At 41.4% G+C, this 144,179-nt stretch overlaps 1 long non-coding RNA gene across 5 annotated transcripts; it reads right to left on the reverse strand.

The window, feature by feature from the left end:
- Nucleotides 1-709: 709 nt before the first annotated feature.
- On the reverse strand, nucleotides 710-106,967 carry LOC112679194 (uncharacterized). 5 transcript variants are annotated; one of them, XR_003148155.3, is made up of 7 exons: nucleotides 106,727-106,967; nucleotides 102,678-102,797; nucleotides 64,013-64,171; nucleotides 57,216-57,278; nucleotides 32,999-33,157; nucleotides 1,902-2,078; nucleotides 710-1,312 (listed from the first exon to the last, which is right to left on the reverse strand). It is a non-coding gene; the product is annotated as an uncharacterized LOC112679194 (long non-coding RNA). The 5 variants fall into 5 exon arrangements; XR_007411224.1 differs by lacking the exons at nucleotides 710-1,312; nucleotides 1,902-2,078 and adding exons at nucleotides 40,994-42,673; nucleotides 44,014-44,211 and having other exon boundaries at nucleotides 31,225-33,157; XR_007411223.1 differs by lacking the exons at nucleotides 710-1,312; nucleotides 1,902-2,078 and adding an exon at nucleotides 31,225-32,271.
- Between the last annotated feature and the right edge of the window lie 37,212 nt (nucleotides 106,968-144,179).

The following is a 144,179-nucleotide window of genomic DNA, read 5'->3' on the forward strand; positions in this document are numbered from 1 at the left end:
AGGAGGGCGGGGGGTGGGAGTGAATGGGTGACGGGCACTGGGTGTTATTCTGTATGTTAGTAAATTGAACACCAATAAAAAATAAATTAAAAAAAAAAAAAGAAATTCTCTTTCCCTTGCAACCTGTTATCATCTGTCCCCTCTCCTTACTCAAATCTCTGCCAAATATCACCTCCTCTGAGAAGACTTCCCTTGTTGTCCTTCTCATATCAGCCTGTTTTATCTACTTCATAGCTCTTACTGCTGTTTGAGATGAGTTGGGAGTGTGTAAGTGATTATTTGTTCTACTGTTTTCCTCCACCCTGGTGAAATGTGAACTCCAAGAAGGCAGGGCCATTGGTACCTAGAACAAGTGGCAATATGGTAGCTGTTCAGTAACTGTTTGAAGGGATAAATAAAGACTTAGATGTATGGAAGTGGTCAGAAAACAAAAACCAGGTCTAAAGGAAACAGTTGTCACTGAAAATTAATAAGGAAGAGGAAGGAGAGAACAGAACAAAGCAAAAGTATCAAGCATCTTCTGGAAAACAGAGCCTGGAACACTTTCCAAAGGTATCAGGACCAGCAAAGGAAGTCCCGAGGGTGTCAAACTGGCTCGAACCTGACCTCATCTGCTATAAATGGAATAAAAGAACCTACCTTGCAGGGTACTTGAAGGGATTAAATGAGTTAATATGCATCATTTGCTTAGAACAGTCTTGGCACAGAATCAGAGTACTACACAAATATTTATTGGACAAAAACAAAACATTTTTATGTTTTCCTTTTCTTTGCATGAAACATGCTGTCCTCTGTAGACTAGATCCTTGTTTGCCCTACAAACCTCTTCTCTCTCAACATCATGGGTGCCATGGGAGTCCGCTGGCCCAGAAAGGTGGCATCGGCCATTGTGCTGAATCAACAGAGCAGACAGGCTTAATGAAGGCAGGAGAGGTGACCTCCAGCTGTGGAGAACGGGGTAGGGCCAGCCTCACCTGACCACCAGGAATAGTGACTTGGAAGTTGTGGCTTGTCCAGGCTGTGTGTATCATCTTCAGAGAGGGAGGCTGTATAAGGTTGGTGAGCCCCAAACTCACACACTCTCCGCATTTGGCTCCTAGTTCACCCAATGCTGCTGATTCCAATGCACATTTCCCACTGGACTGAAGTCTCGTCCCAGAGCCCTTAGAAGCTGGACCTAACTCTTCAGTACTTGACTTTAACCTCTGTTCCCAGGTGTAGGAAAAGGCTACCTGCCTTGTCCTGGACACGTAATCCAGCTTTGCAGTCTTGCAACCTACTTGAATCTTGTCTTACTTTCCAGCTCAGCAATCTAGACAAGTGGGAAGAAGCTGAGGATTTACAGACTGAAATTGAAAACAAAGAGTATTGTTACCATATCTATCCCAGGCTCTCATGGACTCTGGAACCAGCCTTGGTTTAAATTCTAGCTCTACCACATTCTAGCTAAGAGAATGTGGACACCTCCCTATATCTCGGTTTTCCTACCTGGGTAAGCTGGGGATAGTAATAGTTCCTAACCCAGAGGGTTGTTGTTAAGTCAGTACACATAAAGTCCTTAAAATATAACCTGGCATGTAGTAAGTTATATAAGTATTGACAGTTGCTTAATGTACATTATCTCATTTAATCATCATGAATCAAAGGTGGTAAATATTACCCCCGTTTTACAAAGGAAGATACCCAGGCTCAGAAAGATTAAATAACATTCCCAAGGGCCACGTCATCAAGCTGCTCCAACCCACACCACTGCTGTGCCTCCCTTCCCTGCTCCTGGAGATTGGACCCTTGAATCCCAAGGCCATTCTACACAAAAATCTAGTTCACTGTAGGCACTGAACTTGCTGAATTGAATTTTAGACTCCTTCCCATGTTGCCTCCTGCACCCTCTTTCCATCTACCTGGCATTCCCAATAGATCCTTGTAATACCAGGTCACAGCAGCATTAAACCCAACAGGAAGCCAAGCAGAACTGTTTTGGTGCCCATATCAAGGTAGGTCATCTATTCCAGGCCTTGGCATCAGCAGGAAGCATAGAGGACAAAATCCAAAGTCCCTGTTTTCTTGGTGCTTAGCCTCTATGGAGAGATACAGATAAACAAGTGAATATGTAATTTAGCAGATACTAGTAAGTATTATAGAGAAAGATAAAGCCATGTAAAAGAGAGAGAGCAGCATAAAACTCTTCAATTTCCCTTAAGTCCTTGCTCGCTGTCTTAAAGCAACCATCTTTTGTGACCTGCCACCTGACATGCATGGTCTTTCCAAGTGACCAAGAATTTCAGAGCAGACAAGAGAGTAACACTTAAAAGATCAACTCCATGGAACAGATGGCTTAGTTATTTCATGCCAATTAAATCAACCATTCAGCTGTCTGATCCATTGCTCACTGATCAAGCTGCAAAGAGCCTCTTGCACTGGTGCAGTTATCTGATTTAATGTAAAAGACGCTAATGAGGACAGACACAAGGGTCATGCAGACAATTGAGCAAATATTGAGATAAAGAAATTACACAGTGGCATCGTAGGGAAGGCAAAGGAATAAATGGAAATTGTGGGATGCGTGATAGAGCTCGAAAAGCCTTATGTAATTAGGATGACGTTGGGGGGAATGCGTGACAATGCTAATTATCCAATCCACTGGGACAAATGTTATTGTAATATTGTACTCACTTTGTGCCAGACCCTATGCTAAACACTGGAAAATAAACCAAGGAAATTCAAAGGTTCACAAAATGCTATCCCTGCCTCACAGGAACTCATAGTAGAGCTAGAGGCAGACTCAGAAACAAAAAGCTGAAATATAAAGTTTAGTGATAAATGGATAGCAGTGTGGTCCTGGGTGAGTTGAGATCCATGTTTATTTTCTTCAAGTCTTGAAGAAAAGGTAAGAAATTGAATGGTAATGAGCTAGCTGGATGTGGCACTTCCTAAAACCACTTGGGCAGTGACATCACATGTGATATAATTTAATACCAGACATGCAGACACGCTAGCGTAACAGATGCTGGACCATTGTGTGATTGTACACTGGGGGCCATCCAGAAGGCCACATACTTACACACATAAGACAGAGTCGGCTCAGAAATGGACGGTAGTCCTGGGAAGGGCTAAACCCTAGGTTAGACATGAGGATTTGAGACAGAGAGGAGAGGTGAAATTTTCTCTCTTCTTTCTGAGATTATTAACAAATTTAGGCCAATCATTGAGCTATGGAAAAGCCAGAAGCTCTTCTAATGGTGAGCACAAGCTTCTTTCTCCTCAGGAAGGAGGAAAGGGGTGAGTCAGAGTTCCTGAGGAGAAATCTAGCGCGTGTGAGAGAGGCCAGTCATTCACTGGGTTACATGTATGACAATCCCTTCCTATACCTCAAAGCTCCAGGAAAGCCTCCTTAAAAGCAACAACCTATCACAATGTGTCCTGGTATGAAGATAGGCAAACAGATTGGTGGAGTAGAATAGAGAGCCCAGAAAAGGCTCACGTGTGTGTGCAGGGTTCAGTATATTATAAAAGCAGCATCTTCAAATGGTAAAGAAGAATGAGTTATTCGACAAATAGTATTTAGCCCTTTGGAAAGAAAAAATTAGATACCTACTTTTTCCCAAACCCAAAAGGTATATTCTAGATGAATTGATAAACTAAATACCCTGGGCAAAGCTATTCTTTCTAAATGGACAGGGGAAAGACTTTCCCAGACAAACAAAAGCTGAGGGAGTTCGTTACCACTAGACCTGCCTTACAAATAAAATGCTAGAAAGAGAGAGAGCTCTTTAAGCTGAAATGAAAGGACCACTAATTAATTACATTAAAATATATGGGGGATCCCTGGGTGGCTCAGCGGTTTAGCGCCTGCCTTTGGCCCAGGGCGCGACCTGGAATCCCGGGATCGAGTCCTGCGTCGGGCTCCCAGCATGGAGCCTGCTTCTCCCTCCACCTGTGTCTCTGCCTCTCTCTCTCTCTCTCTCTCTGTGTCTATCATAAATAAACAAATAAATAAATCTTTAAAAATAAAAATAAAAAAATAAAACATATGAAAACACGTGCCAGAGGTGTTAGCTCATGCCACGGTGGTAACCATCTTGTGATATCCAAGTGCATGAAATCAACATGATGCACACCTGCCCTAGCTATGTCAATCATATCTCAATAAAGCTGGGAAAAAATAACAAAGGATTGATACTCAAATGGATCAAGATTTTTCAAAAATCAGTAAGACACAAACGCTAACACTTCATAGAAAATTGGGCAGACGACATAGACAATGTACAAAAAGAATCCCAAGTGGAAAGACATTTAATCTTACTGGTAATCAAGAAAATGGAAAATAAAACAACAATGATGTTTCATGGTTTTTTCCCCCCTCCAGTGGAAGAGTAAAGGTGAGGCAATCGTAAGTGCATGCTGAAGAGCCTTTCCACACACTGCTGGTAGAAGATCGATTTGGCAAAACTTTTTTTTTTTTTTTTTTTAATTTACGATAGTCACAGAGAGAGAGAGAGAGAGAGAGGCAGAGACACAGGCAGAGGGAGAAGCAGGCTCCATGCACCAGGGAGCCCGACTTGGGATTCGATCCCGGGTCTCCAGGATCGCACCCTGGGCCAAAGGCAGGCGCCAAACCGCTGTGCCACCCAGGGATCCCTGGCAAAACTTTTCTAGAAAGAATTTCAAGAGTGTATTTTTTCCCTTAAGAAATGCATCTGACCCTCTATCCATAAACCTGGATAGATATCTAGAGAAATACATGAACATGAAGTGTCACGTATCAGTAGAGTTGAATGAGACCCACACCAGTGCGGAACCATTAAATACACCATGGAACATCAATGCAGTAGAATGCCATCCAGCTATTAAGCAAACCAAGTAGATTTAGATGTGTCTATCTGGGAGTATCTTCCACACATATTGTTAACAGAAAAAGTAAGTCACAGTAATGTCCTGTGTACGGTAAGATGCTATTTTTTTTTTTTTTTTTGCTATTTTTGTTAAAAGAAAAAAATGTCACACAAATCCAAAGGTCAACTATAGGTTTGAAAGAATACACAAACACTCATGTATAGATACATAGCTACAGATTTAGAGGTAGACTGTGTAGACACAGATACGGGCATAGCTGGAGCTATGGATACAGATACAGATATACAGATACACGTAATATATGGTTAATTTTGTGTGTCAACTTGACTGGGCTAAGGGATGCTTGCCGAGCTGGTCAAACATGTGTGGGTGTGTCTATGAGGGTGTTTCTGGAAGACATTACACTTGAATCAGTAGATTGAGTAAGACAGATCTCTCCTCACCAGAGTGGGTGGGTTTCACCCCATCCATTGAGCCTCTGAGTAGAACAAACAGGCAGACAAAGGATGAGTTTGCTCTGTGCTGGAGCTGGGACATGCACATTCTCCTGCCCTCAGACTTCGGCTCCCCTGGTTCTCGGGCTGTGTGCAGAAATTACACCCCCGCACACACTGGTTTCCCTGAGTCCCCCGCTTGCAGGTAACAGCCCATGTTACTTCTCAGCCTTTTTAATTGTGCAAACCACTCCGTTGTAATAAATCTGTCTCTGTGTGTCTTTAGACATCCTATTTCTGTTTCTCTGGAGGACCCTCACTGATACAGGCTCAGTGGCATGAATAGGCAGGTGGGATCGGGGATAGTCTCACTCTGAACGTGAAAGCAAAGTCGCAAAGGGCCCCAGAATCCAAAGGCCCCCGCGGGGCCACACACTGTGATGACCAGAAACTGAGAGCCTAAAATCCATCCCATAGATGCCTTTCACACAGCATGACATCAAAACCCCACCCTCCCAGGGGGCACTCTGCAGGAGGAATTGGAATGAGTTAGGTTGTCCGATGCCATGGGTGGTGGACCAGAGACTTGGGGAGAGAGATTGATTTTGAACACACACAAAAAAGATATTTCTTGCATCCTCAAGTTTTTAGGCTGAGATCTTTACCCACTGGCCTCAAAATAATTTTCCCCTTACTTATCCTTGACCAACGTAGCTCACATGGGAAGTAAATTGGCCATAATCCCACACATCCCCATTGTTGTTCTTTTCTCGTCTCTCTGGCTGGCTCGTGTGGTGCCTATGGCAGAGTTCTAAAAATGTGTTTTCCTTTCCAGTGCAGGCTAGTTCACTTCAGTGTGTTTTGTGTCACCGAAAACCAAGGCTGACCCTGATCGATTTTCTCCCAAAGACATGTCCTGAATGTTATGCAAGCTGTAGCTGATGTCCCTAGAGTGCCAGCCTTTGCCCCAGTTATTCTCAGGGTTGCCCCCTGTCTGTTCAAGGCCATACCTGAGTTCCAGGTGAGTAGTGGGAGCAGCACTCTGACTTAGCCTGCCCATCAGGTGCAATGGGCTCTAACTTCTCAGGTTACAGGTTGCAAATGAAATCAATTTGTGTGACCACAACTTATTCACCCAGTTGACTTTATGCTCTACTTTGTCCCCGTACTTTTTTTAAAAAAACATTTTATTTATTTATTCATGAGAGACACACACAGAGAGGCAGAGACACAGGCAGAGGGAGAAGCAGGCTCCCTGCAGGAGCCTGATGTGGGACTCGATCTCAGGACCCCAGGATCACGACCTGAGCCAAAGGCAGAAACTCAACCACTGAGCCACCCAGGTGCCCCAGTCCCTGTACTTTCATCGTAGGGCTCTCTCCTCCTTGCCCCTGGTGCCAACACTTTCCCAGATAGCATCCTCAGACCTTTTACATAGTTACAACATTGGATTACACTGCTGCCCACAAGAGAATCAGCCACGTAGCCCAGTATACTCCTGTGCCCCAATATCTAAGGTCCCAGTAGGCCTTGCCCTGAAGCCTGTCCCATCTTAAATATTCACCTGCTTCGAAAGCAGTTTTAAGCACAAGTCTAGTGAGCAGTCCTATGGTTTGAGGTCTTCTTCCTTTAACTCTTTTTTGACTGGTCTTTGTTTTAATATGAATTTGGGAGGAAAAATGCATGGCCTGCATTAGAAATGACAAATACCCACCATTTGCTTCAACATGGGTGGAACTGGAGAGTATTGTGCTGAGTGAAATAAGTCAATCGGAGAAGGACAAACATTATATGGTCTCATCCATTTGGGGAATATAAATAATAGTGAAAGGGAATAGAAGGGAAAGGAGAAGAAATGTGTGGGAAATATCAGAAAGGGAGACAGAACATGAAGACTCCTAACTCTGGGAAACGAACTAGGGGTGGTGGAAGGGGAGGAGGGCGGGGCGTGGGGGTGACTGGGTGACGGGCACTGAGTGGGGACTTGACGGGATGAGCACTGGGTGTTATTCTGTATGTTGGCAAATTGAACACCAATAAAAAATAAATTTATTATTAAAAAAATAAATAAATAAAAATGCATGGCCTGGATTGAAAAAGAAAAACAAATCTCTTCATTCTGTGTTCAAAATTTAATTTCTCCCAAGCCATGGTAATGGTGGCAGTCAAGGGAAGGGGTTCCTGTGGAGTTACTTCCTGAAATTCCTCCTGAAGTTGAGGTTTCTCTGGACCCAAAGGGAAGGCTCAGAGCACTAGCTCTGTGAGGTCTTTTAGACTAACAGGACAGGAACTCTTGGGATTTTATTTGCACATCAGCCTCAGAGGGCCCCTCCAAGCTCCATTCTCCCCCAAGGAAGTAAACCCAATGTATTCAGCAGCAGACTTGACAGGATATACTGGCCTGAATTACTGTGAACAAATTAGCCAGGGCTGTTGTACACTCCATCATCTATCCACGCCATCCTCGGGAACTCGGTTTTGTGTTTGGGAGATAGTGAGGGCATGACTTTGCATAACAAAGGCAGAGCAGGGTGCAGCATGCTGTTCTTAGCCACTAACTTCAGTGAATCATTCATTAGCAGGGTTGGTGCATAGGAGAGTGAGAAACACGGAACCTGATTAGAAGGAGAATTTATCACCCTGCCTAGAAGAGTAAACAAAACAGAGGAGCTGTCCATCACAGCGGGGCCTGGCACCACCTTGGCAGCCAACATCTGCTCCACCGGCTGAGTGTTCACCTCGGAAAGGGAAGAACAAGCTGATGGCTTCTGGAAAAACCTTGGGTCTTGCTGGGTCTGGGGCCAGAGGGCGATTTCTCAAACGGAGTGGGAGTGTCTAGTACCCCATAGGTTCCAGGGCAACAAGGTTGTCTTTGAGACAATGGGTGTGTTGGGTTGAATTCATGACCTACCAAATGTTCCTCTGCCATCCCAGTGATGTCCTGCCTCATGGGAGGGTTATATCTCCTCTTCCCGTTGACATCAGGCTTTGTCACATGACTCACTTAGGCCAGTGAAATGTAAGCTCTGAAAGACTGTGGTTTACCATGTTTCTTTTCCCTGTGCCATGAGAGCTGGAGTGACCCCCACCAGAGGCTGCTCTATTAATCTGACTCCTAAATAAAGACATAGTATTGCAGAAGTGCAGCTGAGCAATGATGGACATATCACGAGAGTAGGAAATAAACATTTGTTGTTATAAGTCACTGAGATTTGGTATCATTTATTATTGTAGTTTCCTCCAGCCCAGCCTGACTGAAAACATATCTATCAATTCCCCTCCCACACACACACACATCCATTTTGTGTTTCATTCTGTTATAAATGGTACCAAAGTGGGACTGCTGGTGGCACAGTGTTTTGTAAGTTTTGGTGAAACAGATTCTTCCAGTTTTTTATACCTAGACCCTAGTAATTAGTCCACATGGCTAGATAGGGACAAAACCTGGCGATCACCATCATGCTGGATCCCAAGCAATCCTTAATGCTCATCACTATGCCTAGGTACTGGATCACGTCGATCATAGTTGGCATTTTCCCAGTGATTGAACCACTTTCTGGGGAACTTCTCAGTCTCTCGTAAATAATTTTCTGAAACCTAGCTTAACTGGGTCACTGACCACTACAGCTACATGTGAATCTTCAATAGAAGTGATATACCCAAGGTCTAACAGCTTGCATGGAGTTATTAGTAAACTGAAATAGTACTCCACTCAGGAAGACCATCCCTAACTAAATTTTATATCACATATTTATCAACACTTTGTTCCTGCAGCCGTATGTTTTAACTTTTTCCATTTAATGCCTTAATCTATCTGGGATTTATTTGGTGCACCAATATTCATTAGGAATTGAAGCTTTGTTTACAAATAGTTAACCATTTGCCTCCAAGTAATTTGTTGAATAATCTATCATCTTGTTACTCATTTAAAATGCTAACATCCTTTTGTGATAAATTCTAATTTGTACTTAAATCTATTTCTAAGCTTTCTGTTCTGTTAAAAAAGAATCTGTGGGTCTCTATACGCACAATGTTGTTTCAATAGCGTATGTCTCCATCATATATTTTAATACCTAAATTATATCACATTGCATTTCTTTTTCAAGATATTGTTGGCTATAGTCCTAAGTCTTCCTACAAATGAGCTTTTGAATTATTTTGTCAATCCCCCAGGCTCTAAAAACTATTTTGGTATTTGTATCGGGATAGCCTTAAACCTTAGATTAATTTCAGGAAATCAAGTAGAAATCTTTTTGAAATTCCATCTTTCTATCCAAGAATGTGGTATGTCTCTTCATTATTTGAGTCCATTTATTTTGGTCTTTCTTTATGTCCTCCAGTCAAGCTGATATTTTTCTTTATAAGATTTTTACTCATTTGTTAAATTTATTTCTAGACATTTTATTTTTAGGTCATCATAGGAATGGCACTGCTTAATTTTCTCATTATTTTTGGAGATATATAGGAAGGTTTTTTTTAAAAAATTATTTATTTATTAATTCATGAGAGATACACACAGAGAGAGAGAGAGAGAGAGAGAGAGAGAGGCAGAGACAAAGGCAGAGGGAGAAGCAGGCTCTTTGCAGGAGCCCGATGCCAGACCCGATCCTGGATCCCCAACCATGACCTGAACCAAAGGTAGCTGCCCAACCTTTGAGCCACCCAGGTGTCCCAGAAAGGTCTTTTTTTAAAAAAATATTTGTCTTGTGTTTGGCCACATTATTGAACTTTCATATTGATCCTAATATTTTTAAGTTGACTTTCATGGGGTTTTAAGGTAGACTTACTTCTTATTTAAAAATAACAACTTTGCCTCCACCTTTCCAAATGTATACTGATAATTTCCATTTTCTTGTTCTATTATGTTGGCAAGAAGTCTAGAACAATGCACATTTTGTTTTTCTGTGTCTGAAATCCTTTGTTTTAAACACATTGTAAAATTTTAAAAATACATTGTAAATATAAATTCCATTGGGGAAAAAAAGTGATCATGGAGCTAGAGAGTTTTAGATTTACAACATTTTTTTGGTCCTCCAGGGATGTAAAGAATAGTGCTTTGAGTGTATTTTTGTTATTATAAGCAAAAATGCCAAATCAAAAGTGACAAAACCAGACCTAAACACTTCCTTATATGTTCTTCATTCTACATACTCAGCTATTTCTTGGGATCCTCTATCATCCTTGACCTTGAGTTTGAAGTTTTGATTGATGTCCAACAACCAAGCATAAACAAAATAATGCCACTTATAAAGCACAGTCAACCTCTAAAGCAAAGCAAGTGTGTGTGTCTGGTCTATAGAATAGCTTTTATCCCTGTGAGTTTGTAGAAAATTGAGATTTTGTTATAACTCCAGTGGACCATGTGGTAAAAACTACATTCCCTAATTAATTAGTCATGTATGTCTAATTCCTATTTTGAAAACTCATTCTGTTGTGAAAATACCTGTAATAGTGATAATTGCTGCCATTCTTGTAGTCCCCTACTGCAGTGGGATACCCTCTACTATCTGACTCAGTACTATTAAGTACAGTCTCAGGAACATCTGTTTTAAAATGTGAATGACTAACAGCTTTAGGCACTGGCTCTCCTTTCTTCTCTCTAAAGAAGAACTAAAAACAAAAACAAAAACCCTGAAGGTGAATATTTACAAGAAAGAGAGAGACAACTCGAGCTAACAAAAAAATCTGTAATGCCCCAAATCTGGGGACAATTTAATGCAGGTATAGAGTCAATGGACCTGAATTAACAAAACATAAGACCTGCTTGAATTTCTGTTCCTGTTAATTTATGAAAGCAAGAACACCAAAAAAAGGTAAAGTGACTTTTTTTTCTATCATCCCAGCATCTCCTCTGGCTCAGAGACAGGTGGCTGTAATGATCAGACAACTGATCATCCACTCTTTAAGGACTACCCAACATATTTCTACATTTGAAAAGAGTGGGCAAATCTGAGAGGAGAATTGAAGTGGGTTGAATTTATGGAGGTGTTCCCTTCATAAGAAAAGCTCCAGGGTGAAGAAAGTAATAATCTAGTAACGCTTAATAGCAATCATTGCTTTTTGGATAAAATTTCAGTTCAGAGATGTATGGACCCTCGTAGAGGAGATAGTAGGAAGTGGTTCATGCGGAAGGAGCTGAACAGAAACTAAGGATTTGGCAGGAGCAGCTCTGTACTCTGACTTTAGGCGGGGCTTGGGAAGATCTCATAAGCTCCTATCCGCCATTATCTCCCTCCTGGACCTTTGCAATGGCTCCCTAATGGTCTCTTTGTTGCTGCCCTTGCCTGCCTCCCATATCTTTCACACAGCAGCCACTGAGATTCCTCTAAAAAGTTATCAGATTATGTCACTTCTCTGCTCAAAATTCTACAGTTGGCCCCCATCTTGCTTAGCTATAAAATTCAATCTCCTGGGGCATTTGAGTGGCTCAGTTGGTTAAGCATCCAACTCATGATTTTGGCTTAGGTCATAATCTCATGGGTCAAGATTGAGTCCTACATTGGCCTCTGCAATCAGTAGAGAGTCTGCTTGGGATTCTCTCCCTCTGCCCCTCCCCCTCTTTAAAATAAACCGATAAATCTTTAAAAATAAAATAAAATATGGCTACCTGGTTGGTGCAGTCAGTTGAGCATCTGACTCTTGGTTTTGGCTTGGGTCATGATCTGAGGGTCATGGGAACAAGCCCCAGGTCAGGCTATGTGCTCAGAAGAGTCTGCTTGAGTATATCTCTTCCTCTCCCTCCTGCCCTTTCCCTCTCTCTCAAATAAATAAATAAATCTTTTTAAAAAAGAAATAAATCCAATCTCCTTACATTGTTTCACAGCCCTCATGGTCTAACCTCTACCTAAGTGTGTGTCTGAGTTCCTATCCTAAGCCCTCGCCCCTCACTCACTGCTTCAGCCACACTGGTCTCTTGCTCTCCTACAAATGCTCCAACAAGCACATTTCTAGTTTAAGTCATTTGTACTTACAGTTCCTTCTTCCCCAAGATATCTGCTTGGATTGTTTCTTTCCTCAATTCATGTGGGTTCCTGTGCAAAGAAGAGCTCTTTGTTCCCTCCTCCACTCTCTGTTCTTTTAGTCCACTTTGTATTTCTTACGTAGCACTTATCACACATGATAAATCATATTTGTTATTGCCCTCGGTCTCTTTTGTTTGCAGATATATCTGCAGAGTCTAGAACATTATTTGGCATCGAGTAGGTACTCAATAAATATTTGTTGGATGGATGGATGGATGGGATTTAGATCCTATTTACAAGAGTAAATAGGGGGAAAAAGTTTCTATGTGTATTTTTAAAAATTAATTAATTAACTAATTAATTAATTTGAGAGAAAGAGAGCATGAGCAGGGGGGAGGGGCAGAAGGAGAAGGAGAAGCAGACTCCCTGCCGAGCAGAGAGCTCAATGTGGGGCTTAATCCCAGGACCCCAGAATCATGACCTGAGCTGAAGGTAGACACAGCTGACTGAGCGCCCCACACAACCCTATGTGGTATTTTTATGAACTTCTGAGCCTGGACAGATGTCTTCTTTTTTAAGAATGAGGAAAGGAAAGGGAACATGAGGGATGCATAAAAAAATACCCTCCAACCCAATTACCTGTCTTTGGAGGTAATCATTTTTATATAAACTTTACACTCCTAGAATTCTTTCTTTATCCTTAAGTGAAGTATGAAGATAGTTCATAGTTCATTTTGTTCTGTAAAATCTGCCCATAATTAGCTGAACCCTGTACACTGGTTGGTTTGGTTCTTCCTTCAGTTCAGGAGTGCTGCATTCAATTTTGTCTTATTATTATATTACATTTATTCCCTTCTTTATCTCCCAACAACTAATGCTTTATATCATGAATCTCTATTCTCTCTCTTCTAGACATAAGCTGTAAAATTCTCTCTGATTGTTTTCACTGCCTTTTCTTGGATTCTGCATTCTAGAGCTTCCCAAGTTTATGAGTCACATACCACTGATTTAGTTTTCTAATGCAATTTAAAATTCTGCATTATTGGTTTCCTTATAGCTTCCCTTTATCTCATGCTACAACTTTTCATCATAGACTCCTGTGATATCCTATTTTTCTATTTTGACTTCACAGAGAGTAGAAAATACATGCTATCTAAAACACACTTCTATTTTCTCCTAAAATACATTCTTTTGAATCTATATTCCCCTTCCCCCCTTTTAAAGAGAAAGGGAAAGGGGACATAGGGACAGAGGGAGAGGGAGAGAGAGAGAATCTTAAGTAGGCTCCATGCCCACCATGGAGCCCAATGCAGAGCTTGATCCCATGACCCTGAGATCATGCCTGAGCCAAAATTACATAACTGACTGAGCCACCCAGTACCCCTATATTTTCTTTCCTTTTTTATGTTGAAATATCTTTCCATGGGACTCAAGTTGTTTCTTTATATTATTTTTTAGCCTTGAATGAAGATATTTTTTGCCTAATATTTGTGAAAGATAGTGTGGGGGATCTCCATAAGTTCTTTACTGTCCATCTGGATGTTTGTAGAGCATAATTTTTTTTCATTATTGGTTATGGAGCTAAGGGATTCTATGAATTGGATTAGATCGGATAGGAATCCAGGTGCTATAGGAGCTCTCTGCCTTCTTTCTTCTTTGTATTTGGTATAGCTACTGAGCTAGGCACCAATTATCTTTATTTTATATTCTGTGAGACTCGACCTCTGCTTCAAGTAGATACTGTGGCTCTACTGACCTTCCCAGTGATACTGTCCACTCAATCAGGAGAAATCATACCATGTCATGGAGGAGGCTTGTTTTCCAGCTTCCTGTTGGATGTTACCACTTTTGACCGTGGAAGCAGCTGCTTCTCGACTGATGAATGAAATTCATGTGTAGTACTTCCCCTGCATATCATGACTTATCCTTCCCCCTCAACATCACCTCTCCACATTTCAAGAGCAGCATGGTGTTCTTTTAAATTTCCACATCTCTTGTGGCCTTCTCTGCCTTCCTATATTAGTCAGGTTCCCTAGAGAAACAGAACCAATAGGATAGAGAGAGAGATATAAGAGGAGATTTATTATGGGAATTGGCTCACACAATTATGAAGGCTGAGAAGCTCCAGGATACACCATCTGCAAGCTGGAGAACCGAGAAAGCTGGTAGTGTAATTCAGTCAGAGTCCTACAGCCTGAGAAGGGGGGTCAGCTGGTGTAAGTCCAAGGGTCTGAAAGCCTGAGAACCAAGAACTCAGGTGACCATGGGCAGGAGAAGACGGATGTCCCAGGTCAAGAAGAGAAAGAAAGAATTCACCCTTCCTCTGCTTTTTTGGCATATTTGGACCCTCAACAGATTGAATGATGCCCACCCACTTTGGTAAGGGCTGATCTTCTCTATTCAGTCTACTGATTCAAATGTTAATTTCCTCTAGAGACACCATCACAGACACACCCAGAAATAATGTTTTACCAGCATCTAGGCATCACTAAACTCAGTCAAGTTGACACATAAAATTAACCACCACACTTACTTTATTTTATTTTTTTTTCACCACACTTACTTTAATGTGATCCTATTTCTCTAACTCTAGGAGAAATACCCTAAAGTTTGTAGCATAGGCATGCCATCATCCCTACTTGCCCTTATAGAGATGTCTTTGTATACTTGTTGGGTCATTTTAGGCAAGATCTTGGAAATCCAGAGAAGAGAGGAGAAGAGTTAGACCACTCTGTTTGGATCTCCACAATCCCATGCCTGTGACTTAGCAGAAAATGAACAAATCTTTGTTGGATGCACAGATAGGTGGATATAGAAGATCCAAGACATTGGGTGATTTTCCTGAGTCCTCACAGATCCTATGGGATCTGTGATTCTGATCCCTTTCATAAGGTTCTTGTTCAGATTCTATTCATGCTTCAAAGCCTGGATTAAATACCTCTTTTTTCTGTAAAGCTTTTTCTGTTCCCTAAGTCTAAAGTAGTTTCTCCCACAGTGGGCTCCCAAAGTACTTTTCTCTGTCTCTCTCTCACAACTTTGATCTCTGTGTTATAGTTATTTATGGACCTGTCTTATTTTACCTATAACTTCAACAAGATAAAAAACTTTTTCGATGAAGTAGACATTAATGCCCTCTGGCATCTGTATAGGGTTTAAGATGAAAAAAGGAGAGGTAAGTTTCAATCAAGTCAGCTCATGGTAAAAGCAGGCAATTGGCCCTCAGGCCAGAGTTTGTCAACCCTTATCCTACATCCTGGACTTCTCCACTAGGAAAATGGAAAATAGGGAGGATTTTCAGCTCTGCTTTGGCAGACCAGCTGACCACTGTGAGAGGAGGAAAGGTCTGTCTCTTCTACAATCAACCAGTACTACATCTGTATTTCAGGAACAGCTTTCTTCAACCAATAGCAGAGACAAGTCTGTTGAAAGTCTAGGGGCAACATTGAGAAGAAAGTTTGCACACCCACTCTGATGTTATCAAATGTTGGAGGCGAAGTGACCTAATTTCTCAATAAGTCAGTATGGAAACATCTTGTAAAACAATCTTTAAAAATTTCAATAGCAAGCACCACTCTATGGAATATTTAAAGAGGTCCCATCTGTGATTTTTTCCCCTAGCAAACGTAGGTTCCAGCTCAGGCAGCTGTTTGCAGAGTCTTATGGCAGCTAACTCTGCAAACTGACCTACTTCTTCCAAAGTCAGCTTTGCAAATTGCGTGGTTCGAACAAGCCCTGTGTGTGACAGGTTTCTTTTTCAGATACCGCAACCTGGCTGCTCTTTCATTATTGCCAACTTTGAGATTCTCCTTGATAGTTTCCCAGGTTTTATAGAAGCTCTCAAGGAAAAAAGAGGCAATCAATAGAAAAATAGTCACATCCTGAAAACGAGTGAGGTTTTTCTGGGTTCCCATCATATCCTCCCAGGTTATGTCCTCTTTTAGGGCAAGATGCACATCTCAGTCATTCATCTCGGTGTCATCCACAGATCCTAGGATGATGTCATGCATAGAATAGCTGCCCAATAAATACCTAAATATTTGTGTGGTGAATACATATACATATAAGTGGGGGGTGAAAACGAATAAGGAGGAGGACAAACAAGGAATGCATGTGCTGGAGAGGATATTTTCCTTTGCTTGTTTCTCTGGTCGATCATTTCATTCACTCATTGATAAATATTTATTGATCACCTTCTCTGTTGTAGGTACTCCTATAGTTATGGGACATTCCCAACTGCCATCAGATGCAGATAGTCTGTTGGGTCCACACTGGCAATAATTTCATGAAAGCCTTATGTGGGACTTGATTATTAAGCTAGAGGTGAATATTTAAATTCTGAATATGATTCTTACTCATATCCCTGCCTTTATCACTAATAAAAATCACAGATGTTTTCATATCATTTTATTGTTGTTGCAGGTGTATAAACATATTATTTATGCTCTTCTTCACTTTGAAATTAAGGTAGTTAGCAGACCCACTGTTGGATATTTTTTATTTAATGTGTTAATTAAAAGCACATATATTACCATATTACAGATTTGGGTTTCTTTTTGTATCTTGATAACTGTATTTCAATATAGTTCCTCTTATATTTTTTATTTTATGCCTTTAAAAACATTATTTTGAGAAGGAGTTTACAGGTTCCATGGGGCCCACAGCACAAAAAACGATTAAGAATTTCTGCTTTAGGGGATCCCTGGGTGGCGCAGGGGTTTGGCGCCTGTCTTTGGCCCAGGGCGTGATCTTGGAGACCAGGGATCGAATCCCACATCGGGCTCCCGGTGCATGGAGCCTGCTTCTCCCTCTGTCTGTGTCTCTGCCTCTCTCTCTCTCTCTCTCTCTCTGTGACTATCATAAATAAATAAACTTAAAAAAAAATAAAGAATTTCTGCTTTAGGATCATATAACATTTTTGCTGTAAGAATCTCAAAGCACAGAACATGAAAGGACCCGTTAATCTTCATTAGCTCTGTATGGAATAGAGAATGGTTAATAATTATTCCTATTAGCTTCTTTTCCAGTTTTATTGAAGTATAACTGACAAATTAAAAAAATATATATATATATATATATTTGGGGTGCCTGGGTGTCTCAGTCAGCTAAGTGCCTGCCTTCAGCTCAGGTCATGATCTCGGGGTCCTGGAATGGAGCCCTGCTTCGCATAGGGCTACTGGCTCAGTCGGGGAGTCTGCTTCTCCCTCTCCCTTTGCCCCTCCTCATCATTTATGCTTTCTCTCTTCTCTATCAAATAAATAAATAAAATCTTTACATATTTATATGTAAGATGTACAACTTGATGTGTTCATATAAGTATAAATTGCGAAATAATTGCCCAATCAAGCTAAATAACACCTTTCATGGTTGCCTTTTTTTTTCTTTTTGTTTTCTGTGTGTGTATGTGGTGAGAACACTTAAGATCTACCCTCTTAGCAAATTTCAAGTATACAACACGGTATTGTTAGTCATGTCACTGTACATTAAATAGAAAGATGTTGGTCAAAGGGTACGTAGTTTCAGTTATGCCAGATGGATACGTTCTGGAGTTCTTTTCCTATACATTTTGAGTGTCTTTTGAGATCTTTGAAATCTTGAATGATGATCATTAGGAACCAGAATGGATACACCACCAACAATATGTAGTATAGTCCCAGTTCCTCCACCCACTCCCTCCACCAAAGACAAATTGTTTCTTGATACAACCCTGGACAGGCTGGTGGAGCTTTCCCAGCTTTTTTTCCTGATAATGGCCAACGGTTACTTACCAAGCACTTACTAGGTTCCAGTGAGGTGTAAACAACTTACATATTTAATGCATTTAATCTCCATAAAAGAATGATAAAGAAGTTGCTAACAATATCTCCGTTTTAAAGATGGAGAAACTGAGAGGCACAGAGAAGATAGGTAGGTCCTGGTCCCATGGTTGGAAACCCCATGAAGACTTCTTTTATGCTGATTTGCCTGGGTCAGATACATAATTCCAGGCCTTGATTTGGAGCAGGGACACATGATCCTCACTCCCATCACGGTCCAGCATTCCACCCCCATTTCCTATAGGAAGGTATCACTCCAGTCCCTTCCAAGGTGCATGGCATGGCTTCCACTTCATACTGTGGGCTTCCTCTGTACTTTTGGTCCATGGAAGTCTTTTGGAAAGGCATTAGAGAGGGAAAGATTCTTGTTATTGTTGTTGTTTTTTGCTTATTGGTTGTACATCTATGCATTTTTATATTTTCAAAGCACTGTGTTGCTCATTTCTATGTGTTTGACTTAGAGGGTAGAGATCTCTGATGCACTCTACCATCTTACTTAGAATCTTCAATCCACTTTGATTCTGTTGCTGGAAAGACATTTCTGTTGCCAGAAACATCAGTTGCCAGAATGATTTTTCTAAGAAATGGATTGAATGGCTCCCCAATTCCTACAGAATGAAGTACAAATTCTTTGACATGGCAAACAAACTTGGTTGCATCCAAACATTCCATGTCAATGACAGACCATTCCCTTCCCTCACTCTATGTTCCAATCACAGCAGATTATTTGCTTTCTTCTCACAATTGCCTTATCATTTAATACCATGAGTTAATACTCAAGGCCCAGTTAAAAAATCATTTTCTCTCTGTAGCTTTCCTTGAGGTAGATTAATTACCCTTCATCTATATTTCCAAGCACTTTAAGCAATGGTCTATTATAGCATTTAATCACACTGTACCCGAGATTAAGTGTCTTTCTTCCCTACCTGACTTTGAGTCCCTCTAAAATGTGGTGATCTATTCTTTACCTGTAGAGTTTCCTGACCTAGTATATGGTGTGTGCTCAAATATGTGTAATTTGTTGGATTACAAGTGAAACTAATCCCTCACTCCTTCTGAAAGCTTATTTCTGGTATATTTTCCATGTCATTCCCTTGGAGAAGCCGATCAAAATCCCTAGAGAACCAGAGTCTAGAATTTGAATATAGAGTGGTTTAATCCATTCAATCACATATTCTCAGTTTAGGAAGACACACGAAGAGTTATGTAGTCCAGTCATTCATCCATCATACTGATACTCTCTGCAACTTCCCCACCTAGTAATCACTTAGAATTTAACTTCTATCTGGCCTCTTCCCCCCATGCACACAATGTGGCAACAGCTGGCCTTTTTCCTGGTGCTGTACCTCTGCTCACTCTCTGCAAAGTCTGAAAACAATGGGAAAAGATTCAGAGTTCAGTGTTTCTCAGATGCTTTCCAGCCTCCAGCCAGTGTCCTCCCAAACCAGCTCATGATGATGGAGTTCTGCAAGATCCCTTTTATTTATTTTCTACTGTAATTTTAGAAAGGAGAGTTGACTGGTTTTTCTTGTGCCCATTCACTTTGATTCCCTTTATACTCTACCTAGGAGAAATTCCTTGACTATCTTGCCCATGGATGGCATTCTCCCCTAGATCTGCTGCTAGTGCAGATTTTTCTCCTCTTTTTATATTCCTTTGACAGTGTCGGTAAGGACCTGGAAAAGGAGGCTGAGTATAAGACTAAAATGCTTGGTTGGGTAGGGTAGTGAGGACAGACACCCTCTTCTACCCACAACCTCATTCTTTCTCAGAAGAGAGAAATGCTACTGATATATGATTAAAGTCAAGGACACTGACTGGGTCATGTTTTCTAATGAGCAGAGGTCATACACATTGAAGGTCATACATGAGTTTATGGTTCTCTCTCCTTCCTTATGCTTCTGTGAGGCTGAAGCAGCAAGAAGCTTACTCTGGACATGGCTGAACTTCTCCAACACAGTTCACTTTCTTCTCCTAGCCTAAGCATGTTTCTGCATTTTCTTTATTTTATTTTATTTGAGAGAGAGCGAGAGAGAGAGCATGAGCAGGGGGAGACACAGAGGGAGAAGCAGACTCTCGCTGAGCAGGGAGCCCGATGTAGGACTCAATCCCAAGACCCTGAGATCATGATCTGAGCCAAAGGTGGATGCTTAGCCAACTGAGCCACCCAGGTGTCCTATGTTTGTGCATTTTTCATTTTATTGGTCAGATTATAAACTTCAAGATATGAGTTTGAAGCTTTATAGGAGAGAGAGAGAAACCCTGTAGGCAACAATATTGGCCATATATCATAACCCAGCTTGCTGGAAAGATGTACTGAAAAAAAAATAATTTACTTATTTGACAGAGAGGGAGGGAGTACAAACAGGGGGAGCAGCAGGCAGAGGGAGAGGGAGAAGCAGGCTGAGCAAGGAGCCTGATGCAGGGCGTCCAACCTGATGGTAAGATTTTAATGGCATTTCATTCCATTGGCCCCTGGCCCCTGGCCCCTGGCCCCTGATCCCTGTCCCTGTCCCAGAAGAACCCACCAGACAGCCCATCCTGCCTGTATCAGGCCAAGGCAGATACTGCAGCTCTGAAGGGAAGCTTCCACTTTGAGCAGACTCAACATGAAAGGCCCTGATGAAATGTAGCTGCTTCTTCTCAATGCAGTGGGGATTCTTCAGTACCTACTGGCCTTCTAAAGTCCCATAGATGAAGGGGTCAAGGAGAAAAATCATGAAGCCTTTCAGAAAAAAAGCAGAAAATAGGAACTAGCTTTAGGGATGGAGAGACCTTCATGGCAGGACTTGACACACTCAGAATAATGCTGTTCTTTCCTACAAAGAAGAAATGGTATTGGCTTCAAATTCCTCTTTCTCTAGCATGTCTGCTTTGGAAACCAAGGGAAGTGAGGGTGTTGTGCCCAGCACAAAAACAGACATCTGCCACTCATGGTCACACATCATCAATTCAGCCAAATAACTTCATTCTCCAAATGCATAACACCTCTTGCATTTGGACAGCTGTCACCAAACAGACATGGACTCAGGGGTCTTTCGCAGACAAATCCTTCTTCAGCAGAGCTGGGTGGGGAAAGAGGTGAGCCTGTGTGGAGGGCTGAGGTTTTCAGCCAGGGGGAGTTCACTGACTGCACGTGTTCCCCTCTGTCTTTCCTTGTTTATGTTGGTTCCCTGGGCATATAAGAGACAGGAAATGATTGTGCTGGAAAGGAGGCAGCTGTGATATTGTGGAAAAAAGATCTAAGTGCCAGAGATAAAATGGTGAGTGTAAACAGACCTGAAACCAACAGCGTAGTCTAAGTTTATTCTTGTGGAGTCCCACAGACGTTTGAAAAGGAATCTCCAAATTGAAATGGATGCGCACACTTGGTTCTCACGGTCCAAGTTCCCTTATAAAAACCCTCAAAGCAAAATTTCTGAAAAGAGATCAGATTAAGCCTCTAATCTATAAAATTACTGGTAAAAGCCAGAGACAGAGTCTAACAAAATGATGCTTATGCATCCACAGTTCCCCTTGCCACAAACCTCATGCTGTTGAGCACCAGCTCTGCCCTCAGAAGTGGTGGGATTCAGCACGAACCACAGCATCCCTGACTTTCAATTTCCTCGTGTGTTCATTGGGGGTAATAAAACCTATGTGATAAACCTTAGATGAACCAGTATTTCCGAATGTAAATCCAAAGGATTATAAACACATAGTGGTGTTTATTCAAGCGCATCCCAAGAGAAACTGAGGAATTATAAATTCTACCCTTTATGGCTTGTTCCATTGAGAGAGTTTAATACCATAGCGTATGTGGGGATTTTCCCTTCCTGGGGGCAGGATACAGATAAGAACGTGAAAAATAAAAATAAAGCATCAAGGAATAAGAAGAAGCCACTTCCCCAGAAACTGCGCATGCTTGTCAGCTGTCTGACCATTTGCCCAAGGCCAAGGCCACGCTAGGGACGATGGTAGTGGGTGGCGGGTGGGAGGATGGAGTACACAGCTGCCTGTTGTGTGGGGACTGGCCTCTCCAGCAAGAGGAAGCCTCCCTCCTGGCCATGGAAAAAAGAAAACTGTATCATCAGAAACTACTGGTCTCCTCTGTGCCCCAGTCTTCTGTTTCCTCTCTCTCTGGCCTGTGTATGGAACTTGCTATTCCGACTCCGCTGACTTAAACCTATTTCTGCCCTTTGTGGAGCACAGAGTCAGGCGTGCAAAAGTCAGCTTTCTTGATGAGTTCTCTTCTAGTCCGGGGACTAAGAAATACCAATGCCAGTTTGCAGATGAAGAAACTGAGACTCAAAGGAAAAGTTACTCATTGATGCCACAGAATCAAGGGGGAAAAACCAGGTGTCTTTGTGGCAGCCTGGTAGAGGCTTTGGGGGATTCGTGGGACCTTCTCTCATCCCCACTTAAATAGTGATTGTGGTTGGCTATGGTGATCTGGCCCCACGCTGAACCTGAGCTGGACTCTTCAATAATTCTCCATTTGTCCTCATGAAGAGTAGCGGCAGGGAGTCAGAAAACACAATTATGAATGTCCCCTTACAGATGAAAATTAGCGAAGCTTAAGGAATGAGGCTTCTTTGCCTCTTCCAGTTTCTGGTGGCTCTAGGTATTCCTCAGATTGTGAATGCATAACACAAGCCTTTACTTTTGCTTCCTCATGGTCTTTGCCTCTGTGTCTGCATCATCCCTTCTTCTGCCTTTATTTATTTATTTATTCAAGATTCTATTTATGTTTGTTTATTTATTTTAGGGAGCGAGCATGTGCATGGGAGGGGCAGAGGGACAGGGAGAGAATCTCAAGTAGACTCCATTCCGAGCGTGGAGCCCGACATGGGGCTCAATCACACGAACCTAAGGTCATGACCTGAGCTGAAATCTAGAGTTAGACACTTAAAGGACTGAGCCACCCAGACAACCCCCGTCTCTAACAGAGATATTTGTCATGGGATTTAGGTCCCAAATGGGTAATCTGGAATGACCTCATCTCAAGATCTTTAAGTTAATTATATTTGCCACTTGTGGAGTAGGAAAAGACTCTTTTCCTAAATAAAGCAACATTCACAGGGCTTGGATATCAGGACTTGGACATATCTTTTGAGGGAGGAGTCATTATTCAACCTACTACATGTGCCAAACACAGTTTAATGTAGCATGAGGTTTATTTTTTTTAAGATTTTATTTATTTATTCATGAGAGAGAGAGAGAGAGAGGTAGAGACACAGGCAGAGGGAGAAGCAGGCTCCATGTGAAGAGCCCAATGTGGGACTTGATCCCAGGATCCCAGGATCCCAGGATCACACCCGAGTGGAAGACAGATGATCCACCACTGAGCTGCCCGGGTGTCCCAATTTTTTTTTGTAAGTCGGCTCCAGATTTCAACACAGGGCTTGAAATCAAGACCCTAAGATCAAGACCTGAGCAGAGATCAAGAGTTGGACGCTTAATGAATTGAGGCCCCCAGGCACCCCTGTGAGGTTAAATTAAAAGACCTATAAATCATTGCTACTTAACATAAAATTCTCACAATCTAATGTGGAAATAAAACTTTCATATAAATAATCGTATATTTTTTTCTTAAATATAAAAACTTTGGAAAACTTGTGAATTAATTCTAAGTACACATGGGCTCTCAATCTATGGAACCAGCACAATGGAGCTATTATCTCCATTCTATAAATGAGAGGCATGATAACCAAAGAGGTGATGTGCTCATCTTGGGTCTTTCCTTCAGTCTAGTGTGGTGGTTAAAGGTACTCTGAGTCTCAACCTCGCACAACAGGGAGGTAGATTTGCCTCCCTCCAAAGTATTTGCAAGGATGAAATTACATTAATGAAAGTAAATCCATTAGCACAAGATCTAGTACACAGTCGGTTCTCAAAAAAGGAAGTTTAAAAAAATTTTTAAAGAACCTAGTCATGATAAATGGTGGGGATAGTATTCAAACTCAACTATGCTTGGTCCCAAACCCATGTTCTTTTTATTATACTATAAAATATGGAACAGAAAAGCTAGAGCTTTTTTCTCTGCACAGAATGCTTCCTCCAAATCCTTAATCCTTTTGTGGCTTGTGGCAGCTGCTTCTGCTCCCTCTTCCTCTTTCTCCTTTCAATAAAATCTTTATTGAGCTGTAATTCACATGCCACCCAATTTACCTATTTAAAATATACAGTTCAGGAACGCCTGGGTGGGTCAGTGGTTGAGTGTCTGCCCTTGGCTCAGGGCGTGATCCCGGGTGCAGGGATCGAGTTCCACATCAGGCTCCCCGCAAGGAGCGTGCTTCTCTCTCTGCCTGTGTCTCTGCCTCTCTCTCTCTCATGAATGGATGGGTAAATCTTTAAAAAACTAAAGATAATAAAAATAATAAAATATACAGTTCAACAGTTGTTAATATATTCAGAGAGTCATGTAACCCCCACCACACTCTTAGAACATATTTATCCCTTCCTCCCAAAAAAACTCTGGACCCATTAGCAGTCACACACCACCCCCTCCTTGCTCCATCTCCTTCTATCCCCCAGGCAACTGCTGATCTACTTTCTGCCTCAGCAGATTCCCCTCTTTGGGACATTTTGCATAAATGGCGTCATGCAATATGTGTCTTTTTGTGAGTATCTTCTTATGTGTTTGCAAGTTTCATCCATATTGTAGCATGGATCAGCCTTCCATTACTTTTTATTGCCAACTAACATTCCACTGTGTGGGTATACACATTGAGTTTATCTGTTCATCAGTTTATGAACACCTGGGTTGTTTCCATTTTTTAACTTACTGTGAGTAATACGGCTATGAACATCCACATACAAATTTTTGTGTGGTCCTATGTTTTCACTTCCCTTGAGCTTACACACACAAGCGGAACTTCTGGATCATACAGTAACTCTATATTTAACTTTTTGGGAAATGCCAGACTGTTTCATTCATGATATTGTCTTATATTCTTTTTAAAATAGATTTTCTTTAAAGATTTTTATTTATTTATTCATAAAAGACACAGAGAGAGAGACATAGGCAGAGGGAGAAGCAGGCTCCCTGCAGGGAGCCGGATGTGGGACTTGATCCCAGGACCTTGGGATCATGACCTGAGCAGAAGGCAGAGGCTCAAGAACCACGCAGGTGCCTCTCATTTTACATTCTTGCCAAGAGTGTATGAGGGCTCCAGTTTCACCACATTCTTATCTACTTATCATCTGTCTTTTATTATAGCCATCTTAGTGGGTGCAAAGTGGTTTTTTTTTTTTTTTAAGATTTTTATTTCATTTACAGAGCGAGAGAGAGAGAGGCAGAGACACAGGCAGAGGGAGAAGCAGGCTCCACGCAGGGACCCCAACGCGGGACTCGATCCCGAGTCTCCAGGATCACGCCCTGGGCCGCAGGCGGCGCTAAACCGCTGAGCCACCGGGGCTGCCTCTGTAAAGTGGTTCTAATTGTGGTTTTGAACTGGGTCCAAATCATGGCTAGTGATGTTGCACAACTTTTCCTGTGCTTATTGATCATGTGTATATTTTCTTTGGAGAAATATTTATTCATGTCCTTGCCCCTTTTTCTTAAAAAAAGGTAGAGGGAGGTGTTATTTGTCTTTTTTATTGCATGACTTCCACAGCAGTGAAAAGTTTTCAGGATTTTTTTTTTAATTAAATGATTTTATTTATTTCTTTATTTGAGAGAGAAAACAAGTGGACAAGTAGGGGGAGTGGCAGGGAGAGAGTAAGAAGCAGACTCCCCACTGAGCAGGGAGCCCACGTGGGCCTTGATCCCAGAACCCTGAGATCATAACTTGAGCTGAAGGTAGAGGCTTGACTGAGTCACCCATTCAATCCAAGTCTTCAGTTTGATTAATTCCAATTTACCTATTTTTTCTCTTATTGCTTGTTCTGACTTCTTGGGACTCAGGTCACCATCTATTATTTTCCTCACAGCTTTAATGCTTACAGAAATTTTATTTATTTATTGGAATGCCTTCTTATTTTCTGTTTCCACTAAACTGTAAGCACTCTGAGGGCAAAAGCTTGTCTGTTATGTTTACTATTCCTTCCTCGGTGTTTGAAAAAAAAAAAAGTCTTCTACACAGAGTAGACACTTGATAAATACTTTACATGACTGAATATAAGATTCTTTATACTGTTCTAAGAAAAACAAAAACAAAAGCTAGGACTGCAAGGGACCACATGTTAGCCATGAGAAACCTGTAGGATGGATGAGGTGGCTTATTTATTCCCTCCCCGAAAGTCAGGTTTAGAAGCCATCCCTGCAGCTTGCATCCATTCTCAACCTGGAGCCACTGTGCTGGGCATTCTGGGAAAGTGAAGGCTCTTGCTCAAAGGTTGCCCGGGGCAGGGTATGGGTTGCTGGTATGGAAATGAGGCTGCTCTGTGTTAGGTGACATCTGCTCACTGAAAGCAGCCAAAGGCACCAGCAGTCTCAGATAGCTTTATTCCAAGGACTGACAGCCATTGCGTGTCCCCAAAGAGCTCTAACTTGGATACGGTCAGTGGCAAACCCAATAGTTGCTCAACTCCACAAGCTAATTGATCGTTGTTTGGCCATTAGCATCGCTTACCTCCTACATCACGTTCCAGGCTCAATCCTTTCCCGGCTCATGGCCATCATTCATGGGGTTTGCTTTCAGACGGTTTCTTTTCCTGGTTAACTTTGTCAAAAGAATGTACTTGGCCCATTTCATTCAAAAAGGAGGGCTTGTAAATGGCTCGTTTTATCTTCTCCAAATCCCAGGTCTGAAGCCTCCTCTTACTGTAACAATTTAGAGACTCCTGGAAGGTTTTTATGTCAGAGAATAAAGTTATGGATGTAATTTTACTGGGAAGAGTGATGTTGCCAAAATGTCAGCCCCTGACTCATCCAGGTATGGTCATTGGGGCCCTTCATTTCTCAACTCAGTTGATTCCAGTCCCTTAACCCAAACTCAGGAGGGCCCTCTCCTGGAGGTCCACTAGGAACCTCAGCTTTATCAGCTGGCTGGGAGAAAGATCTGGAAAAGACTGCAACTGGTGGACCTGGAAGAAATCACCAGGTTTATCTAAGGCCCAGTCTCAAAGATTAGGTCTGTCATCTTTTCCTGCCTCGTATTACGGTTCCATACCAGAGCTGGAGCCCTCAACCCAGTGGCCTCCAACAAGCTCTAAATCCTAATCATCTTTAGGCCAGAACTTCTTCCTTACCATCAGTCCTTGCCCACTGGAATTACCTGGGGAGTTCTTCAAAAGTGCTAATGCCCAAGACTGATGCCAGACCCATTAGGTCATAATCTCCGGGTGTGGAGACTGGCCTCTGAAATTTCAAAAGCTCCGTTGATGATTCCAATATGCAGCCAGAGCAGAGGACTCATGTTCAGCCCCAGATGATGGCAGTGGATATTAGAAGGCCCTGCTCTCTAGAAACTCCATCACCAGCACCTGCCTGACTTGGAGCATTAGCCAATAGGCTGGCCCAAGTCTGAGTGTGTCACTTTCTTGTGGATTTCATGGTAGCACTTTAGCCTTCCACTACACCTGATACTAGTTTCCTTCTCTTCCTTGTTGACCCGGGGTTTTTAAAAAGATTTATTTATTTTTATTTTAGAGGGTGCAGGGAGAGGCAGAGGGAGAGAGAGAGACAGGCAGAGAAGCAGATTCCTTGCTGAGCGTGGAGCCAAACATAGGGTTCCATCCCAGGATCCCGAGAGTATGACTAGAGTTGAAACCAAGAGTCAAAGGCTCAACCGACTGAGCTACCCAAGCGTCCCTGTTTGTAAGGAGCTAAGTGTGTCTGAGGGCTCCAGACAGTTAGGCGAGGGCTGAGTCTATGGCATTAAGTAGGATTGCTGGGAGGACTACTACATGACCAATCAAGTTGAGGACGTGGTCTCTTGAATGAAATAAACATTGAGTTTTGCCCTATATGCCAGAAGTGCTGCCTTTCAGACTCTGTGGGCATTGAGAAAACTCTCAACTGGAACTCTGAATCTGATGCCTGGTATCCAATTGCCAGCAACTTACAGCAAAACAATTTTCAGTACTGGCTTATTGCATGGGGTCATTCAGAAAGTTGGTGTCAGTTCCATTCCATTTCAGTCTCTTTCAGATAGAAAGAAATATATTGGTTATACTAAAGATACAGAGACTACAGAGAGTCTAAGGGTCATTAGGTCATTAGGCAGTGCGGGAGACCTTCCTGGTATGACTCTTTCAACCCTGGCTCCTGGAGGGATCTGGAAAGGGTGGGTAAACAAGCTACTTAGGCCATGGTAGCAAGAGGTCCAGTCGCCAGAATATTTAAAAGTCTAACAGGCTGTGGTTATAGAATAGGGAGATCTGTTCATCATGGCTGAAGAGTAGCAAGAGTAACCAGGGCTCTCTGGATTCCGGGTTTGAGCATGAGGCTAAAGGTGGATCTAGAGCACGAAGGAGGGTCACTGGGAAGGGGATGGCCAATCAAGCCAGAAGCCCCGTCTCTTGAATAGAATATACATTGAGTAGAGCTCCATATTATGACAGTGCTGCTTTCAGCACTTTGTGGGCATCCAGGGATGTCCTGGCACTCTGAGTCCAGTGAGGGGTGTGTGATTGCCAGTGACAGACCCTGGGGAGGAGCAGTGATGGGGGAGTCAGCTGGAGGCTCAGCTATTGTAGTGGCTCTATTTTCTGAGACTGAACTCATCCCCATCCCCACTGGTCCGGGGGTGGAGACTATTAATAAACTCTGTGCCCCTGAGGAAGTCTTCTCTGGAACTGGGGCAGGTTCAACCAGTATGTGGGAGGTCTCTAAGATACCGAATTTGGAATTTCAGGAAGGGCGGGAGTGAAGCTGGCCAGAGATGGGGAGTCAGAGACAGCCAGCTCCTTCTCAGTGTGTGGGGGGTTAACCTTCTTGTCCCTCTCCTCCTGTTCTTTCCCTGTTCCCCACAGTATTCAAATTCCAGCCCACAGCTAGACTCCACAGGGGTGAGAGCACTCTTTAAAGGCAAAAGTAAAGACCTCATTAAATCGAGGAATCCAGAGAATAGAATGAATAGAAATGAAACACTTTCAACTACCCTCAGGAGGTCCCAGCAGAATAGTACTTCTCCGTGGAAAGCATTAGCACCGAGGTAATTCCTTAATGGACTACATCTCTACGGTGGCTCCAGAGGCCCAGCGACATGGATGGGGGTTGGGGGAGTCCACATCCCAGGCTTCTCTGCCCCTGTGATTCAGCTTCAGACACGCGTGGTCCCAGAGCTACAGGTAATGGAACACAGGCTGGGCTGGGGGAGGCCGGAGAATTTGGCTTCAAATCTACCTTCCAACCTCTCACTTGCTCTCCCAGAGAGTTGTGTGGGGTCGTTACAACAAGCCTGGCTTTTCAGTCTGAGGTGCTGGAATTTAAGCAGAGAGAGTGAGGGATGATAAAAATTTACATAATTTTGGTTGTTTGGGTGATCTGGCAACCCTGGATGAAGGGAAACCTCTCCTTGGGCCCAAAGGGCTCTCTCCATGTAAAGAAAATGAGCTCTTCATGTGACCCGGAGTCCAGGCAGTGGCGCTGAAGTTCTGAGCCACCTGGAACCCAGGCCCCTGAGAAAGGCAGCTGGGTGGGGTGGGAAGCAATGGGACTCAGACTCGGGAAACCTGGGTCTGAATCCTCACTTCAGTGCGCAGTTGCTGGATGATATGAATCCTTCAGCCTCCTTAGGGCTCAGTAGGTTTTGTTATTTGTGAGTTGAGGATAATTTGTAGCTAACTCATGGGTAGCTTGTGAAGATGAAGTGTAATCAGGTACATGAATGAGGTGGGCGGTTTACTCTCGTGAAGAGGGGATATCATCCTTTGCCTGTGGATGCTAGGCTGTGCGGGAGACCTTCCTGGTAATGATGATAAGAACAGATGTTAAAGGAAAGATGGGTGCCTGAGTGGCCCAGTGGTTGAGCATCTGCCTTCAGCACAGGTCACGATCCTGGGGTCCAGAGATGGAATTCTGCGTCAAGCTCCTTGTAGGAAGCTTGCTTCTCCCTCTGCCTATGTCTCTGCCTCTCTCTGTGTGCCTTTCATGAATAAATAAATAAAATATTTTTTAAAAAAGGAAAGACAACAGGCTCAAAATTGAGTCGCTGATGCTAAGCCCCGCGTTACCAAAAAGAGACTTAACTTACTTGCTGTTTTGGCTGTCGCAGAAATAGAACTTAAACCAGCCAATCAGCACTCATCTGGTCATCTGCTTGACAAAACCCTGCCACACCCTCTAAGGACAGTGACCTCGCAGTAATCAATCTGCTTTTTGCCTAGTACAACTTCCGGCCCCCTTTTGCCTACAAAATCTCTTGCCTTGTAGGGCTTTTTGGAATTCTTTTCTGTCTGCCAGATTGCACGCTGCCGGACTCATGAATTGCTGAATAAAGCCAATAAGATCTTTCAAATTCACTCAGTTGAATTTTGTCCTCTAATGTAGATAACATTTATGAAGCATTTACTGTGTGCTAGGCACTAGGTTCTGACCTTGCATGCATGAGCATATTTAATTCTCTTAGTGATGCTGTAGGTGAAGTATTCTTCTTATGCTCATTTTACATGTGAGAAAATGAAGGCTCAGAAGAGATAAGCAATCTGCTCAAGACCACACACCTAGTAAGGGGCAGAGTTACCACTTGAACCCACTGTATGCCAAGGACTTCTATGCTACGTTGTCACCCAGCTGAACAAAGAAACAAGTTGCCCCAAGCTTTCCCACGGCCATTTGGGGAATAGAATAATGCCACAATTATAGGAGGAGTGGATGGTTTTGAAGACGGAATTATCCGTAAATTCTCGGTGTCCATGAATGGTTCACCTAATGTTTGGCATACATACATGCTAAATGACATTTTTATTAAATGTGTCTGTGATGGGTAGACGTTTGGGGTGGCCCCAGTGACCCCATCTCTTTGTGCTCCTGTGACCCCATCTCTTTGTGCCAGGCCTATGTAACCTCTCCCCCTGAGTGCAGGCTGGATCTGGTGACTTACTTTTCATGAGCAGAATATAGCAAATGTGATGGGATGCCACTCTATCAGTTTTCTATCATTGCATGTATTAGCCTGTTCAGGCTGCATAACAATATACCACAGATGAGTGGCTTAAATAACATAAAGTTATTTTCTCACAGTCTGGAGCCTAGAAGTCCAAGATCAAAGTTCCAGACGATTTGGTTTCTGGTGAGAGGTCTCCTCCTGGCTGGCAGATGACCCCCTCCTCACTCTGATCTCATACGGCCTTTCCTTGGCAGGTACACACAGAGAGAGCAAGGGAGCCCTCTGTGTCTCTTCTTTTAAGGACACTAATTCTATCAGATCAGGGCCCCACTCTTATGACCTCACTTAACTTGAATTCCCTGCTTTTTTGACCCTATCTCCAAATAGATCACTTTAGGGGATAGGGCTTCAACATGTGGCTTTGGGGGTGGAGGGAGACACAATTCAGTTTATAATACTGCTTAACAAAGTACTAGAAAAACAGCAGCTCATAACAACATAAATGTATTATCTTACTCTTTCTGGGAGCCAAGAGTCTGAGTGTTTGTAGGTTAGCAGGGCTCTGCTCAAAGTGTCACAACTCTGAAATCAAGTTATTGGTCACACTGAGTCCTTGTCTACAGATTTGGGAAAATCTACGTCCAAGTCCATTCTTGCTGATGGCAGCATGCAGTTCCTGGTGGTTGTAGAGTTGAGGTTCCTGTTCCCTTGTCGGCTGTCATCCACATGATGCTTTCAGCTGCCAGCGGCCACTCATATTCCTTTCCATGTGGCCCCTTCCATTTTCACATCAGTAATAGTGTGTCTAATCCTTCTCATGCTTTGTTTGAGTCTCTAACTCACTTCATCTCTAATCTTGAGACCCAGGCTCCTTAAGTATATATGTGGAAGTTAGCTTTCTCAAGGACTCACGTGGTTAGGTCAGTTCCACATGGATAACCTCCTCATCTTTAACTCTACTAACTTGAGATCTTAATGACATTTGCAAAATCCTTTTGACCACATAATGTAACACAACCTTGGGAGTGATATCCCATCGTATTCACAGTCCTGGAATTATATAGGATGCATACATCAGGGGAACATCTTAGAGCTCTATACACCACAGGCACTTCCAAGATTAGGTTACAAAACACCGCAACTTCTGTCTTGCTCACACTTTCTCTGCCCAGCTCTTTTCTCTTGTTCCAACGAAGCCAGTTGCCATGTTGTGGGCTGCCCTATGGAGAGACTCATGTGGCAGAAACCGAGGGCAATCTTAGTTCGATAGCCGAGGAAGAACACATCCTGCCAGCAACCATGTGAGTGAGCTTGGAAGAGGATCCCCCTGCACTTGAACTTTGAGGTGCAAACCCTTGTCACACCTTCTGATTGTGGCTTTGTAAGAGACCCTCAGCCCAAGGACCGGACTAAGCCACATTCAGACTCTTGACCCACAGAAACTGTAAGATAATAAAAGCTATTGTTTTTTTTTTTTTTTTTTAAAGCTATTGTTTTAAGCCATGAAGTTTAGGGGTAATTTGTTACACCTCTGTGTATGATTAATACAACATCTCTTAACAAAAACAATGTGATAACACTATCTGCCCACATGTGGGCTGTTTCTAAGAGGTTCAGTGAAGAAATAAGAGTGATATACTATTTTATAGAACATGATCCATATGAGTTATGTATGGGGGTGCTTAGCTTACTATAATGGCTGGCAAGTGGTCCCCTCTTATCTACAGGGAGTACAATCTAAGACCGTCCCCCATGGATGCCTGAAACTGGATGGTACCAAACCCAATATGTACTACATTTTTTCTATGCATACATACGATAAAGTTTAATTCATAAATTAGGTACAGTAAGAGATTAACAATAGCTAAGAACAAAATAGAGCAATTATAACAATATACCGTAATAGAAGTTATGTGAATGTGGTCTCTCTCAAAATATCTCATTTGTCTTGTACTCACCCTTTGTCATCTCTTGTGGGGATGTGAGATAATAAAATGACCACGTGATGAGATGAAGTGAGGTGAGTGAGGTAGGTGTAGTGTTAGGCTACTATTGACCTTCTGACCATGAGTAAAGGGAGGATCATTGACTTCCTGGCAGCAGTTGACCGCGGATAACTGAAACCATGGAAAGCAAAACTACACATTAAGGGGGGCAGGAAATTACCATACACAGGAGGGATTTGTGATGTAATGTGGGAGGGGTGCTCCTAGCAGAATTTCCCTGCTCGCTTGGTGTGCAGCCCTTTCTGTTTGCATAGGGCAGTGTGAATCTCTTCCTTGTCCCATGAGCTACCATAGGGCCACACAGAAAGCATTCAGCATTCTCTGGTCTTCAAATGGTGCAATTTACCAATAGTTAACAATTGGTGTCTTGGTGCCATCAGGCACCTTGCAGTTGCCCCCAGCAGTAGCATCCTTGTGTTGGCAAGACGTACACCATGAAGCACCTTTTGTGGGTAGTAAATAAAATGACCAGATTTGATGGAGTCACTGAAAGATAAGAGCACAGACCTCCAGCCCATTTCTGACATTTACAAGCCCTAGGGTGAGAGTAAAACTGGAGGCCCATACACCATGAGTAAATAGTTATAAAATAAAAATCTAAATCAAATATGTTCTAGCCACCTTCCCTAATAAATATAACTTCTTAACAACTTAGAAGGCTGGGTCCTTATTCAAAAGCTCTCACACTGATTGAGTGTACAGGGGAGCATCCACTCAGCTGGGGGCCCGCTCTCAGTGCCGTCCGGCACCACAATGACTCATGGTAGAGCATGTGGACATCCCCGCCTGCATGGATGCCTGAACCCATCCCCACACACCCCCCAGTCAACCCTCAGGCCCAGAGGGGTGCGCACCAGCAGAGCCCACCTTCTGAAAGACAGACCTAGGAAGATCCTGGAACAGGCCTTGAGAGTGGGCACGGGGACATCTGAACAGCAAACTGCAAGATTCTAGAGAGCTGAATATGGTGCAGGAGGATACTGGATCCTGGTACATGTATTCCCTTGGCATCGTAGTTCTTGGAGCAATGTGTAGAGGACGGGGTATGGCCAGAGGAGAACCAGAATGGGCTCCCTCTCACCTAGCTCAAGAGCCACACTGTACCCATTTCCCGCATCTAGGAGGTTGGTCTTCATGATGGAGGGGAATGAAAGGGTCATGGAGCCAATGCTGCTGGGATTGCGGTTGGACTATGAGAGAAAGAACCGTCGATGGGGTGTTTTCCAGGATGGGTGTGTCAGTAACAGAAGTGGGTAGCTCAGCCTAGGTCAGCAGTGCCCAGCAGGGAGTCACAATAGAAATAGGGACAAAGGGACTCCTGGGTGGCTCAGTGGTTGAGCGTCTGCCTTCGGCTTAGGTCGTGCACAGTCCCAGTGTCCCGGGATCAAGTCCTGCATGGGTCTCCCCTCGAGGAGCCTGTTCCTCCCTCTGCCTATGTCTCTGCCTCTCTGTGTGTCTGTCCCATGAGTAAATAAATAAAATCTTGAAGGAAAGAAAAAGAAAGAAAGAAAGAAAGAAAGAAAGAAAGAAAGAAAGAAAGAAAGAACAAGGAAGAGAAAGAAAGAAAGAAGAAAGAAAGAAAGAAAGAAAGAAAGAAAGAAAGAAAGAAAGAAAGAGCAAGGAAGAAAAAGAAAGAAAGAAAAAGAAAGAAAGAAAGAAAGAAAGAAGAAAGAAAGAAGAAAGAAAGAAAGAAAGAAAGAAAGAAAAAGAAAGAAAGAAAGAAAGAAAGAAAGAAAGAAAGAAAGAAAGAAAGAAAGAAAGAAAGAAAGAAAGAAAGAAAGAAAGAAAGAAAGAAAGAAAGAAAGAAGAGCTCCGAGTACAGATCACCCCAATGTCCAGGTAGGGACAAAAGTCTGACTCCAGATCTCCAGATAGGGGAGAAAGCTGGAAGGGGAGCCAAGTTCTCCTCCCAATCCAGGGACTGAGGCAGCCCAGTGAGATGGATGAGCTTGCTGTTGCCGGGATGGCATCGCCAGGTGGAAACCAGACTATGGCAAAATGACGTGATACAGTGTTCAGTATCCTGTATTTTTCATTTCCAGGAACGGCATGTTGAATGACCCAGCTCACCTCCTCTAGAAACCTTCAAGGTGCCAAGTGAAAGAACATTTTCCCCGGGAGTCACTTTCCAAATCCTTCTCCAGAAGAACCAGCTCCCTTCCCTGTCCTGCTTTCTAGATATATCCCTCAGATCTGGGAGGGCAGGAGGGGCCGCACAGCTGGGTTCAAATCCCACTTCCTTCCTCGCTTTGTGGACTTCTTTCTGTATCTGTGTCCTCATCCTTAACCAGAGGAGACACTGGTGCTTACTTCATAGGGTTGTCAGAAGAATTTAGGAGATAATATGCATAAACTATTTGGTGCCTGGGTTATAGTAAGAGCTCAGCAAACACTGGCCATTATCACACTAGAGTTAGCAGGTCACACAAATTAGGTCTTCCACCTAAATTATGATCTTCTTCTTCTTTTTTTTTTTAAATTATGATCTTCTTAAGGTTAGTGGAACCATCTCTTATCTCCGGAATCTGTCACATTACCTCATTAAAAAAAAAAAAAAGTCATTTAGGACCCATTCTATGCCAAACACTGTGCGAGGCCAATAACAGGCTGTGGCTAAGTATGGATTTACTGAATCAAATAAAGAAGTCAAGAGATTGTGACATGTAATTAAGAATTCCCCGACTCTCCGTTAAGCCCCTGAAGTATCTGTAACTAATTTTGAACGCTTCTTGCTTAAATGCTCATGATTTTCCTCCCCTTTTGTAACCCTTTAGGGGAAAAGAAAAAAATTGTCCTTTGCTCTTAAACTAGCTGACATATTGGATGGATCTACAAGCCAAAATTCTGCCTGTACCCTTGGAAGCCTTCAGTTCCTCTGATCCCATGTGGGGAAACTGTTTGACAGTGATCTGCCATTTGGTTATTTTATTAGCAAAATATCTCAGATACAGCTTCCCAGTGGGTGTGAAACTATTCCCTTCTCAAGAGGCAATGGTGAATAGAAGCATATTTATAAAAGAGCCACAATACATATTCACCACGTAGCTTCCAATAGTGTTGCCTGTGTGGTGTTATCTCTACTGACTATTGATAAACCACAAACCAGAATTGATTCCCCATTTCATTTATAAGCGTTAATGCAAATGGTTGAAAAGTAAAAGACAGAAGGAGAAAACAGTGCATTACGTTACCTATTTCCTCCATTTGTTATTTTTTTTAAAGATTTTATTTATTTATGAGAGACAGAGAGACAGAAGCAGGGACACAGGCAGAGGGAGAAGCAGGCTCCACGCAGGGACCCCGATGTGGGACTTGATCCCAGGACCCCAGGATCACGCCCTGGGCCTAAGGCAGGCACTAAACCATTGAGCCACCCAGGGATCCCCCTCCATTTGTTTTTTAAGTAGGCTCCACACCCAGTGTGGAGCCCAATGTGGGACCTGACCTCATAATCCTGAGTTTAAGACTTGAGCTGAGATCAGGAGTTGGATGCTCAACCAACTGAGTCACCCAGGCACCCCTCTGTCTCCTCCATCTGATGTGGTTGGAATGCCTCCTACCCCAGACTAGGTTGATTTCATCACTAGATCCCAAGTTCCTGGAATGGGGACGGTGCCATAAAGTAGGATCCTGATAAGCATTTTGTCACATGAATGAGTGAATGAGCATATAAATAAATGAACAAAACCTGCTTTGGACATTTTTACTATACGTAGCTTCATTGCTAACACCTGATTCATAGTGATATGGAGCTCTCACGGACATCATTCTAATGGATTTTGAAAGCATTGTTTTTCAGGATCTGAATCCTAAATTTTCAAAATGCTAACTAGAGAGTAGCAACTTCTGTAGCTAGATGAGAGCACAACATATCTGTGCAGATATTGTGGAATATTAATTTCCTGTGGTCTGTTTGCAAGAGGTTCCTGCCTAAAAGCTTTGAGCAATACGGATACTGAACAGTACTCCCTTAACTTCTGCGACCTGTAGAGAGGCCCTCAGATGGCCTGGGCGGGGGTGGCATGGGGGTATTCTATGCAATAGTTCCCTGGTCGTGTCTCCTATCAGGGATTCTGTATGCCTTTAATTTAGCTCTTCCTATCCTCCTCTACCTCTATAGCATAGTAAAGGACCTGAGATTAAATGAGAAAAATTAGAAGTAACAAAAAACTGAAATCATCAGGTCTGCAAAGACGTATATTAAAATGTATTCTATAGATTTAAGTATAAGGTTGTCACCTGGGGAGGCATCTGCCTCACATCAGGAAGAAATAAAATCCTCAGAGAAAAAAATAAAATCAGTGAGTACTCACAATGGCAAGGTGTTTGTCAGGCTAAAGCAGAAGGATGAAACTCAGAGGTAAATGGAAAAAAAGTCAGTGGAGGGTCAGGCTCTGGTTGTCCAGAGGATCACAGAGTGAGGGTGATGATATAACTCATAGTCCAGAAGCCATCATTTCTGAGCTTCTACTCCCAGCTCGGAGAGACAAGAGCAGAAGTCTGTGTGGAGTACAGAAGAAAATGATAAACAAAATCATCTTCAAGGGTAAGAGAGGAGACATCCAGATGGCCAACAGGTATGTGAAAAGGAGCTCAACATCACTCATCATCAGGGAAATGTAAATCAAAACCACAATGAGATATCACTTCACATCTGTCAGAATGGCCATCATCAAAAAGATAAGACGTAGCAAATACTGGCGAGGATGTGGAGAAAAAGGAGCCCTGGTGCACTGTTGGAGGGAATGTAAACTAGTGCAGCCATGATAGAAAGCAATATGGAGGTTCCTCCAAAAAGTCAAAAACAGAAATACCATATAACCCAGCAATCCCACTTCGGGGGATATATCCAAAGGAAGTGGAAACAGGATCTCAAAAAGATACCTGCAGTCTCATGTTCACAGTAGCTCTATTCACAGTAGCCAAGATATGGAATCAACCCAAATGTCTGTTAACTGATGAATGAGTAAAGACAATGTGGTGTTTGTAGACCATAGAATATTGTTCAGCCGTGAGAAAGAAGGAAATCCTGCCATTTGCAACAAGTTGGATGGACTTCGGGGGCATTACGCTAAATGAAATAAACCAGACAGAAAGACAAGTACTGTATGATATCACTTATATGTGGAATCTAAAACAATCAAACAAACAAAGCTAAAGTCAGAAACAGAAATTAGAAAAATGGTGGCCAGGAGCCAGGAGGTAGGGGGAATCAGAAGTCGGTAAAAGGGTACAAACTACCAGCTATAAGATGAATAAGGCCTGAGGATCTAATGTAAAGCACAGTGACTCTGGCTGATAACCCTGTGATTGTATAATTGGAATTTGCTCAGAGACTAGAACTTAAATGTTCTCACCATCCCCCCAAAAGATAAATATGTAGAGTGATGGATGAGTAGATGGGAGAAATCCTCCCATAACGCATATGTATATTAGATCACCAGGATGGACACTTTAAATACTTGACAATTTTATATATCTATTATACCTCCATAAAGCTGAAATGCAAAAGAATTTAGAAAGTCAGAGATCATTTTAGGAGAATGGGAAATTTCCTGGGATTGGCATTATCCATCTTTATGGTGATCCTACGGGTCTCCAGTGTTTGTCTTTGAGCTGGTTTCCTACTGTGAAGCAAGAGGAAAAAGTGAAGGTGGACCATTCCAGGAGTCTCTCCTTGAACTAGAAGCACCCAGGAACCAACCTGAACAGATATTTAAACAGGTTTTGAAAATATAGCCATTTAAACAGTGTGGTACATTGGTTCAAGTAAACACAACAGCTTGGACTACACTCCATGACACATGAAAATTTAATATATGATAAAGAAGGGAAAAAATAAGACTATCAGACAGATTTTATTGGGATAGATAGTTAGCCATGGGAAAAGTCTCTTCAAGGTTATGCACAGAAACCAACTCCAGGCAGATCAAAGAGTTATTCTTTAATCAAAGGATAAACAAACTATATTTAAAAAATGAATATTAATCAAGCTTCTGGAGGGAAGAGTGTCTACATTAGGAAAGATTTTAAAAATCACAAAAGAAAAAAATGGGCAGATGTGATTACAAAAAAATTTAAATCTTCGATACATAAAAAAGCATAATCAAACTTGAAAAGAAGATGACAAACAGAGCAACACATTTATAGCAAATATAATTAAAGGAACGATGTATTCATATATTTGAATTAAAGTAAATCTTTAAGAAAACCAAAGATGCCAAAAGGATATAAACAGACATGTCCCCAAGAGGAAATGCTACTGTTTAACAAACATGGAAGAATTTTTCAATATCGCTACTAATCAAAGCCATGCAAATAAAAACAATAACATTTCATGCCTTTCAAATTAGCTGGTCTTTTAAAATGATAATAGGCATATTAACACAAGTGCAGCAAAATGAGTCCTTTCTAACATTGCAGATCAGAGTGTAAATTGGCACAGGCTTTTTAAGAGAGTAATTTGTAAATGCGTACTGAATGCCTTAAAATGGTCCCTCTGCTTTGATCCAGTAATTACACATTGGAGTGTGCAGTTTAATGAAGTAGCCTCAAACACCGATGGTGGGCCGGGGCGTAGGAGGGGGGGAGTTTATACAACAGGATGATCATCACCACTGCATAAGTAATAGTGAGATAAAAAATTTTTAATGTAAATGTTTGGTTAAATAATCCATGCCATAATCCTAGCATGGAACATTACGGAGCCATAAAATGCAGTGTTCACAAAGACTGTATAATGTGGAAAATGCTTATGATACAATAGTCACCGGGAAAAAAAAAAAGCAGGATAAAAATTGCATACAGAGAATGGATACAATTATGTAAAAAAAGAAAACCCTCTGCACACACGCACACACACACACACACAAAAGCCCCAAAGAAAAGACATTAAAATGTAAATAGTGGCTGTGCATGGATGATAAAATTATGGATGATTTTTTATTTTCTTTTCTGCTTTTCAGGAATTTCTTACTTTTTGCAATAATATGAGAAAAACGCATCTATAATCATTTGATATTTCTATTCCCTTTGACATCTGGGGTCACTATGAAAGGTCAAACATTCGTTTTAGATGAAAGGCCCTTTGTGTGTGTGTGGGGGGAGGTTAAAAATCTAGTTCCCAAAAAAGGTAATGTCCAATAAGACATCTAAAATAAAACCAGGGTCTTAGTTCAAGCTGCTGTAACAAAGTCCCGTAGACTGGGTGGCTTATACACCAGTGAGATTGATTTCTTGCAATTATGGAAGCTGGAGGTCTGGGATTTTTAGGCCACATGGATTAGTCCAGCAACGTTCCAGAAGGGCTAATGATTGTACATCGCTGCATTTTGGAAAGCGTCCCACTAAACTAGACATTAGTGTATTTGGATGTTGATAGGTTTACTGTAAAGCTCCTTGCTCCAAAACAGAAGTTTCTTTGGGAAGATGGGCTCTGTCTTAGGCTTCACTGAAGGCCCATTGCATCATACATCTTGGGGGATCCTGATGAATAGTTAATCAGACGGACTCACCTAATCTCTCCTACCGCCTGCAAGTGACAGCGTGAAATGTAGTGAGTGATATGGCTAAGTGACCGAGGGAAGGTCCCTCCAAGGAGGTGGCCCTTGGGTGGAGTCCCAAATAAACGAGGAGGCGGCCAGGGAATGGTGTGGGAGGAAGAGTTCCGAACACGAGGAACAGCAAATGCACCTGCTTCCTGAGAGACGCACACCAGAGCAGGGTTTTCAAGGAAAGAAGAGAAAGCCAGTGTGACCGAGCAGAATGAATGAACATGGTCAGGTGGGTGGAGACGGGGTCAGAGAGAAGCAGAGTCGGTGACACAGGGCCCTGCTTGCAGTGGGTGGTTGTCATGAGGCTCTGAGCAGGGTAGAGGTTGGGGAGCTTTTCCTTTTTGCTTTACAAAGATTAGAGCCAGTTAATTTGAACGTGTTATCAAAACTCTACCTGGTGCTAGCTTGCTGCTGAGATATGCCCTCCAATTAAAGTTCACTGTGTGTGCTGTCGGTGCCACCAATGGCGAAGTGACAGGGTAAAAATGTGCAGTGAGAACTTTCAGCTGCCTTAAGTTCCATGTGGAGGATGGGACGCGCTGAAAAACCTCTGCCTTGAAACCCATAGCCTCTGTTACTGGCAGATCTGTGTTCCCTCCAGATCCATGTGTTGAAGCCCAAATCCCCAATGTGATGATATATATTTGGAACTGGAACCTTTAAAGAGGTAGTTAGGATCAAATGGGGTCATACGGGTGAGGCCCTAGTCGGATATGACTGGTGTTCTTCTAAGAAGAGGAAGAGATGCCAGGGTTGCGTGTGCAAAGAGAGAGGGCCATACGAGGGCGCAGCGAGAAGATGGCCATCTGGAAGCCAAGGTGTTTGGTACGTTCTCAAAATTCTTGTTTTCCTGATGCCTTGGCTTCCCCACATCCAGGCTGTACCTACTCACCTGGATGACCAGGTGTGCCGGTGTGATCAGGCTTGTGCCTGCCACGAGTTCCCTTCTGGCCTTCCTTTGACTGTGACCCAGTGACATTCAAATGCACCGATGAACCCTTTTCATGCCTCTTGCTGGTGTACTCTACCCTGACCCCCAGTAAAGGCATGGCCAGCAGGTCCTTTGTCTCAGCTCCTTACCCCATGAGGGAGCTTGCTTCCTGGATGCTCTTCCCATGTGTGGGTCCCCTGTGTGGTGTGGTGTGCCTCCCTCCTCCAGGATCTATGAGTGTAATCCATCTTTTCATCTCCTCTGCCTCTCTGCTGGCCTATCTGCGGTTGTGCTCTAAGTGGCCTTAGGGACCCCGCAAGAGGGACTTACTCCTCCACTTCTCCAGGACAGAAGCCTCAGGAGAAACCAACCCCACCAGGACCTTGATCTTGGACATCCAGACTCTGCAACTGTGAGAAATAGTGTTCTGTTGGTTAAGCTACCTCATCTGTGCCATTTGGTTATAGCAGCTCTAGCAAATACCGTCTGCAATCACACACTTGACCCCACAAAACCCAACTGCCACCATATCTTGCTCCTCCTGGCTTGTCTGAGACCCAAGGGGTTCCCAGAGCATGGGCCTTGCAGTGCTAACACCTGGGAAGTTCTAGACAAAGTGGGATGAGCTGATCACCTTGCACCACTGCAACCACTCACATCCAGGCCTTGAGAGAGGACAGGAAAGAGAAAAGTAGTGGATGACTTTAGAGACTCATTTTCTATTGCCTGTCACCAGGCCCCATGGGAGTCAGCACAGCAAATCACCTGCACTGGGAAGATGCAGCAATTTAAAAGCTTTAGTTAAGGGATCCTAATACAGTCTTTACCCTGTGCCAGGTGCTGTGCTAAGTGCTTCACAAGCAGAGGGGTCCTTATACAGCCTTTACTCCCTGCCAGGTGCTGTGCCAAGAGCTTCACATACCTTGACTTATGTAATCCTCTCACAACCCTATGAGGTAGGTATTATTACTATCCATAGGTTACAGAGGCGGGAACAGATGGTCTCAGAGGACTGTCCCCAAGTCACACAGCTAGGAAGTAGCCATAGAGTCAGGATTTGCTCCAGCGTGTGCTCTTAACCACTGTGGCTGACACAACATTGGCTTCGGGTTCAAAGAGTCTCAGGCATCCCTCTTTGCCACTCTGGGGTCACAAATGAGCCAGGGTAAGACGTCAGCAAATCTAAGCACCTAATGCAACCTACAACCTACTTGAGAAGCTTCCCTGGCTTATTTTTCACGGACACCTGGAGCAACGTGACATTGGATGGCTTGACATTGGATGGCTAGGAGACTCCCAACAATACCCCAGGGTTACTAAAGGCTTAGAGAAGCTAACTATGCAAAGCACTTAGTAGGGTACTTGGTCCACAGTAGCATTTCAAGAAACGTTCGCTCAAGTGGACCGTAGTGGTAACGGCCACTTCCCTCAGCCCTGCTCCAATCCCTTCTATTGTCGGTTTCTGCATTAGCTCTCAGGGTTTCCGACTTTCCAAGCAGAGACTCGAGAGCTAAGTGATCTTCCAACTCAACTTCAATGGACTAGATTCAAAAGACAAGGTCAGAGCGCCCTCGGGCCCAGGACCAGCTTGGAGCGGCTTAAGCGGCTGCCCCGTGGCCAGAAGGAAGAGCTCTGAGCCTGCCCCTGCCCGGGGGGGCCCCCCAGCACTCCCCTCGCCCGGCTCCCATTTCACAGATAACACCTTAGCGGCCACCAGCTTATTTACGGCCACGTTGGGCAGCTGGTCCTCTCCAGCATAAGTGAATTTCAAAATACTTTAAATTCAGGATAAAGCAGTGAAATGGGAAAATCTTTACACTCCAATAAGACATCATTACTGGCAAGCATATTGCACTTTCAGTATCAGGCTGAAAACCACCAGTGCATGAAAGGGAATGAGGGCATCGGCGCGGGCATCGGCCAGCTGGGCAGATAGGGCCCAGCCGGGGAGGAAGGCGCTCGGAGGGGCTCCTGACGGCAGATCCTCGCCCCCACTGCTTTGCGGACCATCGGAGCTTTCCAAAGGTCCCAGGGTTTTGAGCCCACGTTCCCGACATGGGGTGTGATGGCGAGAAAGGCTGTGTTTGCCTCTGCACAGTGACTCCAGGATGAGGTTTGCGGACCCCGTAGAGGAGGGTAAAGGGGCAGGTTAGGCAGGCATCATTAGCATTTAGATTGCACAACTAAGAAAACTGATGAGTGGAAAGTACTGGTTGCTGTGACACAGGAGGGGGCGGATGGAGAGCGGACACCGGAAGTCCCTGAAATTGATTAATTGCTTCTACATGGAGGTCTCAAGTCCAGGCGATGGAAGGCAGAGAGCCAGAGAGTGGGAAGGAGGGATGTAGGAGAGGCCAACAGGGAAGGGGAAAGGGGCGAGAGCAGAAGGAAAGACAGGAAGGAAGAGCGAGGGCTGGGGTGGTGGAGAAAACAGGAAGCAAACAAGTTGAGGAGGAAGGCGAAAGGAGAGGAGGTTTACTTACCGAGGGTGCAAAGCACTTAGACATTTTCTGCTTAATTCTTCCAGGGAAGGACCTACTATTGTTGGTGCTTATGAAGGGACGGGACTCAGAGAAGTTCAAGGTCTCTATGGTCGTTTGACTGACTCACATCCCACAGCTCCTTCCAAGATGCTCCTGGCTCTTCCCCAGTTTTCCCTGAGCCGCGTGGTTCCAGGGGCCCTGTTGGTTCAAGGCAGGTAAACCTAATGGGAATGCCGAGCACTATGACTTTTCTGCTCCACATCAGATGCTGTGCTAGACCCTTTAAAACGGTGTCTTGTTCCATCCTTATAACAGTATACCCATTTTACAGATGAAGACACAGAGGCCCAGAGACACCTGACTTAAGCCACACAGCCCCTCTGCCGAGGAGCCAGGATTCTTACTCAGACTCTTAATTTAGAAGCATTAGCATAGGTTCTGGCTGTGACTCAGCTATTAACTTAAGGAGTGACTGAGGGCTGTTAACCTCTGTGAGCCTGTGGTAGGCTGAATGATGGTCTCTGTGAAGACCCCCATGCCTTAATCCCTGTTACCTTCCAAGGCAAAACGGAGCTTGCAGATGTGATTCAGTTTAGGGTCTTGGGATGGAGAGATTTTCCTGGACTATCTGGGTGAACCTAGTAGAATCACAAAGGTCTTTACAAGGAAAGAGGGAGACAGGAGGGTCAGGGCAGCATCAAAGGGAGATGTGAAGATGCTGTGCTCTGGCTTTGAAGATGGAAGGGAGCTGGAGCCAGGAATGCAGGTGGCCTTCACATGCTGGAAATGGTGAGGACGTGGATTCTCTTCTAGAACCTCCAGGAGGAATGCAGCCCTGCTGATACTTTGATTTTAGCCCAGTGAGGTTCATTTTGGATTCTGACCTCTGGAACTGCAAATCAATGGGTGTTGTTTTAAGCCACTTAATTTATGGTAATTTGTTACTAATAGTGAGCCTCAGTTTCCTTATATGTCAACTGGAAGTGATCATCTTGGATCTGTCTATTCTATGTGGCTTTGATGAGGATGAACTGTCATATGTTATGTTTTTATGTTGGCCCTGAATCCCAGCCCTCCTGGGACACCCCACATGGATTATGGTGCCCAAACTCGTTTTGCCCTGCCTGAGGAGATTTTCATCCAGACTCTCCACATCTCAGCGTATATTTTTTTCAGAGCTCCCCTCTGCTTGCTCCAAAAATAGGCAGCTAGTCTTCTGGGCTCAATGAAAAATGAAATCAAGCTCAGAAGGGAATAGAACCCAAAGATGGTGAAAGACTGAATCTTATCAACATTATTTGAGGTCCTGGATCCAGCTACCCCTGAAGCTGGTGTACTGTTGAGCTTTTCAGTTAGGCAAGTCAAGAAAGTCTCATTTTTGCTCAGGCTCCTTTAGGTTGAGCTATTGTCACATATAGCCTAAAGCATTTAGGGCATCCTACTATGAATCAGGCTCTGTGCCACAGATCTTTGTTGCAACAATCCTATACAGTAGTATTACTCCCTTTAATAGCTGTGAAAACTGAGGCACAAATTAGTTAAGCAATCTGCCCAAAGTGCAACAGCTTGTAAGTGTGTCACAGTGGGATGCAAAGCCGGATTTGAGTCCAAGGTCTTTGCTCTTCCTCCAATACCAAGTTTTCACTTTCCCTTAACTTGAACACAACTTGGGCAGCCGTAAAGTCAAATCGAAATCACTATTTCTCTCAGGTCTTTACTCTTGCACTAAATATAATAGATCACAGTTGTTGTTAAGTCCTATGATGGATCCTCTTAAAATCTCTGCTGAGAATCTTATTAAGTTTTCTGTTCAGAATGAAATGCTTGGTAGTAAAAAGATACAAGCTCTTTGTGAAACGGTTTGTATCAGAAAACATGTTGTAAAGGCTGTTGGCTGCCGGCTGGTTGCCAAAGGAGCCATTTTACTCAAATTCAAATAACGTCTAGAACACCGGGCTGGAGTTTGTTTGTTTGTTTGTTTGTTTGTTTGTTTGTTGCTACATGAGGGAGATGGAAAGTTGCAACCAGAATAAGGGGAACTTTCGATATATAACCAAGGGCTTCTTTCTCCTGACTTCCCACCTCCTCTTCTCAAGTACTTTCTGTTTGTCGATCAACTGGGTTTTTTGCTGTTCTGTTGACCTGAGCTTTGGGAAGTGAGAAGGGGTCTTTTTGTTCTGTTAATCTGACCCAGATACTGTAAACCCGAATGCCAGCAAGAATAAATAGGCAGTGAGGCTTGTCTTCCTTTCTCAAAGACCCTCAATCATTTTTTTAAACCTCTAAACACGAGGGATTACTGTTTGCGTCCACTTTAACACATGGGCTCTTCTCTTCACCTTTCATTTTCCCAATTTTAAGGAGACCTGGGTATAACCATAAATGGCACCAAGCTTTGAGTCTGGGAGACAATGCTGTGAATGGTGGGGTGGGACAGACCAGACAGCATGTGTGCCTGGGTGGCCAGTGATGCAGGCCGGCTCTTGGTAGATTTTCTGGAAATCAGGCAAAGGTGAGCCAGAACCTTGGAAGCCACTCATTTCTTAACGTTGCCTAGAATTATTATAAAAAATTGTATTAGCCAAACAAAAACAAACCCGGCGACTGAATATAGCCCGTTGGTCTTTTTTGGGGGGCATTTGGCATAGAGAAGGGAACAGGAAGGAGGAGTGCTTGATGCGGTTTCATTAGCAAAGGCACAGAGCTACTCCCAAGAGGAAAGGGATCTGAGTTTTGAAGAAAAGAGAGAAGAAGAGTAAATGAGCTATGGGGAGTTTAGGGAAGAGATTGTAAATACCACCCCTACTCATGATGTGTGAATTCTTGGCAGACAGGTGGAGAGAGGGGATTATATGAGCTTCCCTTTATAGCCAGCAATGGAATTCTCTTTGCTGCTCCTAAAGAAGAATTTGGTGTCTATTTTTTTTAAAGATTTTATTTATTTATTTGAGAGAGAAAGAGTGTGAGCACAATTTAGGGGAGATGAACAGAGGGAGAGGAAAAAGCAGACTCCCTGCTGAGCAGGGAATCCTATGTGAGGTTTAATCCCAGAACCTCGAGATCTTGACCTGAGCTGAAAGCAGATGCTTAACCAGCTGAGCCACCCAGGAGCCCCAGGAATTCAGTGTCTACTTACATTGCTTTTTATTAAAAAAAAAAAAAATGACAATAAGGCTGCAGTTGGTTTAAGCTACACCACACAGGGGATGGCTGGCCTTGGACCTATTCACCTCTCTGTGCCTCAGTTTTTTCATCTACAAAATGGGGATTCTGAGAGCACTACCTCACAGAAGTGTGATGGAGACAATGCTGGAAAAGCACTTGGCAGTGCCTGTCCCATACTCAGTTCTCCATAGATGATAGCTATTATTATTTCTTGCCTCATTTATCACGGTAAGTTGCCTAAAATCTCAGAAGTTCACTTAGATTTCAAAGGAACTTAAAAAACATCTAGGATTATTGAATGGCCAAGTGTACATGAAGGCTTTAGCACAGCACCAAGCACCGTGTAGACACTCAACAAACAGCTCCAACATGCCTCAATCTCTTCTTCCTCCTATGTCCCTTCTTCTCTCCTCTTCTTTTTCCTTCTTCCAGGGAAGCTCTCTCCTGGAGGCTACTTGCAAATAGATTCAGAAAGGCAGGCCCGGAGCAGACAGTGCAGCTGAGAGACCATGATGGGGGGTTTCATTTCAAGGTGATGTTGGGAGAGGGGCATGAAGGGTGATTGTGTAACTAGAATATTTGCAATGATTGTGAGTGGAGGGGAGAATGGATTAGAAGCTGGGCAGACAGTTAAAGAAGCTGTACAGGGATCCCTGGGTGGCGCAGTGGTTTGGCGCCTGCCTTTGGCCCAGGGCGCAATCCTGTAGACCCGGGATCGAATCCCACATCGGGCTCCCGGTGCATGGAGCCTGCTTCTCCCTCTGCCTGTGTCTCTGCCTCTCTCTCTCTCTCTGTGACTATCATAAATAAATAAATTAATTAATTAAAAAAATAATAAAAAAAAGCTGTACAGGTGAGGGTAGGTGAGGGCTGAACAAGGTGGTTGAGGCAGGAGGGGATCCAAACGGAAAGATCGGGAGGTGGGATCAACAAGATCAGGCAACAATACGAGGATGGGGTTCAATCCTGATGATGATGATGATGATGGAGCGAGTGTATGTCCCCAACAGCAGTTAGCCAGGCAGAGGGACGGGTTGCATGACTGAGATTCTGAATCCCAACTGGGGCAGATTTGAGGCTCATTCAAGCCTAAACGTCAAAACGCTACAGGAGCAAGGATGGAGAATCTGTGAGGGTCGACTCTGTTTGCGCAGTGCCTAGGGCAAGACCTCGCATAGCATAGGTGGTCCATAAATGTCTTCTGAGTGATGAATGAATGAATGCTGGTCCAAAATTCAGGAAAGAAGTTGAGCCCAGGAATGAGTGCTTTGGAGTCTTTTAATATAGATCCATTAGCTGAAAACGTGCAGTTTAGTGGGGGAGCCCAGGCAGAAAAAGAATAGGCGGAGCTCAAAAGAGGACCAAGGAGGCATCCCCATAGGGAAAGACATTGAAAGGCACTGGTAGGTCTTTAGAAGGCCTGGTGAGAGAGCAAAGAGGAGTCAGAGAGGTGAACATACAATAGATCATATCAAAAAGTGGGTCTTCTATTCTGAGGCTTAGAACCATTACATCAGCCTTCAGAGAAGCTACAGCTTGGAATCCTAGAAGGATGAAGGACTGCTGGCACCTGAACAAGAAAAGAATTGCAGAAAAAGCAGCCTAGCGAAAACCTCCCCAGCTTGTTACATCCTGCTTGAGGCAGAAGAGATTCCAGCAGCTTCCAGGAGACTGTCAAGAGGAGGAATTGCCTGCCCCAAGCCAGCGCAACAACCACATCCCAACAGAGCCAAGACACCGAGCCAGGGTGCCATTGAGTGGGGACGTGCAGCAGCAAGAGAAGCCAATCTGCCAATGGGTATTGATTCCCTACTGGCACAGCTCATCCCTCCAAGCAGTTCCAAAGATTTGTCCATTCCCCTTGGGTCTGAGCTGCTTGCAACAAAATATTTTCCCACTCAGCAACTATGACTCTTGCTAGTCTCATGTGGTCTTTGACGAATGATTTTGCTCATAATTAAGTCATCTCCTTGCTGTCTTCCCAGCATAGCCCTTGAGTTATTGCCATTGAGATACAAGGGACATTGTCCTGGTGCATGGGGGGGTGGGGGGGGAGGGGAATGTCCTGACGTGGCAGGGCTTGAAACTGACTTTCTAAGGACAATCGTGTCATTTCTTTGTCATCGTTATGGGTACTTGCATTGTTCTTCAGATAGGTGGAAATATCTTCACTGGTTCTGTTGGACGAGGGGGAGACAGATCTAAAAATACTCAATTCCAGAGACTTTCTTGACCTTCATGCCTTACCAGGGCCCAGTGTAAAGACTTAATAAGTGTTCGGTTAAGTAAATTCAGGCAGAGGACAGTGGCTTAGAAACAGCTCTTACAATGGACAAAATACAAAGATTTCATACTCCAAGGGCAAAAAACACTCTTCCAGGTATGCTTTGTCTTCTGGGTCTAAGTCACTATTCCTTTCCAGCCAAACACTCAAAGACATTGTTGGCGTTCTTCCTAACTTCTTCATTTAGCCTCTCACCAAGCTGCTTGATTTTACTTCACAAATCCCTTTCAGATCTACCCTCAGCCCCCACCCCCCAACTCATATCCCCATTGTGACTCATATCCCCATTGCATTCTTTTAGGGTAAATCCCCTTGAGCTAGAAAGCATTACAATAATCATCTCTCTCCTCCTTCCGGCCAGGAGGAATTTGTTCTAGTAACTGTATTCTATACTTTTGCTAGTTGTATGCCAAATAAAATTTGATCATTATTCTCTAACATTAAAAAAAAACCTCCTAGGAATCAGGCTGGTTTTTTTTTTTTTTTTTTTTTTTTTTTTGAGAATAAGGTTTAAATTCCTTGCAAAATTTTCCAGTGGCACCTCCTGCTTCCTATCCTGTTTCAGCCTGTGTCCCAGCCACTCAGAGTTACTCATTGCTCTTCAAACGCACCAGATTCTAAGATGCTCTTGTACATTGGCGTCCTTTTCTCCAGAATTCCTTTCCCCTTTTCACTTGCAGATCAATTTGTCTTCTGTAATCCCCCTGAGTCCATCATGGGTCTCAAACTTCATCGCACTCACCCTGCCCTGCTCTACCTATATTCTCAGTGTAGAGGCAAGAGACACGTTACTCTTGGTCCTTTGGGAGCTGCAAGGGAGGACATAATCCTCCTAGATAGATTTTTATCTGCACTATTTATTTCCTGAAATGCTCCCAGAGTGGAAAGGACAAATGGTATCATGTCCATTTGATATGTGGGAGAATGGAAGGGGACAATGTTGGGTGGAGGGTGTCATAGCAAGGCGAGATGCGGAAGGCAACATGTAATTGCTATCTGGCTCTGTATCCTCTTTGCCCGCTTGCTAAGCAACGCCACAAGACACCACATAGTACCCGAGAGCTGTTCTCACCCAGAATTCCAAGAAAAGAAGCTCGGGTCTCAGCAGGAGCCCAGGGCAACCTGCTCAGTTCTGCCAGCCAGGGAGGCATGGTGATTCCTTCTAGAAAACTATTGTGGGATGTAGGCATTTTCCTAGAAGGAATGAAGCAGACTCCAGGAGAAATGAAGTTCAGAATTAAGTGCACACAACCACAGAACTCAATTTGTGTTTTGAAAAAAAAAGTAACATGTATGAACATGGTAAAATAAGCAAACAAATACAGAAGGATTCACAATGAAAAGTCTATCTTTCCCTCAACCCTTGTCTCCAAGGCTCTCTGTAAAAATTGTTCTCTACCACCTAAAAATATTCCACCTTATATAAAAATAAGTCAGTGTCTGCATGCTTTTTAAATGAATGGAAACACAGTAGAAACACTAATCAACACCTTGCTATTTTTGCTTAAAATATACTTTAGAGATCATTCCATATAAGCCACAGACACCTCAGGCCTTCCAAAAGCTGCACGATATTCAGTTGTGTAAATGTGCCACAATTAGGTCAGCTTCCTTACTGGTGAGAGGCCCATTGATTATTCCCAGTCTCTAGTTATTAAAAGTGTTGCCATAAACAGGTCACGCATATGTCATGGTGCACATATGTCAACATCTGTGACATAAATTCAAAAAAGAAGAGAACATATGTCAAAAGATATGAAAGTTCAAATTTCTTTTTTTTTTAAGCTTTGTTTTTTTATTTGAGAGAAAGAGAGAAGAGGGAAGGGCAGAGGGAGAAGGAGAGAGAGAATTTCAAGCAGACTCCCCACTGACCATGGAGCCTGATGCAGGGCTCAATCCCATGACCCTGAGATCATGACCTGAGCTGAAATCAAGAGTTAGACATTTAACCAACTGAGTCACCGAGGTGCCCTGAAAGTACAAATTAAAAAAAAAAAAAAATGAAGGCCCTTCTGTGGTTGGTCCATCCCTGGACTTGTAGGCCACCCCACAGGGCTCTATCAGGTTGCAGTGGGGAGCAGCTGACTCCAAACACAGGGCCTGGTACGACGTGACCCAAGGCAGAAGAACTTGGGATGCTTTGGTGTTTTCAAACCTGTTGCCCATGTATAAACCTTCAGCATGGCATTCAAGACCTTCTATGCTCTGGTGCATCATATAATGATGTGATTTGGGCCTTATCTATAGGCCAAACTCCTGCTTAAAAATATGAAATGCCAAGATGAACTCAAAGGATGACTAACTTCCCCCAGGGCATATAGAGACATGACCCCATGCTACATCCTCTTCCCAGCCTGGTCCAAGCCACTAACCATAAGAGTCATTAGCCATATCCAAAAGGCAGAGAAATAACTTTTAGCAATTTAAGACCTATGCCACACCCAACTAGAAAAAAAGCTGTAGATGTGAAGTTACAATCTCATTTACCAACCTAGCCTCCCCAGTCCTCACATGCACACACTGGGTTATGACCAAAGCTGATTGGGGGACTGATTGCAGAGCTCAGACTCTGTCTCAACGGGCCACCACTGCTCTAATTCAGCTCCACTTCCACTTCCTTGCAGGAAAGCAGACCTCATATTGCAAGACTTTATGTGGTTTCAAGACAAACTGGAAATCCAGATTGGTATGGAAAGCCCTCTCAATTTCATAGAATTTGAAAATAATACTTCAAAAAATAAATCCTATGCAGGCTGAAAAAAATGCATATAGTCAGATGAGGTCCACAGGCCCTCAGATCTCTCTGTTTTGGGTATAGACAGGCTGCCAACATACAGTTCCCCTTCTTCTCCAGACAAATTCACCCCAGTGCTCAGCATCCACACTTCCAATCCAAGGAAAAGAATATACAAAGGTCTCCAGCTTTTGGCCAAAACAGAGGCTGGAAAGCAAACCCACTTTTGTTGAAAGGAATGTTCCAAAAGCTTCTCTGAGCCTGTGCTCCAGTGGCTGGAACAAGGCTAACACATTAAGCATTCTAAGGACAACTCACAAGACAACTCATAATTAAGAGCTAAATTGTATATGACCAGCTGGCAAAATGAGTGGATTGGGCCATAATAGCAATTATCAGTCAGATCAGCTTAAGAAAGCTACATTTTTTCATTATCAACACTAAAGCTGCTTCGTTATCAGAGCCTTCTTGACCATTTCCCACTTCCCAGGTGGTGTTCTTCCCTTGATCCTTTGAAATGAGTCATGTGTTCCTTCCTAAAGTACCTCGGAGGAAGAGCAGAAAATCTGGGGGCTCCTCACACCCATCCTTGCCATTCCCCTTTTGAGTGGGATGTGCAAATTTGCTTCTCCTTGGAACAGCCTCTTGTACATATGGCATGTTCTTGGAGGAGATGTGCCTGCATCTCAGGGAACTCACTTGGGGCAGGGCTGGCACCAGAATATGGCCTTCCTCATCAGAACCAGAATAGCGGGGATGCAGGACTTCAGGTTACCAATCACCAGCAGCACAAATCTGGCTACCATTGTGTACATAGGAAAACAAAGATGGATTTAGATGCTTTCTGACTGATTCCTTGTCACTATGTTGAAATGTGAAAGACCGAGAGAGATTTGAAGTTTTCTGTGTTTGTTATATAAACCTTGGTGGAAAATCAAAAACATTTGTCTACATTCCCTTCTCTACTGGGGGCCCAGCACCATTCAGTTCTCTCTTGATAATATCACCCTGATTTCCTTTTGGAAAATTACCTCTTCCCTGCTGGCTTTGGGTTTAGGGACTATATTTTCCAGATGCTTTATCTTACCCTAGTCTGAGACTGAAAACATTCTTTCATTGGTTCATTTCACAAATATTCACGAACATCTACTTTGTTTCAAACACTAGCCTTGGTGCTGAAAACATTGATAATTAATAGTCAGTGTCTTCTCACTTCTGACCTCGTGGAGTTTACAGGCTAGGGTATAATCCAACTTCCCTTGACCTAAGCTAGGCTAATTGTAAAGCTTCCTCTCTGGAATTCGGATTGTATACAGAATGACACAAAAGCTAAAAATGATCAGACTCATCTATTCCAGCTTGGCACCCTTGTGAGATGCGGGGTGGAGGGTGTCTCTGATTCTCAAACTCCCAAAATTGCTCGTATTCTATCCACAGGAAATCCTGAGTGCTTACCTAGATCTGTGTCATACTTTCCAGCCTTCCTGTCGATGCCATAAGAACTCAGGATACATCTATTAAACCCCTCTTTTGTTTTTGTTTACTGGTGTCAGTTTTTATTGCTTGTAAGCACAGAACCTCCCCTGATGTTGGAGCTGCTTCTTAGCCTGTCTATCTGGTCACTAAGTTGGCTTGGGTATCTTATCTTACCAAAACCTGGGGGATTTTTTTAAATCAGAAAAACAACAAAACAAGTTGTTGGAGATAACTGAAATCATGCTATAGAAAACATTCGTGTGATTTGACCCTCTCCTTTCTCTCTGTCTCTATCTTCTCTCTAGACTTCCCTCCCATCTCAGAATCAGTAACATCTATAGTACAATTTTAATGATAACGATCACGCCTTCTCACTAGAATACAGATGCAGTTCTAAGGCAGTAGAGAGACTAGGGACTTGTATGCATGGGTTCTTGCCTACCTTGATTTCTTCCGTGCTTTAACTAAACCACTTCTCCATCTCTCAGTGACTGGCATGTTCACTATTTGGAACATGCTTGCACGTGCTATTTCATAATTGTTTGGTATCACACAGCTTGTCTTTCAGACTCTGTCCATTGGAGCTTCGAGTGAGTCTTGAAGGGAATAGGAGTTTGGGATGTGCCACAAATGCAGCCCATCTCTTTCTGAGCTGAATCCCTCCATGGCAGCAGAAAACATAAATTGTTTTGGTTATTTTCAGAGTCCAGGCTGATAATGCACACAAGTACAGATAGAAAAACAGAAGGCAATCTAAGGTGGTGCAGAGGGTATGCTCTGCCTCTGGAACCAGGCACCACTCAACTGTTGCCATGTAGAAATGTGGCCCAGTATATCCAGATCGTCCCACTTTTGGAGAGAAGTTTTGAAATGTGGATTTGTTGGGGATCCCTGGGTGGCTCAGTGGTTTAGCATTTGCCTTTGGCCCAGGGCATGATCCTGGGGTCCTGGGATCGAGTCCCACATTGGGCTCCCTGCATGGAGCCTGCTTCTCCCTCTGCCTGTGTCTCTGCTTCTCTCTCTCTCATGAATAAACAAAATCTTAAAAAAAAAATGTGGATTTGTGGGTGAAATCTACTGGTGTTCAGGTGTTGTCAATTAACCAAAAAGGAATTAATGCCTGAAGACCAAACAAAACACGTCTGTGGGCAGATTTTAGCCTGTGCACTGCCAGCTTTCAGCTCTGGATCTTCCTTTACCTATTCTGCAATGCACCTTATGCTTTATCAGCTTGCTGTGCTTCTGGATACTTTTAGCTTTATAATTTGATACTTCCTTATTCCCTTGCCTTGTTTGGAATGGATAACTTTCTCCTAGATCAACTGCTCTAGGTGTCGCTCCAGGAATTACCCTCGGCTGTAACCATCCGGGTGCCCTTGGCTTCATTTCAGGCCTCGGGAGAGTTGGGCAGGCCTTCCAGCCTCCAGCCTCTGCTTGAATGTTCTCTCTGTGACAGGGAACTTGGTACTGCCCATCAGCTGATTCCATAATGTGAAGGCATATGAAGGAATAGAAAGGATACAGATTTGGGAGTGAAACAAACACAAGTTCATTCCAGCTTGGTTTCTCCGCATGTACAATCCACAGTTTCATCTGTTAAACAAATACTTGTTTGGAGAATTAAATGTGATAACACTAGACATCACATGGTACCTTTCACATAGGAAGTAAGAGGGCCATAGTCATGGTTTCCCTTCTTTTTATGATTTGTTGTTCATTTGTCCTGGAAACGCATGTGTCAAATTTCATGTTCACATTATGGTTCAAAATTAAGACCCCATGTAGTCGTTTTTCCAGACTCATTAGAAGTAAGTGGGGTGGGATGTTGAATCAGAAGAGGTCTTTCCCAGCACAGCATGTGAGGTTTATTGTCCACCCTGTGCCTCTGGATGCATGCCTGACTCTCTTAGGAGAAGGCTGTGCATCAAGAAATGAGTAAAAGGAAAACAAAGAGCTGTTTTGGCTTTGGAGAACCCTGGGACACAGGGCAGGACAGCTTGGAAGCTCATGAACAAAATGATACTGGACTGTGGTGGTGAAAGACAGACAACACAGCTTGCACCTCACCACCAGCACCTCTCGCAGACAGACCCCTCTCGGGATGACAGGGAGACCGGCTCTGCAATGCTTTACACATGAGAACTGCAATAATCGCTATTATTCGGTGTGATGGTGTGTGGCTTATAGCGTCTGTGACTTGACAATCAAGTAATGAGCTATTGATGAGGGAAATGAACCCGATGACAGCTGAGGCTGGAGACTATTAACATAGAAGCCTTTCCTGCTGAATGTTATCACCCGGGACTCTGGTAATAGCTAATAATTATAGCCACATTTATTGAGATGTTACTCTGTGCTGAGTGCTTTATACGGATTATTATATGCAAGTCTCACAACTCTATGAAAAGTTTATTACTATTCTGTTACAGATAAGGAATCTGGACGGACAACAACAAATACCACCAAGTGCTGGGAAATGGGAGCTCCAGGCACATTCATCACTAGAAAGGTTGGTAAGAGACACAGTAGCAAAGTGGCAAAACACTCATGGTCCCCTGAGCTCTGATTGTCCTCAGAGGAGGGATGCTCAGACTGGGCAGAAATGGGCAGTGACTGGTGATTCCCTAGAGATGGATGCTGCTCCTGCACTCGTCCACGGTACTAGGGAAAAAGCAGGGTCGGTGCCTTCTAGACATTTTTTAAAAGTATTTATTTATTTATTTATTTATTTATTTATTTATTTATTTATTTATTTATTTGAGAGAGAGCACAAGCAGCGGGAGCGGCAGGCAGAGGGAGAAGGAGAAGCGGACTCCTCATGGAACAGGGTCCCAGGACCCTGAGATCATGACTTGGGCCAAAGGAAAATGCTTAACCGATTGAGCCACACAAGGGCCTTGCCTTCCAGAGATTAATGCCCATGTAAATCACCTGGAGATCTTGTTAAAGATGCAGATTCTGATTCAGTAGGTCTGGGGTGAGGCCCATGATTCTGCATTCCTTTTTTTTTATGCAGTATTTTTTATTATTGTCATCACCATGATGAAGTGTTTAGACTGAGGAGCAGAAATTTTTTTTAAAGGTTTTATTTATTTATTCATGAGAGACAGAGAGAGAGAGAGAGAGAGAGAGGTAGAGACACAGGCAGAGGGAGAAGCAGGCTACATGCAGGGAGCCCGACGTGGGACTTGATCCTGGGTCTCCAGGATGAGGCCCTGGACTGAAGGCAGCGCTAAACCGCTGAGCCACCCGGGCTGCCCCAGGGTGCAAAAATGTTAAGCAATTTTTCCAAAGTACACAGTTGATATACAGTGGACCTGGGACATAAATCTCAGCAGGTCTTTTTTTTTTTTTGTATGTATGTATATATTTTTATTGGAGTTCGACATGCCAACATATAGCATAACACCCAGTGCTCATCCCATCAAGTGCCCCCCAGCATGTCTTAAAATCCTCCGGGGGATACTAGTGGGCAACTTCATGAAGGGGGAGGATCTAGGCAACTAGGTAACAATGGAGCTTTTGGTTAGTTAGAGAACCTACCTTGTTGAGAAGAGAGTAGCTCAGCTGTGGTTACAGCTTGTACTTCCCACTGAGCTGACAAATCTGCTGAGCAAACCAAGAAAAAAAAATCGCAAATTGAACATAAGCAAAATCCGGAAACTAATAAAATAAAAATTTTAACATTAATTTCCTAACATGGTAATATGTGTAATATTGTAGTAAATCAGCACCCAGTGAGTGAATGGCATATAAATTACTATAGCCAAGTTTCTTTTCATTTTAGCAATATCCCTCTACCTTAGCATGAGCTAACTGCAAAACTTATTTTTGGACAGCTCACTCTGATGTTATTTTGCCTCCCCTTGATTCAATAGCATCCTTTATCTGTTAGGTTCACCTCACTTATTTTTGCATTAGCCTGTGACAATTGAAGTCATGTGTGGTTGCTTTCATGAAGACAAATCAAAATCTTGATTTAATAATAACATCAGAAGCTAAAGTCTTTCATGAAAATAACTTTCAACTGAAAAAAGAAAAAAGAATCTTGTTTTTCTTCCTGCCAAAATAATCCAAATGAATACAAGAACCAAAAGACGTGAAATTATGTCATTTTGTTTGTTAATTTTTGAAACTAATTTTTTTAAACGTCTTTTTTTTTTTCTTCCCTCAAAACGGTGTATTTTGACTTCTTACTTCCTAATGTGAGAATATAGGTACTGATTTCAGTTCTGTTTTTGTTTCTTCTTTTTCTTTAAAGATTTTGTTTATTTGTTTGAGATAGAGAAAGAGTGAGAGCACAAGTCGGGGGCAGAGGGAGAGGGAGAGGGAGAAGCAGGTTCCCCGCTGAGCAAGGAGCCCAATGTGGGGCTCTATCCCAGGACCCTGGGATCATGACCTGAGCTGAAGGCAGTCGCTTAACCGACTGACCCACCCAGGCGCCCTCTGTTCCTGTTTCTAACTCTCAAGTTCTTCTGAATTGCTACGTTTACAGGTCAAATCCATAATGCCTACATGTTGTTCCCTGATGGTAATTAATCCTCTAAGCTTTATCCATAGGTTGATTCTGAGAATTGAAAATCAATAGTGATTTCATTATTATGACTGTTTAAATGTGGTTCACTACACACCCATAGCTATGATTAAATGGTCTTTCTTGTATGACTTTTTGCCTGGGGTTCAATTTTGGGGGGGAACCAATTACTTTAGCTGGGTTTTTAATTTTGTTCTATCACTTCTACAGCTTTCAAATTCTGCCAAGTTGTCCAGTTTCCCTGGAAAGTCCCTTCTGGGCTTTACACGTCTGGTGATGTCTTTATTCTATCATCCTATTTATTGATACTTGAGTTATATATTGAATTCTACAATGATATGATTTTCCCTCAGAAAGTCAAGCATTCCTAATAGCTAGAGTTGCTGATGGATCACTTGATGCTGTCTTTGTTTTTACTTTGGATTTTTTTTCTCAATTTTGTTTTTAGGGCTTCCTTTTTATCCTTAATATTCTGACATTTGGTGGTCGTGTGCTGTAGATATGGGCGTGTGGTTTGTTGTTGTTGTTGTTGTTGTTGTTTTAATTCATTGTGCTGGGCACTAGGTGTATGTTTTCAGTATGAATGTGAAGCCCTTCTGTTCTGCAAACATTGCCTCATTACTTCTTTGATACTTTCCCCTGTCATTTGTCTTTTGGTTAGATGTTAAACGCTCCTGCATTGACCCTCGGGTTTTCTTTCTCATATTTTCCACTTCTTTATTTTCCTGTTCTACTTCTCAGAGATTTCCCAGATCTGATTTTCCAAGTTTTCTGTCAAATTATTTTCTATGTGGACAAACAGATCTTTACTATAAGGAGGTATTTCTTGGTATGTGTTTATTCCATTTTCGCTGGAAAATGCTTGTTGCATGTTGCAACATTTCCCCAAATCTCTCCCAGAATGTACAGTAGAATTTTAGTTCCCTCCTGTCCTTTGCATGATGCCTGTTTCCTCCAGAATCATGTTTTGTGTCTGTTCCCTTCGATGATTTTCTTTCAGGTTGGAGGGCCTCACACTTGAAGACCTCTGAATGTTCCATTAAACCTGGTGAGGGCCCCGCAGCATGGACGGACCTTGCTCATTTTGTCAATTTATTCAAAGTGACACCAGTTTGGGGAAACAAGTGAAGCATTCCCTGGTGAACCCCCTAAATGATAAAATGTAAAGGACATTCTTCTGGTGACTTCCAGTTTCTCTGAAAGGGAATACTCTTTTTTTTTTTTGGAAGTCTTGGCATAGAAGCCTGGCTTCCACGAATTATGTCCTGCAGGGTGAAGGGGTTTGTTTCAAAAACAGACTTTTGATTAATCACCTTGTTTTGTGCTTCACATCGTAACCCAACCCTCTTTTGCACATTTCATAGTGCTAAGGCTGTTACATACATGAAAGGCATACTGGCTTCCTCTTCATTGGAATCTTTTTCCTGTACATACTCTGGGCTGTGGCTTCCTGGATTCTGCTTCACCACTTTCTTTTTTTTTTTTTTTTTTTTAAGGTTTTCTTTCTTTCTTTCCTTTTCTTTTTAAGAGAGAGAGAGAGCAGGGGCAGAGGGAGAAGTAGACTCTCCACTGAGCAGGGAGCCTCACAATGTAGGGCTCCATCCCAGGACTCTGAGATCATGACCTGAGCCAAAGGCAGACGCTCAACCAACAGAGCCACCCAGGTGCCCTTGCTTCACCACTTTCTAATCATCTGTATCTTACCCATCTTCCAGGGATTTGGTGAACTCTTCCTACTGATGGCTTTTTCATCTTTTTTCATTGAGCATTTAGACATTATTTTCATTCCTATACTATCTTTTATTGACATATTGGTAGAGAGAGGGAACAAACTCATATGGCCAAGAAGTCAACTTCAAACAGAAGTCATTAATATCACTTTAACATAAGAAATGCTAATCCACTGACAGACTGATCTGCTTGCCTAGATCTTTAAAGATAAATTCTGCCTGTAATTGGCACTTGTGATTACTTAGTGCCAGTGAAATTACAAATGAAGTGCAAAGACAGTACTTGATCATAAGTATATGTTTCAAATAAGATTTTTTCACCTGTAAGTAATAGGAAACCTTGACTCAATATGTTTAAACAATAAGGAAACTTACTATCTCATTAGGTCTAGGTTAGGCAGGACCCAGAGTCAGTAAAATTGGGACTCTGTTTCCATTACTCTGAGATTTTTTTTTTCTGTATATGGACTCACATTAGCTTCCATCATGATGACAAGGTGGCCTCCTCCATGTACACAGGATGGTTTCTTGCATGTACCCATGCTGGCTTCCTGCACGTGCACAGGATGGCTTCTTGCATGTACCCAGGATGACTTCCTGCATGTACCCAAGATGACTTCGTGCATTTACATAGGATGGCTTCCTCCATGTGCACAAGAAGGCTTCCTCCATGTGCACAGGATGGCTTCCTGCATGGTCTTTGGAGACAACTAGGGAAACTGGTTTCCCATTTTTTTATCTTGTGAATGAGAGAGGGGGAAAAATCCTTTCCCCTCACCATAAAGTAAAAGGTCATCCCAGCAGTCTTGTCCCTTTAAGTCACTAGGAAATGCTAATTTACTTAAATCTGGGTTTCTGAAACAGTTGCAAGGGAAATAGGATTGTCATGATTTGCATAAAGAAACCAGAATCTGTCTTTAGAACATGGGCTGAGTGAGGGGTGGGAATATCTGAAGAAAAGAAAAGGTGAGGCTTTGAAAAAGATGAATGGGGGAAAGGACACAGGATAGATAATCAACTGTATCTACCACTGATGGTCATGTCAGTGATCTAAGACATCCTTATGTTTTAATTCTTATTTTTTTAAGGATTTTATTTATTTATTTATGAGAAACAGAGAGGCAGAGAGAGAAGCAAGCTCCCCATGGAGCAAGGAGTCCAATGTAGGACTCGACCCCAGGACCCTGGGATCATGACCTGATCCAAAGGCAGATGCTCAACCATTGAGCCACCCACAAACCCCCGTTTTAATTTTTGTTAATGCCAACATGTCAATGTACCATTTAAATATCCCCAAAGAAAATTCTCAGGCACCTGACAACACTTATGAAATACCTCACCTCACCATACTACCCCATTTCTCCAGGTGTGGGCTTCCCATCCATGACATCTCTACACTCCCTACAAGGAGGCATGCTCAGTTTTCTGTGTCCTCAGAGGTGAAAGTTGCCTGGAGGGTTTTAATTGCCAGTCCTGAGAAAAGAGTGCCCAGCAAAGGTTTCAAGTCCGCTTTATGGGAGGTAATGCTAACTTGCGGTCCCCATGCCAGTGATGTTTGAAAAGGGATTGCAATGATTACCATTCTCCAACACTGCCATTCCTTCCTCAATTTATAGCCCATGCTTAGCAGCTGATCATGCTGGTGCCTGCCTCCACCTCCCACACTGATACTGTGAGTGCAAGTAATTCATCTTCAAATGTATTACTCAAGTGTCAACAGAGCTAGGTCCGTCCAAGCAATATCAGAGTCCAATTAAAGCAGGAACTTGCAAAGTAAGTGAATGATATTTTACCTAGATGAATTTCTCAGATGATGATGGTCTATGTTTTGTTAGTAAAGTCTGAAAAATTATGTAGCTTGGGAAAACTGAACAAGTTAAGTTCAGGCAACTTTGTTTTTATTAATGTGTTCATTCCACAGATATTCCAGAATGTCTACTACGTGGAAGCAGCTGACGGGCCTCACAGGAAGACCCTGTGTTCCCCACCAGCAGAGTGGTGTCTTAAATAAAGTTCCCCAGGAACAGCCTACTGAGATGGAAGTTTGTGAGCAGGAGGCGTATTAGAGGTGCTCTTGGTATTAATACCCGTAAGGCAGTGAGTGGAGAAAGATTGACAAGAAGAAGAAGATGAATAGCAATGCAGTTGTGGCAAAGACCTGAGCTCATCCCACAGGGAGGTCTGGATGAAGGATAATCTTCTGTCTTTGTCCTGAGGTAAAGCAAGGAGCTCAGGCCTCCGCATCTCTACTTGACCAGCCACGGTGATTTAGCTGGTCCTGAGGAAAGGTCATAACCTTGGGCAAGGCAGGTCCCCTCACTCAAGAAACTTCCTGTAGAGTGACTCAGCTGTGAACAGTCTGCAGACAGTACTCCTGGAAACTAGGGAATGAGTTCTTCAGTTCTGAGGGAAATCCAAGCACCTCATCACTGTGTCCACTACAGGCAGCAGAGTTAAAAATGTCTAGCTTGACTTTGGTCAAGGGAGAATTAGAAAGTACCTGTCTTGTGATGCATGGGTGGTTCAGTTGGTTAAGCATCTGCCTTTGGCTCATGTCATGATCTCAGGGTCCTGTGACTGAGTCCCGGGTTGGGCTCCCTGCTCAGTGAGGAGTCTACTTCTCCCTCTCTCTGTGCCCCTCCCCCTTCTCTTGCTCTCTGTCTCTCAAATAAATAAATAAAATCTTTAAAAAAAAAAAAAGAAGTACCTGTCTTGAAGCCCTACTGCTATTCCAAACATATGATGACAAAAGATAAAATATAGCAAGTAATAAGCAAAAACTGACATTTATATAAGGTATTATAAAACCCCATATTAAGAAGATGTACCTAGTGGTGCCCAGAGGGCTCATTACATTAAGTGTCTAACTCTTGGTTTTGGTTCAGGTGGTGATCTCAGGATCATGAGATCAACCCCCATGTTTGTTCCATGCTGGGCATGGAATTTTCTTGGGATTCTCTCTCTCCTTCTCACTCTCCTCCCCCTAACCCCACTCATGCATGCTCTCTCTCTCTAAAAAAAAAAAAAAAAAAAAAGAAGATACATACTTATACTTGACACATTGCCCTAATATTAACTTTCTTCATGCACACAAGATGGTTCCTAATGGCGATAAGATGGCTCCCTTTAAGAATTAGAGCCACAGAGTCCTTATTTATATCCTATGAGAAGGAGAGGGGAAAATTTACCTTTCTTTTAACCACAAAATCAAGTCTTTACCTCCCACCATGTGCCACATCAATCCAAAGTCAGCCAAGGACAACATATCTGCAGGTCAGGAGCCCAAGGTGGTGAAGGGGCTGCTGGAGCAGAGAAAAGGCAGCCAGGAGTTTGGCTCCGACAAGAAAATGGAGACTAAACATTCCCCATGACGGGAAGGGGATGAGAGCCAAGATGACTGCGTGAGCCTAGGAGCTAGACTGTCTTTTCCCACCTCTGAAAGAAAGCTGAGAAAGCTGAGATTTTACTACAATGGGATAATGAGGCAGGCAGGAGGGACTAGACACAGCTTCTACCCAAAACTTGGATGAGCAGCCCAATGGCTCAGTAGCTGCATCTGTGTCAGTGCAATATTATCAACAACAGCCTTAATCCAACATGAGAAAACAGGGTTCTGGGCTGGGGGGGTCCTGAAGAGCCAGCTGCAAGCCAGAGGAGTGGGCACAGTAAAAAAAAAAAAAAAAAAAAAAAAAAAAAAACAGGAAGGAAGAAAAGATGTTCACTGAAGATGAGCCTACGGTGCAAAATCACAACACATGCAATGAGATCTAATATTAAAAAGAAATCCTATAGAATCAACAATGAACAATCATTAATGGGTGATCATTAATGAAAATGGCAATAATGAAAATAATAGAAAAATCTGAAGTTAGCATTAAAATAGTTAAGTTCTGGAGACTGATGCTAGCAGCATGATGGCAGAAGACATCCTCCATTTTTCTCCTCCACCAATAACAAAATTCATCATCCATCATGGACAAAAGTACCTTCAGAAAGCTGTGGGATCCAACACTTTATGCCAAGGGCCCTGGAAGGAGTCTCACCCACCCATGTATCAGGTAAATAGGCAGACAGACCTTGGTCCTGGCCGTGGATCCAGTGGTTCGTGAACTGGCTCCAGCTCCTCTCAGCCACAATCGGGGAACCCCAGGAAAGTGCTTCCTAAGATAATCACCCACAGATGAGAGAAGCTTTATGAAAGTCCAGGTTTCGAGACAAGAAGCTCCAGCACACTGCTGGAACAAAAAAAGTATGTATGAGTTTGGGCAATAGGGAGTTATTGATCAAAGAGTTCAAATCCCAGCTATAAGATGAATAAGTTCTGGGGATCCAATGTATAACATACTGATTAGAATACTATATTACATACTTGAAAGTTGCTAAAGGAGTAAATCTTAAATATTCTCACACAAAAAAGAAACAGTAATTTGGTGATGTACTGGAGCTACCTCATGCTACAGTGGCAATCATATTACAACATACAAATGTACTCTATCAACATGTACAACTTAGTCTCACACAATGCTATATGTCAATTATATCTCAAAAAGGTAGGAACAAAGTGAAAATCGAATTAAAAATAAAACAAGAAGTTATGAGGGGATACAAGTATTTACTTCTTAAAAAGTAATCTCTAGGGGCACCAGGGTGGCTCAGTCGGGTTAAGTGTCTGCCTTCAGCTCAGGTCATGATCCTAACGTCCTGGAATTGAGCTCCACATCAGGCTCTCCACTCAGTGGGAAGCCTGTGTCTCCCTCTCCCTCTGCTGCTTCATCTCCTTGTGCTCTCTATCTTTCTCTCAAATAAATAAATAAATAAAATATTTTTAAAAAGTAATCTCTACACCTAATGTGGGGCTCAAACTCAGAACCCCAGACCAAGAGTTGCATACGCTACCGAATAAGCCAGCCAAGTGCCCCACAAGCATTATAAAATGTATATTTTAAAAGTGTCTCCTAAAAATGTTGGAAATGAAAAATGTGGTCATTAAAATCTTTAAATCTGTAGATGATATAAACTCCACACTGGATATAATTAGCAAGAATTCGTGAATTGGAGGATACTACTTAGAATTCCACAAAAATGCATCATAGAGAGAGAAAAATATTTTTTTCATTAAGCTATAGTTTAAAAACATGGAGAATAAATTGATGGGCTCCAAAATATGGCTAATAGGAATGTTAAAAGTATAGGATAAAGCAAGTGGCAGAGCAGAGATATTTAGAAAGATAATAGTTGAGAATTTTCCAGACATGCTGAGAGAAGCTCCAAATCCAGGTAGCATAAATGAAAATAAATGCACATCTAGGCACATCCTAGTGAAAAGTAGACACATGAAGAAAAAAAATCTTTAGGTTACCAGAAAGAAGATACAGATTACCCACAAAGGAATGACAATTACATTCTTAGCTGACTGCTCAGCCACAACAATTGATTCCAGAAGGCAATGGAGTGATATATCTTCCCAGTGCTGAGGGAAAAGAATCATAACCTGTAATTTCATATCTGGCTAAATGTAAAGGCAAATTAAAGGTACTTGCAAATATACGAAGATTAAAAGAATGTACTGCCTGCAGATCCTTCTGGACATAATTCAGGAAGAAAGATAATTTCTGTGCTGGGTAGGCAGCCAAGAAACAAACATTTATTGAGTATCTACTACACATACTGCAGGTACATGATCCCTGTCCGTCCAGAGTTTATGTCTAGCTCCGAGGACTAAGCTGAAGAGAATCTCAGACAAAAGGAACTGAGGGTACAAAGGTATTGGGCATGAAACCACAGAGGAGTAACCAAGAGTAATGAAGTTCAATGGCTCATGGGCTTTCAAGAGACCAAACTAAATATAAATAGTTTGAGTCCAGGGTATGCTTAATGAAGAACTACTAGGGGCTTTTAAGAATTATTATGGGGATTTGGGGGCGCCTGGATGGCTCAGTCTGTTGTGTCCAAGTCTTGATTTTGGCTCAGGGCATGGTCTCAGGGGCTGTGAGAGTGAGCCCTGGGTTGGGCTCTGCACTCGGTGCAGAATCTGCTTGAGATTCTCTCCCTGCCCCTCTCCCAACTCATGCTCTCACTCTCCCACTCTCTCCCTTTTAACTAAAAGAGACAGAGAGAGAGAGAGAGAGAGATAAAATCTTTAAAAAAACAGAGTGATTAAGTGGAGTTGAATCCTGGTCTTTTCAGTTTGGGATCAATACCATAAAAAAAATGGGAATATAGAGTATGAGAATCTCCAAACTTTCCTTCCAGGGAGAATAGAAGTAAAACACTCTATGGAGACACTGAATAGATGCCAGCCCTTTTCTGTATACCATTTCATGTATCTGAATTTCTCCCATCCTAGCTATTGACCAACTTTATGTTTTTATGCTGTGGGTCAGAGAGGGAGAGGGTGTGAGCGGATAAATTCTGAATGAAAGAGCAACAAACTGAAATAAAAAGATAAACCCCTGACCTTTATTTAGTTTTGCTTTCTGAAGAAAGATGTGCACATGAATTTGTTTCCCTAGCTACCATGCATAAAAATAGAAGATGCAGTATTTGGTAATTTTATGGCTATTAGAATGATAAAGTGTCATGGAAAGTTATTGCATTTGAAGACAGTATTCTCATGCACAGACTCTGGGGAGCAGGGAAAGATGGGGGGAGACACCATCACATACAGAAATAGTTTGTGTGTTTATAGGTCATTTTAGCCAAGTTCTGTGTACACAGCAGGCAAAATGCTAGTCAGCAGTGGCTTATGTATGCTCTCAGGAATTAGCTGACAACATAGCTCCTCTGAAGGTAAGCAGAATGTAATGAATCTGACAGTGGAGTTTCTTCATCCAGAAGCACACAAAACTGGCCAGTTTGCTTTTGTGCTGGAGGAAACACATGGCGCCACACGCAGGAAGCAAGCACACTGATACAGCCATGAATACACCTTCTCTGGGACACACAGTCCTTTCAAAAGAGGACAAGAAGGCCAAAGGAGTGTTCGACACTGTAAATGGCTGGGAAATTGGAGTGATTCACTTTTGTCTAGGGAAACTATTGAGTTCTACATCCTGAAAATTCAGTCATTGGAGTTGAATGGGAAAAAATTAAGAGAAGGACATTTTTTGATGAAGCTAAAAGTTTTCTTGACAGATAATCCAATGCAACCCTTGGAACCCATATACATCCTGATTATATTCACAAAAAAAAAAAGTGAATGGAGAGGACAGCCACTGTGATGGTCTTCTCTGGGATTCCATGAACTTTGGCAATAGAAACGTTTTCCTTGCACTCCCAAGGGACTTGAGTAGAGCACCTGACTACCCTTAGGCTATACCATAGTGAAACCAGAGATGATAGCTCATTGTCATTTTCAAAAATGTCAACCATGCCTCCTCTCTTTGTAATGTATCTCACCATTGGGAAAGTCTTCCTAACATTTCAAGTTGTTAAATTTACTAATATTTCCCATCATGCCCTAGTGTTTATGCTCCAAAGGCCTCCACTGCCTATGAATTCATATAAAACATTTAGAATAACAAATATGCCTCTACTTCTCTTTCTTCCTACATACATCTTTCTCCAGGATACTCTCTTTTACTGCCCCAGCATTCTGTGTTTCAGTCACACCGAAGCATTCTTGCTTTTCAGAATATGCCACCCCTCCTTGACATCTGCTCTGGATACTCCTTGTGAACTGGCTTACTCAATCCTTCCTAGCCCACTCCCACAAACAGAAATTAAGTACTCATCACTTCCAGCCTCTTGGAATCAAGGGGTGATCAAAGAAATTGTAGTGGTACTCAGCCTCCACCCTTCATCTAAATGTCGAAGGTGTTCACTGAGATGGTGGGAGCTGAGAAGACAAGATGTTAGCTACTGATTCCTCTTGGACCATGGCTTCACTATGGCTGAACTACTGACTTCAGGCAGTTTTTTCAAGAGGAAGGCCACAAAGTCTGGTCTAGAGCTGTAGCAATAAGCTGAAAAAGCATAATGTGCTTGTGTCACCCCCAGTCCCTTACCACTTTTATTCCTATGTCAAGGGATCTGCCTTCCATCATCTTGTTAACCTCCACCTGTTATCCCTCATTGGTCCAAATGCTCTAAGATCAATATATCAGAATATATATTCATCTCTTTAACTCTTAAGTCAAACACATTAAGAGTGGGAGCCTATTTCTCATTGAGTCAACTATTTTATCTCGATTAATGAGGAAAATTTTAGTAATAAGAAAGTAAAAGAAAGAAGCCTGTCGTATTGAGTACAAGGTTTTTACTTGCCTCTTTACTCAAGAGGATACTCCCAAACCTAAAAGTTTTCCTTTTTTTTTGTTTCAATTCTGCTTTGTATTCCTCCAAGTCAAAGCAATAAGCATAACAATTCTTGAAAACACTCCACTACATGTCATTATCCTTTACACATACTTCTTCTGGCTAATTAATTACAATTAAAAATAAATGTGTATGTGTTAAAGAGTTAACAATGAACTCCCACACGTTAATGATTGGATTTATAATACTTTAATTATACAGCAAGATTTAAATAAAATAATTAGGCCAAATATATGTTTTTCTGCAATCTGGCCTCTACTCAACATTAAACTGCAACTCCATATCTGCATTGAAAGTTTTCCCACATTTCTTCCAAGAACTTTAGGTCTGCTTCAAGGTCAGGCTTCTCTCTCTCTTCCACTTCCTCTTCTGAGTCCTTTTTTCAACTTTCCAGATGGTGGGGTAACAAAGGGCGAGAACTGTCAACCCCAAGGGAGAGAAATATTTTATCACATATAATTTAGAATGGCAAGTGTACTGTGATAGAGAAGGTAGACTGATTTTGAAGTGGTTTTATTATTATTTTGGTTTTCCACAAATGCCTGCACCAGGGCCAACTTCTCCCCATCCTCCCCACCACGCTGGAAGGCCACTGCCTCCAAATGAAAGCAATGCCTTCCTTTTTATCTCTTTCTTTGTATACCACTTACTTGTAATTTACCATATTTTGTCTTATGTGGAGGGTATTTGCATCCATATTTTATCACAAGTTGCTTGAAATCAGGTACTATATCTCCCCAACCCCCATCCCTATCCCAGCAGGGTGATGAAAACAAAAAAGGCCATCGGTCCACACTGGTTTAATTAATAAGTCACAAGTGAAAATAGTTAAGAGAACTGAGACCCAGAGAGGTCAAGTAACTTGTCCAAAGTCACAGAGAGTTATCAGTAGTGCCAGGATTGGAATTCTTGACTATCTGATTTAAGTAAAGCCATTAATCGTGCAGAAACTGCCCATTCATGCTACTAAATTAAACTCAGAGAAGGCTGGCCAGTTATTTCACTGCAGCAATTACTGGTCATAGAAGAGTATCTGAGGTCACAGGTATATATACTTTCTCCAGACAAAAGTGAAATATCAAGAAGTTGGGCCAATTTCCTATTTTTGATTATTCTTTGAGTGTGCTATGCCTTTCTATCTTTTGAGGAAGAATATAAGGAGGAAAAGCATTCACAGGTTTTTTTCAGCCTAATTGAAATATTCTCTACATCAAATATGTTCAATGTAGTAGAAACTGCAGATGTTATTGCTTTAATTTTATAACCCAATTATTCTTTTATTTCTAGTTGTCTTCAGGATAAATTAACTCTTATCAGCTATTCAAATAGGTAATTATCATAAAGCTAAATACCACACAACCTCATAATCCATGTCAATTTATAGACTAAACTGGAGTAAAATCATGCTCCGGAGTTACAGGAAAGGAACTCCAGATTTTTATTATTTCTCAACATTTTTTGTGGAATACCCAAATGAAATTTAACAAGGAAATGATTTCTTTTTTTGTGAAGAAAGGGGTTTAGAATAGGCTTTTTTATTATAGTGGAATGAATGCTAAACTTAAGGCAAAAAAGATAATGAGTTTGGGTACAAGACATAATTTACCAGCTATGTGACTCTGGCCAAATTATGTTATCCCTTTGAGTTTCAATTTCCTTCTCTCTAGCAGAAAGATTTGGGATATTTTATTCTAAGATCCTTTCTATCTATAAAATCCCATGACCTTATGCTTCTGATGGTGCTATAATAGTCTGGCCAGGACGTCTCAGAACTCAACACTTTATGGTTATAATAGATAAGGTCAAGTCAAGTGGCCTGCAAGAACAAAACTGTACTCATCTCTATCACCTCAGGACAGGGCCAGAATTCAGGTGAAGTTAGTGAGACACTCACATTAGTGCAAAGTTTAAGGGTGTCTCCTCAAATCTCAATCATCAAGAGAAATATTATTTTAATGCAATATTTTAAAAAGTCAAAATTAATGCAAAAATGCACAATGAGTAAATATCAATATTTTAAACAAGTATAGGATCAATGCTCAGGGAGCAGAGGTGTATATTAGTCAGAACAGGTTTATTGATGCTGAAGGTTCTTTAAAAGGCATAATTCCAGGGGTGCCTGAGTGATTCATTCAGTTAAATATCTGCCTCAGGCCCAGGTCATGATCCCAAGGTCCTGGTATTGAGCCCTTTAACAGGCTCCCTGCTCAGTGTGTGTGGGGGTGTCTTTCTCTCTTGCTCTCTCTCTCTCTTAAACAAACAAACAGGGACACTGGGTGGCTCAGTGGTTGAGTATCTGCCTTTGGCTCAGGTCATGATCCCAGAATCCCAGGATTGAACCACACACTGGGCTCCCTGCTCAGTGGGAGTCTGCTTCTCCCTTTGCCTTGCACCCTGCTTGTGCTCTCTCTCCCTCTCAAAAGAATAAATAAAATCTTTAAAAATAATAAAATCTTTAAAGAAATAAGAGAAGGGTGGAATAATATTAACTGTCTATTACTGTATAACAAATTACTCCAAATGTAGGAGCTTAGAACAACATATAGGGCACCTGGGTAGCTCAGTCACTGAGCATCTGCCTTTGGCTCAGGTCATGATCCCAGGGTCCCAGGATCAAGTCCCGCATCGGGCTCCCTGTAGGGAGACTGTTTCTCCCTCTGCTTATGTCTCTGCCTCTCTGTCTGTGTCTCTCATGAATAAATGAATAAAATCTTTAAAAAAAAAAAAAACAAATATGTCCCTCAGTTTCTGTCAATCAGGAATCCAAAAGTTGCTGAGTGGTTATGGCTCAGTATCCTTCATGAGATGGCAATTGAGATGCAAGCTGGAGCTCTGGTCATATAAGCACTTGACTGAGGGAGAATCTACTTCTAAACCCACTCATGTGCTTGTATGCAGGCCTCAGATATCCACTACCAAGATCACTCAATGGTTGGCAGCAAGCCTTGGTTTCTAGCTATGTGGGCCTGAGTGTTCTCCTGACATGGCTTCTCTCTCTCCTAAGGGCCATCTCATGACATGGTAAGTGGCCTTAGCACAAGAGAGAGAGAGATGTGAAGAATCCAAAGTGAAGTCATCCTTCCACTTAGGGTCCCAATCAATCCATTCTAGCCATCTCCAGACATCTGAGCCTCTCCCACTGAAATCCCAAGCATTGTAGAGCAGAGACAAATAATAAATAGCCCCTATTATGTCCTAGTTCAATTCCAAACTGAAATAACTATCAGCATAATAAATTGGTTGTTCTTATATGCCTCTAAGTCTTGAAGTGGTTTGTAACACAACAATAAATGACTAGATTATAAATTGTTACTCAGAGTGGGGTGCTGCCATTAAAAAAAAAAAGATACATAACATTGTCTTTCAGACTGAGTTGTAGACAAGAGCAGAGAAAGCCTCAAGGAGTCTTCATGAAAGCTTGGAGTTCAGTAAGGAACTTACTATCTGAGACTGGAGTAAAGAAGATATGTTATCCTTAACAGTGAAAAGTTTGGCAGCATATTGCCTGAGGTAATATGGAAAATAGGAAATATACAGAAAATGTATGGATTTGGCTAAGGAAATTCCCTGGAAGAATATTGATACTGCCAGTTGATTTTATTAAGCTACATGTACAGAGAAAGATGAACTAAAAAAAAAAAAAAAAAGGAACTCTTCAGTTTTCAATTTCAATAAGAATTGAGAGGAAATATAAGGGAACCAGAACCTGTAGTTTCAAAAAGAAAACCACTTTTCATTCCCAGACTCTCAAGACAGTAGAGAGGTCTTGATAGAAGAGATAGCCTCAGGGCAAAGATCATCTCAAGGATGGAACTGAGATTTTTTTGTTTATACTTCAGAAAGATTTGTGGGCATGCCTCATGGACTCTCTCAACTAGACAAAAAAGCTTCTGAACATCTTAAGAGAGCTGTCTCATTGCACTCAGACTCTAAAATGAAGCCAGAGACAGCTTGTCATGAAAACATCTGTGAGTGTTGTTTTTGCGTAATGGAGTGAAGCTGAATAAGATTTATAGGAAAGTCACATAATATTTAAGAGAACTAAATTGGTATAAGTACTGGTGACTCATAAAAGGGACAGAAAGAGCATAAAATTAAGGGTTTCCAACTTTCTATGGGAAGAGAGCTGAGAAGGCTACTCAGTTGCAAAAGTGATCTATTTCTTATGGAATGGAAAGGTCTGAGAGCATGTAACCAAGAGCCATGGGAAATCATTCCCAGGGAGTAAAACTGGACCCTAATCAAAGAACCAGCAATGCGTTTCTGGCTGGATTTCAGAATTGCTACAGACTAGTTACTGCTGTGTGCTTCCCATATCTTTTCCTTTAGTGTCTGTTGTGATTGTCCTATTTATGTCTTTCTCTTGCATGTTATGTGTATTTGGGAGATTAGATAGCTTAGCTCTTTAATTCATAGGTCTTCAGATAAAGAGGATTTGTACTCATCTAAAGACATTCATCTATACCAGGACTTGATCTAGATGATAATGCCCTACAACTTGAACCAGTGCCATGATGGGGTAAGACATGGGTGGTGTTGGAAAAGAATGAGCATTTTTCATGTTAGAGAAATGCATCTGTGGCCAGAAAGCAGACTGTGACGGGGATGAAAGATGGCCACAAGTTCTTTGACCCTCACCTCCATCCATCCCCCTCTCCATTGAATCTGAGCTGAACTGTGAATTCTTTGACCACTAGAGTGACACGGTACCAGTTCAGAGACTAGCCTTAAGAGTACTTGTAGCTTTTACCTGGTCTCCTGCCATTATGGCTGAGTTATGATATGTTGTGCAAATGATGTCAAAATCTGTGATTTGTTCCTTACTCTTATTTCAAGATCACTATGAGCTGACTGAAATTGTGGCCCATATCTTCTTTGTTATAGGTCAGAGGATGAATAAATTGCCTCTGTCTGGACTGTAATAGTTTCATGGTGGAAGGGAACAATGAAATGGAGTAACCATGTTTTGGCTATTGGAGCTTCTCCTTGGAGCTCCTCATATCTGTTCACAGCGTATTGATGAAAACCAGTCACATGGCTCAAACCTACCTGCAAAGAAGCTTGGAAATGGGAAGACATTCACAAGTGCTTGGTCAGCAGTAAATGTTTTCATCAGAGAGGGAATATCATCTAACTCATAAAAACTCCCCTTTCTCTGAGGGCTGTTTAAAGGGTCAGTGGTGCTTTGCATCTTGAGTGATAACATCCAATACAAGGTTATGCCAAACCTCCTGTCTTTTTGAATCATGGGATCGTAATAAGATTTTAATTTTATTTTGAGAAATTAAAAAATATGACCAGAGCTGCACTCTGACTATCATAAAGTAGCTTAGACTGCTTAAGCTAGTATTTTCCATGGAAATCTTAGAGAGAAAAATTAAATGACTAAGCTCAAAGAAAAATCTTTCCTGGAAGTCCCCCAGAAGTGCTTGTTAAAAAACCATCCTGGCAACATCTGGGACTGAATTTTAGAGTTCTCAGATTGGAAGCAGGGAGACTAGTTAGGAGGCTGTTGCAGGAATATAGGCCAAAAATAACGAGTTCTTGGCCAAGGTGAAGAAGTTGGAGGTGGAACGAGGGGATATATTGTGAAGATATTACAGAGATAGAAAGAAAGAACTTGAGGAACAAATGTTTGTGGGTGGGAAATCCACAAAGTCGGAAACGAGGGTGTATCAAATATTTTTAAAATAAAAAATTAAAGTCCCAGAATAAAATATGGGTGAAAGTTATTGCTTTTCTTTTTATAAATAGGGAATCCAGAAAATATCAAATATGGAGACATCTGACTATGGGAGTTTGAAAAGTGCCTGCACTCTTCCAATATATATGTATACAAAGTCAAAAATAAAAGGGAAACAAAGTACAAACTGTGGGGGTGGGGGGTTGGGGGATGTTGCAACACAAATAATAGGGAGTGAATGCCCTAATATGTAAAGATTGCTTTTAAGTCAATGATAAAACATGAACTCCAAAATCCAAAATGGTCAAAAGTCATGAAGACACAACTCCCCAAATAAGAAATAAACATAGGATGTTCATTTTCACTGATGACCAAAAAATTAAAAATTTAAAACATGCCACCAACTTTTACCACCAGATTGCAAATGTTGAAAATATTTACAAAATCTAATGTTACTAACCATTTTGGGGAAATGACAGTTCCCAATCATTGTTGATGAAAGCATTAATAAAGATAATTTTTCTCCAGAGAAGTATGATAATACATAAACAGTTTTACATGGTATCTTTTGACTCAGCAATTTGACTTCAAGAATTTATGGAAAAAAATATAATTGTGCAAGTATTTTTTTAAAGTATATTCAAGGTTGTTCATTATGAGAATAAACCTACTTGGAAACCTTAATATACATTAGTAAGGAGACCTTGTTAAATAAATCATATTGTGTTCAACAAAAATGAAACTCAGCCCTTTTTGATTTGTATTTATTGACCTAGAAAGCTGGCTAAATTATATTGTTTAATAAAAAACAAAACTACAATATTGTATGGTTTGATCATAAGTAGACAACTTTATGATTACAATCAAACCAACTTATTCAAAAAGGGGAGATTTCCATGAAAACATGAGGGAATCCCATAGCCTCTAAGAAAGAATTCCAACCAGGGCCAGCAACACATGTTGTCCTAACTCTCTCAGACTCTCTCCTCTCCTTCTCCTTCAATAGGCATCTTCTTTTTTTTTTTTTTTTAATTTTTATTTATTTATGATAGTCACACACACACAGAGAGAGAGAGAGGCAGAGACACAGGCAGAGGGAGAAGCAGGCTCCATGCACGGGGAGCCCGACGTGGGACTCGATCCCGGGTCTCCAGGATCGTGCCCTGGCAATAGGCATCTTCTTAAGCTCAGTCCTCTGGGACTATTTTCCAGTCCATAGAGCAGAAATATGGCCACCACTATCATATCCTAGATTTGCATTTTTTTTAGTTCAACAAAGCAGCCAAATTAGACCAGAATATTTTGGTTTCAACTCCCAAGTCCTTGAGAATCCACTCTGGTTGAGTCAGTCCAGGGGACCATCCAATCCTGACTTAATCAACTGTTAATTAGGTAACAGTGTCATATTGTATAAAATTGTTCACCCTGTGGTAGCCAAGGGTGGAGTGAGGTGACTTTGTTTTTCTAAAATGAGAAAACCCAGAGTGGATGAACTAATGACATTAGACTATTGGCATCCAGTATAATCTACCCATTTGCTCTCTAGAAAACACAGATGGTCACTTCTTCCCATACATTTCAAAACTGCAACATTTAAGCAACAAAGCCAAGCAGGAAGCATAGTAGCTACCTTGCAGGTGATAGCAAGATCTAGTTCTCTGGGTGATGTATATTTTTTCTCCAGGACCATATCCAACAGATTCTTACTATCTGATATTATATATATTTTTAAATGGATACAAAATAGTGGAGGAAAACAGCCTAAGTGCAATAAAAATTGTTACTTGAAAATGACAGTAAAGGAGAAACTGCATCTCAGCCACTGGTCCAAGAGCACATATCTATTACAGGGTTTCTCAACCATGACATCACTGATCTTTTGGGCTAGATAATTTTTTGATATGGCGGGCTTTTTTATATCTAGCCTGTACCTATTAGATGCCATAGTACTTCCCCTCAGTTGTGACAATCAACAATTCCCCCAACCTCCCTCCTGGGACAAAAATCTCTACCAATTGGGAATTACTGGTGTATTAGGACAGAAAAGGATAGTTTGTAACAATGAAGAAATAAAGCCATTAGTCTTCTGGTGGAAAAATAAATTTCTTGTTCTGAACTTTTGTTGCTCTAAAGTCTGCCTAATGAAGATGTCTTCCTTGGGGTGCCTGGGTGGCTCAGTTGGTTAAGTATCTGCCTTTGGCTCAGGTCATAATCTTAGTGTCCTGGGATCAAGCCCCCTGTCGGGCTCCCTGCTCAATTTGGGGAGGGGGGAATCTGTGTGTCCCTCTCCCTCTGCCCCTACCCTATACATGCTCTGCCTCTCTCAAAAAAAAAAAAAAAAAGAAAAGAAAACATCTTCCTTGTCAACTGATTTTCAGAACCAGCCCTGGGGAGGAGAAATTCAGGACAATTACTCTAAAGAGGAAACTGTAACAACTAGGCAGTGTGCATAGTGTAGGCATTTGGGACCAGGGATTGCTCTGAAGGATACACAAGCCCAGGTTATTATTTTCCAGCCTGAAATTCTTCTAAAGAAACAATTCCTTATAAGAATCAATAAGCTAGGGGTGCCTGGGTGGCTCAGTCAGTTAAGTGTCTGCCTTCAGCTCATGTCAGGATTGGGGTCCTGGGATCAAGCCTCACATAGGAGTCCCTGCTCAGTAGTGAGTCTGCTTTTTCATCTCCTTATGCCCCTGCCCCCCACCATGTGCATGCTCTCTCTCTCAAATAAATAAATAAAATCTTAAAAACAACAACAAAAAAATCAATAAGCTACCTATCTATCAGTCTCTTGTTAAGAGCTTCTTTTCCTGAAAGCCTACGACAGGAACGTTATCAGGCACGCCTTCTGAACCCCCATGCAGGACTTGGCTTTACTCTGCTGGCCATTTCTTCTTAGCCTCAAGGCAAGACAGGATTAGCCTATAATGTTGCCCTCAACTCAAGTTTTCAGTGTGCTTTACTAAGAGATACACGATCTCCTTCATCCAGCATGAACTGTATTGTAATAAATGGTTTGTGGAGGTAAAATAAAAACTATCCATCTCTTCTGGGCTTCTCCCTAATATCCTCCAATTTAGTACCAATAGTCAAGTTTTATAATCGTCACTTGGTATTTATAATACATTGAAGAATTTATTACCTGACATTTAGCAAGACATGCTTGATTTTAATTGGCTGCAGAAAACTGGCTGTATAGACAGAGGAGATTTCCCTGAAAGATGTTCACCACTGAGCTCAACTCACTGTGGGCAGATATCGAATATTTCAAACTGAATACAAAATAACAGTTCTTCTGGTAATCATGGTTGGTAGAGTTTCCTCCAAAAACAGAGAACAACTCCCCAAAAAATCAAACAGAGAAAATTATTTAGGCACATTTTTAAATCTACTTCAGAAAGAGCTCAGGAGGAGAAAGGTTGACTATCAAATCATGAACCTTAGTTTTCCATAGGGGATGGATTGCAGGGTAATCTTTGTCAGTCAACTTTGCATTGTTCTGCATTGTTGCTATTCTTCAACAATTATGCATCTTTTTTTTTATTTTTAAAAATTTATTTGAGAGAGAGTGTACATGAATGGGGGGCGGGGAGACAGAGAGAGAAGCAGACTCCCAGCTGAGCAGGGAGCCCAACATGGGGCTCAGATCCCAGGACCCTGAGATCACTACCGGAGCCAAAGGCAGATACCTAACCAACTGAGCCACCCAGGCATCCCATGTATCTATTTTAAAAGCAGAAAAATAGCTTCATTGTGCTAAAAATGATTTAAAAAGAGGGGCACCTGGGTGGCTCAGTTGGTTAAGCATCTGCCTTTGGCTCAGGTCATGATCTCAGGGTCCTGGGATTGAGCCTCACAATGGGCTCCCTGCTCAGTGGGGAGACTGCTTCTCCCTCTCACTCTCCCTCCTTCTCTCTCTCTCTCTCTCTCTCTCTCTCAAATAAGTAAATAAAATCTTTAAAAAAATAAGTAAAAAATAAAAATGATAAAAAGAAATGTCCAGAGCATAAGGATTTGGCTAAGAGAACCAAAAGGTAGTAGCCACAGTTAGGAAAAGAAAGAAAAAAGAAAAGAAAGAAAGAAAGAAAGAAAGAAAGAAAGAAAGAAAGAAAGAAAGAAAGAAAGAAAGAAAGAAAGAAAGAAAGAAAGAAATGTATACAATGGAATATTACTCAGCTATTAGAAATGACAAATACCCACCATTTGCTTCAACATGGATAGAACTGGAGGGTATTATGCTGAGTGAAGTAAGTCAGTCGGAGAAGGACAAACATTATATGTTCTCATTCATTTGGGGAATATAAATAATAGTGAAAGGGAATATAAGGGAAGGGAGAAGAAATGTGTGGGAAATATCAGAAAGGGAGACAGAACGTAAAGACTGCTAACTCTGGGAAACGAACTAGGGGTGGTAGAAGGGGAGGAGGGCGGGGGGTGGGAGTGAATGGGTGACGGGCACTGGGGGTTATTCTGTACATTAGTAAATTGAACACCAATAAAAAATAAATTAAAAAAAAATAAAGAAAGAAAGAAAGAAAAGAAAGAAAGAAAGAAAGAAAGAAAGAAAGAAAGAAGAAAGAAAGAAAAGAAAGAAAAGAAAAGAAAGAGAAAGAAAGAAAGAAAGAAAGAAAAAGAAAGAAGAAAGAAAGAAAGAAAGAAAGAAAGAAGAAAGAAGAAAGAAAGAAGAAAAGAAAGAAAGAAAGAAAGAAAGAAGAAAGAAAGAAAGAAAGAAAGAAAAAGAAAGAAAGAAAGAAAGAAAGGAAGGAAGGAAGAAAGAAAGAAAAGAAAGAAAGAAAGAAAGAAGAAAGAAAGAAAAGAAAGAAGAAAAGAAAGAAAGAAAGAAAAAAGAAAGAAAGAAAAAGAAAGAAAGAAAGAAGAAATAAAGAAAGAAAGAAAGAAGAAAGAAAGAAAGAAAGAAAGAAAGAAAGAAAGAAAGAAAGAAAGAAAGAAAGAAAACAATAGGGAAGAGTCAATTAAGAAAGCTGAGAGATTTTTCAATGAGAAAGGAGTAGTTGGGTTCAAATGTTGCAGGGAGGTCAATGAAAGAACAGAGAAATAATATCCCATTGCACTTAGCAATTAGGGGTTCTCTGATGACCTTGGAAAGCTTCCAGTCAGTGAGTAGGAAGAGGTCTAATCCAACCACCTAATTTCCAAAGTTAGAAAATATCATGATAATTCTCAATTCTCTCACCAAATCTTGTTTTTTTTTTTTTTTTTGGTATATTTTTTAATGGAGTTCGATTTGCCAACATATAGTATAACACCCAGCGCTCATCCTATTAAGTGCCCCCCTCAGTGCCCAACACCCAGTCACCCCATCCCCCTGCCCACCTCCCTTTCCACCACCCCTTGTTCGTTTCCCAGAGTTAGGAGTCTCTCATGTTCTGTCTCCCTCTCTGATATTTCCCACTCATTTTCTCTCCTTTCCCCTTTATTCCCTTTCACTATTTTTTATATTCCCCGAATGAATGAGACCATGTAATGTTTGTCCTTCTCCAATTGACTTACTTCACTCAGCATAATACCCTCCAGTTCATTCACGTCAAAGCAAATAGTAGGTATTTGTCATTTCTAATGGCTGAGTAATATTCCACTGTATACATAGACCACATCTTCTCTATCCCTTCATCTTTCAATAGACACTGAGGCTCCTTCCACAGTTTGGCTATTGTGGGCATTGCTGCTAGAAACATTGCAGATGCGTTTCACTGCATCTGTATCTTTGGGGTAAATCCCCAGCAGTGCAATTGCTGGGTCATAGGGCAGGTCTATTTTTAACTCTTTGAGGAACCTCCACACAGTTTTCCAGAGTGGCTGCACCAGTTCACATTCCCACCAACAGTGTAAGAGGGTTCCCTTTTCTCCACATCCTCTCCAACATTTGTGGTTTCCTGCCTTGTTAATTTTCCCCATTCTCACTGGTGTGAGGTGGTATCTCATTGTGGTTTTGATTTGTATTTCCCTGATGGCAAGTGATGCAGAGCATTTTCTCATGTGCTTGTTGGCCATGTCTATGTCTTCCTCTGTGAGATTTCTCTTCATGTCTTTTGCCCATTTCATGATTGGATTGTTTGTTTCTTTGGTGTTGAGTTTAATAAGTTCTTTATAGATCTTGGAAACTAGCCCTTTATCTGATACGTCATTTGCAAATATCTTCTCCCATTCTGTAGGTTGTCTTTTAGTTTTCTTGACTGTATCCTTTGCTGTGCAAAAGCTTCTTATCTTGATGAAGTCCCAATAGTTCATTCTTGCTTTTGTTTCTTTTGCCTTCATAGATGTATCTTGCAAGAAGTCACTGGCCAAGTTCAAAAAGGGTGTTGCCTGTGTTCTCCTCTAGGATTTTGATGGAATGTTGTCTCACATTTAGATCTTTCATCCATTTTGAGTTTATCTTTGTGTATGGTGAAAGGGAGTGGTCTAGTTTCATTCTTCTGCATGTGGATGTCCAATTTTCCCAGCACCATTTATTGAAGAGACTGTCTTTTTTCCAGTGGATAGTCTTTCCTCCTTTATCAAATATTAGTTGACCATAGAGTTGAGGACCCATTTCTGGGTTCTCTATTCTGTTCCATTGATCTATGTGTCTGTTTTTGTGCCAGTACCACACTGTCTTGATGACCACAGCTTTGTAGTACAACCTGAAACCCAGCATTGTGATGCCCCCAGCTCTGGTTTTCTTTTTCAATATTCCCCTGGCTATTTAGAGTCTTTTCTGATTCCACACAAATCTTAAGATGATTTGTTCCAACTCTCTGAAGAAAGTCCATGGTATTTTGATAGGGATGGCATTAAATGTGTAAATTGCCCTGGGTAACATTGACATTTTCACAATATTAATTCTTCCAATCCATGAGCATGGAATGTATTCCCATCTCTTTGTGTCTTCCTCAATTTCTTTCAGAAGTGTTCTATAGTTTTTAGGGTATAGATCCTTTACCTCTTTGGTGAGGTTTATTCCACGGTATCTTATGCTTTTGGGTGCAATTGTAAATGGGATTGACTCCTTAATTTCTCTTTCTTCAGTCTCATTGTGTATAGAAATGCCACTGATTTCTAGGCATTGATTTTGTATCCTGCCACATTGCTGAATTGCTGTATGAGTTTGAGCAATCTTGGGGTGGAGTCTTTTGGGTTTTCTATGTACAGTATCATGTCATCTGTGCAAATCTTGATTTCAACTCCTAAACTGTTCTCAAATTAGTCTTCTTATTTTCTACCTCCTGCCATTTCCAGATATTAGGTCTGAGTCTCATCATTTCTCACGTGGGCAAGAAAATGTTCCCATGTTTGGTCATTCTGCCTCCAGTGTCAACCATGTCATTCCCTTTTTCAAATGTCTACCCAGAGTCATTCTTACCAAAACCTAAGATCTCATAAAATCCTTTTATCGTTATTGATCAACCACAACATGATGAAGTAATACTTTAAAGATAAAGGATAGTTACTAATTGGCCCAATTCTGGGTACTTTACAAACATTATTTATCACTACCCTTTCCAACCTACCTTCTGCTCTAACTACATGTGACCACTTTAGTGAATTTCCAGCTGGGTCCTAGCATACAAGATTGCATTTCTTGGAATACTTTTTCTGTGCCTGGAAAACTACTTATCATTAAATGGGGAGTAAGAATGCCATTTATTTTGTGAAGCTTTGAGCTTCTCAGGGGAAGACACCATGTCTTTTTTATTCCCGCATCATTCATGCCTTACATGGTACCTGGAAACCAGTAGGAGATAAAAAATGGAATGTTTGTCCTCCACTCGGAGCCCTTGAAGCAGAGTCAACACAACCACTGAATACACTCCAGTCAGCTCATAAAAAAGTCATGAGCAGGAGATAATATTTCTTTTAACTCCTAACCCCTTCCTTTTAAAATCATTTGATCATTAAGTTAGTCACTATATAAATAAGTAGGTGTTTTCCAGACAATACACCAGGGGCTGGGAAACCCAATGGCAGACAATATACTTGCTCTAGAGATGCTTAGAATCTGGTGTGATGCTCATCTGTACTCACTTTCATCTCCTTGTCTCTGAACTCCTTGCTAAATACAGCAACCTACTAACTCATGCTTCACCCTATATTTTGGACAGTGGCACTACTGAATCGCTTTTCCTCCTCTGGCTTTGGGGCATTCTAGAATCTCTAGGGAGAACTTTCCATTTTAGCCCTGGGACCCTGGAAACACAAATGCTACTCTGATCCTTGCCTGGTGTAGAGGAGGGGGTGAATCACTTTCCCCTACCCTTCTTCCATTCTCCAGCTGGTGCCCTGTAATTTAGACTGGCAAAAGGCAGATCAACAAGAAAAGGTTACTAACATGGGCACAATGTGTGCATGCACATGGGAGCCCCCAGCAATGAGTAACCCGAAGGGGTGGTTAGATCTTGGGCTTTCCATACCTTCTTAGGCTGAAGAAAGAAAAAAGAGTCTGGGGTTTCTGGGAGGGAGGCAAGATCTGGGAAGACCCAGGAAACGGTAAGCAAGGGTTTTTGTTTGCAGTAAAGTGAATAAGCAGAATAAATAAGTGATCTCTCCATTGGTAAGAGCTGTTAAGAATCCCCTCTACAAATGGAAATTTTCTTTATAAATGTAAATTTCCTTTACCAAAGGAAAACTTGTGCCCTGTATTTAGAGCTCTCCCTGAATCTGCTGGTTCTCAATGGCCTTTAGTTCAAAATATTCCATATGCCAAAAAGGCGTATTTTGAGGTGGCATCTCGGTACCCTTCACACTCGTGATCTGATCCTTCTGAAAAGCTGAGAAAAAAAAGGACGTCTTAAAGATTTTTCAGTCCTTACCTGTCCAATGACTTCCTTTGTTACTCTCAACTGTCTTAGTATCTGCATAGTTTTCCCTGGTTGTGTTAGGGACCATGAGAATCCAAGACTGAGGGTCTCCTGTGAAGACAATAAATTTCCAAGCTGTCCTTTTTAGCTTTGCAAGCAAAAGAGAGACAGAAGCCTGAGAAGGGGGAATGAGCAGCCAGAGTAAGCTGTCAGTTTCACGAAGGTCATTGAGTCTGCTCTGGCTGCCAAGTTCTCGGGATTGTTCCCAAACTCCCACAGTGCTACTGCACTTTGGCTACAGCCTCTCTGCCACAGACTAGGATCTCTGGCTCATTCTGTGGCATGGAGCCAGGTTCCTCTGGGGTTTCAGATGCTCCCTGGGTCTTCACTGGGCACCTCAAGAAGTCACATTTTTGCTTTCAGCATCCTCGTCCACCTTTTCTGATCAGAACTAAAAGCTAAAGATATGTCATGACACTTCGAGTCTATTATTCCACCTCTGTAACATCACCTGATGCATCTTTAAAATCCTCAAAATGCTCTTGCTGGCAAGACCATGGAGAGCATCCAATGCAGCCTCCCACCGTGTCTAATGCACCACTAGAGACACTGCCACAAAAAAATAACAATAAAATTAATTATGTTACCACCAGGACCCTTCTCCCTGGGATCATTGAAGTTTCCTATACATTTTGTACAAGAAAAGTATCAAATCATCTTAATAAGCATATTTATTGTGGAATAATAATAATAACATTTATTGAGCACTTATGTGCCAGTCACTATTACAAGAATTTCCTCATTTAACTCTATAAACCATTATTTTTTCCCACTTTAGAAAAGAAAGGAAACTGAGCCATGAAATGTAAGACATAAAAATCATAACGCTTCTGGACTATCTCCTCCCCTGAATTAATCAGCTTCAACCACACCCAAGATTTGATAATGATTCATGCAGTGTTCAAAATGTCCTTTTTATACTTCACACCTTAAATGTTCTCATCAGAGATTCCATGTATGGGTTTTTTATTCATCCATCCTTCTCAGTACCCAGAGGGCCTTTCAACCTGAAGAGAATATCTTAATTCAACTTTGGAATGTTTTCTTATGCTACCTATTAAATTTTTTCCATCTCTCTCTTCTACCTGTGGCCCTCCTGAAGCACATGCTAAGTCTATTTGGTACAGCCCAGCTCAATCTAAATCTTAATTGGGGCCTGGAGAAAATGCTTTAATCCTCAACCCTGAGCGCTTCAGATTCTCCTTTGGGAACTTTTGGAGGTGTGGATGTTTGGAATCACAAAGATTCGATTCAAGAGGTTCTAGAGGAGAGCCCAGGCACCTATATTTTAAAAAACCTAGAGGTAATTGCATACCTTAGAAACTGAGAACCTCTGTCTTCACAGTGATAAACAATATGATTTTTCTGTTTCATTTGCATGTTTCCACCTATGACAATCATGGACAACTATGAAGAATTCGGGGATTCTGGACCCTAATCAAATATCACCAAAAAAAAAAAAAAATAGAAGAAAGAGGGATGCCTAGAGGGCTCAGTCAATTAAGAGTCTGATTCTTGGTTTTGGCTCAGGTCATGATCTCAAGGTTGTGAGATGGAACCTTGAGCTGGGCTCTGTGCTCAGCAGGGAGTGTGCTAGAGATTCTCTTTCTCTCCCTCTGCCCTCCCCGTGCTTGCTTGCTTTCTTTCTCTCAAATATATAAATAAAATCTATAAAAAATATTTTAAAAAACGAAAAGAGAGGTATGGTATCACGCATATAAGAGCTGAAGAGAGTTCAGTGTGTACTTTCAAGGTCTTCCATTTTATGGACTGTAGGATTGGAGTTTTTCTTAAATTGTATCTACTTGGCCACAGTCTACTCCCCCATATGTTGTGAGCTGCTTCCTCCAGTTCTGTTTCTCTGTAAATCTGATCATATCCGCTTCCTATATGTCAGGAATGCTCTGATTTTCTTGTCTATGCATGGGTCCCTTTCTTCTTTCTCATGGCCCTCCATCTCTTCAAGAAGTATTGGGGGAATCAGGGGGCATGCCGATGCATCTGCTCTGCCCATCCTTAGAGGCAGTTCCTCCCTCCACATACTCCAGATTTGACTTTGTGAGGCACTGTTTTATTTACCATCGAAAAGGACTTTATCGATCCAATTCAAGGATAAGGAGAAATACATCTTTCCTAGCTATGGAAAGGATTGAGACCAGGGGAAATGACCTGTGCCGTAAGTCAGATTCACCAGCTAGGCTTAGGAAGTTCTTTTTCCTCCCTCTCACTCCCCATCTTTTTTCCTCCACATCCATATGACTGCCCTTACTCCCTGACATATGGCATATACTCACACTGCTTGTCCTAAAAGAAGGTTCCAGCTGGATTGGGGCTGGAAAGACCCCTGAATCATGCTGCTTATATTCCAGTAGAGAGCCAATTTCAAGATTCACCCTGGCTTACAAGCTGGATACTAAAAACTCTCTTAGCATGACATTTTGATGCTGAGTGAAAGATGCCTGTTTTCAGCAGAACAAGGCAAATGTTGAGAGGAAAGCCAGAAAGGACAGTAAAGCCATAGCTTCCAGGTCCCAGAACCAAAATATATGAGAGAGAGAAAAAAAAAAAACTTTAGTCTATGAAGAGATACTTAAATTCTGGCAGGGGTCAGGTTTATTCTATAAATCAAGAAAAGCAACACAGATAACTAAAGGATCATAAAGAGCCCATATGAGTTTTTTAGTTTTAACTCCCACATCTGGCTCCCCTTGTACATGGGGAAGTTGGTTAGTGCTGACCTAGCCAACTGGGAACCTACAGAGCCATTGAAAAAGTGAGGCCTTTTCTTTTTTATTTTATTTTTTTTTAATTATTTTTTTTTAGTGAGGCCTTTTTATTTTATTTTATTATTTATGTATTTATGTATGTATGTATGTATGTATTTATTTATTTATTTATTCATGAGAGATAGAGAGAGAGAGAGAGAGAGAGAGAAAGAAAGAGGCAGAGACACAGGCAGAGGGAAGCAGGCTCCATGCAGGGAGCCTAATGCTGACCGGATCCCGGGTCTCCAGGATCATGCGCTGGGCTAAAGGTGGCACTAAACCGCTGAGCCACCGGGGCTGCTCACATGAGGCCTTTTCAATGAAAAAAGTACCAACTTCAGACCTAGATCACAGGGTCTCAACCTTGGCTGCTCAATAGAGTCATCCCATTGCCCAAGCTGCCCCCAGATCAGTTACATGACAATTTCTGTGGATGAAATACAGTCATTACTTCTTTGAAAGGGAAAAAGAAAGAAGAAAGAAAGAAAGGAAGAAAGAAAGAAAGAAAGAAAGAAAGAAAGAAAGAAAGAAGAAAGAAAGAGAAAGAAAGAAGAAGAAGAAGAAGAAGAAGAAGAAGAAGAAGAAAGAAAGAAAGAAAGAAAGAAAGAAAGAAAAAAAGAAAGAAAGAAAGAAAGAAAGAAAGAAAGAAAGAAAGAAAGAAAGAAAGAAAGAAAGATCCTTAGATGATTTCAGTGTGCAGCCATAGTTGAGTGGACAATCATAAGGTGAATTTTAGGAAGAGATTAACAGTTAAAGGTCTGAGAAGGGGGAAAGCAACAGAGGGTTAGATGTGCAGATAAAGGTCTATTTTGTTTAAGGGGACAAGATGAAATGAACACTAGCATTCTCTGAGCATCTACTAAGAACCCCATGTTATTGTCCTGGCCTCAACCTCACTGAAGAGACACCGAGGAGTCTGTTTGTAATTAATTCATTCAAGGAAACATTTACTGATAGCTGTAGGGTGCTTAGCGCTGTGATGGACAGTGGAACCACAGTGATTAATAAGATCTAATCTTGTCTTTCAGGAGCCAACAATGTGGCAATATAAAAACAATGAATTATGCCCATCAGATGAGTCTTCTAATAGAGAAAATTTAAAATAGCCATTGGAGCGGGACGCCTGGGTGGCTCAGTGGTTAAGCATCTGCCTTCAGCTCAGGTTGTGATTCTGGGGTCCTGGGATCAAGTCCCACATCGGACTCCCTGCAGGGAGCCTGCTTCTCCCTCTGCCTGGGTCTCTGCCTCTCTCTGTGCCTCTCATGAATAAATAGGTAAAAATCTTTTTAAAAAATAGCAGTGGGAGGGAATGATACAATTAAATCTGATTTATGTTTAAGGAGATCCAGAAATGACTCCAAAGGAAAAGAGATAATTGACAGCCATGGAAGGTGGAAGAAAGGCAGGGAGACCTAAATAAATAAATTAATAAATAAATAAATAAATAAATAAATAAATAAATAGTCATACATATGAAGAGTTTATCTTGTAACTGTATCAGAATGGCCATGACATAGAGTTTTTGGCAAAGGGTAGCAAGGGATAAGATTTAAGAAGATAGAACTCAATTTTGAAAACTCTTGCATTGAGGAGTTTATGAACAATGACAAATCAATTATTGAAAAGTTTTTAAAAGGAGGGTGACATGATTGATCCATGTTTAGAAATCTCTGTTTATTATAGGGTGGAGTTGGGAGTGGGGAGGTGGGTATATGAAAAATCAGACATACCAATTAGCATTCAGGATTCTTTTTGTTTTTGTTTTTTTAATAATAGTCCAGCTAAATCTGTGCTAAAGTAGTGGCCATGTGAACAGAATAAAGAGGGATTGAAGCAAAGGAGATTTCAGAGAAGTTACAGCTTTGGTATGAAATTAGCTATAATGAAGAGAAAGAAAGAAAAAAACTGGATCTTGGGGTATCTAGCCTGAGTGAATGGGTAACACCATTGACCAAAGTGTGGGATAAAGGAAAAGGAACAAGGTAGGAGACAGGAGGATGGGTTCAGTTTTGACATGAAATTGCCCATTTAAAGTCCAACATTGAAAGAAGAGCCTCAACTAACTTGTTCTCTATAAAGTATATAGAAACATAGACTCCTGAGTTGTTCCAGGATGGACACACCAGATGCCTCCTTGGGAAAGGATCCAGTTACTCTACAGGACAACAATTTAAAACTATTGATGATGATTTTGATGTACTCAAGGTCTCTGTATATCAACTTAGTCTTGAGGCTTCCTCAAAACCAAGGATTGTAACCTCAAGGGGTTTTGGGAGCAAGGTAGGTACTGCAAGTCAGAGAGGTCTAGAGTAAATTAGAAATGTTAAGCCCTATCAAAAGAAGAAAGCCCTCTTTCTGCCCCAAATGGTTATTCTTTGCTTTAATAGAAGATTTGTGTTGTCAGATCCTGGAATGTTGTAAAAGAAATTGTATTCTTATGGAAATGAATTCTTATGTAATCTCTCCCATTTTTACATGTTGTCAAGTAATTTTAAAAAACACTGTGCTAGCTGATGAAATTCATCCGTGACCCCTGGGCTTTAAACTTTCTCAAAACTGTAAGTTTATATATTTGCTTGTGTTATCATTTTAGAATAACTTTGTGAGAAGGAACTACAAAAGTTTCATATAAAAAGTAGCTCTTCTCATTGGCCTTAAATCTAATTCCTCCAAATCTCTCAAGATCCTCTTTTATCCTGTGGCAGGAATTTAGGGACAGGTCCTATTCAATTTATCCATGTCATTTTTCATTTTATTGACTTCAACAGAGTCCCTTCCGCTTTCTCATTTCTGAACAAATATTACAGATTAGTTTATATGCATAGCACAGTTAGTCTATAGACACAGAAGAGTTTATACGTAGAATTGGTATTATATTTGGGCCATCCACAATGAGTATAATCTCCTCGCATTAGGAGAAACCAGAGCCAGATAGACAAGGCGCATTGTTCAAAAATCATACAATGAGTTTCTGCCAGAGTGAGTATGACAACTTGCTTTACTGACTTACTCCTCTGTCTTCCATATGCCTGGGCTGAAAGGTCTTCCTCTTTTCATGGCTGCATTAGTTAGGGGTTGCCATATAACAATATCAATGGTACACCACAATAGGCAATGGTTTCTTACTCATGTGCCTGCAGGTCAGCTAGGATTCAGCTATCTTCAGCACACTTTCTTGGCCTTGGCTCCAGATTTCAGATAAGGCTCAAGTCATCTGGGGTCACTCTGCTCCCATTCTGGGGCCCAGGGTACCTGGGAAGAATAATAATGACTCCCAGAGGAGCAAGCAAAAACACAAGGTGCTCTTAAAGTCTGGGCTCAGAATTCATGTGCTGTCATTTACCACATACCTCAGGCCAAAGCAAGCATTTGACAAAGCCCCACATCTATGGGGCATCAAATTCATAAACCCAAAGATCACAGTTTCCATTAACTGAGGGAATATATTGTGCCCAGTATTGCATCGAGCACTTTATGAATATCATTAAATGCCATCTTCACAAGAACCCTACGTAGTATGTTAAATCGCCTCCATTTTACGGGTAAAGAAATTGAGTCGCAGAGAGATTAAATAAATTGGTGGATGCTGCACCCACTTACTAGTAATTGACAGATAAAATGATCTATCATCTCACCACCGTATAATTCTGTCTTCTGTGCTCTGGAAGTTGTTGCCTATTTTCAGAAGTTCAATATATTTTTGAGCCTTAGAATTGAGTCTGTCATATCATGAGTTGGTCCATGTCTGTGTGTTAGACAGCAATAGTCATGGTCAAATTCTGTAAGGTCAAACCCCTGTGGTTACAAGAACAAAAGGAATAGAGGAGAACAGCAAATAAGACTGTAGGAGAAAGACTGGCTCCTTCCATGGCAGCGATCCCATTCCATATGTTCCTAGACTGAAATTATGACAAAGAATGCAAATGTAATTCTGTGCCAAAGTAATAGTGTGCAACTATTGGGTGACATGTTAGCTGTTTTACCTTACAGCTTAGCCTTTGAGTTAGAACCATAAATAAGAGTGAATATCTTTCCCCTAGAAACACAGCCCCAGAGACCATATAAATAACTAGAGCTGATTTAACTTGGGAGTTCAGATAGAGCAGACAAGGGGCCATGACATTAAGTCAAATGTCACTCACACTCCTTTGTACTAACACAGATTCCTAGCCAGAAAGGGCAAGACCTGGCAATGAAGCTGGCCATAAAGGGATGTGTGATGAATTAGGTCCTACATCAGAGATCATTGATCCCTGTGATGTTCTTTTGATAATGAGGGATCCTAACCTTTCAATCAGCTTTTATTGTGCCCTAAATCATAATGCTGGGTTTCTATTTTGGTCCATGCTGAAAATTGTTGTTCTGATAATATTCAGGTTTACCAGACTATCTCTGAAAATATTTCAGAAGAACTGCCTTAATCTGACAAAGGCTTTTTCTTGAAACTAGAGTCCTGGACTTGAATCTGTTCCATCCTCTCTACTAAGTATGGCCCTAAAAGATTCTCCAAGGACCTGCTGATATCCATAATTTTCACTCTCCACTAGCCAAGACTGAACAATCGCTGCTCTTTAATAAAGGATCTGCATGGCCAATCAAAAGAAATTATATTTTTATGTAAATGTATTTTTAGGTAAACTCTCCCAGCTGGTACTTTGATGATGAGGAAAATTTAGGAGTACCTTCAGACCCTCAATTAGCCATCAGAGGTCAGTAGAGAAAGCATCTCAAGTTACCTAAGGCCAGACCTATCAATATCAGCATCACTTTTCTTGGTATCTGGCACTGAGCACTGTCCCCTCCATGGCTAGTCTGGAGATCAGTAAAGAACCATGGTCTAGTCCAGGGTCAGTAAACGATGACCTGGGCACCAAATTTGGCTCATTGCCTGTTTTCATAAATAAAGTTTTATTGAAACACATCCATGCTCACTTGTTTATGTGTTGTCTACAGCTGCTTCTGTACTATAGCAGCAGAGTCAAGAAGTTGCAACAGAGACCATATGGCCTGCAAAGCCTAAAATATTTACAATCTGGCCCTTTGCAGAAAAAGTTTGCCAATCCTGGTCTAGTCCTTTGGATATCTAAAAAAAGATGTGTCCAGGTCCTTGAGCTGAGTATTATCTTTAGCATAGCTCACTGTCTTTCAATTTTTAGGGAAATACTCTACCTTATAATTGATGTAGAGGTATTGTGAGTTAATGTGTTTAAAGCTTAGACATTACATCAGTTTTAAGATATATCTGCCAATTATATCTTTATATTTTATGTATGTTTATATTTTTTGACAATCTTTTCATCAAGAGAGAGTCTTTGTCCCCTCCTCTTGAATCTGGCAGGCTTGTAACTCATGTCTATCCAATAGAATGTGATAGAAGTAATGTGCTATGACTTCTGAAACAACAACTGAGAAAAAGATGGTGTCGTTTTCATCTTGTTTGATGGAACACTGATATTGGAATCTTCAGCCACCATTTAAGAAGTCTGACTCAGGGCCACCATACTGTGAGGAAGCTGAAGCCACTTGGGGAGGTGAAAAAAAAAAAAGTGAACACTTGTGCACTGTGGGTGGGAACATAAATTGGTGCAGCCACTGTGGAAAACAATGTGGAGGTTCCTCAAAAAAATAAAAATAGAACTACCATTTAATCCAGCAATTCCACTTCTGGGGATCTACCTGAAGGAAATGAAATCACAATCTCAAGGAGATATTTGCAACCCATGTTCATTGCAGCATTATCTGCAATTAGCCAAGATGTGAAAACAATCCAACTGTCCATCAATATATGAATGGGTAAAGAAAACTTGGTGTACACACACACACACAGAAACTGGAATTATTATTTGGTCACAATGAAAAAGGAAATAAATTTTGCCATTTGCAACAACACGGATGAACCTTGAGGGTATCAGGCTAAGTGAAATAAGTCAGACAGAGAAAGATAAATACTGTATGATCTCTTGTAAGTGGAATCTAAAAAAAACAAACTGATAAAATCAGAGAGCAGATTGGTGGTTGCCAGGGCCAGGATGCAGGAGTGGGAAATGGGTGATGATAGTCAAAGGGTATAAACTTCCAGTTTTAAGATGATTAAGTTCTGTGCAGTATGGTGACAACAGCTAACAATACTGTACTGAATCTTTGAAAGTTACTAAGAGAGTAAATCTTAAATGTTCTCACAACACACACACATAATTTCTATGTAAAGTGATGAATGTGTCAACTAATTATATTATAGTAATCATTTTGAAACATACACATACATCAAATCATTACATTGTTTACCTCAAACTTATACAATGTTATATGTCAATTATATCTAAGTAAAGCTGGGGGAAAAAAGAAAAAGAAGAATGGCTCAAAATGTAGAACCAGAAGCCCAGAAGGTAAAGACAAGAGCCATGAAAATAACTCTAGGGGTATAAGACTGAGTGCTATTCAAGGATATTTGCCTGGCTAGATATCAGAAAAGCCATGGACCAGTGGCTGATATGTATCTCTTTCCCACATACATCTTTCTAAACTGGAGAGGCAATTGTAGCCTTAAATCACCATTGTGTATCAGGTGTGTGGAGAAGCAGATGAATTGTCTCTCAAGTCTTTAGATTGAAAGAGCACATACTCAAGAAACCCAACCAAAGAGCCTCATTCACACCTGGACATGACTTAGAGAATGAAATCCTAAAATCTGATGCCAACTCAAGCCAAACTCTGATCTGACAGGTAGCATCAGCTTCCGGCCATGTGAGGGGGCAACTTTGGAAAAAATAAAGCATTATGAAAAAGACCATGAATACTTGAAAAGGGGTCAAGAAAAATTATAGGAAAGTATACAGTCATGGAAATTAGATCTCAGTGATGAATTAGAATGGAGATGAGGGAGGTATGCTAGACACCTCTGTAACTCAGCAAACATAAAAGCAAGTTTTTCTTGCCTACTGTGACACCACTTAATGTTGAAAATAGTATCAAACAATATTCTTTGCTGCCTGAAGACCAGTCAAAAGCTGACCTCACCCCCTCATCTCACTTGCATCACATACTGAGATGGATCAATGGATAAGTGGCCCCGATGCCACCTTGGTGTTCACTTTTTAAAATGACGGAAACAAAAAAATTGTCTCTACATCATGAGCCAGAGAACAATATTGGGCCCTCCAGCTGGACAGCCTTGTCATAATCTGCCATGCTTAACCTCACTCTGATCTCAGACTCAGTAGTATAGTAATAGCAGATGATGTAAGAGAAAAATTGTCAGCTTGCCAAATCTATCCCAAACTGAGGTCTATCTGAAAAGGCTTGTACAGATTCCTTTGATAACAAGTAGATTCTATGACTCTTGAGTAGTGCCTCCTGTTGGTTACTATTTATGGCAGGAAGATAAATTTGTTAGTTTTATTCAGCAAACCCACAAAAGAAAGAACAAGCCCTTGTGACCTTGGAAAAGAGAACAAAGAGCAGAAGCTAAGATCTGGACCCAATGAGCAGCCATGTCACGGCCAGAGTGATTTCCTCTTGTTTAGACCATGCTACTTTCCATCATCATTTCAGGATCAGAGCTGATTAAAGCCTAAGAGTTAAAGTATCTTCAGCTCCGCACCCCTGTTGGGTTCCATTTTGTCAACCCCTTCCCTTGCCGCCTTCTGTAAAGCTGCTGGGACAAATCTGAGCAGGAATAGGATAATAATAGCAAAGAGGAAGTAGGATGCAGAGGGACATTTGAGACCACTCTAAGTAATGAGACAATACTGGAGAACCCATTAGTTCCAGCAGAATCTTTGTCAATCCCTTTGCCTGCCATGAGCCTGCTTCCCCAGGAGAACTGCAAGGATGAGCATCTGGCTTGCTGCTGTGAGCACAAGCAGAGCCCTGAAAATCCAGGGGGACTGGGAGCTGGAAAATCCAATTGTTAATGATGATCACTATGAACTATGTGTGTCTGCTAAGGAGTGACAGTTCTCCGAAGCCTAAACACCCTGTCATTTGCACTCCTGAGACATGGGAGATTGTGAGCCCCACATACAGTCTTACTAAATATCAAATTCTATATTTCAGGCACCAGCCTCTCAGGGGAACCCAATCAACACAGAAAACATCAATGCAGACACATGCACGGTTTGATTCAGTGGAAAAGCTTTCTGCAGGTACCGCAGAGTCAAGTAGTGCAGCATTATTGGCAGGGCAGGGAATACAGAAACAGAGGCAGGGCACAGAGAAACTTTTAGCCAAGATGTTAAATGACCCAGGGAATTAATGGGGGGAAAATGAGGATGAGAAAAGAAGAATCTCAAGAAGAAAGAGAACAGTTATGGGAGGGGAACAGAGAGGATGAAAGAAAGGTAGTTCATAATAGAGAAATAATGGAAAAAAGAAAACCTCTGTCTTCCAAAACCAGTCTTTTTTTTTTAATCATGTAATGCCTTGATTATTTGTTTACATCTTTGATTTTTACTCAAATTTGAGATTTAAAAACCGTCTACATTGCCATTATAGTTCTCACAGCATTAGCAAGATTCTTCAAGTAGATGTTAAATATATACAGGAGGAACAAAGGAAAAGGGGAAACCAGCCTAAAGAGCTAAAGCCTGGATGCTCAACGTTCTTCTTCAGTATTAAATTTGTTCTCTGCCTCTGTCTCTCACCCAAGTCAAGAGCCTGGGGAGCATCCATAACTTATCCCTCTTCCTTGACCCAATTCTCCATCACTATCCTGCTGACTCTGCCTCCCAATATTACCTGTGTGCATTACTTCCTTCCCATCCATGGCATCTCTGGCTTAAATGATTGTACAAAGGCTTTGTCGGTCCATTTCCCTCTTGGGCTGCCAGTGTGATCATAGCCAAAGCAGGAAATAAGTGGCATCCTTTATTTTTAAGTGATATTTTGACAAATTATTGAAATGATTATTATTTTCAATAATTTAAAAATTGTTTTGGCTTAGAAATACCTTTATTATATGAAGCCACAGATCACTGTGTAAAGCTTTTTTTTTTTTTTATTAAACCGCTTATTAAAAAGATTTTGAAAATTCTTAGGGGGGAAAAAACTGTAAATGTTTCCCATTAAGTCAGAGCTACATACAGATTATATTTAAAATATATATTTGTATATTTATAATTTAGAGAGAAAAGATAGGGAACAACAAAGCAAGGGATGCTGCACTTAGATCTGATACTTGATTATTTCCCACAAATCGTATTTCTTGGCAGAAGGGGTTAACCAGAACCTTCCTCACATGAAATTCTATGATGGTTCCTTATCAGGTGCAAGGCAAAGTCCAAGGCCAGGTAGGTCCTGGTTATGGGACACTATCTGGGCTTGGCCCATACCCCCTTGAATCCCTTCTAGTATTTTGGGGTTCCTCTACCCCTACCTCTCCTAGCTTCTATATGTTTCATCTAAGGGTCCACACCTTAGATTCTCTCTAGAGGGCTACTATGCATGAATGGAGAATTTTTACCCAAAAGTACAGACAAGCAAAAGTCAAGGCAGCCTATGACTCCCTGAAATAAGAGTACGCAAGTACAGCTCCTTGCCTCAAGTAAGGACCAGCTGTGAGGTGTAACACTCCAGAGTTCATCTGCAGATCAAGTTGAGGCTAGGACTTTGCCTAAAATCACACCCTTCCCATGGGTGACTGGGTGGTGCAGTCAGTTAAGCATCTGACTCTTGGTTTCCTCTCAGGTTATGATCTCAGGGTCGTGAGATCCAGCCCCAAGTTGGGTTTTGTACTCACTGGGGAGACTGCTTGAGATTCTCTCTCCCTCTGCCCCACCCTACTCTTGCTCTATCAAATAAATAAATAAATCTTAAAAAAAAAAAAAAAAGATCACACCCTTCCTGGGTATATTATTTATCTATTGATTCATAGCAAATTCCTTCAAAAATTAATGGCTTAAAACAACAAACATTTATTATCTCATACAGTATCTGAGGGTCAGGAATCTGGGAGCAGCTTACCTGGCTGCAGGCAGGTTGTCAGCTGGGGAGGCAGCCATCTGATGGGGATGGAGAATCTGCTTCCAAGATCACTCACATGGCTGTTGGCAGGAGGCTTCAGGTCCTTGCCAGATGGGCCTCTCTATAGGGCTGCTCACATGACATGGCAGCTGTCTTCTCCCAGAGCAAATGATCAAGAGAAGGAGAGAGCTAGCACGTGAGCAAGAGAGCACCAAAACAGAACCGAATCTCCGAAGGGACAGGCCTTCACTTCTGCTACATGCTGTTGGTCACACAGATCAGTCAGTAGGATGTGGGACAGGACAGCAAGAAAGGATACCAGGCAGTGGGGATCAGTGGGGGGCCCTCTTGGACACTAGCAACCACAGTTGGCTTCTTGCCTTCTCCACTCTGCTCCTCCTATTCTCTAATCAGATTTTTCTGGAAGCACTTCTTCCCCCATCCTCTCACCCCCCCGCCAAGCTTTACTGATATATAATTGACATACAGCACTGTTTAAGTTGAACAGTGTACCTTGACTTACATATATAATGAAATGATTAACTCACTAAGTTTAGTTAACATCCATCATCTCAAAGATACAAAAAAAAAAAGAAAAAGAAAAAAATTTTTCTTGTGATGATAAGAATTCTTAGGATTTACACTGTTGGCAACTTCCACACACCTACAGCACTGTTAGCTATAGTCATCATCCTGCACATTACGTGCCCAATACTTATTTATCTTATAACTGGAAGTTTGGACTTTTGATCACCATTCCTCCAATTTCCTCACTGCCCCCCCCCCCCGCCTCTGGTAATCACAAAGCTGATCTCTTTCTAGGAGTTTGGCTTTTGATTTTTGGTTTTGTTTTTAGATTCCACATGTGAGTAAACTCGTGCAGTATTTGTCTTTGTCTGACTTATTTCAATTAGCAAAATACTCTCTGGGTCTATCTATATTATCACAAATGCAGGATTTCCCCCTTTTGTGGCTGAATAATGTTCCATTGTGTTTATACACCACATCTTCTTTATCCATTCCTCTGTCAATGCAAACTTGGGTTATTTCTGTCTCATGATTATTGTAAGTAATTGCTGCAATGAACGTAAGGTGCAGATATAGCTTCAAGGTCCTGTTTTCAACTCCTTTGGATATAGAGTCAAAAGTGGAATTGCTGGTTCATATGATAAGTCTCTTTTAAAATTTTTGAGGAACCTCCATACTGTTCCCCATCATGGCTGTACCAGTTTACATTCCCACCAATAGCACACAATGGTTCCCTTTCCTCTACATCCACACCAGCATTTGCTATCTCTTGATTTTTTTTTTTTTTTTGATGATGGCCATTCTAACAGGCATTCGGTGACAACTCACTGTGGTTTTGATTTGCATTTCTCTAATAATTAGTGATACTGAGCATCTTTTCAAGTACCTGTAGGCCATTCATATATCTTCTTTGGATAAATGTCTATTCAGGTCTTTTGCCTATTTTAAAATCGAATCTTTTGTGTTTGTTTTGCTATTGAGCTGTGCGAGTTTTTTAAATGTATTTTGGATATTAAACATTTTTAAGATTTTATTTATTTATTCATGAGAGACACACAGAGAGGCAGAGACATAGACAGAGGGAGAAGCAGGCTCCCAGTGGGGAGCTCGATGTGGGATGCAATCCCCGGACCCCAGGATTACGCCCTGTGCTGAAGGCAGAAACTCAACCACTGAGCCACGCAGGCATCCCTGGATATTAAATTCTTTTATCAGATACATGGTTTGCAAATATTTTTTTTCCATTGGGAGCCTTTCTTCTCCTTCTCTTTCTCCTCCTCTTCTTCTGTTTCATCTGCTTCTTCTACTTCTGCTTCTGCTTCTATATGGAGCACTTCTTAATGAATCACTTGCATCTGAATCCTGGGCTCAGGGATTGCTTCTATGGAACTCAAGTCTGCGAGCTTCATTATGTGGCTTTTGCCAACTGTTTCTAACTTCATCTCTTGCCAACACATGCTTCTCCCTTGATGCAGTAACAATACTGAAAGGATGCTTGAAATTACCAGTACCTGGCACATGATCTCTCTCTGTCCTCACTCAGAGTCTTCATCATCTTTTTATCTCTATCACTTGATACCATTAAATATTTGTCAAATGAATTAAGGAGTGCATATGTCCTAAAGTACTCTCTGTCCTTAATTGACTACTGCACAGAGGAAAGGAAGATGTGACGCTTTGTTCCATCACCATGGGTAAGTGTGAGGACTCTATCATGTCTTTCAAACTCTGGGAAAGGAAAATAAAGAACTATGTTCATCCATTTATTCAATCACTGAATTCAATATTCAGTAAATATTTACTGAAAGCCTACTGTGTGCCGAACACTTTCTTTAGTGCTAGACATGTGGCACTGGAACAGAGAGACTCAACATCTACCTTTAGGACTTACAGTCTAGTGGAAGAAATAGTAACAGCTAAAAAGTATGGGATGTCACCATGTCCCAGGCACTGTCCTAAATAGGCATATGGATATGGATATAGATATAAATAAATATATCACTTCATTTCTCACACAACCCTGTGAGGGAAGTCATTATTTTCATTGTGTAAATAAGGAGAATAATACACAGACCATAAGTAGCAGACCTGGAATTTGAACGCAGGTAGTAATGCTAAAGAAAAAATTATTCATGACACTTGTTGAAAACTGTAAGGCAGACTCTTTTTGGGGAGACCACTGCGATGGGGGTTCTGTGGTAGAGAAGAGAGACTGCACTCAACCTTAGATATAACAAGAGCAAGTAGAGATTGGCAGCCAAGGATCAAGGTCAGGAGTCAGTGGATGGGAAATTATTAAAAGGAAGCATCAGGGGTAAGGGGAATTCTGCTAAACTGACAGCACAGGATTTTTTTTTTTTTTCCTGAAGGCCACGGTAATAAGATATCAAAGGTAGAGGAATAAGGAATTTGATCAGATGTCAAGTGTTGTCAGATACCAAAGCTGGGGGGTGAGGAATCTGATCAGAGATCAAAGGTGAGGGATTCTCACCTAAACTGACCCAGCAGGATTCTTGCTAAAACTGGACTAAATGGGATCCCTGGGTGGCACAGCGGTTTAGCGCCTGCCTTTGGCCCAGGGCGCGATCCTGGGAGACCCGGGATCAAATCCCACGTCGGGCTCCCGGTGCATGGAGCCTGCTTCTCCCTCTGCCTGTGTCTCTGCCTCTCTCTCTCTCTCTCTGTGTGTGACTATCATAAATTAAAATAAAATAAAATAAAATAAAATAAAAATAAAACTGGACTAAATAAATGGGTCAAGGACAGAGCCCAGCGGCAAGATCTTATCAGAAAGAAGACTCAGAAGAGCTGGGCTACAGTTAGATCCAGGAGAGTCTTTCAGTAGCATATTCTAGAACCCATAATCTTCTTCTTCTTCTTTTTTTTTTTTAGAACCCATAATCTTGTCTACTCTAGTCAGCGGGAAGGAACTGCCTTGACAAGGCAGTGTTAACCACAGAGCTCTTTGCTTATCTGGGTTTTCTTATCCCTACAGTAGGCTCTACTTGAAAACTCTGAGGAAAATACTGGAACAGTGCTGATACCTGCTTACCTAGAAAAATACTGCCACTTGGAGCTGGAATGGGTGTGAGAGGTAATGCAGTGGCGAGTGGGTCTGAGCTAGAATATGTGGTCCTGTCTGTGTCCTCATCTGCATGATAAGGGCTGAGAAATACGGTTCCAAGATTCTTCCCTCCATTCCCTCCACATGGCCTTAGTGGTCTAGCCTTAAGATTTCACCACCTTAAAAAAAAAAAAAAAAAAAAAGATTTCACCACCTTTGCGGCATGCACCCTTGCATCATATTTATCAGCCTGCATACCTCATTTCCCCGGCTCGACAGTAAGTTAAGTGTGCAGTGAGTGCTCCTGTACACACCATTATACATCGTAGGTATGTCTTATGGTAGAGGATGGGTCTCTGTATCCAAGGAGCTCCTTCAAAACGCTCCTTCAAGGTCGCAGAGGGTGTGAATGAAAGAGTCAAGATTACAATGCAGGCTTGTCCCATTTCAACGCTGGGGCTTTCAACTCACACCCAGTGACTCAGGAAAGAGCAGTTGCTTGAGTAGAATTGCTGCTGGGTTAGCAAACCATTCCCAAAACCCTACCTGAAATGTTTCTCTCAGCCACACACAAACTCTCACTCACAAGTTCAACATGTAAATTTCAAAATGCCCCAGATGGCACATCTCACATAGAAATCTGTCATCTTGTGAGCAAAGTAGGTCCTGGCTTGGATTCTCAGTGCATAAACACTGTGAGGATGTATTTCAGAGATTACAAAAAAAAAAGATTTCACCAATATCGATATTTTTATTTTTTCAGCTTCATGGGAATTCATTGTATTATTTCTTGCTTGCCTATATATATAAATTATAATTTATAATAATCTTTTTAAAGGAAAAGGAGGCATTTTCCCCCAAAAGATACAAGTTGCATTGAAGATTGACATATTTTCAACTTCCCAGTGATACCTGGACTCCCACAAGGTTGTAAGGGTTGGGGTCCCAACAGGAAATACATAATGTGTGCAGAAGAGGTAACTGAGTTTTACAAATGGGATCACTTAGAAAGTAGTGGGTAGAAATAAGAGAAATTTACAGAGATGGTGCAGCACCTCAAGACCAATAGCAAGAATTAGCAAGAAGGCATTAGCACCCTTGTATTTGAAGGAGCAGAGGAAACAGGTGTTTAAGGAGATATGGAGAGCTGTGGACAGGGCATCCACAAGAGATGCCCGAACACTGCCCATTTACAGCCTGGTTGGGTGGGGAGGGATGGATGTCTTGCCCATCCACCTTCTCATCTCCTGCTGGTGCTTCCCATTGGCTTCACACAGCCAGAAACCACAGGTGAGGGAGGCTGGATGAGGGCACAGAGCAGGATGGAGAAGAGTATACAGAGAATCTGGAGAGACAAAGTGAATATCCAGCTCAGGAGCCAGCCCCATCTGCCTGGAGCCCAGCTCCTGAGAAATCAGATGTCAGAAAAGGGGTAGTAGGGGCTCACATGTAAGGTATGGCATATCTACTTTTCCAGGAGCGAACATGCATCCATTTGGCTAAAATAGGGAATCTCCTCAGTAACAAATAGTTGGGTGGATATATTAGCTCTGCTTTCCTTAACGGGGAAAAGCCAATCAATCCAGAAAAGAGAAAGAACAGAATCAAATGCTATAATGAGGAAGCATAGCGTGACTGTAACAGTCATGCATTTAACATCTGAAAATTCAAATACGTTGCAGGGGTGGCCAGAGGGGAAAAGAAAACGTATTTAAATAATGCAGGAAATTCTCCCCACCACACATTCCATAGGCTTATGTATGAAAGTGAGCATAAGACAGATGACATTAATCCACTGTTTTCCCCATCAATCTCATAGTGCAAGCATTTGCCACACTAAATGTGATTCTAGTGTCCGTAGATACAGGTGCTTGCGTACCCTTTATGGCATATTTTAGATTACTATACATGTCAATGTTTAGGTACATGTGCAGATTTGTATATGGAAAGTCATGTGTACCACTCTTTAAAAGCAATTTAAGAAATGTTCAAGGGTTTTAATGCTCTAGAGCTGTGATCAACACTTTCCTAAATTAGAAAAAAAAACCCTGCAAAATATTTTTGAAAATGAACTATTTTTATGTACTGCTTTCTGTTCACTGACTTTAAAGTTTCACTCCTGCATAAGCTATGACTCTACTATAATCCCTTAACCACCAGGAAGGCATTAGGAAAGGAGCCTGGGGAGAGCCCATTGTGGAAATAGGTTGAGAGTAAAAGGAGATTTCTGAGGAGAAAAATGAATTAAAGTCCTCAGAAAAATCTAGTAACTTACTAACTTTTGTTTCTGTAAACAAACATTTTTTAAACGCTTAGCAATTCCCTTAGGAGGTCGGAAATAAGTAATCCTTAATCAAACAAAGAAATAAAAATCTATGCAATTATCTTCAATTCCATCATAAGAACCAAGGATAGGGCTTCAATACAATGGATTCCAGCCCATCTACAACACCTGGGGTTAACTGGTGTGCTCTGGTCTCAAAGTCAGCATGGATTAAGGTCGGGTGGAGTAACAAATATCCTCCAAATTTCAGGCACTTAAACAAATCAGAGCTTATTTCCTTTTTTATTTTTTTCGCCAGCTTTATTGAGGGATAATTGACAAATAGAAATTGTATATATTTAGAATATACAGTATGATGATTCAATATACGTTAAATATGTAACACCTCCATCATTTCACCTAGTTACTTTTTTTATGAGAACACTCAAGATCTACTCTCTTAGCAAATTTCAAGTATACAATAATACAAGCATAATAATAATACAATGTGGTATTATTAACTATAGTCACCATGCTGTGCATTAGATCCCCAGAACCTATTTGTCTTTTAACTGAAAGTTTGTACCCTTTGACCCACATCTCCCCATTTCTCCTATCCCTACCCCTACCCCCCAGCCTCTGGCATCCACCATTCTACTCTCTGGTGCTCTTGAGTTCTACTTTTTTACATACACCATAAGTGACATCATATGTTATTTGTCTTTCTGTGTCTGGCTTATTCCACTGAGCATAATGTCTTCTGGGTTCATTAATGTTGTCTTCTTTTGTGACTTTTGTGACTGAATAATATTCTACTGTATATATCTATATCACATTTTCTTTATCCATTCATCCATTGATGGACACTGATGGCTTATTTCTTACTCACTCATCTGGGGGCTCTATTATGTCATACTTGTCCTCTCTCTACAGTCCAACCTGATGGAGCCCCCACAACATCAAACATTGTGGGGTCATGGTGGTGGAAAAGAGCATCTCACGATAGTAACAAAATGTCTGAACTAAGGGTGACACATGACTCTGTAACTCACACTCTCTGGCCAGAACTGGTCACATGGGTCCACCCAATGGGGCCAAGAACAGCAATCATCATGGATCCAGAAGATATATGTAGTACTTAGCATCATTGGCCATCAAATCTATATAATGCCCTATCCCTTATCCTGAAAGCAGACTATCCCTTATCCTGTCCAGACCTGGGCAACTGAACAGAATGGGAAATTGGGATCCTCAGACTACTTGGTCAGCAAAGCCAGAGAGAAGATTTAAGCCATTTGGTCACCAACCTCTGCCCACGTCATCAGGACAGTATCCTTTAAAAGACTGGAAATATAGCCAAGGACGTCACTTGCCAGTGCTTCAGTGTTCTAGAGGTGTAGTTATCAAACATTTTTGATCATGATCTCCTGTGGGAAAAAAATCTTGGAGAATGCACTGCTAATGTATATGACACATCTATAAACTTCATGTACTATAGTGCTAATATGTATTATGTACATCACTAAACATAGAAAAAGGAACAAAGGATGAGAAAAATAAATATATATTCTAATAATGTTTCCCAACCAATATATCATCTCATACCCTCCCTGGGGTTTCTACATCCCACCTCAGAGACCCGCTCCCCTAGAGGATCCACAGGTTTAAGTCACATTCTTCAGAACAAAAGACCAACAAGAAAGGAATCCGTTTACATAAAATTATCTGTAATCCCAGATATGACGCCCAAATAATAACTGCTAATATCTTGGTACACTTCCCTTTTCTCTGCACAGCTACCCATACGTGGAAGTATTTTTAAAAAGATATTATAATGGACAAACTGCTTTGTAATCTCCTTTTCACACTGAACACATTATGAACACCGTATTACATATTCCCCTACATCATTTTTGTACCTTTTATTTTCCTTATTTGCACAGTAATATATGTTCATTGTGAAATCCTATTAAATGTGTATAAGCAAAAAAGAAAAGAAATACCCATTTTCCATTACCCAGACAGAACAACTTTTAACACTTTGCTGTTAATTTTTTTTTTTTGCCAGTTTCTTTTCAGTGCATTCATGGTCCTTCATTAATGGGATCATGCTATGCATTGTTCTTCTGTAATCTGTTTCATCATTTCATGTATATTGTATACTCCTTTCCAGGTAATGAAACACTCTTCTACAACACCTTTTGAAGGACTCTATATGGCAATGTTTCCAAAACTGATGTTCTCTGAACATAATTCTGGAAGATTCCCATAGGTACATTGAAAGAAAAATAAGTTCTGCTGTAAAATAAGTTTGGGAAATACTGCCTATTTGAATTGTCATAATGCACAGTGGCTATTAAAGTCTCTGAAAAGCCTACTAAAGAAAAATATTTGACTTTGTTTAACATGGTGTTTCTCAAATTTATTTGAGCATGACTCATTTTTTTGGAGGCACTTCAAATACCATCCTCAAAGCAGTGCTAATTACTCTGTAATTATATTCTGGTTCTGTCTTCTTGAACATGTAAGTTGTCACAAATACTTTACAAATATCTGCATTGCAATGAATAATCTCGTCTCTGTATCTTGTGCTCTTCATATATTTTAATATAAATTTAATAAAGCAGATACAATTAATATCAGCTTGAAGAGTATATAGATTTTACAAGTTTCTCTCCTGACAAATCATTTCTCAGAAATGTCGAATTTATTTATACTCCCATTGTCAGGACATGAGAATACCCATTTCCACACAATCATGTCAGCTTTGGGTGTTATCACTGAAAAAGTAAGTAAATACATAAATAACTGGTCTTTTTATTTTGAAAGGAACTAATGCTTATCATAGGAAATTTTTAAATTAATATAAAACAGAGAGAGAGAGAAATCACCCACAATCTCATAACTTAAAAATAACCAATATCAACATGGGAGATAATATAAAAATATGGGTGTTGTTGTTTTTAAATAAACCCTACTGGGCAGCCCCGGTGGCTCAGTGGTTTAGCGATGCCTTCAGTCCAGGGTGGGATCCTGGAGACCTGGGATGGAGTCCCACGGCAGGCTCTCTGTGTGGAGCCTGCTTCTCCCTCTGCCTGTGTCTCTGCCTCTCTCTCTGTGTGTGTCTCTCATGAATAAATAAATAAAAATCTTCAATAAATAAATAAGCCCTATTATGCAAGTTCTTTATCATGCTATTTTATGATTAATATTATGTCTTTAAAATATTATTTCTCGCTTAAATTTTCATTTGTTTTTTTAAGATTTTATTTATTTATCTGAGAGAGAGAGAAAGAGAGCAGAGGAGCAGACAGAGAGGGAGAGAGACTCTGAAGCAGACTCCCCACTGAGTGCAGAGCCCAATGTGGGGCTTGATCCCACGACCCTGAGATCATGACCTGAGCTGAAACCAAGAGTCAGACACTTAACTAACTGAGCCACCCAGGAGCCCCCACGTTTGTTTTAATATAAGCGAAGCTGAGCAGTTTTTCATATGTTTATTATCTCTTAGTTTCTTTTAGATACTTACTTATTCACAGCTCAACCCTTTGTGTTTTTCTTATTATTTTGGGGGTGCAATTTATATATATGCTAAAAACCTTAACTATTTTTCATGTATGTTGCAACTATTTTTCCCACATTACTGTTGAGTTTTCAATTTTACATGTATAGTGATTTGCATAACAGAAATTTCTAATTATTACTTAGTTAGAAGTTTTTTTCTTTAGCTATTGATCCTGTAAAAATTAGAAATCCCATCTATACCTTAAGATTACATTCTTTTCTTCCAGTATTGATGGTTTTAAATCTTTGATCCAATGGAAGAAACAAGAAGTAGGTGCTATAGTCAGAGAAATGGGCTTTATGCTTTCTTAATTCATGTTCAAACCTGGTGTACATGGTGTAAATAATGTTGTGCAGAAACATCTCTCAAATCCTACCCTACTTCTTCTCCCCCTTTTGGGGTCACCAGAATGTTAAAGGTTATCATATATTCTCCTTATCATGTCTGAAAATCCAAATTTCATGCTGATTATGGCATGTTCCTTTGCCAGCAAACTCTATTTATTAAGTCTGTTGATTCAAACTCTTTTCTTCTTTTTTTTTTTTAAGATTTTATTTATTTATTCATGAGATACAGAGAGAGAGAGGCAGAGACACAGGCAGAGGGAGAAGCAGGCTCCATGCAGAGAGCCTGATGCGGGACTCGATCCCAGGACTCCAGGATCACGCCCTGAGCCAAAGGCAGATGCTCAACCACTGAGCCACCCAGGTGTCCCCAAACTATTTTTTTCTAACAATAAAATATCATGTACAAAATATTCTCAAGTGCATATACCCATTACAAGATCTTTCACCAGATGTCTTTTTATATTCTTGTTATTCAGTCTAATACATTCCCCTATTTTGCTAAAATAGCTTTGTGCTGATCAACACTACCCATCAAATGGTGTGTCAGGTAATAAAGATAGTGTTTGGGTGAGAATATCAAGAAAGTTGGCAGGGAGGGGGCATAGCGAGATTGGCTTTAAGCTTTAATGAATTTGACTATGTAAAAATGACAAACTTTGCTAGTGAAAAAAAATTAAAATCAATATTTAATATCACTAATAATCAAAGAAGTTTGCACAAGAATAATAATGAGAAACACTTTTCATCTATAAAATTAGCAAAGATCACATAAGGATAATACCCAGTGTTTGTAAGGGTGTGATCAAAAATATGTTTTGCCACGATGGATGGGAAAATAAAGATTTAAACCACATTTCTGGAGCCAAACTTGGCAACACTTATCAAGGGTTTTTAAAGATCGTTTAACTTGGTACTTCCATTTCTGGAAAAGTAACCTAAAGAAATCACCGGAAGTTTATTCAGACTCTGTTACAATTGTAGCGCCTACTATGTGCTCAGTGCTTTAAATGCATTGCTCCGGGGCAGCCCGGGTGGCTCAGCGGTTTGGTGCCGCCTTTGGCTCAGGACCTGATCCTGGAGATCCGGGATCGAGTCCCATGTTGGGCTTCCTGCCTGGAGCTTGCTTCTCCTTCTGCCTGTGTCTCCGCCTCTCTCTCTTTCTCTCTGTCTCCCAAGAATGAATAAATAAATAAAATCTTTAAAAAAATAATAAAAATAAATGCATTGCTCCCATTGCCTCCTCCCCCACCAAGCTGACTCCCCCATCAGTAAGTGGCACAGCTGAGAATGAACCCCCAAATCTGCGAGAGCCCAAAATCCATTCTCTAACCACAAGCAAGTTTCTACTCCTCTGTAACCTTCTATGTTCTGGCTACAGAATGAGCAGTTTGCCATAGAAAGATCTCTACGTTTCTTTCTATTTTGAGTAAGTAGATAGTCTTACCTCCCAGAGGATTTTTGTAGGGAATTCAGTAAGTCACTTTTGGGTGTCTTAACTGGGGGCCATTGTCCTACTGTCCTAAGAAGAAGCTGGTGGAATGCGATGACACAGAGTCTGCCGATGACCCAGGGGCCTGGAGCACGGGCCCGCCAGCCTTGCCCAGGACTGGACAAACCCTGAAACTATTCTCTGGTGCCGCAAGCTCACATTCCCAGGAGCAAACCGTTCTATACCCTGACTGCCCTCGCACCACTATCAGCATTAGTGACACACTTTTCCAGATGGACGATCAAGGGCATTGACATAGAAGCTGAAGCAGTGGATTCCAATGGGAAAAAGAACAGGACTAACACTGGGGAAATTGGCTGCTGTCCCAGCCCCGTGACTTACCGGATGGCCCTAGGCAAGGACTGATCCAATCCTCCCCTTCTTCTCCTCCCCTGAAAAATTGCAGACCGTGGCGCAGATAAAATGAGATAGTGCAATTGGAAGTGCTCTGAAAAATGAGAAGCATTGTACAAATGTGAGGGGCTATTATTAATTTAGAGAGGAATCGAAGAATCTAAAATTGTCTCACATTTGAATAGTGTTTCTTATTTTGCAACATGCTCCTCTCATTTTGTCTTCACGGCCGCCGTGTGAGAAAGTAGGGCAGTTATAATCTCCATTTTACAGATGAGGAAACAGAAGGAAAAGAGCCCGTGCCAGCCCTGGAAGCCAGGCACCCTGATTTCCAACCCCAGATTCATTTTCGTGTCTTTGCCAGCGATTTGCCCTTAGCCTCCGTGCAGGTGACATGGACGTGACATGAGAGTGTATTTGTGCATAACGGGGATGGGGGCTGTCTGCAGGATCCGAGCCAAGTGAAGAATATTTGGCCTGTAAGGCTCATTTTGGATTAACAAATGGGCTTTCTAGGAAAAAGTGTTGAGTTCCAGGATTTCCACATTGCAATGGAGAGCATGTTTAAAGCCAGAACTAGATAAATACAAAACACTGAAAGGGACCCAGCATAGATTCTTAGTACGTGCCCTGATCAGCAGCGTGACCTGCCCTGTCCGTCCCAGCAGGAGCAGCATTAGGCTGTCCAGCCAGCAGAAAATCACAGTCTAAGTAGGAAGCTCAGGTTGAGGACTCACAGTCCTATTTGATTTTACCACTGAAACAGCAATGAGAAGTACATTTCAGGTGCTTTGGCCTTTACAGAGCACTTCTGCACCCACTGGAGTTGCAAAATGAGCCTGTAAGGTAAATTGAAACCACTTTTAGGAGGGACTTATCAAAGAACACACACAGTCCAGGAGCTTTTAACATTTGAATTGTGAGCAAACCCAGTAGTCCTGCCACGTGATTGTGACAGATTGGACTGTCTTCCAGCACACTCCCTTGAGCCAGAGAACCCTTGAGGCTTGGCCGTTTGATTGGCTTGCCTCGTGCATTGTGGGTGCCAGTCCCAAACCATGGCTTCATAAGCGCCATGTGTTCCCACTATCCTCTTTTGCTCATGTGACCTACCACAAAGAAGGCCACGCTCTAGGAAGTGGCTGATCCAAAAAGAATAGGGAGGCACGTGGAAAAGACCTGAACTCGACCTGCATCCTGGTTCTCAAAGCATGGAGTGTAACCTAGCAAAGCCAAATAACAGCCAAGCCATGGATGAAGAAGCACAAAGCAAATGCTAGGTATTCTAAGTTTCTACATTGTCGTTATGCAAAATATTGCTGCAAATCGTTGACTGACATGGTTGCCTTCATTGGAAGCAATGATTATAAATTATAAGGTTTATTTGGATTTTTTAAGAGGGGGCTCTTTTTTAATTGAAGGATAATTAAGATATAGCGCTATATTAGTTTCAGGTTATATTATATTATATATTATATTGGTTATATTTAACCAGTATAATGATTAAATACTATTTATACATTATTCAGTGTTCATAAAGGTAAGTGTACTCTTAATATCCCAAAAAGGGGTTCTTGATTCTTTATGGAGGAAGGTAAGAATTTCTCTACAGCATAGGAAACCAGAAATGCTCCATGTCTTTTTTTTTTAAGATTTTATTTATTTATTCATGAGAGACACAGAGAGAGAGGCAGAGACATAGGCAGAGGGAGAAGCAGGCTCCCCACAGGGAGCCCGATGTGGAACCCCGGGATCATACCCTGAGCCGAAGGCAGATGCTCAACCACTGAGCCACCCAGGTGTCCCAGAAATGCTCCATTTCTTTATCTCTCTTAAAGCAAATTAATTAGAGCTCCAAGTCTCCAAGTGTTACTGTGATAATATGATCAGTATCACTCAGTACTAGGCTTCCTCCCCAGTGTGTGGTCTCCTGGGCATATGTATCCCCAGATACATGGAGGAGGGCCCAGAAGCCCTATTTTTGCCCTTGCTCTCTCACTGCTCTGCAACTTTCTCAGTTGTTGCAAGTTCCAAAGTCACTGTGGTGAAACAGAAGGTTGTACCTTTTACTGATTGACATCATCCAGGATTTGATGGAGTTAGGCTGAGTAGAAAGTCCTTGGATGATGCTGAGTCTGACAGTAACAGTTTGATGACCATGCAGTTTTGAGAGTTTGCACTGAGTCTCGATGGTATCAGGAATACAAAGATAACTCTGTTTCTCAGTTCATTCACTTCTTTTATGCCTCTCAGAATAATTTTGTATTTGTGTTTGTTAAGGTCCTGCATGTTTCTTCTTAAGTGTGTTACTGAGTTATTTAGAGGGTCCCCACTGCCACGGATAAATGCCAAGTTCCTTTGCATGCCTAGAAATGCTCTTCATGATGAAGATTAAGATGGTGACCCCTCCCCACATTAGTAGTCTCACTGCTCACTCTTCCTGGTGGCCACATTATGTTGTGTTCATGATGAATTACATGAATATGCTATCCTATTTTCTGGCTTTATGGTTTTGTAGACACCTTCCCCTTTGCTTGGGAGAGTCATGTGACCATCTCCTACTTACACTCAGGGTCTAATTCTAATGGCACCTTCTCTTGATACAGGGGCCAGGACCAGTGGAGGCTCAAGATGCAGCATTTCAGGGCACTCACTCACAAGGTCATGCAAATGGCTCCTTGAGGGACCTCATTCATCCTACCTTGTTCCTGGCCTTGCTCTTTAATGCCTCCTCTGATATACTCCACCTCTTCTCCAAGAACATATCCTTCTTCATGCAAACTCTATACCTTTCTATATTACAGCACTTACTGCACTGGATTACATTTTTCTTAGAACAGAGACTATGCCTTATCTTTGTGGTACTAGCACCAAGCCTGACAAAGTATATTTGATGAATAATATAGTAAAATAACCACCATGATATACGAGCACTTGTTTTGTGCCAGGCATGGGTCTAAGTGCTTTACTTGATTGACTTGCTTAGCTCTCACTGCAATGTATGCAGATATTATTATCCCAGTTTTGTAGATAGAAAATAGACTAAAATAAATTAACTGTGTTGCAATATCACACAAGGTGAAGCAGTAAAAGCTGGGATTTGAACCCAGGTCCTTCTGATGGCAGATGCTATGTGCATCACTGAGAAACATGATTCATATCTCTACATTACACTGGATTTGAACCCAGAGAAAAAGAGCATTTTGGTTATGTAATTCAAGATCTAAGACAAGCACAAGGACAGTGAGGCTTTATGAGATGGGGTGTTCCTTTGGCATATTTTCTTCCTGGTGAACAAAGTCCTAAAATGGTGACTTCTTAAAAAAAAAAAAAAATGCTGACTTCTTCCCCAGACTCCAAAGGCATCAATATTAGTGGGAGACATGAGACTAAGTGCTGGTCCCAAATTAAAAACAAAAAATCCAAGTAATGCTTTCAACAGCATTGACCAAGGACAATGATTGTCCAAAGGGATTTGAGCCCTATTGATAATCCAGCCGGAAACATCCTGTCTCATTTGCCAGTCAGAGGTTATAGAGACACTTGTGTCTCTTCCATCAGCCCAAATCATCAGCCATGAGTGGTGAGCACTGGAGTCGGCATGTCCCTGCTTCCCATTCTGCAGTGTCATTTCCCACGCAGGACAGCTACCCTGCACTTCTATGTTCTCTGCTATTCACCGTGTGTGGTTGAAAAACAAGTAGCTGTCTCCTAGACCGAAACGTATCCTTCACTACTGTACCAGTGGGAAATTGACACCAAACTGGGAGTCCCGAACTCAAATGCTTAGAACAAATGAGTGAGCTTGGCCCGGTAGGGACTGGAGCAAATTATAGCCCACATGCTATATTGATCATGCCTTTGTATTGTCTGTATTTTTGATGCTCCTGACCCTGGAAAAGGCTTTGCTGACCCTGGAAAGATTGTCCCTGGCAGGACTAGCTAATTCCTAGAGATAGTAAGGGACAAGCCTGCTAGCATGCTTTCAGATGCAAACCAACCAATCCAGAACTCATACCCCCAAATGAAATTTTTATCACAGCCTCTTATACTCTGGGCCACTATTCCCCTGCAGGAATCCCCCCAGAACCAAGTACCAGACAACTGACAGTCCCACACTACAGAGCTGCTGAAATTACTCTGGCTAGCCAATCCCAAACCTGTGTACCCTGCCTTGCCTTGCCTTGTCTTTGCTTGTGATACTAGAGTAAAGATTCTGGCCAGAGTTTCTCTGCTCCCTCTGCTTCCTGACCAACCCTGGTGCTTCCCCGTGTCCCTCATCCTGCAACATGACATGGAGTAGCATGGCCCCTCCAATGTGAGTAACAAATTATCTTTTCTTTGACAACTGTTTCTTAATCTCTTGGCCTCACTGTATCTGAATAATAATAAATAAAACTTACATTTTATTTATTTATATTTTAAAATGTTATGTATTTACTTGAGAGAGAGACAGAACAAGCAGAGGGAGTAGTTGAGGGAGAAGGAGAAGCAGGCAACTCACTGAGTGGGGAGATTGATGTAGAGCTTGATCTCAGGGCCCTGAGATCATGACCTGAGCAGAAGGCAGATGCTTAACCAACTAAGTCACCCAGGCACCCCTAAAACCTACATTTTAAAATACATGTCGGGGTGCCTGGGTGGCTTAGTTGGTTTAGTGTCTGACTCTTGATTTCAGCTCAGGTCATTATCACAGGGTATGGGATCAAGCCCCATGGGTCTCCTCACTCAGTGCAGAGTCTGCTTGGGATTCTCTCTCTCCCTCTCTCTCTGCCCCTCCCCCAGCACGCACTCTCATGGGTGCTCACCCTCTCTCTATATATCTCTCTCAAATAAAAAATAAAGTCTTAAAAAAACACCCAACAAAACACATGCCCATTGTACTGGTGAGTGATCCCTGTTCACTCCTAGCTGATTATTGTCAAACCAAAGCCACTCAATATATAACAGATATTCTGAAATTTCAAGAGAAGCCAGAAACCTGGATTTTATATACTTCTGAAAGTTTTAATGTTGATAACGAATTCAAAATTAAAATGCTGTGTGGTTCATGCATGTATCCAAACATTATAAGCTGAGGCAAACAAAACCAGAGGGAATGGAGTAGTCAGACGACCTGTAGAATGTTATCTACGGCTTTCCCTCCCTACCTTACTGCAGTTGTCCAGACTAGAAAACACACAGTCTTGGACCTGAAGAATAATCTCCTTGATTATTACAAAGAGAAACATTTTCCCAGCTTTTCTAATGTGACTCTCAGTAAGAAATACACTTTACATTACAACTTACACACATTCGTATCTATCTACTTGAAATAAAAATGTCATACTTACTACATGTAATGCACCTTGGTATTTTCTTTTCTATTCTATTCCATGTGTTGTCTCTATGATGTTGGTCGCTACCCACTATATTGATTTCACAGCTTGTCAGTGGATGTCAAATCACAGCATCAAGAAACAACGAGAACAATACAAATTTAGAGATGAGTGGTACCAATCCACCATACTACAGATAAGGAAACAAATTCACAGAGTGATGGGATTGGCCCAATATTATACAAGGTGAATGACAGATCCATACCTTGAATTAATGACCAAGTCAAGGCCATTTCCCTGATATTTTTATATCCCTGAATATATAGTGTATATGTGATTAGTGACAGTGTTTTTATCAGTCGGGGTTCAATCAAAGAAGCAGAAGTGCTAGAGTATGTACACACATATGTACGAGTTTTTATAGGAATTTGATCAGACACAGCTGAGGTAGTTAAGCAGTTTCTGGAAGGCTATTTTCTTGGGTGTCTGATGCTAGAGCTTGAGGGTCACAAGAACAATAAGCTGGACCCCATGAGGACAGACAGAAAGCATGTCTGTTCTTGTTGCCTGGGACCTCAGCAGTGTGGACGTCCTACAGAGGATGAAGGAGACACCTTATCATGGATGACTAACACACGCGTAGCCCAGGAGCAGGAGGGGCCAGAGGAGGGTCCAAGAGAAGGCCCCACACTGCCTCAACCTGCCGCTGCCTCACCTCAGCCCTCGGGGGCTCCCACAAGAGTCTCTCTTCCCTTTTGTTAGTAATGTAGACAGTATGCTTGTGGTTCAATTTTAAAGACTGAATATCTGGGATCCCTGGGTGGCTCAGCAGTTTGGCGCCTGCCTTCGGCCCAAGGCGTGATCCTGGAGTCCCAGGATCGAGTCCCACATCGGGCTCCCTGCATGGAGCCTGCTTCTCCCTCTGCCTGTGTCTCTGCCTCTCTCTCTCTCTCTCTCTCTCTGTGTGTGTCTCTCATGAATGAATAAATAAAAATCTTTAAAAAAAAACTGAATATCTGTTTCTTTGGGAATTAAAATCGAGAACACAGTACAGTATCTGTACAGTATCTGTACAAGAGAAAAATAGCATACTTTGTATTACGCTCCCTTATTTCTCGCAGTTAGCTTTTATCTGAAATGTTAATTTTCAAAATAGGACTATTCTACCATGGGAATCTTCTAAGGTCCATTCACACTTGCAATGCTGTTGGGTGACAACACTTACTTGTTTTAGCTCTGTGCTCAATTAATTCCATCACTTTCTGCCTATCCTTTTAGGTCCCAAATTTCCTCCTCTAAGATTTACTTACTTTAACTCATCTGCACGTGAGATAAATAATTTCTTTATGGAGTTTGTTTGCTGTTTTGCTTTAGTAAAATACTTTCACAGCCTTGCATATCTAGAAACTGTCTTTCTCTTGTTTTTGGATTTGAACGAGGACTTTCTTTTTAAGTTACAACTTTTCTTTTCAAAACTGTGTTATGTGGCATAATCTCCAGGATATATTGCTGAGTGAAAAAAGTAAGGATAGAAATGTGTGTGTACCACACTACCACTTACCTAAGAAAAGGGGAAAATAAAACACCTATACATATACTCACGTGCACATTGTCTAAATAACATATGGTCTATCTGATTAACATAGGTGTTGAATACACCTATGTTATATGTTAAATTGTGCTAATTGACACAATGTGTTAATATAGTATTACATGTTGTGTTGAGTTATGCTAAATTAACATAATTATTAATGATATACAATAATGGTATATAATACATAACATAGAGTTGCTGCTATACATATATTATTATATGTCATTATAATGCATTATTATATGCTATTACATATTAAGTATATTAAATTAACAGATACGTGTTAAACAGAATGAACTTTAACACTTAAGATGATTAAATTAAGCAAGGAAATAATGCTGGAGAAATCAGGAGCTGAAAACTAACTTCTTAGAATAGACCTTGTGTTATAGATCTGTATTTAAAGCCCGGTTTGTATTTTACATAATTATGAAACAAAATTAAATAGAGAAAAATACAGTTCCCAGACTCCAAAAGTAAATTGAAACAGATAAACCTAATTGTATCCTCTGTTGGTGACCTAATATCACCTAGAGGGAATAGTACAAGTGACTCTAAATCACAGTGATGTGACCATGCATCCCTAATGGAGTAGATCCTAAGGTCAAAAGATTGGGGATATGAAATAATGGTTTTCAGCAACAGCATTATGGGTGATAGTGTTGGTACTGTTATTTCAAGATAACAATCAGATACATGAGTAATCACACGAGTGTCACCAGGAACTGAGTTTTGGGCTTGGTTGAAAGAGATACAATTATGAGATTAATTGGAGGCCAGATAAAGGGGCGCCTGGTGGCTCAGTCGGTTTAGTCTCTTGGTTTCAGCTCAGGTCATGATCTCAGGGTCCTCAGGATGGAGCCCTGCGTCGGGTTCCTTGATCAGTGGGGAGCCTGTTTAGGATTCTCTCTCTTTCTCTGCCCCTCCTGCTTGTTCTCTCTCTCAAGTAAATAAATAAATCTTTAAAAACAAAGGAGGTCCAACAAAATCCTTGTAGATCTGATTTTGAATTGGATATAAATGCACAATTTAGTTTATTTTAAGAAATACATATGTGCTAGTTCTGTCCACAGAGGAGTCCTAGAAATAATACATAACTCACCAGTACTGAGCACCCCTGGTACCCAGACTGTGGTCTTTTTTCCCACTGAAAAGCACCAGCAATGTTTGGAAAAATGGTTGATTCCAGGTCTGGGGCAGGAAATGTACAAGGTAAGTGGGAAAACATCTCATCACAGAACATAACCCTCCAGCACTGCCAAGGCTATCCTTCTGTGCCTATTGGTGCTTAATCTGAGGCCAGCCTTAATTTTCTTATTTTTTAGACAGTTTCTTTTCTCTTCCCACTCAACAAATGCAGTATTCTTTATCTTTGAAATTCAAACGTTTTAGCAAGCTACATGTAGGGCTTGCTACAAAAAACAAGTTCTTTGTTTATCTGGTGTTTGATAAGCCTTTAATTTTTTTAAATTGGAATTTGAAATCCAGAGTTAATCATATTCCTCATTTCATGGTACACCTTATTTGTTTGGCAGGAACTTTCTCTCTCGCTCATCATCGAAGCTGTGGAAGCCATATCTATTCCTTCTTTATGACACTTATCTGCTGAAAACAGTCTAAAATTCTGTGACTATAACATGAATTAATGCATGGTAATTTTATATAATAAGATCTGGATTTTATGGAGATCTGTCTTTCTTCTTTTGTAACATAAATAAAAATACATACTACTTTTTAAAAGTGCAAAAAATAGAGGCACCTAGGTGGCTCAGTCACTTAAGAATCTGACTTCTGATTTTGGCTCAAGTCATGATCTCAGGGTCGTGGAATGGAGCCCCAGTTGGGCTCTGTGCTTAACAGTAAGTTTGCTTGAGAGTCTCTCTCTCTCTCTCTCTGCCCCTCTCCCCCACTCATGCTCTCTCTCAAATACATAAATAAATAAATTCCTTAAAAAATATATAAGTGCAAAAAAGAAAAAGTATGCAGAGAGAGAAAGACGGATATAGAGAATGGCAGGGGAGTGGCACCAGTATACTTCTTTTAACAATGTGCTGGTGCTCCTGGCTGGCTCATTTGATAGAGCATGAGACTCTTGATCTTGGAGTTGTGAGTTTGAGCCCTACATAGAGTGTAGCAATTACTTTCTTTTTTTTTTAAGTATTTTTTTAAAATAATTCATTTGCTAACGTTTGCTGGTGTCTTCTTCTCAATGGTTGTTCCAATCCAATCTCTATTAGCAATGCGTGAAGGTTCCAGTTTCCATGCTTGTGACAAGCCATTTTCAATCTCACACCTTGATTGTTCTCAGTTCCATCTTCTCTGACTTTTGAGTATTTCTTTACTATTTTTGTTTGTCCCTTTTCTTTGATTATTGCAAACCATTCAATAGTTAGAAGTATTGGGCAGCCTGGGTGGTTCAGCGGTTTAGTGCCCCTTCAGTCCAGGGCGTGATCCTGAAGATATACGATCAAGTCCCATGTCGGGCTCCCTGCATGGAGCCTGCTTCTCCCTCTGCCTGTGTCTCTGCCTCTCTCTCTGTGTGTCTCTCATGAATAAATAAATAAAATCTTTAAAAGAATATTTAGAAGTATATTCCTTGTCCACCATAGTCATCACCTATTCTTTAATATTTTTATTACTATTTTATAATATTGTTAGTTCTAATTCCTCACCAATTTCTTCTGCAAACCGGAAATCTTCTAAAATGTGTCCTCTTTCTTTTCCTTCTTTTTTTTAAAGATTATTTATTTATTTATTCATGAGACACACAGACACACACACACACACACAGAAAGAGGCAGAGACACAGGTTAGAGGGAGAAACAGGCTCCATGCAGGGAGCCCGATGTGGGACTCGATCCCAGGACTCCAGGATCATGCCTGGGCTGAAGGTGGCGCTAAACTGCTGAGCCACCCAGGCTGCCCAATGTCCTCTTTATTTTCAATTCAATTTCCCTCTCTGTCAGTTCTGTACTTTACAGTGTCTTAAATACTATTTTTAAATTTACCCTATTGTACAATTTCTCACTTTTGTACAGAATTTTTTATTTCTGACTTGCTGGCAGTCATATTCTGCTTCACTAAATTCTGATCAGGTTATTTTGAATCTTGTGTTTCATAGAATACAAGTGTTTTACATTTTGGGTGAGCCAAATGAAAACTTTCTAAAATGGACTTTTTTCCCCAGTAGGTTTATAAGAGTCTTTTTTCTTTTAGTTCTTGTTCTTTTATTTTATATCATATGTTCATATTCCTCACGTATTTTGCCTTTTGCCCAGACCTGTCTGGTGAGAGTTCTCAACAACACTCACCAAACATGGTGACTCTGCTACTTTTGAGTTTCATCCCCTTTCCATTTGGATGTTCCCAAAATATGCCTAATTCTATGCTGCAAGGCTGAGGGTAATAATTCAACACTTCTAAAAAGAAAATAATAATAATAATAATAATAATAATAATTCAACCCTTCTCAGTGACTAGGGGGTTTTCTTATGTTTAAAGGTCCTTAGGATTTTTTTCTTCATCGTTGATGTCCAGTAATATCATCAGGATGTGCCTCGGTCATTTGGTATCAAGACTTCATGGTTCCTGTTGTGTTCTTCCAATTTGCATATGCAGGTTCTCCTTTATTCTGGAAAGTCTTTTTCTACGATATTGTTGATTTTTGGTGGCATTGTTCCATTTGTTCTGTTCTCCTTTTTCCAAGCTGCCAATAATACATACTTTGTACCATCACCTTCCATGCTCTTCTAAATCTTGGCTCATTTTATTTAGTTTTATTCACCTTATGAATCCATCTTGTATATTCCTAACTATATTTCCAGCATGCTAACTTTTCTTACTGATGCTTCAACTGTAACTTTAAATTATTTTATGGTTTTGTTTTTCCTTCGTGTATTTTCCCCTTAAGTACACTGAATCGCCTCCTTCTTCTCTTGTCTTACTACATTTTCTTCGAGCCCTTGTATCCTTTACTCGATTTTCTTTCTTTGATTTTGTAGAGAAATGGTTGTATAGCTTTTCCCTGAACCATTACATAATTTTTCTAAGCTATGTTATGCATATGACTTCTTAATTTTATTTCCTAAATTTTCTTTACATTTTAATGGGAGTCACTTTTTCTGGAGAAAGTATGAGCTAAAAGATGGTGTGGTGGACAAGCTGGGAGAGTGAGCTATAGACAGTCAGCCACTGGGAATTATGTATTTTGCCTCAGAACACTTTCTTACCAACATGTTGCTTACCCTCCTCTCCCATCTATCAAGTTTTCTCCTCCTTTAGGTGAAGAAAACTATATATGTAATTGGGGGAGATTGTCCTATTTAGCTTGCAGTGATGTACCATAACTTCTAAATTTTTATCTTACAATTTAGTGTTTATTTTCCTTCTGTCCTTCCATGTCTCCCCCTCTCTACTGCACCGGTATCTTGCCTCTTGTAAACAGTATATATAACTGGGCATACCTGCCCAGTTTCTAAACCACCTGGCACTGTGTGGCATTTGAATGGACCTGTGGATGATTCTGCAGCCCATGTATACTCCCAGTCTGCAGCCACAACATGTACACCTATATTTGGAGAACCCTACATGCTGATTGAGTTCTAAAGGGGTGCATCTGCTCTAGACATACAACCTTGATTTGGCCCAACTTAGCTGTTTTGTGGATATTCATCATAGGTTGTCATTTGGAGCTGTGAATCTTTCCTTGTTTTATTGAATACAGAACTTTACTTATTGCTCTTTATTTTGTTCTGTTTATTGTTTGCTTTCAGGGAAGAGTGTGGGTAAAAACACTTTTAATCCATAAAAGGTGTTGGAGACTCCAAATTTGTATTTTAGAAAGGTCACACTGTAAATCTTTAGCAAAAGTCATCAGAGAAGTCACAGAATGGGAGGGGGTGTAAGGAGCAGAGGGTCGCTCAGGCCTGGAAACTGAAAAAATCCATTGAGAAAGCTGGTACATTTATGTAAAAGAGATGATGAGGCCAGTGAAAGGTCATAGGCAGAGAAATAGGAAGAAAGTGGGAGAAAGAACTTGGCCTTGGGAGTCACCAGCATGTGGATGATGATCTATGACAAAATGGAGAGGAAGCTGTGGGGAAATTTAATAGAAGTGAGCTTAAGCAGAACCCTTTGGCATCCTACTTTTTGGAATGAAAAGTGAAAGAAGATCCTGAAAAAATAAAATGGGGAGTAAATACTAGAGCAGAGGAAAATAAAGAAACCAATATTACAAAAGCAAACAGTATTTCCAAAAGGAGATGATTAGTGGTGCCAATCCTGCTGAGCATTTGTATAAGATAAGGTCTTATAAGGTTCACATTGGATTTAGCCACAAAGCCATTGATTCCTCTGGAAAAGTAGTGATGGTGCTAGAAGTGGGAGCCTGATGTCAGGGAATTGAAGTGTACATGGATTGGTAAATACAGAAAGCTCTTGATGAAGTTTTATTGGCAACAGAAAGCTAGAGAAATAGAGAAATAGGATACAGGGTCAGTTCCAGCATGGGTGGACCAAGAGGGTATTATGCTAAGTGAAATAAATCCGAATGAGAAAGTCAAATACTCCTATGATTTCACTCCTATGTTTAAAAAATCTAAAAAAGGGGCAGCCTGGGTGGCTCAGCAGTTTAGCACCACCTTCGGCCCAGGGTGTGATCCTGGAGACCCGGGATCGAGTCCCACATCAGGCTCCCTGCATGGAGCCTGCTTCTCTCTCTGCCTGTGTCTCTGCCTCTGTGTGTGTGTGTCTCTCTCATTAATAAATAAATAAAATCTTTTTTAAAAATCTAAAAAAGGTAGAGGGGCACCTGGGTGGCATAGTCAGTTAAGCATCTGACTCTTGGTTTCAGCTCAGGTTGTGATCTCAGGATTGTGAAATGGATCCCTGTGTTGGGCTCCACACTCAGTGGGGAGCCTGCTCGAGATTCTCTCTTTTCCCCTCTGTCCCTTCTGCTCATGCTCTCTCTCTCTCCAAAATAAAAATAAATAAATCTTTTTTTAAAAATCTAAAGAAAAAAAAACAAATGAACAATCAAAGAGCAGAACCAGACCTATAAAGACAGAGAACAAACTGATGGTTGCCAGAGGGAAAGGGGATGGAAGGATGGGTGACATGGGTGAAAGGGAGAGGGAGGTATAGGCTTCCGGTTATGGAATGAATAAGTCACATAGGGAATATAGTCAATAGTACTGTCATAATGTTGTATGGTGACAGATGGTGACAGCATGACGTATAGAGAAGTTGAGTCACTATGTCATACACTTGAAACTAACATAACATTGTATGTCAACTATACCCAAAAAAATAATCACAAAAGAATAGAGGGTCAGCATAAGGGAACTTGGGTACTTCTTGTACAGTGATACATTAGTACCAGAGCTCTAGGGTATCTCTATAGCAATAATAATTCACGTGGATACAGAAATTTAGTTCAAAGGGGTTTGCATACACAATCTCATTTCTTTTTTTTTTTAAGATTTCATTTATTCATTCATGAGAGACACAGAGAGAGAGAGACACACACACACACACAGAGACAGAGACAGAGACACAGGCAGAGGTAGAAGCAGGCCCCATGCAGGAAGCCCGATGTGGGACTTGATCCTGGGCCTGGGGATCACACTCTGAGCCAAAGGCAGACACTCAACCACTGAGCCACCCAGGTGTCCCCACAATCTCATTTCAAATTCATCTCTATTATATTGATGAGGAAACTAAGGCTCAGGTGACAAGGAAACAATTTCCTGAAGGTCAAAGGAAGAAAACAATCAAAGCATCACTTTGACCACATCTTAGGCACAAACCCAAATCTCGAGTGCAGGACCGGTCTCGGTGTCAGCATCCTTGTAGGGAGCAAAAAAGTGGCAACATTTCACCTGAGCCCAAACCCACCATGCAAATTGTTTGATTGTTTGATTGAAATCCGGATTTTCATTTCCCACAGAATAAAAACTGCAGAGTCCAATTGGTTTCTCATTAACTTCTCCAGAACATTTTCTCTGCCCAGGTATTTCCATGCAAGGCTGATACTAGTTAATTACCTGAATTAAATATTTTACAGCCTAAAAGGGTTTTCTGTACCACATGATTTATAAATATTCATTCTGCAGAAGGGAGGAGGCATGTGAAAGTTGGTTTCCAGTGGCTGCTTTTGTAGCAGACTATTCAATAGTAACCCTCTGGGGCAGCCTCAGTGCCTGGGTAAAATGTTTTTGGAGCCTCAAATTCCTTATAGAAAAACAATTTCTCCAAATGCACAACCATTTTTGCTGAGCCGCTAAATAACTCCCGCCTGCCCAAGTCAGGGACAGCCTTCAGGTGATATGATAGATGCCAAGCAAATAATCAATCAATATACTGGTTTAGGTCTCCGTCTATCAGTTTGGCATTGTGTGGACTAATTAGATGATAAAATGTGATGAATGTGTATTAAACTCAGCCTCTCCCCAGAAGCTCCCAGGGGTCCTTTCCCATTTTCTCGCTGACCTTTTAGAGCTCAGCTTTATTGTATGTGAATGCAATTAAATCAATTTGTCAGATATTTGCATTAGTCTGGCTTGTTCAGAATTCAATTATTCAGTGTCACTTTACTGCCCTTCGGAGGCTAGTGTACTGGCTCATTTTCAAGTGGTGGATAAAAGGCAGAAATGGGTAGTCTTGCCAGGATTCAAGCCTGTGAGTACCTTCCCTCGGAGATATTTCTGAGATCCAGCTTGCCCAGATCCCTTCTCCTCCCTGATCTTAGGAGAGATAATGATGTGAGCTCTCAACAGAGCCCAGCTTCATTTCCGACTTGGCCACATCCTGGAAAGGTGACTTGAATAGGTTACTTCACCTGTGTGAGCCTCAGTTTTCCTATCTGCCAGATGGAGCCACTTTACTGTGGGATTCCCCCAAAGTGGCCCCTAAGAGTACAATTGGCCTGCAAGTAGTTTATTTGAGAACAGCAGGCACTGGTGAAGCAGTGCGGCTATAGGTCCGGGGTGGGAAGGAGCAAATGCTCACTTTAGTGGGCAGATCACGACCACTGTGGGCAACTCCTCGGTGGAGCTCTGGGAGAGTTGTCACATCCAAGAGGCCAGGAGCTTGGGGGCTTCTCCACTGACTGCTGTTCATTATTGATTTTTGCTGCTCCAGGGATGTTAGTCCTCTGGCACTTCAGGTCTGCCCTACACAACCCTGACTGGGCATCTTCCTGAGGCCAGAGAAAGCCCTCAAGCAGAGAGGCCCAGATGCTTCCTGTGCGACAGTGGACATGGTGATAGGGCGGAGTACCATTGGCATCCACTACAGGCGTATGCTTCGTTGCAAAGTCAAAAAGTGGTGATGCCTATCAAGTCCTTAGTTCTATGACTAGCACAGAGTAAAAGCCCTCAATAGTCACAGTTGATAATGTTGTTTCTGGAAAAAGGTAAATGTGGAAAAAATAGCTTTCCTCAACACAGGAATCCGACTGTGATCCTAAATGTGTGATTAGGGGAAAGTCACCACACCACTGCATGCCTTCGTGGCCAGAGTAGGTGAAACCACAGAGGGCTTCACTGAGGAAGTGGCATTTGAACTGGAATTGTGAGGATGAGTAGATGTTTGCCAGGCACACATGGGGGGAGTAAAGACATTCTAAACAGAAGGAACAGCATGTGCGATGACATAGAGATATGACAAAGTATATGTCTGATGATCTGTTCATTGTTCAGAATGACTGGAGGGTAGGATAAGAAGGACCTTTATGTCACGATGCCAGAATTCACGTTGTGAGAGAAATTCTGCATCAATCAGGGGCATTAAAGCATTATCCTATAAGCAACAGGGAGTCACTGGATCTATTAATGTAAAGCTTTTAATAGACTATTGGGTGACACATAAAGGAATCCATTTATAATAGAAATAAATAGGTCAATGAGTATGGATTCAAAAGATCTACTGTACAGGAATGAGAGAAGCTGTAATAATATTTTATGTGAAAAGTGCTTCAGGACTTTCACTGAGCCATAGGCTACATGATTTCAATGGGGGAAATAAAGTGAATTGTAACTTGGATTGTTTTAATAGAAATAACATGGTATTCAGATTAAGGGGGAGATAAATTGACACTTGTTCACCATCTGGGCAACCAGGAAGTACTTGTCCAACGTCAAGTGACAGATCTTTTAAAAGAGATGCTGGTTACACTGGAGCCAGCCTAGGAAGAAGTCTAAAAACCATGTAAGACATGGAATGGCCAGAAGAACAGAGCAAGCTGTGGAAGGTGGGCTCATGGAATACCTGTAAGCTGGTTTCTGTTGTGAGGAAGATTATATTTACTCTGTATGGTGCCAGAGGCTGAAAATAAAAACTCCAGTGAAGCATATTTCAAGTCAGTAGAAATAATCAAAGCCAGCCCACACTGAAATGGCCAGCCCCAGGAGGGAGCAAGTTCTCCATTCTGGGGAGTGATCAGTAATAAATGAGATAAATATCCATCAAAGAAGTTTAGGGGAGGTGCTAATTGTTAGAAGGGAAGCAACCTCTGACAACCCTCTCCAATGAAAATTCTATGATTCTGTGGCAGGGATCCTCTCCCCGTGTCCCCTACAGGAGGCATGCCGCAAAGAAGGCATTGTGCAGGGCACGCTGCAGAGATACCATTCCTAGCGGTCAGGAATCAAAAGGCAGAACCGCAATTTGGTCAGCTGCAAAGAGTTGGATTAAAGGCGATAAAAAGAATCAGGAGACTCTTTTTATTATATAAAAGAAATAATAGGCATTGCATACTGTGGTCCTGTTGCGTACAGTAATTAGCTGCAACAGTAGTAAGAGTAATAGAAGGAGCAACTAAAACGTACTGAGTGTTTGTGTGGTTCCTATTTAATTCTATCTCATTCTCATAAAAACTCTTTTTGAGTCTGATCACTTTGTTGGATGAATTCTTTGTGCTATGAATAGCATTCCGTGAACACTGGTACAGAGAGGGGTCAATATAAAACTCTTTTTGGAGAAAGAAGTCCCTTCCCACTTGGCATCTGGGCTAAAAAGCAGTCCTCCCTCTGGACAACATAAGGCATTTCCTGTGAAACATCATAAAACATCCCTCTGCAAACAACAATTCAGGTAATTATGGTTGAATCCCTTCTGCTTACGACCATGTAGGCTTTTAAGCATCACTTTAGACTCACCTGTTAGGACATTCTCCCCATTTAGTTCAGACTCTGGTAGCCACCATTTTCCTGAATTGTGATTTGAGATCACTGTGGCACTTAGACCTCGTGCTTTGCCCATTTGGCTGATCTTCTAGATAACCCCTTCCACCCCAAGTGGATGCTTCCATGCCAGTCCCAACTCCTCCCTCCCATTGGGCAGTCTTTCTGAAATTCTGATGAATCCATAGATGTCATGCCTGTCTGCTGAGGATTAGGAAAACTTGCCAACGCCTTGTTTTCACAGAGTTGATCCGTATTTTCATGCACTAACCCCAGCAGTTTAAGGTTAAGCTCCCATATGTACCCCTCTCCCATGCATATCCAACTATCACCCCGGCACACTCGCTGATTTCTATTTGTGATTCCATAGTTGGAGAGGCACCAAAGAGCAAGCATGTCTTAATCAAGGTTCTTTGTGTTATCTCAAACAAACAAATAAATAAAATGAAGATAATACAAGCCATAGCTAGGAACTGAAGGTTAGAAAGGACAGCCAAACCTCCCAACAAGGGACTGGGAGCAGGAGCTGGAAAGAAGTCAGAAACCCTGCAGCTCTTCCTCTCTCTCTCTCTCTCTCTCTCTCACAGTCTCGTCTCTCCCCTCTCTCCTCCCCTGTACTCTCCTCTCGCCTTACCTTCCTCCTTCTCACCCTTCTTCACTCCCTTTCTGGGACCAGATGGCCTTTCATCCCTGCTTCCATGTGTCCACTTTATTCCCTCTCTCAGACTAGCTTTGGCTGAGTCAGAGAGTTAACAGCCAACTGTGACTGCCCCATGGCTCCCAAATTTGCATGTTCTTGTTTCAAAATAACCAGCAGAAAATAAATCACATTTCTAAATCCAATTCCAGGTTCCTGGGAGGAAGAATATCACTGGTCCATTGAACATCACTGCTCCATTTAATGTCAAGTGTCCACTCCTTTTTCAACAAGCTGTGGCCAGGGGGCAGGAGTACAGGGGTCAAAATCAGGTCCCAGGTTGCATCCCTGTGCTGTGTATGTGGGTAGGGACGGCAGGGGGCAGGGGAAGAGGGTATATCAAGAATGATGGGCTTTACTCCTCTAACTAGACCTCATCACAGTTAATCTTGGACATTCCCTTCCATTTGTGGCCAATACTTTGAGATCTCCTTAATTTATTGGCAAAGCTTATTTTAATCTCGTCTACTGGGCATTTCTATAACTCAAGGAGGAAAACAGACCCTGTAAATTAAGTCCCTGAAATCAAATACTTTCCTAATAGCAGATCTCCATGCTGGTAAGATGAGTGGAGAGGGAAGAGGGTCAGGAGAGCTCAGGGGAAGAGAGTTCAGGAAATGCACTATTTTAGTCTTATAAATGAGGTTGGCTGATTGAATTTAACTAAGGATTATGGGCTCTAGTAAGTTAGTTTCCATCCAGAAAGAGTGAGTCTGTCAAAAGTTCAGATATATGTACAATCCTTAAAGGTGGCAAAAGGTATTTTTAAATGAGCTACCGAATTCTCAAGTATGCCAGAGTCTTCAGAAATACAGAATGAGCCTAACATAAAAACTTTATACATCTTCCTTCGGGCAGATGAATTTTGAATTTATATACGCAGAGAATAAAAATAAAAAATTCATACAGAGCAGAAGGTGAGATCTTTATTGTATATGTTGGGGAGACGTCCAGGTGTAAGGCTGTTCATTAATCAACAGGTAAGGTACTGGAGGAATTGAGGTGAGATTCAGACAAATCTAAGTTCCAATCCCACAATTTAGTTGTGCTAACTCCTCTGAACCTTAGTTCTTATCATTTTTTAAATGGCAGGGATCTTACCTCAAAAGTAATATAGTAGGGATTGGGATGGTGAATATAAAGTATTTGGCACCATATCTGGTATACAGTTTGTGCTGAATGAATGAATGATGCCCCAAGATTCATCTTTTATTTTATTTTATTTTATTTTAATTTTTTTGAAGATTGTATTCATCCATTCATGATAGACACACAGGGGGGCGGCGCAGAGACACAGGCAGAGGGAATAGCAGGCCCGACGCAGGGAGCCCGATGTGAGACTCGACCCCAGATCCCAGGACCATGCCCCAGACCAAAGGCAGGCGCCAAACTGCCGAGCCACCCAGGGATCCCAAGATTCATCTTTTAATGACTCCCCAAACTCCTTAGCATGGTATATACCCTACATCAAGATCTACTTATTTCTCTAGCCTTACTTCCTCACTTCCTTATAGTTTATACTCTATTAAATAGACATTAATTAATAGACATAATGGCACCTTGATCACATTGTGTTCCTTCCTGATTTTATGCCTTCACATGTGCCATTCACTTAACTTGAACAATCAATTGAGTGGCAACCCACATAAGACTAACCTATCAAATAGCAAAATACACCATACAGCTCTAATACTTAAAACAACTTGATATTGGTGAAAAATAATCAGTAAAATGCAATAATGTCTCAAAAACAGATCTATGTACATATAGTTACATAATTATATAGTTTGGGTTAAAGGTGACACTTTATATTCAATTCATGGTATTGAGACAACTATATATACTTTTAATCTTTTTTTTAAGATTTTACTTATTTATTCATGAGAACACAGAGAGAGAGAGAGGCAGAGACACAGGCAGAAGGAGAAACAGGCTTCTTGCAGGGAGCCCGATGTGGGACTCGATGCCAGATCTCCAGGATCACGCCCTGGGCTGAAGGCAGCGCTAAATCGCTGAGCCACCCAGGCTGCCCCTATATCCTTTGGAAAAAAAAAAGTTAAACTCTTTCTTTTCAAGATTTTATTTATTCACTCATGAGAGACACACAGAAAGAGACAGAGACATAGGCAGAGGGAGAAGCAGGCTCCCTGCAGGGAGTCCGATGTGGACTCTGGACCACGACCTGAGCTAAAAGGCCAATGCTCAATCACTGAGCCACCCAGGTGCCCCCAAAAAGTTAAAGTCTTATTATATCACACACTCGCAGACATATTACATATAAATATAGATCTCAGATAGATGAAAGTATAGCATGAAAAATAAACCTATTAAGATAATAGATGAAAGTACAAAAGAGTATGTTTATATTTTTGGAATATAGAATATATATATATATATATATATATATATAGAGAGAGAGAGAGAGAGAGAGAGAGAGAGAATATATTTATGTTCTTGGAATCCAGAATCACTTTCTAGGCAAAACATAAAGCCCAAAGCCCTTAAAAAAGATTTACTGTTTTGACTACATAAAAATTTAAAACTTCCTAAAGACAAACGAGAGCATAAACAAGGTAAAAAAAATAAAAAATAAAAACAAAGACAAGCAAAAGCCTTAGAAAATAATTGCAATAAAATAACTGCAATAAAGAAATCAGAGATTTCTAGATCAAAGGTAAAGATCTAGAATATCAAGAGTTCCAACAAATCACTAAGAAAAGACAAACAACCCATGTGAAAAATGGACAAAGGATTCAAACAGGAATTTAAATGAAGAAAAAATATAGTATCAGGATGACACTTGATGGGATGAGCACTGGGTGTTCACTATATGTTGACATATATTTCATTAAAAAAAAAAACATGACAACTATATGTTGTCAAATCAAACTTTGATAAAAAAAGTAAAAAATAAAATACAATATCAAAAATATGTGAATATATTATCAAATTAATACAAGATGCAAATTAAAATGTCAGTGTATCAGTTTCTGCCCATCGGATTGAAAAATTAAAAAGATTAATAATAACAAGTGTTGGTAAAAATTACAGAAACAGATCCTCATACATTGTTATTTAGAGTGTAAAATGGCAAACTATAATTATAGGGCCATTTGTCAGTGCCTATCAAAATCTGAATCATATGTACCCTTTGACCCAGAAATTCTATTTCTAAAAACTACCTTGCAGATATTGTATCACATGTGAACAAAGATATACATATAAATATGTTGGCTCTAATTTGTTTTGCTATTGCAAAACTTCAAGAATAATGTAAATGTCCACCAATGGGGGAATACATAACATAATCATCAGGGTTCCAGACATAAGTTAGCTGTTGTCCTGGCTGTCAATCTCCTGATGCTCCTGTTACCTAGCAGCACATGCCATCCCTAGATAACGGACTGCCACAACACTGACCAAGATAGTATTCCTCTCCAACTCTACAAATGGGCTGTCATATGTAAAGTGCTCTAAACAGTATCTGGCACATAGTGAGAGCTCCCCACAAAACAGCAATATGCTGTATTATTATAGTTCTGGTATACTAAGTAGCCATTAAAAAAGAAAGAAGTATATCTATGAGAACAAAAATGTAAAGATCTTTGAGGGCAGCCCGGGTGGCTCAGCAGTTTAGCACCACCTTCAGCCCAGGGCGTGATCCTGGAGTCCCGGGATCGAGTCCCATGTTCGGCTCCCTGCATGGAGCCTGCTTCTCCCTCTGCCTGTGTCTCTGCCTCTGCCTCTCTGCTTCTGTCTCTGTCTCTCATGAATAAATAAATAAATTAAATTAAATTAATTTCTAAAAAAAAAAATCTTTGAGACTTTTTTTAAATCAAAGTGCAAAGAAATACATATACTTCCATTTCTGGCCAAGACCAGACATACCCCCTATCTGAAACAACAACAAAAAATGGACATAATATATTAAACAATAGTTTGTAAGATATTGGGTACCAAACAGTGTAGAACAGTGAACCTGGAAGACAGGAAGCAAAAGAGGTGAGAATTTCTGAGGTGCCATTAACATAGAAGAGTGGAGAAAATGACACTGGATGCCCACATCAGAAAAGAAGAAAGGTCTCATCAATGGACTCAACTTCCATCTTCAAAAACCTAGAATAAAAGAGCAAACTAAATCCAAAGTAAGCCCCCAGAAGAAAGGAACTAATGAAAATCAAAGTAAATATCACTGAAATAGGAAATGGAAAAATAGGAAAAAAATCAATGGAACCAAATCCTTGTTTTTTGAAAAGATAGATAAAATTGACAGATCAGAGGGAGAAAAAAAGGCAGAAAACAAAAGTTAACATCACTAATGAGAGAAGTTAAATTATTACAGGGTATACAGATATTAAAAGAATCATTATGAAAATACGATGAACAACTTTATGCCGAAAAATGTAACCACTTAAGTGAAATGAATGAATTCTTTGAGAAACACAAACTGCCAAAGCTATGTAAGAAGAAATAGATGGCTTAAGTAGCTCTAAATCTATGAACAGGAGTGTAACTTTGTTTTTTGTTTTTTGTTTTTTTGTTTTTTTGTTTTAATTTTTATTTATTTATGATAGGCACACAGTGAGAGAGAGAGGCAGAGACACAGGCAGAGGGAGAAGCAGGCTCCATGCACCGGAAGCCCGACGTGGGATTTGATCCCGGGTCTCCAGGATCGCGCCCTGGGCCAAAGGCAGGCGCTAAAACGCTGCGCCACCCAGGGAACCCTAGGAGTGTAACTTTGGCTAGAAATCTTCCCACAAAGAAAATGTCAGGTCCAACTGTCCCCAGTGGTGAATTCTATCAAAAATGTAAGGAAAAATAAAAAAAAACAAAACAAGAATTTCCATGTCTGTATTGATTCCATATATATATGCTATTAAATTTGATTTTTCTCGTGTGAAAAAAAAGTAAGAAAAAATAATAGCAAGTCTATACAAACTTCTTTAGAAAATTAAAGAAGTGGGCATACTTTGCAATTGATTCTGAGGCCAACATTATACTGATGACAAAACCAGGTGAAGACATTACAAGAAAAACCCACAGACCAATATCCCTCATGGACACAGATGCAAAGATACTTAGCAAAATTTCAGTACATTGAATTAAATAATATATAAATGAGATAATACATCATGACCAAATGGAGTTTTCCCAGGAACACAGATTAACTTAACATCAAAAATCAATTTATGGGGGATCCCTGGGTGGCGCAGCGGTTTGGTGCCTGCCTTTGGCCCAGGGCGCAATCCTGGAGACCCGGGATCGAGTCCCACGTCGGGCTCCCGGTGCATGGAGCCTGTTTCTCCCTCTGCCTGTGTCTCTGCCTCTCTCTCTGTGTGTAACTATCATAAAACAAATAGAAAAATAAAAAAAAAATCCATTTATGGGGACACCTGGGTGGCTCAGTGGTTGAACACCTGCCTTCGGCTCAGGGCATGATCCTGGGTTCCTGGGATGGAGCCCCACATCAGGCTTCCACAGGGAGCCAGCTTCTCCCTCTGCCTGTGTCTCTGCCCCTCTCTCTGTATCTCTCCTGAATAAATAAAATCTTTTTTAAAAAATCAATTTATGTTTAAAAATATATATCAATCTATGTAATTCACAATATGAACAAACTAAGAAGAAAAAAGCATTATCATTTCAACAGATACAAAAAATCATTTGATAAAACCCAACATTCATTCCTGATTTAAAAAAAAAAAACTTTCAACAAACTAGAAATAGAATGGAACTTTCTTAGTTTCATTAAGGGGATCTACAAAGAGTCTACAGCTCATATCACATGTAATGGTTAAAAATGGAATGTTTACCTACTAAGATCAAGAGCAAGACAAAAATGTCCATTCCCACCATTTGTATTCAACATTGACATGGAAGCTCTAGCCAGTATGATCAGTCAAAGAAAGGCAATAAAGGGTATTCAAGTTGGAAAAGAAGAATTAGACCTGCCCTTTTCACAGATGACATGATTGTCTATGTAGGAAATTTTAAAAGAATGTAGAGAAAAGCTATGAGACCTGAACAAGTGTAAGTGTGTTTAGCAAGATTGCAGGACATAAGATCAATAACAATCATGTGTATTTTGATTACTAGAAATAAACAATTGGAAATGTATAACCTTTATAAATCAAGAAATATGATATACTTAAGGATAAATTCTGGGGAAAAGATGTGAAAAAAACCTACTGAAAAATATGAAATATGGCCGACAAAAATGAAAAGAAATTTATTTTATTTTTTTATTTATTTATGATAGTCACACAGAGAGGGGTGGGGGGCAGAGACACAGGCAGAGGGAGAAGCAGGCTCCATGCACCGGGAGCCCGACATGGGACTCCATCCCTGGTCTCCAGGATCGCACCCTGGGCCAAAGGCAGGAGCCAAACCGCTGCGCCACCCAGGGATCCTGAAAAGAAATTTAAATAAATGAATAGATATATAGTGTTTATGGGTCAAAAGAGTCAATACATTCAAGGTGTTAGTTCTTCTCTAATTTATCCACAGATTCAGTGCAATCCCATTCAGAAATCCCAGCAGGACTTCTACGTAGGAATCAACAAACTGGTTCTATAATTTATATGGAAATTATTATTAATTTTTATGGAAAGAATTGAGAATAGCCAGAACAATGTTTAAAAAGTTAATTAAAGTTGGAAGAGGAGTAACACTACTTAATTTCAAAACTTATTATAAAGCCCCATAATTGGGATAGAATGGTATTGGCATAGATCAATGGAACAAAATAGAGTCCATTAATAGATCCATACACATTTGAGCAACTGATTTTCCACCAAGTTACAAGAGCAATCTAGTGGATAAAGGATTGTCTTCCCAACAAATGGTACTAGAACAACTGGATATCCATATACAAAAACTACTATTAATCAAATCATTTGTGATGCATACCTCACACCATACACAAAAATTAACTCAAAATGATTATAGACTTAAATATAAAATGCAAAACTTCCAGAAAAATAATCACGGGTGAAAACTTTGCCGACCTTGATTTAGGCAGAGATTCCTAGGATACTACAGCAAAAGCATGATCCATATAAAAACAAATTGATAAACTGAGCATCATCAAAATTTAAAACATCTGTCCTTCATAGAAACAGCCTCAGAGAATGGAAAAGCAAGGCACAGAATAAGAGACACATTTGTAAATCAATGATCTGACAAAGATTCTATCCAGAATATTCAAAAAATTCTCAAAACTCAGTAGTTAAAAAAGCAAACTCATTTTTTAAGAACTAGGCAAAAGATTTTAATGGACCCTTCACCAAAGGAGATAGGGAGATGAAAAATTAGCGCATGAAAAGATGCTCAACACCAGTCATTAAAGTAATGCAAATTAAAAGTGAGGTACCCTTACACACTTAATAGAATGGCTAAAATTAAAAAGGCAAAGGATATCAAGTGTTGGTGAGAGAATATGGAGGAATTACTGGTGGGAATAAAAATGGTACAACCACTTTGGAAAACGGTTTGCCAGTTTCTTAAGAAGTTAAACATATGACTATCATATGTTCCAGCCCTTCCACTCCTAGGTATTTAAAGGAAAAAGGAAATTGTATATCCTTACAAAGACTTACACACAAATGATCATACTGTCTTTATTTGTAATAGCCACAAACTGGAAACAATCCAAATGTCCTTCAGTAGGTGAACAGATAAAGAAATGGAAATAGCCACACAACAATCCTCTCAACAATAAAAAGTAATGAATTATTAATTCATACACGACAAGTGCATGTTGAGGAAAATTCAGAGTAATTATGGTCAGTGCAAGAAGCCAGACAGGCATACATGTTGTTTAATTCCATTTAAACAAATTCTAGGAAATGCAAGCCAGTGTATAGGGACAGAACACCTATCATTGGTTGCCTGGGGAGTGGTAGGTGGGGGTGAGAAGCAAGAGGGAGGGATTGATTGCAAAAGGGCACGTGGAAACACGGAAGATTGATGGGTGTGTTCATTCTCTTGATTGTGGGGATGGATTCGCAGGTGTACACAAAGGTCAAAATTTATGAAATCTCACACTTTAGATATGTACAGATTATCATAGGTAAATAGAGGACTCTCAATAAAGTTGTTTAAAAAACTGTGTAGATTATTGAAATCTACGTGTGTGTGTTTGTGTGCTTCGAAAAAGAAAAACTGAAAGAATCCACATCAAATTGTGAATAATGGCCACCTCTGGTGATAGAATACACTCAAAGGTGGTGGTATTTGAATGAAGACTCCCATTACGTATATATCTGGATCATTTAGATCTTTTACTAGAAGAAAGTATTCACGAATTACTCGTGTGGTTTGTATCATTAACAATTTTAAAAATATGGCCAAGGGCAACAGCAAGCTGCATCGACGGCCACTAAATAAAACCATTCTGGCTTTGGGTCAAAAGATAAATGACAGCAAAAAGGTTGTCTACTTCTTGGTGAAAATAGGCGTTTGGGAGCTAAGATGCAAATCTTTCCCTATAGGAAAATTTTGAAGGTGAAGAGTTATTTTATAAAGTGTCTTAGAGCTCTATTCTCCATAAAGATACAACATTTACAAAGTGTTAGCAAGTGTGCATCCTTATTTCTAATATTTGGAGGTGGGGCGAGGAAAAGAATCCAGTGAGAAAAGTATATTGAGAGGAGGAAGAGGGGAGGGGAAGGAGGAGGAGATCGTGAGGAGGAGGTGGATGATGATGATGACGACGGCCACTATAATGATGAAGACAGAGGAGAAGGAAGAAGAGGAACAGAAGGAGGAAAACAACAGATTATGTTGATTGGCAATGGGGTAATGGTGAGATAAGTTTCGTGTATCTCTCACTAGCTGTGCAGGTTAGCTCCTAACTTTACAGAGTATTGCTACAATGAACAAGCGGCAATGGAGGTCTACAGGTTTTGGGCAGGAGGCCTGGACACTTGAACTCAGCTAAAGACGACTCAAAATTCCATCCTAAAATGGGTCTTAATTCTCAGGAACCCACCACCCATCTTAGCCATGCCACCTTTGGGATTTGCAGATAAAGCCCATTAGAGCCTGATCCTGCTCTGACCTCCCTCTCTCCCGCAGCCAAAAAAGCGCAAGTCATTACACATGTTCACTTGCAACACTGTGGTGTTTCCTGAAACTTGTCTTTGTTTATCACATGCTTCGTGTATTTCTTAAGAACTGTTTATTTGGGGCAGCCCTAGTGGCTCAGCGGTTTAGCGCCGCCTTCAGCCCAGGGCGTGACCCTGGAGAACCGGGATAAAGTCCCACTTCAGGCTCCGTGCGTGGAGCTTGCTTCTCCCTCTGCCTGTGTCTCTGCCTCTCTCTGTCTCCCTCTCTGTGTCTCTCATGAAAAAATAAATAAAAATCTTTAAAAAAAAAAAAAAAGAACTGTTTATTCGGAGCTGTGGTTACTCATCCAGTAATATTTTTACCCAATCTTTTCTGGTTATTAACAGTAATGATTATAGCTAACACACAGGATACATGTAACTAGTAATACTGATTATAGATAAGAAACAAATAATGATTGTAACTAATAGGTCGTGAGGGTTAAGCACAAATTTCTCCACCACATCTGGTGCCCTGAAGAAGCAGATCTTTCCCCTTAAAAAGTCCCCGCCGGCATCCATTGGGAGGTCTAACTCTCTGATTTGATGCTCAGCAAGAATGACTGGCATTTCCAGTCCTGCTGGCAGGAGGTCAGGTGTCCCTCCCTCAAAGCACTACACCTCAGTGGTCTTAAAAGTGTCTTGTTTGTTCCAAGATGAGCTCCCACCATGCACAGGAAGCCACTGCTCCATCACCTTCATGCAAATTATTCACATAAGTAAACAGACTTCATACAAAGAGTGTTGTTTGCCTTTCCCGGGTAGAAAGCACATTCTTTCCACACTTCGGGAGCCCTGGCCCCACACGGCATACTACTTCACAGTGCCCTCTAACTGTGTGGGGAGCACTGAAGTGGTAATTACCTTAGAAAGTGCTTTTTCCATGTATCTGGCTGCAGAAAAATAACACTCTGCCTCTCTTTCCATGCGTCTCACGGAATTATGTAAATAGACCCAAAGCAAACCAGTTAAAATGATTATAAAATGGATTTCTAAGTGATATCTGTTACCAGACAAGAATACTAAAAAACCTTGGGTTTTTCTCAGCCACCAAGATGAAGGAATAAAATATTTAGTAAGAGATTCTTCTTTGGTGGATCACTCCTTCTGAGCAAGGAACTTCTGGGGCTTTGCTGCCTTGATAGGAACAAATGTCTTGTCCAAGCATAGATGAGGGATCACTTCCTGGGGGTCTGACTGCATTTCACAAAAGAACTGAAGGAAGAAAGTAGATATACAGAATGTAAAAGGGACTTGCCAAATGGAAGAATGGTTCTCAAACTCTGGCACATGTAAAATCACGTGGACGGCTGTTAAAATGAAATTCCTGATTCAGTGAGTCTGACTGGAGCCCAGAAACTTTCAAGTTCCCAGGTGATGTTAATGCTGTTGGTCCAAAAGCCCACACCTTGAGTGACACTGGCTTAGAGCAAATGGGCAGATTTCAGCCCAACATTGGCAAGCCCCTCGCTAGCTACGAGCTCTGGGGTTCTTGACCCAGGCTCTCCAACTGGCATCTCTTACCTCACCAAACAGTGATTATTTCAAAGGTGGGCTCGTGGCCCATCTCAGCCCACATGGATGCTGGAAAAAGGATAGTCTTTCCTTCCTTCCAAGATCTTAGATACTAAGGACCATGGAATTCTGAAGCTACGTGTCTATCTTTATAGCTAATTGGAGAGAGACTGCCTACGATTGAAACAATACAGAGGAAAGGAAAGGAGAGAGAAAAATCTGACAATGTGTCTAAATCCCTGGATCTACGACTAGTAGGCTCAAAGGACTTTGCTAGTAAGTCAAGAAACATTTTTTTTTTTTTACTTAAACCAGTTTGAGCTGGTGCTTCTGTCCTTGTTAATATGCGTCCCTCCTAATGGCTATAGAAACATCATTAACTCGAACTCTGCCAAGGATCCCAGCACTGAGTAAGAAGAGGCCAGGTATCCTGATCCAGGTGCCTGACCAAGTCCAGCCTGGCCCATCCCAGCTTGTACAGCACACAAATTTGCCATCCCCATGCTTCCTGGCCTTTGAGCTTAGAAATGGCTCTCCTTAGAATGGCACCACTATTTGTCTTGTTGGTGATCCCATTTTCACTCTGGGCCTGTCCGACTCCACAACGTCTTCATTTTTCAGGTGGTCAGGAGGGAGATCTCGGGGTGTCACAGTCATGCGTTCTGGGGAATCTGAAACCAATCAATGGTTTCTACAGGACTCGTCTTAGGAGGGATACACTGCATTCTCTTTGAATTACCTCTCTCCCTCATCCTCCCAAGGTGAAATATTTCTGATTTAACTTGTCCCTGTCAACCCTGTATCCAGTTCCCAACATCCACGTGGGAATATCCTTATGTTTCTGCTACTCCAGGTCAGTGGTTTGTAAATGTTCCGTACGATGTCTGCTATTACTTACCTTGACTACACTGCTACTCTGCTGTTACTCTTGAAATAGAAGCTCCTTCCTCTCTGCTCCTTCTATTTGTACTCCTTTCATGGAATTTCTTTTGATCTTTCCTATAAAATGCTATAACAGCAGCAGCAGCATTGCTTCCCCCTCTCAAATTCCTTCCATCCTGGTCTTGCCTCTCTGCCATAGTCAAGTTTTTAATCAGTTCTCCAGAACAGATCAACCCCATGGCACCCTTTGGATCCTTGTTCCTCAGTCAGGTAGATAATCTTCACCCTGCGCACCAATTTTCTTAGCTTTACTTCTTGGCCAATACGTGGTGGCTAAACATATGATCTCTGAAAGCAAACTTTCAGGGCTCAGTACCCACCTTTACTCCTTACTCGTTACTTAATTTCTCTGGGTTTCCATTTATTCATCAGTGGAATGGATATGATGATAATTCTAGTGATTACTTGGTGGGTTTGTTGTGAGCCATAGGTAAAACAGTGAAAGTGAGCACTCCAGACAACTCCAGGCACCTAACTAGCATCCCACAAATATTAGTTCCTATTATTAGTACAGGGATATGAGGGAACTCTCACTTCCCCAATCAATGAGGCAGAAAGACAGCAATGCTCAATTATCAAACCTCACATAGTGTTGTAAACTTCCATCTGATGTAACAGTGTTGAGATTACATCCCACCCTTTCCTTTTAACTCAGATACATTGTAGGTGCTCAATAAATGTGTTCAACAGACAAATCAATAATAAAAAGTTGTATTTAATGAGAACCTATTTTGTACCAAGCACTTCAGATATTTTAGTCAATCATCGAAACAACCTGGCAAAGTAGGTGTCACTCCTGTTTGAAAGACGAGGGAAACCGAAAATCAGAAAGTTTGAGTGACTTGTTCAAACCCAAAGAGCTAGCAAGTGGGGCAGCTTTCCCTACAACACCGGCTTCTTCACTTTTGACTCATGAACCTCTCCTGTAAGTAAATATAGTACTGTAAGCCCTCAGGGATTTTTTAATCGTTTCAGCATTGATAAATAAGTGACTTCTTTCTTTTAAAAAATGTTCTATTATAGCACCATCTTATTAAATAGTATGCTGTAAAGATCATGTTACATTCTTCATAATATTAAGACAAGTTTTGGCTTGTCCCCATTTAACATGTGATGTAAAGCTGGTGGATTTACTTTAAATTATTTATGAAAAGAGGCAAAAACACAAGTCGGTTTCAGGACAGAGTTTTACTATGTTGCAAGGCATAAAAAAAAGACAAAAACGCCTTTTATGAGCTGATGTTTGGAATTCTAAATTTTGTGCTGATTTTTTTAAACATATAATTGTTGTTCTAAATGATAAGATGCAAGAAAAGGTTTCCGGCTGATATTTGCAAGCACATCTCTACAAATAACATATTGCAGGTGTGGAGAGTCATTATTCTCAATAAATGAAAAGCAAAATTGTATATAATTGTCACTATATTTCTATTTTTTACTTTAGTTTTGAAGCACAGTGTATACGACTTTTATCAGATGAATGCAACTTTCAAATCTGGGGGAGGTCAGTCTGAGGTGACTTTGCTGATTTATGATCAGATTTCTGTTCCTCATTAATTGCTGCATTTCAACATCGCTGTTCTATATGTACGCCTTATATTTTCAAATAATGGTCCATTACAAGTGTATATTAAATAATCTATGAGAGGGATGCAAAGAGCCACAGTGTCTCAGAGCGATCCCAGCAGCCTACCCTGGTTTGGACAAAGGGATAACTGGAATCAGGTTCCCCCATCTCTGGGTGGGAAGGAACAAGTGGCATCTTCCCCAGCCCTGGTGCAATTTCACATGGGTCCCAAGGTCTTTGAGTTCGAGAACTGGCATTGCCAAACTCTGGCAAACCCTTAGAATACCTCATAGTCTGGTTACTCCTCCCATGGATGTGCCTGCCTTATAAGGGGGAAAAGCAAGGGAATGGGCCACTAGAAGACAGACTTACATGGCATGTCCAGAACTGTCTGGCCCCGTGCACCTGTCCACAGGTTGATGAGTGATTAGGGGGATCCCGACTTCTCTTCTGCTGTTTCCTGCCATTGACAAAGACTATGTCCTTACCTATGCCATCTGACTGTGAAATTGGTCTTGAATCCTGGTGCCAGTGGTAACAGCTGGTGACCCGGAAAGTGCCTCCCACCACCACCACCCCACCACCGCCGCTCCCCTGCCATCGTAAGAACAACTCAAAACTGCAGAATGATCTAATGAGGGTCAGACCAAAAACAGTGGGCAGGAAGAGGTTCACTAGAATCAAGATCCTTGCCCTAAATGATCTCCATAGGTAAAGATGCTTGTTTGAAATAACTCAGGGACAAAATCAAGGCTGAAGTAGCAGGAGCTAAAGCCCGTGGGAGAGCCAGTGACTGAGCTTGGGTTGACGGTAGAAGATGAATACGTTCTGGGAGCCACAGGAGAATGGGGAAAGGCCAATATGCTTGCCTGCAGAGGCTGCCAGCCACGCAGGCCTGTTCTATGGGGCCTCTCCCTTATCTCCGGCTGCCTGTGTCCTGAAAGGGAAGCAGCTCACTTTCCAATAACCCACAACTGACTGAGGTCCATCAAGATTTAATCACAGGGTGAAAATGAGGTATCATCAAGGTCTCATATTTAGGCTTTTGACTTTCTCTCCAAATAAGGTTAATACATACAGTCTCAGACACAGGTAGACATGATGGAATGAAAAATGTTTGCCTTGGAATTTTAAACATTTCTTGTACTGGATTTCTTCCTCGTGCTCCACGAGATCCCACCCCTGCTCCATCCTGACTGCAAAAGGCTTAAACTATACAGACCTCACTGCAGACTCCCAAGCCTAGGCCCAGAACCAGGGAGAGGTGAGCAAGACGACAAGCGTGACAATTTTGGGAAGACCCTTGCTCCCATGGCTGTGCGAGTGTCCCAGACCCTGATCCTGCACTTGCATGGCCCTGAGAGTGAGTGTCGATCCCTTGATGCCTCACTTGCCTTGCCAGAGTCCCCACCCTGCCCGTGCCCTCAGCTTTCCAAGTGAGTTCTGCCAAGGGGGATTTCTGGCAGGGAGTCCAAGGGAGGAAGGACAGTGAGATCATGTCATTTATCTTCTGAGTCCCATCCTCTGAGGTCACCTCAGGACAGCTGTTGCCTCTGACAAGTCAGCACTGCCGTGGTGGCTTGTTCTCCATCTCTCCATCTCCTACCACTTGTCCCTTGGAGCCTAGAGGTGGTGATAGTTGGCTGCCACTGTCTTTTGTGTTTCCTCTACATCAACACATCTGTAAATAATCCCTTGTAAATAAGCCTTCTTGAATAACGCTATTCCTTTTTTCTTTTAATTTAAATTCAATTTGCCAACATGTAGTATAACACCCTGTGCTCATCACAATAATGCTATTCTGAGTGTGTCATCTTCCTGTTGAGACCTGGTCTAACACATGGCCCTCATTCAGGCTCTGCCTCTCAGAGTATGCTAAGAATTAATGTTTTATGAGTCCTGTAATTACCTTGCGGATAACCCAGCTATATCGCAGTGTACCTTTTTACATTAAAAGCATTACTTAATGTAGGTGGAAACAGTCTTTTTTAAATGTCTAATTTTTGCATGGCTGCTTTTGGCCTTGGAAATAAAAGTTGCCTTGGATTTTCCTAATCTCCATGAGACCATGATGTCCTCAAAACTTCTTCCAGCAGCAGTGATGTATCATGATTAAGAAAAGAGACTTAGATGCAAATCCCAGCTCATTGGCCTAGTTGTGTGACCTTGGCCCATTCACTTACCCTGGCAGCCACAGGGGCTCCAGGTGGTCCTTCCAAATTTAGACTTTGGCTCTGAAAATATTTCCCATTGTGGGAGTCTAACACCTATGCTGTGACATGGACCCGAGAGGGACAGCACCCCGCTACTTGGTGTGCTGGTATTTTGTACACCAAGTTTTGTCTCTTTAAACTGAAGCTCTTAGCACCTGGGAAAATCATGCGCCGTCAGCTTCCATATTCATTAGCTCGCACCTTTCCTTGCCAAGCGACAGCAAATTGTGTACACCTGAGGGAAGCAAAGTTGGAGACCCACTCCATAGGGGCAGGATGTCTGAAACAACAAAACGTGAGTTATTTTTGAAATGTTTCCTTCTCGGGCCCTCCCACTCAGTGTAATATCTGGCTGAGGTGTGAATGGCTGACTCCAGCAGGTATCAGGAACAGATGGAACCAGCTAATTATGTCTCTTACATGTGAGTGGAGATAAAGCTGTTAATGGCTAATTGTACACTTCTCCTGTTTCCCCACCACAGGGCACTGGGGCAGAGGCCACCTCCCAAACCAAACACAAACATGGCCTGTGCCCGTGGCTGAAGTGAAGTGCATGAAACAGTGTCAGAACCACATCTCCGAGACTGCCAGCTCCTCTCCAGGGCTAGCAATGAAGGAGCAGCATGTAGGCAGGAGAAGACATCCTCCGAAGTCTCCGGCTCCCCGTGCCTTGAGCCAATGAGGACCTGGCCACTGAAGGCTCAGCTAATGAAAGCTCAGCATGCGGGTAACAAAGGGTTGCTTCCCTACAAGTAAATGGCATCTGGTAATTGTATCCAGCGTGCTTTGCGGTGAACTTGGCACCCAAGAATCCATGTAACATTAAGGTCTCTAGGCACCAGCCTGCATGCACCACATGACTGGACAAGAAAAGTGTTACCACCTAGAATCTTCCTCCATCTCCCAAGACTTAAGCTGGAGGTGGTCACAGGATTTTCCTCTGCTGGGCATCTTGCAGGGAGCCATGCCTGTACAATCTCGAAGTGGAGTTTCTGACTCTACAAGGTTTGTAGGAACCTTCCTGCACAGGGGTTGGGGGCAAGACCACAAAGCAAATGCATTATAATGCATCCAGGGATTACTCCAGGGGCAGAGGTGGAAGAGGAGAGCCATGTTCTGCATCTGTAGCTCTTGGTCTGTCAGCCTCCAGTGCTTGGAAGCTATAGGCCAGGGTGTTAAGAGCCACAAAGTCAGGATGTTGTGCCCCCAAGCTTCTAACGTGTAAGCTATTTATCACTGCCCTTGCTTCCAGCTCACACCTAACTAACTGCCTCCACTATCACTTCCTGGGGTCGCCTCCTGAGTCCATTCAGTGCCTCTGAGAAGCAGATGCCCAGATGAGATTAGACATGCAAGGGGTTTATCGAGAGAAGTATTTGTGAAGGCAAGAAGGGAAGGAACTGAAAGGCGGGCCTCATTCTGGGAAGGCCAGAGGGAAAGAGGGATTGAGGTGGCAGGGAGCCATGGGTTGCAGTGCAGTTCCAAGGCAAGTCTGGTCAGACCAAGGAGGGGTTCTCCAGGCAAAGCCATCTGCCGGAGGAGTCCTGAGTCTACCAGGAACCGGCATGCCTCAGTGACCTCACTGTGCTCAAGCATTCACTGGGAGCAGCCCATGGGAAATGTGGCTTTCACACAAACATGACTATGGATCAGGAAGGATATTGGCAGGGTGGCTGGTCAACTGCACTTCCTGCAGCTTTGGATCTGAGTGGTGCACCTTCATGGTCACGGCATCTCCCAAATAAGCTGCCTGCACCAGAGTCTGCTTTTGGTGGTGGGAGTGGTGGTAGGTTAACCCAAAACTATGATGATAAGAATGCCTGAGAATAAACCATATACAGAAGAAAACAAAGCTGAAGGCTAGCATTTGGGTACCTGGATCCAGCCCATCCTGATATGAGTTAATCCATATGTTACAGTTAAAGAAGTCATTACATTTCCTTTGTTTCTTTGTTGTTTTAATCTTAGTAGTTGATGTTTAAACTGGTTAGTGTTGGTTTTCTGCTAATTGCAATCAAAAGGATATTGACCAATACAGATATCTAGATATCGGTTTTGACTAGTTTTGGTCTGAAATTCATTTTGCTTCCCCTGGAATTAGTAAGGCAGCCCTTGTGAAGATTTGCTTCCTTAAGCTTTCTCTGCGGCAACCTTAACCTTCTCCCTGCCCGGAACACTACTGCAGAAGGAAGCCTAGAACCTAGAACTTCTGTGTCATCTGATGTTCAGATTAATCCCTTTGCTTGTACTGGGTCTGTCCAGGGCTCTGTGCTTAGTGGGGGCAGTAAATGCTGGTTGAATTGAATGAAATTACTTAAATGTGACTCACCATAAATTGTTACTGACCCTGGACAAATGGACTACTGGCAAAGCTGCTAATTAATCCAACAATAATTCCGAGGCAGTCAGGCTTCATTAACGTGGGTTTTGGCCTCATTTTCAGAAGTGCTTTGGATTGACAACTGTGGCCTGGCAGCTGGAGCAGGTATGTCTGGCCAATGACTCACAATGTGCACATAACCTCCACTCCCTGGAAATTTAGACTGATCAATTGATCCCTCTTTCAAACTGGCTGTCTCTACTGGCAAAGAAAAAGTCTGTGCCAAGGTTTCTGGCTTCCTCAGCAGCCTCCTCACCCAGTCGGCTTCTTCTGCAATTTCATGGATAAAAGGAGGCCCTAAGGCCTGAGAATTTCAGTTCTTTACCACCAACTGCAAAATCTGAAGGCAAAGAGTTCTGTTCAAAAGATAAGGAAAACCCTTGGACACAAAATTAATCACTTAGAGTTCAAAATAAGTGATCTTTATGTTTCAAAGATAGAAGTGAATCTGAATAAAGAGTATATAGGCACTTTTGTACTGTTCTTGCAAGTTTTTGATAGGATTAAAATAAATAGGATCTTTTGAATACTGAAAAAATGTGAGTTAAGTTTGCTAATTAGGTACGGTACAGATTTAGGGAATTATTGCTCTATCTTGTAGAAAGCTCTTATTTAGGCATGTAAATAGCACTTCTCCTAGATTCTATCACTGACTGAGATTTTCTCCTTTTCGTTAAACATTTATTTGACCATTTCAATTATTGGAGCTATCTTGAATTATGGTCTCACAGTTAACAATTTAGAAAGTGGAATCCATCAGTTAGCAAGATTTAGTTTCTTATCTAGAGTAGAATCTGGGATCCATTCTTACTTCTAGGCATATGGTTCATATGAAGACTTTCATTCCAAGAACTTCTTGACCTACTTTTGGCTTCTTGCCACAGCTGAACAGAATGGCTCCCCTCTCTCCATTTTAAAGTATGCACCACCAATAGGCCACTTATTAAGGAATAAGCATTTTCACCCATCAGGACTTATTTGGAGCCCGTGAATGATCAAGCATTTCCTGGTGTTTCAAATATAAAGCTCTGCCAGCCTCCAACCTCCCCATGTACTCTGAGACAACTTATCTTTCAAGAGGCCTTTCTTGTCCTTTTTCCCAAAGTGATTTCACAGAATTTACAGTAATTTTAGAATGTCAAAATGCATTACTTGGACAGAAAAGAACAAAGATAGATATAGCCAGTGAACACTTTTTCTACAAGAACACATCACCGTAGGTGGGCCAAGAGATAAGGTCTTCTTGCCTTCCACTCATTAAACCCATTTGTTGAAACAGTTATGAAGAACCTGCACTGTGACAAAAATTGTGCTGGGCACACAGGATACAAGGATCACCACCACCACCATCATCATCATATCCATCATTGATAAACACTGTCTGCCTGGTCAAAGTTTCCCACAAATGGGTTCCAGGTGTGCAGCCAGTTTAATCCCATCAGCCATCGGGGCAGCCAGGATGGCCGTTGAGGCAGGAGCAGCCCCTCAGTATGGTCCTGAAGCACATGGCAGCCTCATCCACGGCTCTCAACGTGCCATGTAA

Source organism: Canis lupus, chromosome 6, assembly GCF_003254725.2.
Source record: "Canis lupus dingo isolate Sandy chromosome 6, ASM325472v2, whole genome shotgun sequence".
NCBI classification, from domain to species: Eukaryota; Metazoa; Chordata; class Mammalia; order Carnivora; family Canidae; genus Canis; species Canis lupus.